Consider the following 131,156-nt stretch of genomic DNA (forward strand, 5'->3'; position numbering starts at 1 on the left):
AATTATTTACAAACCCCTGATTTCTGTTTGTATGCATTTAACTTACTGTCCCAACTTTCTTTAAATTGCGTTTGTATGATTTTAACTGCTAGCCTGTTTTCTTTTGTGCTCTTTTCTCTTCATGTGCCTCAGGCAACCTGTTTTCTGCTCTACTTACACATCGTGGCCTGGCTGGCTTTATTCTACCCAGCATTCCTGCACCATCTCCACCCGATTGCCACAAGCATACCATTACAAACACACACACAGAGCACAAACTGTCCCAGCAGAGGCTTAACGACAATGCTGGCAATCATTTACATTTTGTCACTCAAGCAGAACGATCTCCAAAAAGTCCAAAGGTTAAAGGTGCAACAATGCAAATTACTTGGAGAATCAGTAAAGGTTTATAACCTGAAAGCTTAGAACTTGAAGCTGGTGCAATCGGGTGCTAAAATGGTTTTCTTAGTTGCTAAAAATAGCTAAATATAAAATCTATGCATGTGCATAAATAAGAAATGCTAGTGCAGAGAAATATGTAACACAGTACTCTCTGAATACGTGTATTTATTTGACTTTTTACTTCTTTCTTTTATGTGCTTTTGATTTTTGTATTGTGCACATAAATCATGGCAAACTACCTAAGATGTAATTGTAGATTTCAAGAGCCAGTTCTGATTTCTTAAAAGCCAAATTGTGAGCTAAATAAACACATAAAAGACACCAGCACAGTTTAGTCATTTCATAATTCCAACAAAATTATCTATTCTTTGACAGATTCAAATGGCTTTTTAAATTCTAAACTAGAAAAAATATTAGTTTCTTAATTTTTACAGACTATTTCATCATAGCCTTGCAACTGGTGGTGTTAGAACTGTGTATGTCTGCATGGCTATTCAAATTCAGTCAGTGAATGATTCTTGTTCTGATGGTGCTTCTGAAAAGCAGTTTGAAACTTTGTTGTGAGTGTTATATTTAAGGACATTGCATTTTTACATGATACTTGCTTCAGCTTCAGCACTGTCCCATTTTTTTGAGCCTGTTTGACCTATTGCTGCAGGGCTGAGCAGTTTCCACTTTACAGTTACAGCACTTACTGTATAGTTAAATGGAGAAGCTCTAACAGAGTAGAAATTTGACAAACTGGTATGCTACAAACGGTGGCATCCTGTAACAGATGATTTTATAAATCATCACATTACCTAAAGAAGCAACCAAAAGCACATATCCTTATGAAAATTTAATCTTGGTCTTTGGAATTAAATTAAACTTGAACCCTGCCAATAAAATGAAACAGTCTACATGCAGGAGCTGTCTCTAAAAATGTAAGCCAGACCTAAATACCCAACAACAGCGGCTGAATGAAAGAATATACTCAACACCATGTTTCAAAAAACAGTGAAAAGTCTGCAGCCCTGTATTCCCGATGTTTTTGATGTGATGTTAAGGTGTCAAGTGTCCTCAAACCTGCTATAACTTACGAAGTTTTTGTCATTAGGTCTTTTACTGTTTGGACAAAGATCCTTGGAAGGTTAAGTCCTAATAATTACAATAGTGGCTGATATTGATGTCTAAGTTGGGGTATTCTTGATGAGGCCATGTCACACACAGAGGAATTAGGCCTGCACTTAACGAGGACAGTCTTATTTTGAGCCTGGCCAGGGAATTAATTGCTTTGTTTTAATTGGGGCCATAACTTAATGAAAAGCGGACAGCTGACTTCTTACTGGGACTTTCCACACTGGTTCACATGGAATTAATTTTTGATAGAGAATCATACCAGCTGGTAACAATCATGACCCAATGTCTTTAAATAAGTAAATGTGTAATTAAATCAGCTAAAAGCTACCTTTAATGTACTGCCTTTAATCTGAGCAGCAAATGAGTCAATCTGATTTATATATATTATAGGTGCTTATTCTTTAAATGATGATTGAGTTCATTATCTTACAGTAAAAAAACAAGTATTCAACCACTTTTGCTGTGTTACTTTATATACTACACTGAGTGCTCAGGTGGCGCATCAGTCTGATACCTCACTGCTGAGATTTGGGTTTGAACCTCAACAGTGCTAATGGCTGGTCGGTTGGCTATACAGACATTATTGGCTATGTCTATGAAACCTGATGCCTTGTGATGTTCAGGTGTTCCTGTGTATTCGCTTGTACCCAGTGTATTTTGGTGAAATTGCACCTGCCACAACCCAGACCAGGATAAAGAAGTTGATAAAAAAAAAAGAGAAAAAATATAAATACTGCATTAACACAGTCATCGCCTTAAAATAATTTAACTTCAGAACATGACTGTAACATAATTATATTATTGTTGTTATATATTTTTATTAAATTATTGTTATATTATTTTATAGTTTTATTAATAAGGGCTGTCCAAGTTTCTATGTTTAAGACCAACATCAAACAGTAATAATAATATTAATAATAATAATTAAACATCAAATAAACAAGCTAAATAACATCTACATTAAAAATGTGTATATTTCAAAGTACTAATTAATTTCCACAGACTGAATAAATGATGTGGGTGGTGCGTGTAGACACAGACAAAGGCAAAGTTCCCTGAATGATGATCACACAAACTTGTCCGCCCTTTACCTTTTACCCCGGGCTCGTCAACGATTTAAAAAATAATTGGCTAGTGTTAGGTGGCAATCATTTGTGCCACCAAAACAAGCTTCAAGTGGCGGGTGATAATTGGTCCGTACGATTTGTCTGACTGTCACTGGGTGAAACTGTGATACTTGGCTCGCCATTAAGGCTCAACCAACAAACCACCGAATTCATTAACTGTCAAAACATGCTAGAGCCGTAATGGCGTCAGTTTCGCACGCAACATTTTATTGTGCTATAACGCCCGTTTCTGTTTCTCTGGAAACAGATTGGATGGTGTACGCAAAACTCGGGTTGTGATTGGTCGAAAGGCTTTCAATCACGTGGCAGGATTCTAAAATGGTTTTCTGGCTAAGGTAAGTGCACTAGGTTGCTCCTGGACACCATTGTAACGTAGGGCACAGCGATAGGGAGCAACAATGCATTTGGGATTCAGTCCTGTTTTAAGCGTGTGTCTTTAGGTCCTGGCAGCACCATCCGGCTGGAGGGTGAGGAGGACACTGAGTGCTTGTTTTGTGACTGCACGCAACACTGGATGGTTTTAGATTTTGGATTTCTTGCGCTTTTAGAAGGATTTATGTTCTTGCGGTTGGCCGCGTTAACAAAGACGCGCCACCAGGACAAAAACATAAACAAGAATCGATGGAGAAAATAAGTTGACTGGTGCTGGGGGTGGAATTTGTGCTTTTCCTCGTTCTTGAGAGGGGATTGTACTCATTCTGATCACCATGGAGCTCTGGCAGTTTTGACATTTGGAGAAGACACCACAGCGAGCACCATCTATGCGCACAGACACCTGCGAAAACAAGCACACTCACCGGATCAGTCAGTGATTGCTGCGTAATTGCAATAATTTGGGATGTATGGAGTGTATTTGCAGGAAATAAGTGAGCCCGTTTGATGTAGAGATTAAGTTGTGCATGGTGCATGCATCTGCTGCTGGATCCTGCTGCATGCACTTCTGGATCACCAAAGATCGACATGGCAAAGAGATCTCAAAGATGAATGTGACATTTCCCAGGCGGGCACACAACCATCGGTTTCCCCCTTTCACAGTGCAGGAGAGGGAAACGAACCCGAGTGTGGAGCTGCCTGCCCAGGTGCTGCCCACCTCCACCATGCGGGAGATCTGAGGCCGGGGCACTTGCTCATTCACCCAGGGGGGAGCAGGAGTTTTCCATCACATAAAACCTTTTCATTTTTATTGGAGGTGAGGCATCTGTTAAGCAGGCAGAAGTTTCTCTACAAGGTGGCACCAGTGACACTGCATGTGCGTGTTGGCAGATGTGGATCACCCCATGGACCAGGTTTATAACCCACTTACTTACTCACATACTCGGGCACGATTAGTAAGTGGAAGTTTATTCACAAGGGAACCCATTTTTTGTGTGCACTTGGACCAGTCACGCTGGTGCTTTGCATCAATGACACAGTGGGTCCTTGTTTTATTTATTTCAGCCTTGTTTTTATTCTCCACCAAGAATATTATGTTATGTTCCAGATCTATCTTCTAGATTTGTTTACAGTGCCTGCGTCTAGAGAAGTGTAAAGTTGGCCAGCATGGGAGTTCGCCCACTCTTCCTACTATGATGTCTTGTCACACTTTCAGATTGGATTTACATCTCTTGCCTGGATCCATGACCATCAAATAATAGCTTGACACTGGCTGCCTCTCATCTTGGCCTGTGAAATCTCCCTGGAGGTTGGTTTTGCTTTCTCTTGCTTCTGTTCCTCCACTCTTCGGTGCATATGGCTCTTTGTGGAACCACGGCTGCCAACGCGGCCAAAATGATGGTGGCTTACAGTGGTGGAGCTTCAGCGGTGGCGTCAGCGACCCATCATCCGCACCACCATCACCAGTTGGCGCACCTGCCTCCTCCGCACCAACTCCACCACCAGCACCACCATCATGCAGGCCAGCACCATCTTCAGCAGCAGCAGCAGCATCCTGCTCCCGGCTCTGCTGCCGCCGTACATCCGGTCCAGCAGCAACACGCGTCTGCCGCCGTCATGCTCAACCCCAGTCAGCAGCAGCAGCAGCAACCTTACTTTCCTTCGCCTGCACCGGGACAGGCTCCTGGTCCAGCTGCAGCAGCAGCACCCGCTCAGGTGCAGGCTGCCGCCATCAAGGCGCACCATCACCACCACCAGCATCACCTACAGCAGCAGCTGGACATCGAGCCTGACAGGCCTATTGGATACGGCGCGTTCGGCGTGGTCTGGTAAGTGACACCTGTCGAATCAAAATGGAATTGATGCTTGGTTTGGTTGCTTTTTGATTCTAAGCTGATATGGACTTATGGAATTTGACGTGTCTAAGCAAGTAGTCCAGCTGAAGATTATGGACAAAATGTCCATCTATCACATTTTGTTAGAATAGTTAGTTGTGCCTTGGAGGTACATGTAAGAATTTAGACAGGAATTGTATTGGGGTGTCAGATTGTGAAGTTCAACACAGTTTTTTGGTCACACCAGTCACTAGCCCTACTTAATGCTTATTAGTTTAATTCTCACCTTTACGTTTTTGGCTTTTGTCCATTTAAATAGTTTAGAGGAGAATCCTTTGTACCCTTTGAACTGGGAATCTTAACAGTATATTTGGTGATGGGTTCCACTAATAAATGTATTGTTGGCATACAAGGACAAAAATCAAGAGGACATACTCGTCTGTCAAGGTTCTTTATGCCACATAAGAGCTATTGGAAGTAACTTGGCAGGTATTAGTCACCAAGGTACAGTATTTCAACCTGTGCCAGCGGGAACAAGAAGAACGATTTGGCACAGATCACCTCTCTAAAGTAACATTGCCGTATTTAGGAGATAAGCTGTCAGGATTCTGGCTCTGTCAGTTTTAGTTTCAGTCTCTGAAGCTGTCTCTCGGTTCTTAACCTGCGGATTTCCTGTCACTAGTTTATGCACAGCTTTAGGTGCAGACAGAAGGAAAAACATGATTAATCCATCTGAGGAGGTTTTTAATGCTCAGAGCTCAGGCGGCTGTAACATGTTATTTTTAGAAGCAAAGCTGCTAAAACAACATCCTTTAGAATCATTGTCTTCTCAATGGGGGGGGGGGCATTCTAGTGCAGGGGTGTGAATGTAAACACAATTTGGTGTGTGACTCTGCAAAAGCAGGTGATTAATTCATTTGTTTTATGAGGTGTCTTTGGTCCTTGATGGCTGAAGTCCAGCATATTTTGTTGATTTCCTGGCTCAGAATTTTGTACCCCATTCAAGTTCAGTTGAGGTGAATACAACCTGAAAGAGCCGTAGAACCAGCATGCACGTTTTACTTGTCGATGGGGGAAAAGTACAAGTAATTAAAATTTTCTTTTCCCCCCTTTCTATGCTTGCATGCTTTAGCTCATTAGTTAATTAGCAAGGTATTCAGGAGTAAGCTGAGGGAAAACAGTGCAGTGATGTGGCTCAAAACTTAAGTTTGAGTTCCAGAAAAGGCACCTGATTTTATTAAACTGACTCAGAACGAGACATATAAATGTATTTTTGGAGGACAGGCTTAGTGCCACTGCTCTGACTCAGCTCTTACTTAGCGTGACCCAATAAACCAGCAGCAGTACCCTGTGTCATCACAAATCCACAAATCCGTCAATCACGGAACTTCATGAGCAAAATAATGACAAACTTTTAAGGCACTGGCTGAATTCATCCAGAATGAAGTGAAATCAGGGTTTCTTTATCCGCGTTGTGTGTTCTTGTGCTCCCCAAAAGCAGCAGTAGCTCTGCCTGGATCTGCCAAAAAAATCTAAGCCTGACCTTTCCTCAGAATCGCTTCCTGGTGCTCATTGTCCTCTTGTAATCGCCCCCGTTCTCTGCTGGCGTATTTATAGCCATCCTCTAGAGACCTGGCTATAGAGCTTGACTCATCCAGGACTTCCTGTATAGGTTTGACGGGTGGAGACAAACATGATTGTCCTTTAAGCCTCCAGGTCCAACCTGCTAATGCGCTGCTGTTTAGAATATATATTTTTTGTAAAATACAGCCCACCAACTAAGTTTTATAATACTGGTATTATTATAGGATTATTATTATTATCATTAACCTCTTAAGCTCCAGAATTATTGTTCAGCATCTTTTCTTTAGATATATTATGGTAACTTGAGTACAACTAATTGAGAATAGAGATGCATGAGTACCGATACTGGTATCAGGTATTGGCCCGATACCGCGCTCATTAACTTGTACTCGTACTCGCAAACGAGGCTCCGATACTAAACATCCGATACCGTGTGCCTAGTGCACGTTGCTGCGTTATGCCTAGTTCACACTACACGATTTTTGCCCTGTATTTTCACTCGGCGACTGGTCGGCGCTAGATTTGCCGGCTCGGGAGCAACTCGGCGTTCGCTCGGCGATCAAAACTCGGCTCTCGATCGCTAAGTGTGAACTATCCAACAACTCGATCCGACCGGCTCGCGTTTTCTAGCATGTCAGATATCTGATCCAATAGGTATTGGTATCAGTATCGGTATCGGCAAGTACAAAAATACATGTACTTGTACTTGTACTCGGTTGGGAAAAAATGGTATTGATGCATCCCTAATTGAGAAAAAGAGTAGTTTTGTATTAGAAGAATACAGATTTTGGGGTATTAAGCTTTTAGTCTGATATAAAATTTATTAAAAGTGGTTTAATATTTGATATTACATTTTGACCAATTGTACAATTGTTTTCAATGTTCTATACTAACAGTTTGAGCAATTGAGGGTTAAGGGCCTGGCTCAGGGGCCCAACAGTGGCAACCTGGCAGTAGTAAGGCTTGAACCTATAACCTTCTGATTACTAGTCCAGTACATTAACCACTGAGCTACCACTGTCAAAACTGAATATGTTTAAATCACTGAATTCCAGGGACAACCATGCCAGTAAAACACACTGGTGTTGGCTTTGGATGTGGATGATGTGTTGAGTAAATCCAGTATACACTTTATCAGTCTGGTTTCATTTTCTGTCATATGGACTGTGTGTTGAATACAGCCAGTTGAACACTCATCCTTTCAACTGCTCCATTACACACACTATTCCACTTTACATACACTCAGAGGAACTGTGAAAAGGAAATTCAACAAGACTATTGATAGTTGACGGCACTTAATAATTATATTTAGATTTACATTTTTGGCATTTGGCAGATGCTGTTATCCAAAGCGACTTACGGTACTATGACAGTATGTTGTCCAAGCAATTGAGGGTTAAAGCCTTGCTCCAGAGCCCAGCAGTTTCAACCTGGCAGTGATGGAGCTTGAACCAGGGACCTTTTGATTACTAGTCCAGTGGTTTTATTGGTAGTCTACAACTGATAATATACAAAACACGACTGACTAATTATTTTTATTTCTACAACATTCACACACGACATTACGACTGTTGTTGATAAATGCTTTCTGATGACACACTGATGCATAAAAATAGATGAGTAATAGAAGTTTGCTTCCAACTTAGACTTAGATTTCCATGGTTTCCATGCAGAAGCTAGATGAAACCCTAGTTTGGTTGCATTTAAGCACATAAAATAAATTGTGTATAAATGTTAGTTTGCTTTACAATGGGTATTAATGCTGATGAAATACCAGACACTTCCTAGCAGTGACTGTTAAGTTTCCCTTCTTTTTAAAAATGCTGAAGCTAAATAAATGTGTTTTTTTTTTTTTTTTTGACCTCTTTAGAAAAGGATGTGTGGTTTCTAAAAAAAACTCTTCACCAGATTCTTGACTTGACCGAAACCTGCTTCTCAGTAACTTGTCTTACCATTTCTGAAGAACGGTAAGAAGAGGGAACTTCCATCTTTCGAGTACCACTTACTATCGGTCCTGCCTGTCCTCAGGTTCACCACGACTGCTTGAACAGGAGGAAATATTCCTGAGTGTTAATAGTAATGGAACAGGTTTGTCGAGGGAAAGTGAGTTGTAGTGAACAGGGATAATTAAAATGAGTTGGGATTTATTGTTACCTGCTGAGCGTGGGTTTTGGAGAGTGCACTAAAGTGTAGTGAGTGCTCTCTGATGCGTGCAGCTGTGAAAGGTCGAGTAAATTTGCTCCGGCCTGCCGCAGAGAGCCCCCATGTCATGTGTTTAGGTGTGTGTTTCGCCCTGATGGGACAGAGCTTTCCAAATTGTAATTTAATTCTTTGTCACGGTCTCCTGCAACTGAATGCTTATAGTTTCAATATAATTGTTTTGTAGCTGAAGATAAAGGTGTTCTTATGAGTATCGACTGTATATTAGGACTGGGTGGTACAGTGGTGCAGCAGATAGTGTTTTTGCTGCACAGTACCAGTTTACTCAAGTTCCTGTTTGTGTAAAGTTTAGGATGTTATTGCAAATTTTAAATATACTGTGTGGTATTTTTATACTTTTAATTGGCCTAAGTTAGAACATGATACCATGAGATGCACTGTGAATTTCTGTTCTGCCCCTAATGTTACTGGGATAGTCAAAAATGATTAACTGAAGGTGCTCAGGTGGCACAGCATTTAAACATGCTAGCGCACCAGAGCTGACATCGCAAACTCATCAGTTCGAATCTTAGCTCTGCCACCCGACGGGCTGGGTGCCTACAAGAACAATGATTGGCTGTTGTTCAAGGAGGGTGCCGGACGGGACCTCATAACTGATGCAGTTACGACCTCTGCTGGCTGATTGATTGCGCCTGCATAGGGATGAGGGATAATGAGGATCAGGGTGTGACTGTCCGTACACAAAGCTGATCCACATATGAACTCACCTCGTGCATGTGAAAAGATGCAGTCGGCTACTGTACACGTGTCGGGGACGTGTGTTAGTCACGACTCTCTTTAGTCATAGTGGTCAACATCAGTAGAGAGGAAGCGTAATGCAAACGGGTAATTGGATACAACTAGATTGGGAGGACAATTGGAGGAAAAATGCAAAGAAAATATTAAAAAGTATTAATGCATAAAGTTTTTCTGTTCACATTAGAACTGCAGCGCTCTCTCTCTGAATGAGTTTGTAAACAGGACTGGCGCATGCACACTGAGGGTGGGTGAGGGTGAGTTGCGAATCAGCCGTCTGAACTCTATCGCTTGTATAGCTCCGCTCTCAGTTTAAATCAACCATCAGCCGTTAGAAATGAATTTAAATGATAACGCTAGTTTTAAGATGTGTTTTATGGATGTGTATACGGATGTGCATCGTAATGCCTATTTTGTAACAGTGGTGCATGCCACTGTCATTGAGATATTAAATGTTGGGCTGATGGAAGTTACTCGTAGTGTACATGTTGAATGCAGCACATACAGGCGGCATGAAGACCTGAGCGACTTTGATAAGTCGACTTTGATAAGATTTATTGTTAACGCCAGATGACTTGGTTGAAGTATTCCAAAAATAGCAGGGGGTGCTTACAGGCAGCTGTGGTGAGTACCTACAGTCCATGGGCGGTCCATTAGCCACCAGCCCTCAGAAATGAATTAAAATGATAATGCTAGTTTTACGATTGTTAAGATTGTTTTACGGATGTGTAGAATTGGAAACCCAAACTTGAAGTATCCTTAAAGACTGGAAATTGACACCCAATTGCTGTGCCAAGGACTCAGTTGCTGTGCTTTTTTGTCTTGCAGTTGAACCCCAAATGCAATGCAGCTGGAAAAAATAGAAAATAATTAGAAATTATTCATGCAGGTTCATACAAAGGTATTACATTATTCCTGCAAGTGTTTACTGTAAAAGCAACATATTGAGAAAGTAATATTAGAACTGCTGTAGGAGCAGATTTATGTAGAAACACTAAGTGTTTCATTTTCAGTTTTTCTATAAATACTTGTTTTTCATAGAATTTGCTTAGTGAGGTGCTTACATGTATGATGGATTATGCAGAACTGTGTCTAAGATAAACATATTTCTTTATAGAGTTAGTCCTCTTTGTTGCTTTAACAGCCTTTATTTGTCTCAATACAATTTTTTTCTTCTCAAACTGATTTTTAGAAATGACTGTGGGTATTTGCATTCTTTGATCCCTGAGAGCGGTGAAGTTGGGCACAGATGCTAGACGATAAAGCCTGGTTGCAGTCAGGTTTATTTATTCTCAAAGGTGTTCAATAGAATTGGTCATTTATTTCATTATAGAGCTAGCTTTGTGCACAGGAGCATTTCCATGCTGACACTTTCCCCAAACTGTTGCTAAATTATTACAATATAGAATATATACAATATAGAAATAATAGCCCCATAGGATTTACACTCATTGGCCAAAAAAAAAAAAAAAAAAAAACATGTATGTAATGGTGCGTGCCACTGTCATGGGTATATTAAATGTTGGACTGATGGTAGTTACTCCTAGCGCACATGTTGAATGCAGCAGATGCGGGCAACATTAAGACCTGCACGATATCAAACATAAGGGTCTTATTGTTAAGGCCAGATGACTTGGTTGAGTATCCCAAAAATAGCAACGGGTGCTTACAGGCAGCTGTGGTGCTTACAGGCAGCTGTGGTGAGTACCTACCCAACAACTGACAGGATGCCTGATGACATGAAGACTGTGGCCTCTGGTACAAACCAAAACTATGGCTACTGTGTTTCAAAATGTAGCTAATTTTAATACTGGTGATGAGCAGTGAGACAGTCATTTTAATTCAGTTAGAGTCAGTAGGTGGTGTGCTTTACACCACATTGTGGTTCTTACTTTTTCTGCTGTTATTTTAAAAGGCAATTTAGAAATCAGCAATTAGTGCTGCACCAAATACATTATAAGTGCAATGTGGTAAAACATGTCAAGTGCCATTCTTTGTGCTTGTGTGACCCACTGCTTAAGGCTGAGCTGTTTTTACGCCTTGAGATTTCCTTTGCAACGATACTTGTGCCTGCAGTTGACCACGGCAGATCTAGCCGGGCAAAAATTTGCGGAGTGAACTTGTACCATATTAAAGGTACTAAGCTCTTTAGCATGAGCCATTCTAATGCAATTGTACAGGGCAGTTGTAGCCCAGCAGTTAAAGTACTGGACTAGTAATCAAAAGGTCACTGTTTCAAGCCAGGCTGTCACTGTTGGGTCCCTGAGCAAGGCCCTTAACCCTCAATTGCTTAGACAATATACTGTCACAGTACTGTAAGTTGCTTTGGATAACAGCGTCTGCTAAATGCCGAAAATGTAAATGTGATGTAACAGTTTTTAGGTAGTGTTAGCTCAGCGGTTAAGGTACAGGGCTAGTAATCAGAAGGTTGCTGGTTCAAGCCCCACAGCTGCCAGGTTGTCACCTGAGCAAGGCCCTTAACCCTCAATTCCTTGCAATGTATGTGGTCACAATTGAAAGTTGCTTTGGATAAAAGCCTCAGCTAATTGCCAAAAATGTAAATGTAATGCCAGTGTGGATCACTGGAATGCCTAAACCGTCAAGAAAAATGTCCAAATCTCCATGGCCACACGAACTGAATTATTTGGAATATATGGACGTTTAAAACACACAAGCTGTGCAGTCAAAATTGTGATATGGTAGTTCTGCTGCGTTACTTACTCCCACTTTAATACAACATGTTTCACTAAACAGTGCTGTGTATTCTGGGTACAGGTCATTACATCCAGTATGCACTACACCCCCCACAGAGCAGAGTACAATAACAGCAATCAGTTGAAATGATAATAGATGTCCTGCAGCTGTAGATTTAATTTGGGTGTAATATATGGCTTACATTAGCAGTTCTAGACCCTACAGTTAACAGCTAAATGAACATTAGCTTTGTGTGCTATACAAACACAGATTAGCTGTTCTCCTCCGCCATCTAGGAGGTCTCTTGCAGCCCAACAGCTGCTTCAAGAAGCCAATCAGATAAGAATATCTGTATGTCTGGATCTTTTAAATGCGGCCCTCATTACTCGTCCATGTTTACAGATGTTTGCAGGCTGGATGATTCAGTCATTAAAGAAGACTTTGATGAAAATGAAATCTTAGCTTTTTATTATTGTTTTCATGTGTCGTCGATTGCTTTTGCACCATACAGCATGCAGTGTGTACCATTCCACGCATGAAAAGGAATCATATTTACTTAATTTTCTGCTTACCTTAAACTGTAGCTGCATAATGCATTATTTTTATTCAATGTAGTGCTGTTGACCTTTTTGATGTAAGTATTACATGATGTAAAAATGAGAAGCCTGACAATTCAACCTGTTAAAGTGCTGTAAGAACACTGACACACCTTAGATCATTGGATGATTCATGTTATTAGATAAAGGCCAATTACTTTTCTAAACCATTTAAGTTTATTGTAGGGTTTTAATGTGTTGAAAGGCTTACACTACATGGCTAATACATGGCTTTAAATATTTATCCAAAGCAGATCTCACCTGAGCCAGAATGCAGTCCAGACAATTGAAGGTTAAGTTTCATATTTAAATTCCTTCACTGGTGGCTTAAAGGTTGGGACTTGAACCAATAAATAGTCTGTCACCCGAATTTGTTTGTTTATTAGTATTTTAAAGTCATGTTTTACACTTTTGGTTACATTCAGAACAGAAACGGTAGTTACTCATTAAACAAGATTCATCAGTTCACAAGTTCAATGTCAAACACAGTCATGGACAGTTTTGTATCTCCAATTCACCTCACTTGCACGTCTTTGGACTGTGGGAGGAAACTCACGCAGACACGGGGAGAACATGCAAACTCCACACAGAAAGGAGCTGGACAGCCCCACCTGGGGATTGAACCCAGGACCTTCTTGCTGTGAGGTGACAGTGCTACCCACTGAGCCAGCGTGCCCCTGTCACCCTAATTAATTCAAAAACAGGTTGTATTAAATGACAATGATTTTCCAAAACACTCTCAAGCCTATTTGACTACAAGTAGCATGACGGCTTCTCATGCAAAATCATCTGAGGGCTCAATAGACAAGCACATTTACCAGCACATTATGTAAACACTGACATGTAGTCTTTTAAAAGTTCTACAGGGATGTAAAACGTGCTTGGTTTTTAACCTGGAGAAGTGGTAAAAATTCTGTACTTCAGGCCTGTTATTGCTCTTGCATGACCACTGTATTTCTGTCCACTGTTGCAACAAAAAAGTTCATATCCACTGGTTTATAATACTTTAAGTTATTCCAGCGCTTTTTGTGGCATTACGGTGGCTCGGTGGGTAGCACTGTTGCCTCACAGCAAGAGGATCCTGGGTTCGATACCCAGGTTGGGCGGTCCGGGTCCTTTCTGTGTGGAGTTTGCATGAGCTCCTCTGAGAGCTCCAGTTTCCTCCCACAGTCCACAGACGTGCAAGTGAGATGAATTGGAGATACAAAATTGGCTGTGACTGTGTCTGACGTTAAACTTGTGAACTGATGAATCTTGTGTAACGAATAACTACTGTTTCTGTCAAAATCCTAACAAATAAATAAATAAATTACTATGGCTTTATGTGGCTTTATGTGGAGTTATAGTCTACTAAACAGAATGAAGAGTATCAGTGTTTCCTACAGCATAGCATGACTGTAGGAAAGGAACGTCAGGGAACATCGGTTTTATGTTAGACTACATCTAAAGACACAAAACCTGTCCTAATGTAACCAAAATGTGTAAAACATGACTATTAAATAAATAACTGAATAAAAGACACCAAAGATGCAGTCACAGACTTAAGGCTTAAAGGAAGGAAAACATTTAATTTGAGTTGGTTTGGTGAGTTTGCTGATGTGGGTTGCCAAGTCTCCTAACCTTACCAGTTCAACTCGATACAAATGAAACATTAGAAAATTGTTTCCTTTTTACTTTGGCATTAACTTGATATCCCTACCAATCACAGCACAACTGTTTGCCCATGTAGTGCAGCCCTACCTGATCACCAACTGATCACCAACATTGATGGCGTCTAACATTTGAAATGCACTTAAGTTCAGACAGATTTCTTTCTTGCTTGTTTGAATGTGTCTACATTTTTATGACATTAGTTTTAAAAGGTTAGGAGGTATGTTTTGGTTGAATGTTATCCTGGCATCAGAGTTGACACCATGGAGTCCACATTGTCCTGGTTTATGTTGGATATGCTTCCTAATAAATGATGTCTATATTCATTTTAATACTTACAGCAAACATTTTGTTTCTTGTAGGACTTTGGCAGTAGTCGCCTTTTTAATTGTATTTAGGAGAGTAGGAAAATTCATGACTTAGGCATGTTAATCATCTTGGCCTTACCAGCCTGACTGAAATCCCACTGCTTTTGTTCTTGTCCTTTTGTTCTTACATTCCAGGTGCTATTGTTCATAGCATCAATTATCACTTACTGATCTGTGTGTAATTACAGTACATTTTACCTCGATTCTCTTTCTGTAAAGATTCAGTACAGTAGGTCCTGTCAATCCTCTGCTCTCTGCTTCTCATTAACCTGCACTGCTGCCTCTCTCACATGATTATCTCTTTTGTTTTTTAAGCATCATTATTCCGACGTTGAAAGCCTGGAGCTTTTAGTACCTCCGGTTTGAAAGGTGTGCAAACAGGACGAGGGAGGTTTTTGTATTTTTTACAGCAACCACAGCAGTCAGACGCAGCTCTTAAGAGGCCCTGCATTTGGCTGATGTGCTGACCAACCAGAGAGAAAGCTTACCTTTGAAGTGCAGAGCGATAGACAGTGTGAGAGACATGAGAGAGAGAGAGAGAGAGAGAGAAGGCAGGGTGCAGGTTAACCCTTCAGTTCTATGCCTACATTGTACCATGCTTAAAAAATGCCTCACACAGCACAACAAGGCTCTCTTTTTTTTTCTTCTACACCTATTTTACAGCCACAGTGTTTCACAATTAATACACCAATCAACAATGACCATCCTTAAACAGAAGATGTCTAATACAGTAAAATAGAAAAGACAATATTTGCAGAAATATTTATAGCAAACCCTGGTTAACATGTAGAACCATTTTGGAGCGCTCTGATGGCGCAGTGGTAACACACGCTAGCCCACTACCACGGAGATCCATGGTTTGATTCTCAGCAGTGTTTTTGGCTAGACAGACATGATTGGCTATATCTGAGCTGGTGGATCACCGCATAGCCTAGCTATTGGGTGGTACACTTGTCAGTGCACTTTTAGTGCCGGTCCCAAGCCCGGATAAAAAAAAAAAAAGGAGGCTTGCTTAAAAAAGGGCATCCAGAGTAAAACCATGCCAAATCACATTGTGGACAAGAATGATCTGCTGTGGCAGCCCTTAAATACAGGAGCATCCCAAAGATTGCTCAACAGTTTCAAAGCAAGATGCCACGCCTACCTAGCAAAACACACTCATTCCATTACATGGCATTTTTAATGCCCTAGACTGATATTACCAGTTTTGTAATTAGTTCAGAATGAAGCCAAACTCGTCTTTTCAGGGCGTCTTTTTTCTGCTTGTGTCGGAAAAACAGGCTCCCACGTTTATTTCTGTGCTCCCTAACCTGTTATCTTACACCTGCCTAACAGGCGATGGGGTTAAAAACTTGTGCTATAGAGAAATGTAAAGTAATGAAAAATAAAGAGGTACTTGATCAGATTATGAGTTGAATTTGGAGTATTATCCATTTCCACTGCTGTTGGATGGAAAAGTTTCCTTGACCACACAGACAGAGCTGCACTCAGTCTAATCTTAACTGTAACAACACTGGAACTATTCCAGCATCTCAATTAGACTTCCGTTCTCTTGCTCGTTTTCTATTACTCTTTTGTTATCTTTTTCCTCATGTTTCTCTGTGTCTCTCATCGTTCTTTAGATTATATTATAGTATTATTTGTGTTCAGCTTCCCGAACTCATAAAGCATTGAGTGCTTTCAGCTCTGTCTCACTTTTCCTTCAGATTGAATCAGTATTTGTCTCCGATTGAAAAAGCTGTAAAAGTTAAAACCTTTTAGAAAGCACGGTGACAGTGTGTGGTGTGCAGTCAGGAGCGGAGGGCTCCCGGCTCTCGAGGTAACAGCACAAAGACTATTTAATCTAATAGTCTGAGGGCAGAGCCGTTAATTAAAAAGCCCTCTGAAAAGAAACCTTTCGATTCGGTGCCTTGACATTTCCACCATTATTCACTCTTATTTTAGCTGTCTCATTATACGCCAGTCCTAATTCAAAGACCAATTCATCTGTTTTTTAGTAATGCAGTGTGCAAATTTACAATCTAAAAATATTTACATCAAAGTCGTTCATTCTAAAAATAAATGACTGTAACTGGCATTTTTACCTCAAACAGCTCAATCGGCAAGCAGACAATTTATTTCTTTTATTGGTAGATAAAAGAAATAAATAACGAAAGAAAGAAATAAAAACCATCTAGATCAAGCTATTTATGACATACAAGCAGGAGCCAGTGTGTGTCATAAATAACTTGATCTAGCCGGTGGAAAGTTAGCTTGGACAAAGCATTTGTAGTATGTACAGTTTGTGAAGTAATGCTGGTTTGGACAGACACATAGAATGTTTTTACCGTGGAATTTAAAAAAACCTTGAATGTAATTTTGGGGTGGCACGATGGCTCAGTGGGTAGCACTGTTGCCTCACAGTAAGAAGGTCCTGGGTTCAATCCCCAGGTGGGGCGGTCTGGGTCCTTTCTGTGTGGAGTTGTGCATGTTCTCCCCATGGCTACGTGGGTTTCCTCCGGGAGCTCCAGTTTCCTCCCACAGTCCAAAGACGTGCAAGTGAGTTTAACTAGAGAAACAACATTGTCCATGACTGTGTTTGAAATTAAACTTAAACTGGTTCATCTTGTGTAACCTGTCCTGTCATGCATGTAACCAAAGTGTGTAAAACATGACGTTAAAATCCTAGTCAATAAATAAATGAATATAATTTTGTCCAGCTGTCCAAGCTGGTTGATAGCAAGCTAAGCTAACTCAGTGCCTGTAAATTATAAAACACTGACTTTTTTAATTTTGGGTTTAGTCATTATAGGATAAAATCTCAGCTGCTATAGTGAATGCTTCCACCATTATGTATCAACCATTAAGCAACATGAAGAACCAGCTCTGAGGTGAACCCAGCATAGCAGGGCTGATATTGAATGACATTTTGCCATTTACTGTATTTAAAGTCAAAGTAAACAAGAGCTTATATACTGCTTTGCAGCCACAGTAGTGCTTCATGAAAGTCAACTAACATGAACGTGATTAATCCAACTACTCGCAATCATACTTAAGTGTGGGGTGAGTGAAACCAGTTCCATCTCACTGTTTCAGACAAGTAGGTTGATTTGATTTATTTCTTTCTTTCATGAGCGCAGTGAAAGCCGTACTCATCAGTGTTGAAAAGAATGTGTAGTGTGATTAGTACTGAGTGCGTACTGTGAGCAATCAGCAGATCTTACAAGCTTTCTTTCATTACTGCAACCTGCTTTTATTCAGTATTGAACTGCAGTTTGGGTCCGTTGTTATATCTTTTCAGCTTTGGGAATATTATTCACCTTATTGATTTCTACATACTTTTATAGTGATGAGTTCTATGGTTATGATAGGTATATCGGTATGGTTATGATAACTTTGAGTTGAGAATTCCACAGGTTGTATACTGAGTAATGTCAGAACTACTTGAGCACTTTGCAGTGTAACGATCAGGCTCGCAACTGTCAGACAGATAATTGCAATATGTAATCGAATATTGTCCTTTCTGTTGATTTGATCACGTTTTATAAAACAACCATAACAGTAATAAATTAACTTACACACACTGAACATAATTAATCTAAATTTTGCTTGAAATACTTTTACTTAATTACAAAACAGATAGAAAATCCTTAACTAAAGTCTTTAAAAAATGTTATTATATTTCTTATATTTATTAAAAATGTTGTGGGGATTGTTACAAAAACAAACAATTATATATTTTTATACCGTATCTTTATGAACTGACACATTCATGCTAAGATAATTAATATAATTTATTTAATGTTGTTTTTATTCACCTGTTAGCAATGTGTGTGGCTGAAGCACCTGAACTCAATAATTAATACTGGTGTCCATATATTATTGGTGTGTAGCATTATTGCTGGTGCATAACAGCAATACGGTTATAACAAGTTTAATTGATAAATAACTTATAGTAAGTAATGTGTCAGATCAGTTAGGATGAATTAATTGCTCAGTGCTTCCCTAAACTCAACTAGTCAAATAAAAGCTCAGACTAACCAAAAACTAGTTACATTTGATAATATGCTCCTCTCTATTCCTTGTAGTTTATATTTGGAACGATTTATATTCTTTGTTTATTGTTGTGCCCTAGGTCGAGTTGTAGGAAAACAGACACAATTTAGACAGCAGTAAATATATCCACCAGTATGTTGCTTAATTTTAAAATGGAATTTGAATATGTCTGGCCCACAGTCTGGCCTGTTTACCGCTCATTTAAAACAGAATGAACAACATGTCTTGTGCCAAACCAAGCTCGTTTTTGTTTCTTGTAGAATACCAGCAGTGGCTGGTCCTTGTGCCAGGGTTCTGGACGATTAATGTCCCGCTGAGCTTTTAGAGCTAAAAGGACATTAGATTGCTCAATGTCTCATATAGCAGATCTGCAGTTTATCTGATAATACTAGATGTCCTATTTACAGATGACAAAGGGAAACCGTGAAAGGGCTTGTCTTACCAGCAGGTAAGATCTCACTGCATGATAGGAACCAACTCCGGACATGTGTGTAAGACATGGGGCAAGTTGGACTCAACTGCGTAAGTTTAGCTGTTTTTTTTGTATCCAGAGTTGTACAGTTTGACCAATCAGGTGTTCTCAAGTTGGCTAGTCAGGTGGACCAAGGGGTTAAGCTTGGCTAATTGAAAATTATTGGTCAGGTGTAAACAAGGAGTTTAAGTAAGTTTTTCAGGTTGTTTGTGTCCAAGGGGTAAAGCTTGGAAGGTCAGGTGTAGGGTTTTTCAGGTAAGGTGTATTTATAGGGGTTAGGTTCAGGTGGCCAGCTGTATGTATGAATGAAAATTTGGCTGGTCATGTATATCTAGATGGGCGAAGTTTAACTTCAGATGTATTTAAACAGGGTTTAGTTATCAGGTAGGGTGTATCCAAGGGGTGGATTATGGCTGTTTGATTGTACTCGAGTGTGGTCTTAGAAGGGTAAAGTTTGGCAGATCATGTGTAACTTTGTAAATTTGGCTGATTAGATGCACCCAGTTATCCCTTACAAGGTTTGAAATCCTCATAAAGATGTAGCAGTATGCAACTCCATTAAAATAAATAGGGGTAATGCTAACTACACTCTCTAGCTGCCATAAAATCAATAATAAGAGCTGAAAAAAACATTACTTATATGCATAGCACAGTTGTAACTTTTATTATTTTTGTACTTAACGAATCTTGAAATCATATGGTGTTTGCATGACATGGGTGTAGGTACAAGCTTGTGTTGTGTCATCACGAAGCTGTTTTCCACACAGCGGAAGTGTTACAAATGGCAGATAAAGCCGCTAGGTTGGGAAACTAAGGAAAGCAGAACCAGACGAAAGGCTGGGATAAACAAAAGCTGTTCTTGGCCATTATATGACATCCTCATGTCCCTCAGCACGATAAGTGATGATGGGTTAGCGGGGGTTTAGGTCCAGAGCCAGGGCTCGACTGTGGAGCTGTAGCTGTTGTCTCCACTGAGAGCGGAAGGAAGTGACTGTGGCTCCTATTACTGGAAGCATCTGAAGCCAAAATAGTCCCTTGATACTTGGGTCCATTTGTCTAGAGCAATGTCTGGTCTTCGTAAGTGGTTTACAGAAAAGAAAAAGTGCACAAAATTGCCTGGTTTCTGTCTTTTACTCACAAATATTTCTTCATTTACCCTTTTCACATACAGTATCACTGTCGTTCATATATTGGAAACTTCTCCAGTATTGATGCGTTAGATTTTTTTATAGTAGAAATTTGCATTGTGATGTTTGTTGCTTTTTTCCATAAATGCTGCACTTGGATTAAAGTATTTACCCACTTGCTGTGTTTATTTAAGCACTTGTGAATATAAAGCAGTCGAACTCAAAAAAGCTGTCAGGTTGATTCACACTCCTGGTGATGATATGGATAGTGTTTCTCTGGAACATTCTGTCTTCAGACTCTTTAACGGCTTGGTCATTGTTCCTCTAATTATATCCTATGGCCTTTTAGTTGGCCATCCTCTTCCTCTTTTACATTCAGCTTTTTTAAGCAGAATTGTCTTTTCCAATGAATTGGTTTCTCATTACTAAAAATAAATTCACCTCAAAAAGCTCTAACATAACAATGCTCTCCTGCACACATTCAGTGTATGTGACTATAAAAAATAAATGTATGTGTAAACTACTTAGCAATCATTGTATTTGTGAATTAAATGTTTTTACATAATAAGCTTTATGTAATATGTGATATGCTGATAAAGACAGGGTCACTGATTTGAGAGTTTAAAATTAATTTTAGACAAAAGCAGTGTGCAGAATTTACCATAATGTGGAAGTTAATTACAAAATATTTATACATAATTTGCGATTTTAGCTCATATATTTGTGTTACTTTTGATAGCTTCCAGTAATCTTGTAATCTTGTGTCTTTGTGCTTTTCGAATAAGTAGCTGTTCAGTCCAACTTTGACTGACACTAAGGGCTTTTAGCACTCTAGTCTTTAACTAATAGTCTGTAAAAGGTTCCTGTCTTTAATGCCACTGTAACCATTTATTTATTCTTTTATTTGCTTAAACTAGTCTACCCTGGTGACAGAATTTTTTTCCCAGTTCCACAACCAAATAATTATTTAAATTCTGTCTGGAATAACACTTTGTTTAAAAGGGAAAAACCCCTGCATGACTATTGCTTTTATTGGCTGAAGCTTGAGTATTTGTGCATATTACTAGTCTGTAGTAGAAACATGCATATAAATAGGTGGTTTATTAAAGTAAGTCTGGTTTTCGAGCAAAGGGTGGGGTTCAGTTCTAGCCTCATAACTGTTATCAGTGTCCAGCACCTTCTGTCCACTTTATTGCTGTGATACGTCGCTCAGTGGAGTCGCCTGAGACAAATGTCAGAGTCCTTTTAATCTTCATCAGACCACAAGCAAGTTCTTGGCAGTCCAACAAACAGTGGAGAGAGGGGGGTGGACTGCTTCGTATAATATTTTAATGCTTAAAGTAAAAAAAAAAATGATTGTGGGTTAAGTGTACCAAAATTGTGAGGTATACACAGCCTGCTGATTTTCTCTCAAACATTTTTGATTGTAACTGCTATAAAACTGTGCTGCTCTGGTATTCGAAGAATGAATTAAATACAGCATTAAAAGTTTAAAATGGTTCTGAATGAAAATTTTGTTCAATAATTATAATTTAATAGATTTAAATGATATATAATAAAAATTATGAATGACGAAACTATTACACACTTATTACATTTTTAAGTTCAGATTAGATCAGACTCTGTACAGACTGTAACTTTGCTTTCAACTGGAATCAAGCGTCAGCTGTTGTAAATTTAAACGCTTGACCAAGGAAAGCCGGATCATAACACACACCTTCAGACACGTGTCCAACCTGCACCTGCCAGCACTGGGTTTCCTCACAGAGCCGTTTCATGTATGGAGTGTCACGCTAAGCTTCATGTGACCCCCACTTGCCAGACATTTTTAGCTGACAGCATTAATCCAACAATGATGGTTATTGGTTAGCCGGTTTGTCATTAACGTCCCTAACATAATATTAATAATAATACGATAATTGTTTAATTGAAAAATTATATTACTTGACACATCACACATGCTTGAAAGCACTGAAGAAATTCTTACACGACAACACAAGAACAGTTTTAATCTACATTGCAGCCATAAAAATAAAATGAAAATATAAAATGAACCCAAAATATAAAGACCAGATACAATAAGCAGACTCGAACATAAAATCAATCCATAAAATGACACGAATATGTGTTAAACATGCTGTTAAAATCCAAACAAACTTGACACATCAGCTGTTTGGTCTCAGTGAACAGTGTTTACAGTTTGCTTGTGTTTATGATTAAAAATGAAAATGCATCTAATTACGTCTCTGTTAATTGTGAGGTATACACATAATAAGTAACATGGATATTAAAAGTATTTAAATATGTACAGCTGCTTTCAGATATACACTAATCAGCCATAACATTAAAACCACCTTCTTGTTTCTACACTCACTGTCCATCTTACCATATAGAAAAACTTTGTAGTTCTACAATTACTGACTGTAGTCCATATTTTTCTCTGCATAGTTTTTTAGCCTGCTTTCACCCTGTTTTCAATGGTCAGGACTCTCCCAGGACCACCACAGGACCACTACAGAGCAGGTATTATTTAGGTGGTGGATCATTCTCAGCACTGCAGTGACACTGACATGGTGGTGGTGTGTTAGTGTGTGTTGTGCTGGTATGAGTAAATCAGACACAGCAATGCTGCTGGAGTTTTTAAATACCGTGTCCACTCACTGTCCACTATATTAGACACTCCTACCTAGTTGGTCCACCATGTAGATGTAAAGTCAGAGACGATCGCTCATCTATTGCTGCTGTTTGAGTTGGTCATCTTCGAGACCTTCATCTGTGGTCACAGGACGCTGCCCACAGGGCGCTGTTGGCTGGATATTTTTGTTTGGTGGACTATTCTCAGTCCAGCAGTGATAGTGAGGTGTTTAAAAACTCCAGCAGCGCTGCTGTGCACACCACCACCATGTCAGTGTCACTGCAGTGCTGAGAATGATCCACCACCCAAATAATACCTGCTCTATAGTGGTCCTTGGAGAGTCCTGACCATTGAAGAACAGCATGAAAGGGGGCTAACAAAGCATGTAGAGAAACAGATGGACTACAGTCAGTAATAGTAGAACTACAAAGTGCTTCTATATGGTAAGTGGAGCTGATAAAATGAACAGTGAGTGTAGAAACAAGGAGGTTTTAATGTTATGGCTGATCAGTGTATGTTCTCTGGTATTGTGAGATTGGTCTCCTGAAAGACTCTTCTTTTCTTTAAAGTCCACACTAAACTACCTGCTCTGCCTTGCTTTTTTTATCACTTCTGTTATCGTTTAAAGTACACCGCCAGCTTATCTGACCTTGTGGAGGCATCGGACATCTTTAAAAACAGTAGCATAAAGCAGGCTTTACAGCCACTGCTATCCCAGTGTAATGCTCACACACACACTTGCATTAGACCTTATGCACTTGCTGGTGGTAACAGGATCCTACAGAGAGGTCAGGAAGTAAACCATGCCAGGTTTGTGCCAAGAATGCCAGAGTGAGCCTCTGACAGAGTCTTTTATCATTCTCTCTTTCACACTCTCACTTCCTCTTTCTTTCGTACTTGCTCTACATTTCCAGACACTCTAATATCATCGACTTCTTGTGCACTGCTGGGTTTGTTCATCCCAGGTGATTTCTCCTTGTGCACTGTTGTTGTCTGGGTAATTGTGCTGTGTGTCTTTACTAGTCATTGCACTCCCAGATAACCACCTTGCTGTGTCTCCTTCTTTATCTACGACCAAAGTCCTTCATCCTGAAAATCCCTCTTTCTAAATTGGCCATATGGCTGCTTCTCTGATCCTATTTGTGAGGCTTTACCTGAGGGTAGCACACATGCACTAACCGGTATCAGACCTCTGCTCTGCTGGCCAGGAGGGTGGAGGGATTGGAGTTGAAGGATGAAGAAAAGAGTATTAAGAATGTCCGGGGGAGTTAATCACCCACTGCCATGTGAATGAGACTCCATGACCCTGACATGCCGATCCCACTCCTCACTATGGCCATGAAAACCCGTGCTAAGCCCTGTCTTAAAAAGGCTCTTACATTGCAGTTCTGAATACACTCAGTGTATGTGTTTTGGACTGCATGATTAAAACAGACAATGAGAACTGTTAATTAATTTGCTCTGTATTGGAATGATTTTAATTTCCTTTTTGTTGGTAAAAACAACAAAAATTATATTCTCTATTCCTAAACCACAGGACCACAATATAATTGGAAAAAGGCTCTTAAAATGCATAACTACAGTTAACCGTTTTTCTACCCTCTTTTTTATTTTAGAAATACACCGATCAGCCATAACATCCTTGTTTCTAGACTCACAGTCCATGTTATCAGCTCCACTTACCATATAGAAGCACTTTGTAGTTTTACAATTACTGACTGTAGTCCATCTATTTCTCTACATCTTTTTAGCCCCCTTTCATGCTGTTCTTCAATGGTCAGGACCCCCACATGACCACTACAGAGCAGGCATTATTTGGGTGGTGGATCATTCTCAGCACTGCAGTGACAATAACATGGTGGTGGTGTGTTAGTGTGTGTTGTGCTAGTATGAGTGAATCAGACACAGTAGCGCTGCTGGAGTTTTTAAATACCGTGTCCACTCACTGTCCACTCTATTAGACACTCCTACCTAGTTGTTCCACCTTGTAGATGTAAAGTCAGAGATGATCGCTCATCTATTGTTGCTGTTTGAGTTGGTCATCTTTGAGACCTTCATCAGTGGTCATAGGGCACTGCCCACGGGGTGCTGTTGGCTGAATATTTTTGTTTGGTGGATTATTCTCAATCCAGCAGTGACAGTGAGGTGTTTAAAAACTCCAATAGCATTGCTGTGTCTGATCCACTCATACCAGCACAACACACACTAACACACCACCACCATGTCAGGGTCACTGTAGTGCTGAGAATGATCCACCACCCAAATAATACCTGCTCTGTAGTGGTCCTGTGGGGGTCCTGACCATTGAAGAACAGCATTAAAGGGGGCTAACAGAGCATGCAGAGAAACAGATGGACTACAGTCAGTAACTGTAAAATTACAAAGTGCTTCTGTATGGTAAGTGGAGCTGATAAAATGGACAGTGAGTGTAGAAACAGGAAGGTGGTTTTAATGTTATGGCTAATCAGTGTATGTAAAAAGTATAAATTACACCAGACCTTCATTTAAAATCTATGTGAATATTAATTGAAACAGACAGATTTACTGTTATTGATGGTCATTGCACACATCTGTAAGGAAGATGTATGCCATAGCAGTCTTGGGTTTCTTTTTCTGTGCCAGAATAATTAAAACACACAAATCATTTGCCAAAAATATTACAAATTCAATTGATTTCATATTTATGTTATTTATGTTTATTTCCTTAGTTTGCACTGGAACAACACAAAGTCTAGCATCTGTTTAAAAACAATAACTGAAATCAATATTTTACTAAAACCATGATTGAGTTTCTGACACTGCTGTACCTTGGGTCTGCAGGTCAGCTTGAATTCATTTGAACGTTGATTGATGTTTTTTAGCCACCATTCGTTAAATAATGATTGGTTTTAATTATCTGTCAATTTTTCTCCTCCATCCATGTCCAGCGAGGTCAGCTACAGTGCCATGGGCTGTAAAATTCTTAATTATGCTGCACACAGTGGACACAGAAACATTAAATTGACTTGTTGCCTTGAGATTGTCTGTTTCTGATCAATTTTGTTCTCACATCCTCTGATAATTATTTGCTCTTGTTTCTTTTTTTTGCTATGTTATTACATACAGGCACAAAGGTTGAGTCGCTTTTCATCTAACTGGACTAGCTGCAGGTGTGATTTCTATATTGGTAGCACATTTTACTTGCCTTAGGTGAGATTAAGTAGTACAAATTAAAAAAGCAATGCAGTTATTCTTTACAGTTTTGAAACGCTGTTGATAATCTTGTTCAGTCCATTTCTGGAGTTCCGTGTGTGTGGAATAATATCAGATTAGACTGTGACTGTACTTTTTGTCTAAATAACATTTAACTATAACTATAACAGATTAATATTTGGTGCTGTAAAAGGTTTCATAATGCTATTTAACTTCATGACATGGCCTTGTTATTCACTGGTAGGGAATTTTCTACGCCCATCTAACTGGAGGTCATTTGGCTGCACCCTGTAGATCCACAAGCAAAGTAGCAGCAGGTTAGATTTAGGTTCAGTTCAGATTTATAAGCACCATTAGATTCCGAGATCAATAATAATGAAAAAGTGAGGTTACCTCAAAATTATTGAACAGTGATGCAAAACACACATCTTAAGTGTTTTTAGAGTGGCTGAATTAGACTATACACTGACAATGCATAACATTATGACCACTGACAGGTGAAGTGAATAACACTGATTATCTCTTCATCATGGCACCTGTTAGTGGGGGGGATATATTAGGCAGCAAGTGAACATTTTATCCTTAAAGTCGATGTGTTAGAAGCAGGAAAAATGAGCATCTCCAAAACTGCAGCTCTTGTGGGGTGTTCCCGGTCTGCAGTGGTCAGTATCTATCAAAAGTGATCCAAGGAAGGAACAGTGGTAAACCGGCGACAGGGTCATGGGCGGCCAAGACTCATTGATGCACGTGGGGAGCGAAGGCTGGCCCGTGTGGTTGGATCCAAAAGGCGAGCTACTGTAGCTCAAATTGCTGAAGAAGTTAATGCTGGTTCTGATAGGAAGGTGTCAGAATACACAGTGCATCACAGTTGCAGGGCTGTTTTGGCAGCAAAAGGGGAACCAACACAATATTGGGAAGGTGGTCATAATGTTATGCCTCATCGTTGTATGTAGACTTTTGGAATGGCCTTAACTCTATCCTGAAAATGTAGACTGTTCTAAAAAGACTGTAACATGGTTGACCTCTACCACTCTTGTTTATGGCAAAATCATCTGATTGAGTTGACTAGAACTATGGAACATACCGCCAAATACTTGTTGTGCTGTATGTATATTTATGAACCACTGAATTTGGTCGTGCCTCGGTGGGTAGCACTGTCGCCTCACAGCAAGAAGGTCCTGGGTTTGATCCCGAGGCGGGGCGGTCCGGGTCCTTTCTGTGTGGAGTTCGTATGTTCTCCCCGTGTCTGTGTGGGTTTCCTCCAGTTTCCTCCCACAGTCCAAAAACGTGCAGTCAGGTTAATTGGAGACACTGAATTGCCCTATAGGTGAATGTGTGTGTGTGTGTGTGTACGTGTGTCTGCCCTGTGATGGACTGGCACCCCGTCCAGGGTGTTACTGTGTGCCTTGCGCCCATTGTAAGGCTGGGATAGGCTCCAGCAAGGAAGTCTGGGCTGCTCATATTATTGCTATGGTGACCAGGAATATGGATGAAGTTTTAGATGAGATCATTTTATCAGTTGAACGGGATCAGTTGAACGGTTGACTTAGTTTTTTTTAACTTGTTTTTTGAACAGTGGTGTCAGGTATCACAATATACTTTTTGATAGTAAATGGTAATCTGTAATTTCTAGCGTGCACTCGTTGACTAATGGTGGGAGTAGTGCAATAGTGCAATAACAGCTGTACCATAGAACAGAGAAGGAAGTAGCGATCACGCTAATGGGCTAAAATGTAGGTCTGCTATGAAATGGGAGTATAATGAGCACTGCTGTTCACCTTGTGCTTGTAAGGAAAAGTGAAGGTTACTTTCGTTTAAACGTCTTCATAGGCCTTGTCCTTAATACCCGGCCAGCGTGGTTGTGAAACAGGAAAACGAACTGTGCGTAGAGATACTGTTTCTTTAGCTGAGCGCTCAGACAGCAGGGTGTGTCTGGTGTGGATGTGCTATCAGATAATAATCTGATCATCTTCACACTGAGGTCTATTTTTAGAGAGTTGCAGGCGTGCACTATGATAATTATGATGCATTGTGCAATTCATGTTCTTTAATGTCCTACTTTTGTATGGGATGTGTTTCTGAAGTACCGGATAATGCAGGGAAGAGCGCAAGGGAATGATATACCATACCATCCGCTCAACGCTCCATACAGAAAGAGATGAATGTCTATATTGTAATAAAAGCATACACATGTGTAAAGTACAGTAAAATTATCTTAGCTTTTCCCAGCCTGTTTGAAAGCCGGGGTCAGAGCACAGGGTCAGGGTCTTGATCCAGCTCTACCTGGTAACCAGTTAGAAATACACCTTGGACAGGTACAAATTCATCATAGGGTTATTTCTAGAAGTGGAAGATAACACACACACACACACACACACACACACACACACACACACACACACACACACACACACACACACACACACACACACACACACACACAGACCAGTGGAAAACAAAAATATTTACAGGCAGGAGGCTGGGATAAAGCTCCAGACCTTAGCATCTATGTCACTGTGCTGCACCCACTCCACTCGCTGCATTGCTTTACCACCCTAGTAATGTCATAGCGGTATGTAAAAATAAATACCATTTCTAATGATGTTTGTTTTTGCTTGTTTAACAGAAAATGTGTATATATACACTGTATATATACCTGTGAGATGTGAGTAAATACTGAAAGAGTGGGTAGCTGTAGTAAAAACCAGGCAGGGCAGGTTTGGTCTGCTCATGTAGGAAGATATTTATGCCTCGCTGTATGGATTCCTGTAAACACCACAGGTCTTTTTAGTCCCAGTCAGTTAATGGATGTTTTGTTTCTTTAAATTGACTCAACAAGATCAAACAAGGGTTTGAGACCATCAACTGTACTTCATTCTTTGTTCAGCCTATTTACTCTTGAAAGGTTATTTGGCCACAGTTGGACAAAGTATGTTTGGAGAAGAAAAATGTAATAGCCTCTAACCCAACAGCACTGTACCTACTGTCAAGCATTGTGGTTTTGTTATACTTTAGGACCTTTAGCCACTGGTGCATTGCAGAAAGTGGATGTAGTAATGCTGAATGGCCTTCAGTCCATCATAGAATTTATTTTTATTTAATTAATTAGAATTTTGTCTAACTTTGATTATATTAATGACAGGAGAGGTAATTACTGGTTACACAAGATTCACCAGTTCAAGTCTTTTAATGTCAAACACGATCATAGACAATTTTGTATCTCCAATTCACCTCACTTGTATGTCTTTGGACTGTGGGAGGAAACAGGAGCCCCTGGAGGAAACCCACGCAAACTCAACGCATAAAAGAACATGCAAACTCCACACAGAAAGGACTCAAAAGGACTCAGAATTTCTATTATAGAAATGTGGACTGTTTTAACAAGCCAGTAAATGTTGTAAAGCTGATTGGTGCTAAATTGAGGTGATTAGAGCCAAACCAAATATGAGGTGTGCAGGTGAGGCCCTGCCTCAGAGTTTATCTGTACTGTATTATTGTTTAGCCTTCTTACTCATTATTCTACAAAAACGTATGCATTTTAACAGCTGATGGTATCTCTGGTTATTCTCTTTATCTTTATGTATGCCAGTATTTTTACACCATGACAGGATATGGCTTAAATAAGATATGTTGTGTTAGTAGAACTGAAACCAACACCACTGAGAATGGATTTCAGAATCACTTTCATGTCTCGTCTGCTGTTACCAGTTTCGCTCGCTGCTCTTTTTTTAAGTCGCAGTAAACCTCTGCCTTTGTCTACTTGTGTTTTTCAGTTCGTGGATCAATGGGGACACAAAGGAGTCGTCCCATGAACCATTATCTGTCCTCCTCCCTTTTGGCTTTCTGTCATGTTGCTCTGATCGATTCTGACAGCAGCGGTCACATGTGCGAATGCATATAAAAGTGTGCGAGTGTGAGAGCCTGACAGCAAATACTCTCAAGAGTTTGGTGTGAGGGGAGGACATATTTAAATTAAACTATTGTTTTACATATTATTAAACTGTAGTATTGTATTATTGAATTAAACTGTATTATTTGAACTACATTATGTTTATACTTGCATGACACCCTTGCTGAATGAAGCGGGCCCTAGGCTAGCACACACCTCCTTGACTCTGGCCAGTGAGGGATTCTAACAGAGAGATTTAACATGTAAGGTGGACCACACTGTGCTCCATGTGTTCCTCTGTCACTTGTGTCAGTGCCTCGACCACACAGTAGGAATCAGGAGCCTCAGTTGTGTCTGTTGAGCCCAACAAGACTGGTGGCACCACGGTGACCCCACGGTGCCTCGGTGGAAGTTTTTCATTAAAAGTGACACAGTTTTAGAAGTAAATATTTTTGGACAATGCTTCCTCATCGTGCCTCACACTTGCGTCACTGTGCTCGGCGGATTTGTACTAGTCATTAGTCCAGTATCCAGTATCAGACCAAAAAGCTGTCTGTAGGCAAAGCCAAATTAATCACCTATTCAGGGACTGATGGGTATTTGCAGATACTTTTGCATTTGAAGAGTAAATGCTTTGATGTTCGTAGTACTGGCACTGTGCTTTTATTTTTATTCTTTTATTCTCAGTTCGTGTGTAAAACCACAGGACGTTTGCTAATACAGGAACTGCGCTGAAATGTGTTTTTTTTTTATTAATATACTTGAATTTATCTACCGAAAAAATAATTATATTTGTGTCAGACAGCAAATCAGAAGTACAGTTGAAGGAATACGTAATTTACTGGTGTAAATCTGTTACCATGTCACTTGCTGCATTTGAATTATTTCTGCCACTGCTCTCTTTTATAAATAAGTTCTTTATTAGGTTATTTAATGTTTAGCAATTCTATACTGGGTCAGAATATGGCAACTCAGATTGAACGTTGTTGACCTTTGCGGCATGGCCTGCTAATTATTTGTATGTGTTTATGATTGACTATAGCTGGTGACTTCTCTGTGCCCATAAGGTCATAGAGCAGTGGACTCTTGTCAATGTCAGGAAAGAAAACTTAGAATTTGGAATATTAGGATGATCAGATATAATCCACAAGTCATTAAAACCATATAAATGATTTAAAAGCTGGTTGAAAACGGGTAACAGTGTTTACAGCATTGCTTTAGAGGCTGCTGTGCTAGAAACAACAACGGCCTTTAAGCCCAGGTTGATATGAAACCAGCTTGGCTATGGATATGTCACCCATGTTCCAGCAGTTTTTAATTCACGACCTTTTTTGACTTGTATTTGCCCCCCAACCAAAAAGAAAAGTATGTCCCAGGAAAAGAAAAGTTACAGAAGTTATTGAAATCCCAAGACTTCTATGAGATGTCCATTTTCACTTTATTGTGGAAACATGAGACGCTTTCTCATTTAAGTAATGCTTTAAAATGTTGTCTTAAAGTATAAGGGTCTACTGAAAAAAGTAGAATCACATTGTATTGCCAAATGTATGTAGATACAGCTTTTAATTATTGACTTCAGGTGTTTTAAACACACCTATTGCTAACTGGTGTATAAAATCAATTGGATGCTTTGTGGCAATTTAAAAAAATGCCCTATTCTGTTCCAGTATGTCCATGCCCCTGATCGTGCCATTGTTCTTGTATCTTGTTTACTATGCTGGTTAAACACCTTTGGAATGAATTGAAACGTTAGTTGCCAGCCAGTGTTCAGTGGCCAAAAAAATGACTTATGTCTTAATGGGAGCTGATTATCACAGACACAGTCCAAAAGCCTTTTCAGTAAAAGTGGGGACTGTTGTTGAGGGCAGCTCTACATTAATGCACATGATTTTGGAATATACTTTTGGCCATATAGTATACATGTTGTGTAGCCAATCATACATCTTCCTTATAGCCAGACAGCAAAGTATGGGGTGTGTGTGTGTTTGAGTGTGTAGTGTGAGAGAAGTATAAAGCAGATAATAACTGACGTTGAGCTAATGCACCATTACCTTGCTCTTACTCCCTGTATTTCTCTCTCCGCTCATGTGAACAAGCACCTCTTATTGTGCTAATATTTACAGCTTGCTGATGCACCTCAGTCTGTGCGGCTTTTCCTCTGTAATGAGACACATGATAAGTGAATTAAAGTGGATCATAGTGTGGGTGCCACCAGTTGCCCTGTAGCTTGCAGGCACACACACTTAACTTGCCAGCTCACACACTTTAACAGACACAGAATACCTGAGATGTACCGTTCATTTATTCATTGGGTACAATGAATGGGTATAATTCACTGGCAAATGGTAGGAAACACACATGCTCACATCTAGGGCAATTTTAGTGGCTCCAGTTAACCGGACTGCATGTCTTTGGACTGTCGGAGGAAACCGGAGCTCCTGAAGGAAACTCGCACTCCTCACAGAAAGGACCCCAGATTGCTCCCCCTGGGAATCAACCTTCTTGCTGTGAGGTGAAGGTTTGCCGTTTGCTGAACAGACATTAGAATGTGTTTACAAGGTTTTATAATCAATTAAATACATTTTCGACAGCTAGTGGTTGATATTTGTGGATGGTGGAGATCACGTACATTAGTGCAATGTAGATAAAGCTGGTGTTGTGCTCAGTTTATCCCCACAGCAGGCATGCACCACTTTAATGCAGCAATTTTTATCACAACACAGGTGTTATGCCAAACTCTACACCCCTTCTTAAATCTTAAATCAAACTGAAAAACTGAAATTCTTTTTTTGCATATTCAAGCTGGGGTCAGAGTGCAGGGTCAGCCTGGAGCTGTAAGGGTTAGGAACCTTGCTCAAGGGCCCAACAGTGGCTGCTTATATAGCAGAGCTGGGATTTAAACCAGCAACCTTTTGATTAATAGCCCAGAGCTCTACCCACTACATTTCCATTGTCACCCAAGTAACTAATTAGACATTTAACTAATAAAAACCAAATATTTAAACATATTTGTATTTGATATGATTGAAGGATGCGTGTTGTGCATGAAAATGTCTTAAGTTCCAAAGTATTTTCTCACGCCTAACCTAAATTTATTCTATTAATCTGGATAATATTTGAGAAATAGATTGAGTCAGAGCCAACATTTTTCACTGATATTTTTTCATTGTAAAAAGGGGATTCTCCTAAAATCTCTTCATGCTTCTCAGCGAGATTTTCCCCCTCATTTCAATGTACATTGCATAGAGCGTTTTTAAGTTGTTTTGAATCCTTAACACGTTAAATTTTTCACATAACTAGGTCACCGACCCAAATGTCCAGTCACCTTGCTAATGATTGGTGGAAATAGTAGGATCTGTTATAAAGTCTTTTTAAAGGGCTGGGAATTGTGGGACATATGCAGTGGCGTGTGCGTGCGTGCGTACGTGCGTGCGTGCGTGTGGTTTCCCTGCCTCTGCTAATCTCACATCAGTGCATACATTACCATTACTGACTTTACTTTATATATTGAAAAAATTCTATTTCTAGGAGTGTAAGGATTTCAGTACAGTATAGCATCTACTGACTCAGGTGTATTACATGTGTACAGAATAATACAGTATAGCATGGAAGTCATCGTTCAGTTTCAAATAATTGTGCTGTCAGTTTGAAATGTGGTCATTAAATTCATTCCAAACAGCCGACCCTTAATTTAAATTGAGAGCAGAGCGAGAGAGAACTGAGACAGATTTTTTTTCTCACTGAACTGAGTCTCAGGGTACAACCGTGAAGTTGCTACAGTCGTAACCCCAGTAGGAAAAATGTGAATGCTTGTGTTTTATTAAAATCATGCCCGCTGACACTATTACACATTAAAATTACTAACAGGGAAGCTGTTTTGCATCAGTATGGAGTCTGAGTGCATGTTAAACTCTGCACATTTGAGCCTACATGTATTTGAGCCTACATGAGCCTGCACATTTGAGCCTACATGTGAATACTTTCCACCATGTCCTGGTTAATAGGTAGAAATCGGCTTATCATTCTGTAATAACTACACTAATAATGTCAGGAAGAGCTTTAATATAAAGACAGCATCTCTATTTTGTTGGCTGTTGACTTTCTCAATGCTGAACTGTCTCTGCTCACAGTTTGTTTGTTTATTAGGATTTTAACATCATGTTTTACACTTTGGTTACATTCCTGACAGAAACGATAGTTACTCATTACACAAGATTCATCAGTTCAAAAGTTTAATGTCAAACACAGTCATGGACAATTTTGTATCTCCAATTCACTGCACTTGCATGTCTTTGGACTGTGGGAGGAAACGGGAGCACCTAGAGTAAACCCACGCAGACCTACACACACATTTCTTCTTTATTTCTTACTGTTTAGATGTTGAACGTAAGCACTATGAACCATTGTATAAGTAATGAATTTGTAGTTTAATTTAGACATGGTAATTTGTAAATGTATTACATATTGTTGATTTTAAAGCAATGATAATAATACAATGAACAATAATGCAGCAGAATTATTGATTGAAACTTGCTGTAGTGTCGTAGGTCCAGTTACTTGTATACGAGGGTTAGTTGAACCTTTGCTTACAGTATCAAGCTCCATAATTACAGGATCTGCTTCCACAAGTACAGGACAGTTACCTGCTCTTTCACAGTCATTCCAAACAGTCATATTAAAAGGTTTACGCTAAGTTAATCTGTATATATTTAAACTAGAGTATACAGGTAACATTGTGGAGAGAGTCACCTCGGAAGAGGACAGGAAACTGGCAGTATAGATATAGATTTGGAAAGTGCTTTGGAGGCAGTGGTATTCCGACATTGACTGCATTGTTTTTAAGAGTAATGGCTCACTCTAATAAAGCTGGTGTTGACAGTGGGACAATCTGTTAAAAGCTCTGTGTCATCTTTACTGGAGGAAATGTCAGGGGTGATTGCTGGATGAAACTGCTGTCACCTATGGCCACTTTGCAGTGTAAAGTAACTCATTAGGGGGATAAATTGCCAAACCTCTAGCTATGTGTGTGTAACACCACTGTAAATAAGGGTAATTCCACCCTCCTTCCCTCTGGTTTACATCTGGAACACCGACATCTCATGACCCCATCAGCAAAACTGCTCGACAGCAGATTAATTGATTGCAACATTGACAGTGTTTTTAATACATCTCACTGTAACAGGTTGTTGGTTAATCGTCCACTAATGAAGGTCATATATGGGCTGAAAATTGAATTTGCAACCCTAGTTTTACTGTCACTGTTCCACAGGTCTACAGTCAAACTCACAGAAGTTTAACTTTAATTTATGTACACTATATGGACAACAATGTTTGGAACACCCCCTTCTTATTCATTGTTTCAGCTACAATAATTGCTAACCGGTGTAATAACTCAATCAATCATTCACTGTCTGTTTTACCACTTTGGGGTCACAGTGGGTACAATTCACCAGTAAAAAGGTAGGAAACTCACACAGAAATGGGAAGAACATGCAAACTCCACACAGAAAGGACCCGGACCGCTTCATCTGGGAATCGAACCCAGGACCTTCTTGCGCATGTTTTCATGACAAAACGTAGTTTGAGAGACCAGACAGACCGACAGCTTTTGTGTGTGTGTTTTGGGTGGGTGTAGGGGGTAGGGTTAGGATATGGATTCAGTTTGAGGGCATGTCTTTAAATCACTTGCAAGCTACATTAACCTTGTTGCTCCAGTTGAAAATTAATAAAGCAAGAATCTGACACCTAGCCAAGCTGGTTATGGAAACACTCTTGCTGGTCATAAATGAGCACAGGCAGTTGCTCAGTGATACACAATAGCATTGTGCATGGGTTCCTCTTTAATTATCTGTATCGAGTGTTTAGTTTTCATTTAATCACGGGTACATGTTATACTTGTTGGAGTTAAGTTGTGTTGAGAAGGTGAGCTGTCTCACACTGGCTCCTTGTTAACAACCCTGAAAGTGTGTCACCCAAAACGTGAGGAGACTCCAGATCCTCCGACATGATAACCCTACTTTTTGATTCATTATGCAGGCATATGCTAATTCATGCCATGCTAATCCAAACCTACTTCTTGCCCTGGGCAGAACGGAGGATTTAAACACAATCTGTTTGCATAGCAAGACCAGCGCTAATAATGAGTGCTTTTGGGTCGTAACCAGAGATCAGGCATAGTTCACTAGCTGGTAAGACAGTTTGGGTGAAAACAGCGCTAATGTTGAAAACAGGGTTAAAGGAAAGGCCTGGCTTTCTGGTTTAATTAGAAGAATCAAAGTGAATGGAAAAGAGGAGCTAACACGCAGTGGCGGGAACAGTGCAGCCACTGTGTTCCCTCAAGCACCGTATCAAAGGGTCTCATTCTCTTTAATTCCGTTTATGTTTATCCTGCATGACAGCTGACAGATAACACACGAGCTTCATTAGATTTACTGCTTTAACCTCTGAGGGTATTGTTTTAAGTATTTATGAAAAAACTGGACCAGTTGCACCAGTATGTTTGCATTATGCAGGATGAGAATTCTGCTTTCAAGAACCAGTGAGGAATCATACTATTGGGATTCATGATTTATCCATAAACAGACTTCACATTCTCAGTCAGACCAAGGACCAATTTGGTGTAACCAGTCCAACTACATGAAGGGTCATGCCATGACGCCAGACCCCAGAACAGCTTCAATGCGCTATAGCATGTCTCTGGAATAGACTGAACTTATGGAACTTCATTATTTCTAAAGATATTATCTTAGTGCTTTCCACAAGCATCATTAAAACACTAACTAACACATTAATCTGAGCTCTTTCACAGGACTTCAGTTCATATTTAACCAGCAGTGCTGTTGTGATTGCCATGCAAAAGAAACTTTTGCCTACATCGTTCCTCTGGGGATCATTTGGGCACTGGTGCAGGAACAGTATCACTTTAGGTTTAGTCATCTGTAATAAGGAAGAGATTTAGCTTGCATTACCATATTGTACTTTTAAAGGAGTGTAACAACAATAATTTATACAGTCTTTCATATTTAGTTTAAACACAACAGTGCCCCAATATGTTTTGGAAGAAAAGGAAAAGTGTTTGTTTTAAGCATTAGCAAAAATTCAAGTTGCCCTTTATACATTACATCAGGTTTCAGATCAGCAATGTGAGCTCAGTAGTTAAGGTATGGGACAAGTAATCAAAAGGTCTCTGGTTCAAGCCTCACAGCTGCCACCGTTGGGCTCCTGAACAAACTTATAAGCCCCAGTTGCTGGGTTTGTATATGCTCACAATTTTAAGTCCCTTCGGATAAAGTGTCATGATGTAAATGTTTATGGTATTGGTCAAGTGGTTGACAGAATAACAGAAAATAAATTGCCCGGTAATATGCTAATTGGCCCAGCTTTGATCAATTTTAAACATATAACGATATGGCTATTAAGTCTTGCTATTAATATATAACACTGCCAAGCAAGTATGGATTGGTCGATTATTTGCAAGTACTCTTGTTACAGTGTGACAGTAACCTCAGTCAGAGTATATGATGTGACATTTACCTGACCATCAGCTTGTTCAAAATACAGAACAAAATGTATTTCAGTGAACTTATAAGTTAATACAGCGTAAAAGTATTGTGAAGCAATAGTAAAAGGAAAGCTAGGCTTGCTATCTACCATTTACCATTCTACAAAAATTATTATTGTTACACTGGTATTATTTTGTCTGGTCCTGTTCACCTTCGGCATGGTCAGCATGGTGCTGTTGCTTCAGTAATTGTATTGATGGCACCTGACAAAAGCTGGCCACTAATGAGCCTGTATACTTGTATACCCAAATCTAATCAGCTGACACTTACATTAAAATGATTAAGAAGTTGTCTTTAAAGGATTATCCAAAAATAATGCCAGCTTACTGTATAAAAATTAAACACATGTGTAAGTGATTTAGATTTATTTTCTCCACCTATGCTCATGTAATTCTATAAAGCAATACCTTAACACAGCTACTGACAAGTGTCACCAATGTTAATTAGTGAAAATGAATGCTTGAACATTTGGGGTTTGCAACTATATATACACTTTTCTTAATGGAGCTTTTATTTCTCTACTTTTTCACTAAGCTCATGCAATTATAACAATCAGATTATAAACTAATAAGCCAAAATATTAAGACTGCCCCCCAAAAACATGCATATTTTCTAACAACTGTGCATGGAAGAGTCAATAATATATAACATTTTGGGACCATTGTAGTTACGGAGTATGTGTTGAATGCAGCAGATACGATCAGGCATAAAGACCCGAGTGACTTGGATAAGGGCCAAACTGTTATGGACAAACGACTGAGTTCAAAATATCTCTAAAACAGCAAGGGGTGCTCACAGGCAGACTTGGTGAGTCCAATCTTATCAGGTCAGAGCTGTTGGCAAGTGGTCAAAAGTTTATAATTTATATTTATATATAAAAACTCTCAATATCCCATAATTAGCAACATTTCCACCCATACAGTCGAGTTCTGTTAGAGAGAAGTGTTGTGTGAGTAAATAACTCGGTAAAGTGACCGCTTTTTCACTTCCTTCCGCTCACTGACTCATAAGTGAGACTTATATACGTATATAATGTGGGATACCTCGTTTAAAGAAGCAGCCGCTGCAGTCTCTCAGTTCTATAAATAACAGCACTAAGCTTTCAACTCTGCCATTGTCTCTGTGTATCACTGCACCTCTGTGTGTATAATAGACGCTACAATATTAATGACGGGAGCAAAGTTGATAGGCTTACAAAATGCTACAGTTTTGAGAGCCGAACCCTAAAGCGAACCTCTTCATTGGGTTTAAATCATGTGACACAGATCAGCTGAAATGCTTAAAGCTGTTCGCTGAAGGTCCAGCTGTGCTGCAGCTCTCATCTGCCATATTCACATTCTATTCACCATATTGATTTTCACAAACATGTCTGGACTCTGATACAGGTTACAGATTTAGCCATGCTGAATCGATATCCTTTGAGGTACTGAAAGCTCAGAGGAGAAGCACCAGGATGCTCCACACTCTTGCTTTAGTATTTTTTCTTTACATGTTTGCTTGGGGATGATGATCTTTACCTTGGAGTACCTTGAGTTTTGGCTGAGCCCAGAAAAAGTTTTCTCCTTTTTCCCTCACAGCTAGGTGTGAGTCAGTGTGCAATGAGACAGTGGCATAAAAACCAGAGCCAAGACACCTCCAACACTCCTACCTTCTTTAACACAAGCAGCAGCTTTTTATGTCTCAGTGAATTGGCATCCTGTCCTGAACATACCTCTGCCATATGCTAGTGTTAATGGATGGCATTGGACCCATTACGACCCTGACCAAGCTTAAGCAGTTACTAAAAATCTGTAAATGTTTAAACAGTTATTTAATTTTATTTGGCCAATATATGATACTGATGATGTATAAATGTGCCATCTTAGAGTGTGGCCACACAAAAATGCACGCCAACAAGAAGCAAACAATCAAAGTTGTTTGAGCGTTGATGTGTAGTAGAAAATAAGCAAGTAGAAAAAATAAGTAAATCTGGCTGAAGGAGTGGGTTTGGCTATGTGGGATTGTCTGTTCTGTTCTGTAGAGAGAGTTAAAAGTCAAATAATTTTTTTTGCTATGCAACGTTGGTATTATGGTTTGGCGTGGACGATAAGTCACAAATACTGTAAAGCTTGTGTGTGTGCCAATGTATTCTGATAGAAACTATATTATGCCCTTGTTCCACATATTTACAACTCCTCCCCCGGGTTTCCCTTCTGTATCTTGCGTTCATAACAATTACAACCTGATCGCAACACCTTTCACACTACATGATTTTGAGTCACCGACAAGTCCAGATATTTAGCATGCTAGATATTTTTCTTGAGTCTGCAAGCAAAACGAGTCATTGAGCGGTTCACACATAGCGATTTTTGTGTAATGTGAACTAGGCATTATTTGCAAATTTTCCAGTCTGTAACTCTCTGTGAAATATGGCTATTTCTCGTAACCTATTATAATTACTAGGGCTGGCACCGATCCGATACTCTGTATCGGTATCGGTCCGATATTGGCACAAATCACTGGATCGGATATCGGAGGAAAATAAACGTGTAATCCGATCCGATACTGTTGCTTAATGTAAATAACACTTAGTTTAAATAAGGCCATTTTTTGTGTGTAAAGCAAATAACACACGAAGATACGTTTCAGCAGTGCTGTTTATTGCCAGCTTGCATCTTGATGACGACATTAACATGTGCCACTGATCTACAACTCATTCACAACAGCCATTTAGAAATTAAAACACACGGATCTACTTCAACTTTTAGCATTTTAAAAAATCGTCTACTACTGCCACATCTAAATACACTGTTTAAGCACAATAAAAATCACTTTATAAATGATAAATCTCTCACCTGAGATAAAGAAAAGCTATCTTGTCCCAGCTTGGAGATCTCTCACATCCTCAACGATTAATCCATTGGTGTTATGAAATAAAACAAACGACACCGTTTCCCGTTTAGCCACAGACGTTCTCTTCAAAATCCAGCAGGGTTTTTAATAAGTGCGCTTTGGTTTTTAATCATCTAAAAACATAACAGAACTTCAACGGAAAATCTCAAGCAAACACTGCGTCAATTTTAATTGGTCGATCGCGTTTGATTGCTCGAACATAAGTGAAACCAAAACTGCTGCTAAATGTTCTGTGTGTAAAAGTGAAAATAAAAACAGCAGTTTTGCATGTTTGTTTTACAGTCTGAGCATTGCTATTTAGATAGCTAGTTTAACCATGCTGCATTGAGACGTGTTATTACTGCTTAGTTGTTTGAGAGGAAAAATGATGGTACTGGATTGGTATCGGTATCAGCAGATACTCAATTTGCAGTATCGGTATCGGACATTAAAAAGTGGTATCGAGCCAGCCCTAATAATTACCATATTAAATTAGCGTACATGCAAATAATTCCAGCGAAAACCACTCAGTCTATATGCTTTAAACTTTCAACTCTGCCTTGCCCAAAGTATTCTGTCAGTGTATCCACGTCTTATTGTAATTCAGGTTTATAGGTTTATAAGTCATTCAATGTTGTGTCTTTAATTGGTGTCTTATAAAAAACCATGTATTGCTTGCTCTTGTGTGTGGTGGTTGAATGATTTTTCTTCATTCACAGTAAAAATAAAGCTTTTTATAGTATGATAGTGATTAACACACAAAGTGAATGCATGAGTAAGTCAGATGTTTCTGTTAGAAAGAGTTTGTCCTTTACTCTTAGCGTGTATGTGATCATGGTGCTGAGGGAGCGGGTGCAGGAATAGCAGGCCTCACGTGGCTGGTTACTGGTGACAAGGCTTTAATGAGTTCAGTTACAGGCCATTTACTTACTTCCCCAGGTATAGCGAAGTTCCTGCTCTGATCTGCTGCTCAGTTAGGCTGGCTGATATAACAACACAGTGGCTTCACACAGTGTTTAGTATCCCCAGGACTTTTTGCACACTTTATTGTGTTGTGGGTTTGAATTTGATTGGATATAACTAAGTGTAGACTGATGGATACAATCTGCAATCATCCGTAGTGATGAAGTGAAAACATAATGAACAAAAGCTCTGAATACTTTGGTGAATAATAGATTTCAGTTTTTGATTTGCTGCCTGTTAGTGGTGATTTTGCTGTTCTGTTTATACAGTTGTATTGATTATTAAAGCTGTAAAATAAGCTTTCACTAAACATTGCTGTTTATCTCAAACACCAGGCAAAAGTGTTGTCTACATTTTCAAAGCTAGAGGAATGAGGTCGCATAGCAGGGGCGATTTATTCAGAGAGCGGAATACAACTAACACAATTTGTGTTTTAAATTCAACCAGTACCAGATCTGCTGGGTAAATCGGATGTTTTTGCAGTTTATTCAAATACACCACTTGTAATAACCACATGTAGCATGTAAGCTTTTGTAGCTCATAGCTTGCACACTGGTAAACAAATATGTATTAAACAGTTTACCATTTAAATGGACATCTGGGCAGAAAAATTAAAAAAAGGAAAGATTTTATTAGTTGGAATATTTATAATTACACATATCGTGTTACCGGGTCCTGATTATATTCCCCTGTGTTTGGTTTTGCACTTATTTCACCAGTTACTGAGTCAATTTCTTCTTCACATCTCCAGATTGTCTAATCTAGCTCATCTTAAACCACTATGCTTTTTGTGTGTGTGGTTGTGTGTATCCTGGTGCAATCCTGTACGTCATTCTTTTCCAATTATTATTGAAGTCAAAGCGACTTACAGTACTGTGACAGTATATATTGTCTAAGCAATTGAGGGTTAAGGGCCTTGCTCAAGGGCTCAACAGTGACAACCTGGCAGTGGTGGGGCTTGAACCAGCGACCTTTTGATTACTAGCCCAGTACCCTATCCACCAGGCTACAACTGCCCTAAATAAACACTTAGCTAAATGGTTCTTAGCTGTTTTTAAAATATCCAGCAAACAATGAAGAACAATTGTTAATTATCCTCTGAAATTGTCTCTAAACTGGTCATTTTTCAACCAGTTCCAATACAGGCACTCAGGTGCAGTATGTGTGTTGGCAGAAGAGAGCACAGATATCATGATGTCATTAACAGTGTGCACACTTTTGTTTTTAACAGCCTCATACTAAACAGCTATATTTCACTGAGGAAGGAAACTTAATTCAGCAAAAGTTTCAAGCCACATTAAATAACCATCCAAAGATGCAGCAATCACAAGCAAACAAATTCAACACAGCTGAATTAATGTACTTTAAAGCCATAAACAATCTTAATCACTCTTGTGGGTTTAATGAGTTCAGGTTTAGTCTTTTAGTCTTGGTTGTACTGTGTTGGACATGAAAGTTGGCTAAACAACACAATTCTTATCAAAATCATATCACACCAAAAATGAGGGGTGTGACTGCTGCTTTAAGCCACAACTTTTGAAAACCTGATGTTGATACTCTTCACACCACACAGCTTGCTTCTGATTGTTATTTTGGGATAACAGGGCATCGCTTGCTGCTTTCACATACTACCAGTCATCAATAAAAAGAAGTGTACATTCAACTGCCAAAATAATGAAACAAAATAAGCAGTAGAACATGTATAAGTAGTGTACTAGAGATACTAGTGAGGTAGAAAATGCTGCTAATAATTATTACAGCCCTATAGTGATTGGTTAACAACTGGGTATTTCAGGTTTATCCTGTGATAACTGGAAAACTAGGTTAAAAGACATGCAGTGTGTGAAAGGTTATACTAATATTGTGTGTAATAAAGGTCTTCTGTGTTTTTAGAATAAACTACTTTGTTTGTTTCTTTGCTCTTAGTGGCTCCCAGCTGCTGTTTGAGATTAGAAGCAGGAAGGAACCTGAGTGTTGTTTGTAATTCATGATGTTCCATAACGCCTCTGATGAGGTTCACTGGGACGTAACATTATGTGCTCCAATTATCATCCCTGTGAGAATTTACGGCTGAGTGTTACAGCCTCTCGCTCTTCATTAAAGTGGTGTTAAATACCTTTTTTTGGAACTTGTTTTAAAGTCTGCACTGTATATAGTTACTGAGTTTATAGTCCGATTTAGATGGTACATTGTTTAATGTAATAATCTGTGATTTATAAGTGACAAATGTACAGAATTGTTGCTGGGATGCGTTAAACGTGGGATATAGTCATGTGGTTTTCTATTAGTGGTGTGGTTTGATTTGATACAAAAATTAACACAAAACATAGGTTAATGCTAAATTATGTTTTTCATTATTATTAAGCTTGCTTTTATTTCTGTTCACCTTTTGATAACTAAATAATAAAAATCTCAATTATTATCAGAGGTGTTCATTGTCAACAGTTTTGATGCTTTTTACCAACCAGATTTCTGGAAAAGTTGTGGTTGTGGAAAAGAATCTGTGGTTTGTTAATTCTCTTTTCCTTAATTTACCTGAAAAACAGGGGCTGCGTTCATGAAGAATCTTAGTCTAAAGAGTTTTTCCTAGTGATGAATTTCTAAGAAAATTCTTAGAATTGTTGGCATTTATTAAGAATTTTCCATTAAAGTTAAGAGTAGATCCTAGTGAAGATAAAGCACCTTAATCCTTAAAAGAGCTCCTGTTAGGAGTAAAAAGGAGGACTTTTAAGGGTCTTCTTAATCGTAAGATCTTTAAGGGTCTTTTTAATCTTAAGACGAGGAAAAATAATGGAAAGATGAAGAATTAGAAGGAATGTGATCTAAACACTGAATAACTGTGAGGTAATGAAACGCTACAAATTCGATTGTGCAGGAATAATGTTTGTGGTTAAAAGCTTATTAAAGATGTGCTCACATCTCATACCCAGCAAAATATGCCATATATAATGCCAGCAATGAAAGTCATTACAACTCTAAGATATTTGGCAAATGGGAAATGTAACAATGCAGCAGTGATGGCTGTCACAAGCTTCCATCATCAGAGTGATCACACAATCAGAAGCTCATATTGTGTCACAGTTTGTTTTATTTTCACTGGACGTTCACACCATGCAGCAATCACAGTAACTAAAAAAAGCTGAGCCATTTTCTCTGGTTAATATCAAATAGATTAAATAAAATAACCAGCATGGTAATTAAAATGTCAATAAAATAAAGCACACAAATATACACCGATTAGGCATAGCACCTTCCTAATATTGTGTTGGTTCCCCTTTTGCTGCCAAAACAGCCCTGCAACTGTGATGGACTGTGTATTCTGACACCTTTCTATCAGAACCAGCATTAACTTCTTCAGCAATTTAAGCTACAGTAGCTCGTATGTTGAATCGTACCACACGGACCAGCCTTCGGTCCCCACGTGCATCAGTGAGCCCATGACCCTGTCGCCGGTTTACCACTGTTCCTTCCTTGGACCACTTTTGATAGATACTGACCACTGCAGACCGGGAACACCCCACAAGAGCTGCAGTTTTGGAGATGCTCTGACCTAGTTGTCTAGCCATCACAATTTGGCCCTTGTCAAACTCGCTCAAATCCTTAGCTTGCCCATTTTTCCTGCTTCTAACATCAACTTTGAGGATGAAATGTTCACCTACTGCCTAATATATCCCCCCCACTAACAGGTGCCATGATGAAGAGATAATCAGTGTTATTCACTTCACCTGTCAGTGTTCATAATGTTATGACTAGTTGGTGTATGTGTGTGATTACGGTAAAATAGGCTTATAATATATCATAATAAAGAGCACTTTTGTTCACGTGTGTGTGTGGGGGGGGGGGGGGGGGGGTCTCACTTAGAAAATGAACAACAATAAAAAATAAAAATAATTAGGTCAGGTGTGTCCCCATTTGTGTTGAGTTGGTCAGCACATCATTAATGCAGTAATAAATAATAACTAAATGAATCAGTGACTCAGATCTAAATCCGATGATTTATATGGTTCATTAGTATCAGCTTCATTGTAAAAGTTTGTTTACTACATATTTTATTATTAAGCTTGTATTATACACTTTTACTGTAAAGGCAATGTACCATATTTTAATTTAAATCATTTAATGGAAAATCCACCCACCTACAGGGCCTTACTAGCAAAACCGAATTGCAGTAGATGTCTCTTTCATGCTGACCTTTTAGCTTTATAATAAAAACCTTAGCCTAGTCAGAGACGTGAGTAACTCAGAGGGAGGATGACTCTATTTTTTATGTTAAGCAGCAGTTTGAAAAGCTTTTAGTGTGCTCACTGAATGATGGAAATCCACATTAAAAAAAATCAGCTACAAATGACGTTAAAAGGCCGTACTCTCACTCGTCAGGAAAGTTTACTGCTTTTATTTTCAGTTGCTGACCAGCACGGTGGCTCGATGGGTAGCACCGTCACCTCACAGCAAGAAGGTCCTGGGTTCGATCCCCAGGTGAGGCGGTCCGGGTCCTTTCTGTGTGGAGTTTGCATGTTCTCCCCGTGCCTGCGTGGGTTTTTTCTGGTAGCTCCGGTTTCCTCCCACTGTCCAAAGACGTGCAAGTGAGGTGAATTGGAGATACAAAATTGTCCAGGACTGTGTTTAATATCACCTTGTGAACTGACGAACGTTGTGTAATGAGTAACTACCGTTTCTGTCATGAATGTAACCAAAGTGTAAAACATGACGTTAAAACAAACAAACAATTGCTCACACACTGCTCTTTTATTCTTCTATCTTAGGTCAGTGACTGATCCCAGGGACGGCAAGCGCGTGGCTCTTAAAAAGATGCCCAACGTCTTCCAGAACCTCGTCTCCTGTAAGAGAGTGTTCCGCGAGCTGAAGATGCTTTGCTTTTTCAAGCATGATAACGTGAGTTCCAATAGCTGTGATCTGAAAGTGCTTTTGTCTGGGCTGACATTAGCGAAGCATGGCTCAATATGGTGTGGGAGCTAGCCGGTACCCTGCTGAGGCCTCAGAGACTGATGTAATGTGAAGGCTGGTGTCAGTGCCTGTGCTCATTGCCATCACTTCTGACCCCTTTGGCTTGTTTTCTTTCTCTCGCTCTCTCTTGCTCTCTGTTTTTATTTCTCTATCCTTGCTTCACAGGTCCTGTCAGCTCTGGACATTCTGCAGCCCCCTCACATCGACTACTTTGAGGAAATGTATCCTAAACAATCTCGCCAGGCACAGTGAAAAGTTGTTTTCTTAAACATGTAGATATGGAAATAAAATCAAATATATGCAAGATGCAAAAATGAGGAGTGGAGAGAGACAAGCATTAGCAGCAATAGTTCATGTAAATTTTGTGTGTGTATGTGTTCCCTGCTCCCCACAGAAGTTGTTTTAGTTAGTAGGGATACATATATAGACAGATAGACATGCAGACAGACAGATAAATTGATTGATTAATTGGTACATGCATACCTGCATGCATACTATGGCTCTTCTCAGTCAGCTTGCGGGTGCAGATGAATTGTGTAATAACATAGTTGTGTACCAACTCTATCAACTAATATCATGTTTTAGCTCATGCTTGCAAATCATATATAACAAATGTAAAATTATGCAACCTATTAATGGATACATTTATGTGCTTAGCAAACAAAAATGCTTTGACACTTCAAAACTTGTTTATCAGATTAAAGCTCTGCCCTCTCTTACCATTTACTTTACTTAATTCATAGCTACTTGCACTAGCAAAACCTATTTTTCTCCAGAATTTTGTGACCCTGGCCAGGACAAAGCAGTTTGTAAAATGGATAAATAAATCAGTGTTAGCCAAAGTCTGTCATAAGCTCGATGAGGGTGTAGACGCAACTGTCTGTATTATTACTACGTATATTATTATTATGTTGTTGCAATATATGTGTTTATATAGAGAAAGAGAGGTTATTTTTGTTCTGTATCATAAGTTAAAATACACAAAAACACTTGGATAATATAAGGAAAGATTATCAAAAATTCTAAAATGACTTTGGTTTAAAAGGGAAATGCATAAAACAATCAGTACCTATAAAGTGAAAGTAGAAGAAATTCTGCCTGACAGCACTGTTCAGCTGGCTTAGCGAAACATCAGCTTGTAGCAGTGTTAACTTTAGCATTAGTGTACCTGCCAGCTAGCCTGCTGTGCATGTTTATAACTGACAACTTCCCCAGCGTTTGTGCTTACATGGTGTGACGTATTTATTTACAGCCTTTCATACAGAAAGGTTAAAACTTAGTTTGAGGATGAAATTGTGGCTTAAAGGAAATACTAATACAGTTTGAAGTGGCTAATAAAAATATCTCCTTTAAAAGGTGTTAACTAAACCAATTAATAATGAACCCTGACATATATTCATAAGCTTGTTATAAAGCATCCTGTTTCAAAAACAAGGGTATTATCACCCCCTCAGCCTTATCTGGAAAGTCTTGAATGAATGAAGCTTAAACTGATACATACAGCAGTGGCCAACAGTCTGAGACCTCTAATGAACACTAATGAAAATGCTTTTGTTTTGCATTCAATATAATATTTTTATTTACAAATCCATCCACATGTCTAAGACTTTAATTCAATTTCAGCTTTCAGTTTTTCAGTTCAGTGATCATGGAAACCTGAAGTTTGTTAATCTCTGCTTTTTATTTGTATGTTTCTAAGAAAATATATGTAGTTTTGCTAATTCAAAAAATAGTATTTTTATGTAAAAAGAGATTTTTATTTTAGCTTTAGTTATAGGCTGTTGTAAAGACACCATTTAATATGTAAACAAGGTGAATTGGAGTTAAGTTGCATTTTTGTCTCTACATTTTTATCTCAACATTTGGCAATTAAAAAATATATATTTCTTTGTGTATTTCTTTTTTTTCATAAAAGGGGTGTCTTCTATAGTTTTTGTGGTTTGCATTAAGTCTGTTGTTTTTTGTTTCCCTTCACCCTGAATGAATGTGTTTGTTGTGTGCTTTAGCATCAGTTCATTGCCTGTGTGAGATATTACAGTGCTTACATTCCCACTGCTGACAGCAATCCGGCTCAGCTGTCTTATCGATGTTTCCTGTGTGGTAAATATCGCAGGTAAACCTGCTCTATCAGTTTTATGTTGTTTTATTCGCTTGTCTGGGCGCAGCAGCAGATTGGAGTCGTAGATCTGTCCTGAGAATCACGGTGATCTACCGTGTGGAAGGAAAAGCACGATGGAACAATTGGCTGTAGATTGCTGTGCTGCACAAACCCTGTTGCATAGCTGATTTTAGACTGCAGCCACGGCTATTATGAAATGCTTTAAGTTTTCCCGGCTGTACTTAATGTTAGGTAAGGGTTTTACCTGTGGAATATAATTTTTGCCTTTAAGTTATGTCTTGTGCTTTGGGAGCCAAGCCCTGATTGGCTTACAGTTTAGCTGACTTATGAGGATCATTACAGCAGAACCTTGGGAATGAAAGGCTGCCATTAGGCTCTGTCCTTCAAGTGAAAACTAGTGCTGCTGATTCAGGGCTGATATGAACACAGAGATACGGTCTATAGCTTAAGATAGGCTGAAGATCTGTCTGCTCCATCTGTCTGCCCTCATGCTGGTGGTCTGTTATCGTTCTGTGACCAGTCCTTTATTCTGAAGTGCTAGAAAAAACTGGTCTGTCTGGCTCCCTTGTTCATGTTTATGTTTCTTGTTTATGCAAGTGTTATAACTGTGGATCAGTGTAAAAGGTACAGATAGGTTTGGCATTGCTTGGTATCAAATTACCTGCCAGCATATGACACAAGTCTTACTCGCTCATCACTGACGTAGATATAAGTGACCCATATGCATTATTAGTCTGAACAGATAGCAGCTATCAAATAAGCCACATACACATTTTTCAAGTCTATACTGTCATCATGAATGAGAGATGTTCTATCTGCCAAAAGATCCAGAAGCAAAATAAACAACCTAGCTGATAATATATATAAATAATGATGATTAATTTATGGTGGTCTGCTGACTGCTCATTAGCTGTTCATGATGTTCAGATGAGCAGCTTTTGCTATTTTTAAAGCAGTCACTGTCAGTTTTCCAATTTCAGAGTAGTCATTGCTTTAAGTGCTTGTATGCAGACAGTGAGGAGTTCATGCAGGGTAATTTGAGCTCTGAAAATCATTATGATTGCTTGTTTATGCTTGCTCGTTCATGTGTCTTGAGTATTGACATTGTTTACAGATACAGTTTTAATAATCCACATACGAGTGTAGGTGTTAATGCTTAAAGGCAGAAAAAAAAAGACTTAAATTCAGTAAATAAGCCACTTTAAATTGTAACCTAAGAAATGCAAGAGCATTTTCTTTAAAGCAAATCAACAAAAAAACTCAACTACATATTACATTGAAACTAGCTTGTTTCATAACTTCCAGTGTAGGGACAGTTTAGAAAAAATGCTTTTTAAAAACAAAATTTTATGTGGCACCCATCTTTCGAATGAAAATCTTAAAAATGAGAACCCACACAATACACAAAATTCACCCAAATTAAATGAAACGTTTTAACGTCAAATTTTTATAAATAAAAAAGTTTTTTCAGGAAAATCAGATCCCTCATTTTAAAAGAATGTTTGTATTGTAATTGTAACCAAACTGATCTAATTTTATGTTATTCAGCTACAGTTCCCTTATTTTTATAATTTCCCCATTGCATCCCAATTTTTGGATACATCCAATTTCCCAATGCATACTGGTGACTCTCGCCGTAACCTGCCAGCCAATACTTTGCCATTGCCCCAATCAGGCCTTAAGAGTTGTTTTACTGTTTTTACGACCAACTGCATCTTTTAAGCGCCCGACCCTGCCGGTGGCACCGCGGAGACCCAGGTTTGTGTCTAGCATATAAGACCACTATGCCAACTGAGCACCCCATCTGCCACATAATTTAATCAGGATATTACACAATACCCAGTTGGTCACCCAACACACACACAAACGCTCACACACACACACGTACAAACACTGTTTAAGCCTCTTAGCTGTTATTTATATATATTATGTTATTAATTATCTTTCAAATACCGAGTAGGCTTTCTTTGACTCTGAGCTTTAGGAATTAGGAGGAATTGTAGCTGTGTACATTGAGGAACAAAAGGTCCTGTGTTGATTAACCCTGAACAATTTTCTGTGCTGGGGAATTTTAACCTGATCCGTTACAGTGTGACCAAAATCTATGGACCAAATCAAGTTTATTTCCTCTACATTATTTCTGCAGTATGATTTAGTACTGATACCCCAGCCATGTTTAGATTTAGTGCAGTGTGGATGTGAGCTTTGTGCTTTTGAGAGTGTGTTCTTGATATTCAGCTTTCTGCTGAGCGCCTAATGCTGATGTGTTAAAAGGATTTCTTGATCTGCTATAAATCCTGACCTTCAGTAAGGCTGTGAACTTCCTCTCCTTTCCTTCAGTACTTACACATACAATTATTTAGGTAGAACCTACTGAAAGTCCTAATTTCAAAATACTTTTATTTAATAAATCTTTTATTTTACTTTTAGATGTATTTTACATTTAACTTAGATTAGATTTAGACTCACAATTGGTTCAATGCAGCTGACTTGCTTAAAGCAATATGAGGCTGCTTTCACAAATATTTAGACTAAGTTGAACCCCAGGCATTTAAGCACCCCAGTAAGAATTGTTTGAGCAGGTGGAAACTTAGTAATACAGCTCAAGTGTGGACCAAATCAAACTCAAAATGATCTGAGACCACTTCTGAGAGGTGGTCTCAGTGCTCTTCAAAGGAAATGAATTTGATGAAACAGATTTGTAGGAAAAATAAATGGTCTTTTTTGATAAAATTGCATCAAGTGGTTGCTTTATAGTTTTTAGTGGCACATTCGTGCGGCTTATCTCCTATTCCACATCCCACAATGCTCTATTAAATACAGATCTGCTAACCTTGGAGGCAAATGAACTGCAACAACCTTATTGTCATGTTGATGGAAAAGGATACTGAAAAATATTTTAATAGGCTGTAAGAAACCATGCTTGACTGGTATTATGACGCCAAATGTTTGCCAAGAAACCACACCATTACTCCACCAAAAACATTTTAATCTGTTGACACAGTGCAGGTTGGTCCATGGATCTATGCTGATCATGTCTATGCACTTCCATTTGCATGCTGTTCCAGAAACTGACATTTTCCAGACTGTTTGTTGTTTTTTCTACAGCTGTCCAGTTTCATTGTGTCTCTGCCCACTGTAGCTTTAGATTCCTGCTTTGGACAGGATTGAAACCTGATGCTTTTGCATTTTTAGCCTTTCTGTCTTGTTTGATGTGGTTGTGGTGGGTTGTAAACAGTGGTTATTTAAATTGTTGTAGTCTTCCTCACAGTTTGAACCACTCTGTTCAAACTCTACAGACTCAAAATCTTCACTCTACATGCTAACTCTAACTTACCTGGCACCAACCCTAAAGCCATGGTCAAAGTTATGCAGATTTTGATGTTTTTTGTGAAGATTAACTGAAGCTCATACTGACTGGCTAATTTTATAAGTACATAAAGGTTCAGGTTTAAAGGTGTTTCTCATAAACTGACTTATGTATAAAATAATAAGTTTTATTGCTCTAAAACATCTATTTCCTTATGAATTTTGAATTGAGCAGTACATTACACCGATCAGCCATAACATGAAAACCACCTTCTTGTTTCTACACTCACTGTCCATTTTATCAGCCCCATTTACCATATAGAAGCACTTCGTAGTTCTACAGTTACTGACTGTAGTCCATCTATTTCTCTACATACCTTTTTAGCCTGCTTTCACCCTGTTCTTTAATGGTCAGGACCACCACACAGCAGGTATTATTTAGGTGGTGGATCATTCTCAGCACTGCAGTGACACTGACATGGTGGTGGTGTGTTGTGCTGGTATGAGTGGATCAGACACAGCAGTGCTGCTGGGGTTTTTGGACAGTGAATGTAGAAACAAGGAGGTGGTCATAATGTTATGGCTGATCGGTGTATATGAACACTGCATAAAGAGAAGAAAACGAAATACATGTCCTGCTGTCAGTCAGGTGGAATTTGTTAATGATTCACCTCTGACTTATACTTAGGTTTATGTACCTTAATGTGAAGTTGATATTTTACAAAATGAAAATACAGTGATAGAAAACACACCACATACAGTGTTTGGTCCTCATTTACTTTCACTGTAAATCTTTATAGTGTGTACTATTACTTACGATCTATGTAACTAGCTACTGAGGCCTTAATTTTGTTTGAGATTAATAAACTGTCTGTCTGTCCGTCCATCCATCTATCTATCTATCTATTTATCTATCTATAAAACAGGGATAGGAAGAATGGTTTTCGGTGGTTCATTTGTCCTTGTTTTAGCTTAATTATGGCATGTTCTAAATGCTGCTTTATTTCGTGCTGTGTATTTGTAAGCTGTTTTTAAGCAAATAAAAAGCTTCTTTGTGTTTTTGTTGTAATGATGGCAGTTTCTTCTGCTGATTGCTCAGCTAGCCTCATACTGTTGCTGATTAAATCTGCTCTAGTGATGCCTGTGTTTCAATTTAATCTGCACCGTTTTTGGAATCTGGACTCCCTTTTTGTATGAGAACAGATTTATAGTGTGTGTTTTTACTGTAGTACATCGCTGTTTTATTTGTAGATGTAAATGTTTCTTTTCTGTTTCTGGGGCGCTGTACTTTTTCTGTTGCTGGATGTTTAAATAGTGTGGGCTATTTGTTTTAAATGATGAGAACATTCTGCTCTTTGTCCAGAAATCACTTTCACAAATTTAAATCATTGTGTTTTCTATGTTTATCAGAAATATGGAGATAGATAGAAACTTGATTAGAGTGATTATGATTGACTATAGCTGATGACTTCTCTGTACCCATATATACTGTAAAACTCATAGTCACAAAAAATATAGCTGCTCACATTATTACATTTCTAACATACAGTGTATCACAAAAGTGAGTACACCCCTCACATTTCTGCAGATATTTAAGTATATCTTTTCATGGGACAACACTGACAAAATGACACTTTGACACAATGAAAAGTAGTCTGTGTGCAGCTTATATAAAAGTGTAAATTTACTCTTCCCTCAAAATAACTCAATATACAGCCATTAATGTCTAAACCACCGGCAACAAAAGTGAGTACACCCCTAAGAGACTACACCCCTAAATGTCCAAATTGAGCACTGCTTGTCATTTTCCCTCCAAAATGTCATGTGATTTGTTAGTGTTACTAGGTCTCAGGTGTGCATAGGGAGCAGGTGTGTTCAATTTAGTAGTACAGCTCTCACACTCTCTCATACTGGTCACTGAAAGTTCCAACATGGCACCTCATGGCAAAGAACTCTCTGAGGATCTTAAAAGACGAATTGTTGCGCTACATGAAGATGGCCAAGGCTACAAGAAGATTGCCAACACCCTGAAACTGAGCTGCAGCACAGTGGCCAAGATCATCCAGCGTTTTAAAAGAGCAGGGTCCACTCAGAACAGACCTCGCGTTGGTCGTCCAAAGAAGCTGAGTGCACGTGCTCAGCGTCACATCCAACTGCTGTCTTTGAAAGATAGGCGCAGGAGTGCTGTCAGCATTGCTGCAGAGATTGAAAAGGTGGGGGGTCAGCCTGTCAGTGCTCAGACCATACGCCGCACACTACATCAAATTGGTCTGCATGGCTGTCACCCCAGAAGGAAGCCTCTTCTGAAGTCTCTACACAAGAAAGCCTGCAAACAGTTTGCTGAAGACATGTCAACAAAGGACATGGATTACTGGAACCATGTCCTATGGTCTGATGAGACCAAGATTAATTTGTTTGGTTCAGATGGTCTCAAGCATGTGTGGCGGCAATCAGGTGAGGAGTACAAAGATAAGTGCGTCATGCCTACAGTCAAGCATGGTGGTGGGAATGCCATGGTCTGGGGCTGCATGAGTGCAGCAGGTGTTGGGGAGTTACATTTCATTGAGGGACACATGAACTCCAATATGTACTGTGAAATACTGAAGCAGAGCATGATCCCCTCCCTCCGGAAACTGGGTCGCAGGGCAGTGTTCCAGCATGATAATGACCCCAAACACACCTCTAAGACGACCACTGCTTTACTGAAGAGGCTGAGGGTAAAGGTGATGGACTGGCCAAGCATGTCTCCAGACCTAAACCCAATAGAACATCTTTGGGGCATCCTCAAGCGGAAGGTGGAGGAGCGCAAAGTCTCGAATATCCGCCAGCTCCGTGATGTCGTCATGGAGGAGTGGAAAAGCATTCCAGTGGCAACCTGTGAAGCTCTGGTAAACTCCATGCCCAGGAGAGTTAAGGCAGTTCTGGGAAATAATGGTGGCCACACAAAATATTGACACTTCAGGAACTTTCACTAAGGGGTGTACTCACTTTTGTTGCCGGTGGTTTAGACATTAATGGCTGTATATTGAGTTATTTTGAGGGAAGAATAAATTTACACTGTTATATAAGCTGCACACAGACTACTTTTCATTGTGTCAAAGTGTCATTTTGTCAGTGTTGTCCCATGAAAAGATATACTTAAATATCTGCAGAAATGTGAGGGGTGTACTCACTTTTGTGATACACTGTAGCAATGACATACATGTCCCTTGACAAGTGTATGTAAACTGTTGATGCCACCTGTATGTTAGAATGTTTTCCCTGTGTGTAGAGAGGGTGTCTGTGGAGGTGTTTTAAGCCTTGTGTGTTTGTATTAGTGTCTGTAAAGATGAGATATTTCAGTTTTCTCCCGTTGGAGCTTGCACTTTGCTCTTCTTATAAAACAAAGATTGGTTAAATCAACACAGAGACAAACAGCTGTCCCCCGGATTTGTGGCCTTATTTACACTTAACCTCAAATTCACTGTTAGATCTGTTCCATCACTCAGCCTGTTACTCTGGGTCTTATCAGGAAAATAAACTGCTCTTTTTAGTCCAGTAACCCCACGCACAGAGGAAAAAAAATTCATGCATTTTGATGCTATTATTAGCTTGATAGTAGCATGGGGTTCAGTCTCTAACTGCCAAAGCTGAACCCTGCTTAAATTTGTGATTCTTGTGAGTTTCAGCTTGTTGAGCTCCTGAGCAAAGGTTTTTAACCCTCAATGGCTTGCATTATATTTACCTACAAATTGAATAAAACATAATGTAAATAATGTTGGACCGAATGCCCTGGCTTTCAATGTTCCGATTTATCCAAATGTATTGAGGTCAGGGCTTTGTGCAGACCATTTGAGTTCCTACGTACTAAACTCTTCAAACCGTGTCCTTATAGACCTTTCTTTATGCACAGGGACGGAGTTATGCTATACATAAAATGTACTTCTCTGCTTCAAGTAAAATCTGCCAAAAATAAATAGAGTTTGTGTGACAATGTCATAGCTGATGGTATGAATGTGTGACATGACCTGGGACTGATTGGTGCCATTTCTAGGGTGTGTTTCTGTCTTGTGCTCAGTGCATTTAGGTGACACTGAATCAACCCCAACAAGAGCACAGTTTTATTTAGATTATTTTTTTCTAGATCAAGTGGTGAGTACTTGGTGAAGGTGTCACTTTTTTGGCAACAAAAAGGACTCCCCTTTCTCTTTTATGTCGATGCATTCGCCAATCCCACCACTTTACCTAGCATAGTCTAAGGTGGGTTCCAGACCAAGACTCGGCATGAGACCCGGCACTTCTGCTGAGTACAGGATCTGGCAGTTCTGCCGGCATGCAAAGATTTGGCAGAATCATGTCATGGAACCTCTAAAGTGCTTTATAAACCTGATCTCATTCTATTTTTCACTAAGATTTGCCACACTAAAACTTGATGGACGCTGGCTGGGAAAAGTCATGTCCCTACTTCATCTGGGAAATCATAATCCTGGGAGAGGTTCAAATTACTCAAGACAACAGCTGATAAACGTGCTAGAAACACCAAACTAAAACTCGATACTGGCACCAGAAATAATAATAGATCATGAGCACCATTAAACTATAAATAATTCACTACATTGATTGTATAATGGATCCATAACAATAACACCTGAAGAGGATAACTAAAACCATCCATCATGTGCATCTACTTCACAGCAGCACGTACGTTGGGCTAAATAGTTTAAATTATAAAGTTAAAGCATTTTAGAATGTTTCATTGCTCAGACAACATTTAAGTTATATTAAAAAGATGTAAATTTTTTAAAGATTCAACTTTTGGCCTCTACTGTATATTCAGAAATCATTATGAGAACATAAATAACTACAGGACAGGATCATAAATATTAAGCAGTGCACAGAATGGACTTAGGTCAGGATTATAATGTCAGGATTATTATAGCTTCAATGCTGTGTAAAATAAAATAACACTTTAAACTGCTGGCAGAACGTCGTTAAAGAACAAATAAAATAAAAGAATAATAAAAAAACAACTAAAGGCGCCCAGGTGGCGCAGTGGGATATTCCGCTAGCACACCAGCGCAGAGATTCTAAACTCCTCAGTTCGAAACTCAGTGTTGCCACGGGTCGGCTGGGCGCCATCTATCGGGCATAATTGGCAGTGCCTGCATGGTGGGATGACCAGAATATGTTGTGTAAGGACCCTGATTGGCGGATAGAGGCGCCTGTGCAGAGTGCATGGGTGGAAAAGAGTTCCATTAAGGGCTGTGCATGGGTCGGAAGAGGCGTGAGCAGTAATATACCCACCTCAACTGCAAAAAAAACGGGGATCCCCAACAATTGACTACACTAAATTGGAAGAAAATGGGAGAAAAACGCATAATAATAAAAAATACAACTAAAAACTGATTAAGTGGTGTAAAATTTGAAGAGAAGTTACATAAAAAAAAGAAATAAAATCAGAAATTTAAAAAAATAAAGTTGAAACAGGGATATGTTGTAATTGGTCAAAATAAGATTGAATCTAGTGTTAGCTCTTAAATCATTATAGATATCATACATGTTTACTTAAATTTTAATTTAAAAAAAAAGGTAAAACAGTAAATTTACTCCCTGATTTTTTTGGTACTAACTATACAATGTATCTATTTTTGATTCATGTTCAGTTGTTTTAAGATTAAATTATAGCAGAATAATTTGTGAGATACAGCTTTTACCATGCCATCTTAAGCACAGTGAGCATTGTGTAATTATTTATTTCCTTTAATTTCTAACATCTGCTCATGTTTTTGGCCACTTCATTCTGTAATGGCATAAAGGTGTAATATATCAGGACACATACAGATGCACCTGAACATATGCTTTCTCCAAAACCTGCCTGTAGTGTAGGAGTGTAGAACCTTGGGATCTTGTTCACGAGTGATGAAAGAAGAGACTGGGAGATTGAAACACATTTGGTCAGTGGCAGCAGCTTTGCAGTCATTGTCTCGATCTGTGGTGGATCTGTAGTCTTCAAACAAAGCTCTCTGTTTACCGGTCAGTCTAGGTTCCTGTCTTCACCTGTGGTCATGAGCTTTGGGTCATGGCTGAAAGAGTAAAGTAGCAGGTACAAACAGCAGAATGTAAAGTTGATGGCCAATACTCTTCATGACAGGGTGAGCAGTTTAGCAATCTGGACAGGCCTCAAAGTAGAGCTGCTCCTTCGGATTGAGGGGAGTCAGTTGAGGTGGTTTGGGCATCTTACAAGAATGTTCCTTGTTTGGCTCCCATTAGAGCTGTTCCAGACACGTCCCTCTGGACAGAGACCTCAGGGCAGACCCAGGACCCGCTGGATGGATTATATCTCACTTTTGGCTTGTAAATATATGAAGATCCCACAGGAAGAGCTGAAATCTGGGGCTGGGGGTAGAGAAGACTGGACTGACCCTCTCAGCCTGTCTTCACCACGACTCTCATCAGGACAGGTGGATGAAAGCTGAACTGAATATTACGATTTGCAGTCAATTTTATGTCTTTTGTTTCTGTGAGATCACCACAAATCTATATTTAGATTTTTCTGATTTAACTTCACGATCCTTTAACACATTCAGAACAACAAAACAACTTTGAGACACACTGTTTTCATTCCTCTTTTTATGTGTAGGTTTTATTGTCTCCTTGGTGCCATTGTTTTTTTCACCTTCTGTTTATTTATTTTTTCTTGTTTTTCCCCCTCTTGAGAACGAGCATGCTATTGCATTGTTAACTCGATGCCAGTGCATATGACATCGTCGTTAAACATAAAACATCTCCCAGGATACAGGGGGTCAGAACATGGCACTTGTGAGAACTTGAACAGCACTTCAGTCCTTCTGTGGGTGTTTACTTGTGATGCGGAGGCACTGAAAGTCTCACTGGGAGGATGTAAGAGTGTGGACTTGGTCTCTTCTGCTATATGAGCTCCAGCTTGTGTTTACAGGGAGAGTATGCTAAAGGTGTTAGATTTCACACCTAGCATGCAGATTGCTATCTCGCTCAAACACAATGAGATGTGTCTAAGTTTTTTGGTGCAGACTTATTCGGCTGTGTTCATGAGCTTTGTTCTAAAGTGGCTTATTGAAATAGGTTGGCCAAAATTCTCTCAGCCAGCCACACTGTATTTAGTATTTAGATACACATAGTTGTTTTAATAAGTTTTTAATAATAAAAATTTGTGGGATTTAAGATCAGCTCCCCCATATGTTGACAAAAGATGGGTTGCATTTGCAAGTCTTCGGCTTGGGTGGAGTATGCCGGAAATAAGGCGGAAGTGATCAGTCGTCTACAAAATAATCAAAAATAAGGACTAAAAAAAGTCAAATTATTTTAACAGGTTAAATGTTATACTAATTCCCCAGTGAATGACCCCTGAAAGGCATTTTTAGACTAAATGCTAACATTTTAACTAAACTCTTAATACAAAACAAGGTCAAATATTTGGAGACCTGATCATTTTACATTTTCTGCATTTAGCAGGCACTTTTTATCCAAAGTGACTTACAGTTGTGACCGCATACAATCTAAGCAATTGAGGGTTAAGGGCCTTGATCGAGGGCCCAGCAGTGGCAACCTGACAGTGGTGGGGCTTGAAACGGCAACCTTCTAATTACTAATCCAGTATCTTAACCACTAGGCTACAGCTTCCCTATGATCATGAGCTGCATGGTTATCCCATTGCAAAACTGTGGGCACCCATGCACTGCACAAATACAGGTATTCCTAATTAAAAATCACTTTCAATGTCAGATCAGTCCAAATATTTTCAAAAGTCATTGTTTAGGGAATGAATAAGGGCTCAACGGTTAAGGTACTGGACTAAGAATGGGAAGGTTCCTGGTTTAAGCCCAACAACTGCCAGGTTGCCACTGTTGGGCCCCTAAACAAGGTCCTTAACCCTCAGTTGCTTGTTCTGTCATTTGTTACAATTGTAAGTTGCTTTGGATGCTGCGTCTGAGCATGCGTCTAAGCTTACAAGGACGCTGTGTCTAAGGTTTATTTTTATTGTTTATACTAGATTGGCTCTTTGAAGCAGCTTTTACGTAAAATCCACGCTTAAGTGTTACCCTTCCTAGATTGATATTTTTGATATTCCTTTGTGGCTTCAGTTGGTATCTGTTAAACAGGTGCTGTTGAAAAATATGCACAAACCTTTAATTTTCCACTCATCAGAATATCAAAATATATTTAGTTTTAGGCACAGTCATAAGGAACGAGGTGCAACAAGGCTGTATATAAATGTATTATTCTAGAGCAGTTGCACAGCTGGAGTACTAACGCAGCGAAGCTGTTGCTGGGGCACTATGTTAATGATGACGTGTATAAAGCTGGGACATTGATGCCCAGTGAGCTGAAGCAGCTATAGGTGTGCAGGGTTTAATTAATGAAAACACACTAGCAGCAGTTTTAGCCATTTCCTGCAGGTCTCAACACAGAGCAATTAACAGCCTATAAAGCTGCAGACTCTGCCGGTGCTTTACTGTGAGAACGGAGATAACTTGGTTCAGCCCAAAACCTCCTCACACCCCCCAGAAAGTGTGTGTCTGTGAGGGAGATTAAATGATGGAGTTAAAACTAGACTTCCCTCTTGTTAACCCTCTACTGTCAGTTAGTCATAGCTGTGAAGGGGAGGGAAATCTGGACCACAGGTGATGCTCTACCTCAGCCCACATTCAGCCTGTATTAGTTGGCATGGTGACTGGGATGATAGGGTGAAAGGGAGGGCTTGTGTGACTGTTTGGTGGAGTGTGTGGTTGGGGGGTTACACTAATTTAGGGTAGGCGTGCCAAAGCCTGTGAGCAACCGGCAGTGCTAAATGCATAACAGTGCCAGCCCCTGATCTGCTCCAGTGCCTCTATCCGTCACGTGTGTGTGCGTGTGCCTGTGCCTGTGCCTGACCATATTTGTGAGTTTAACTCCCCCGTTGGTGGACCAAGGCCTCAGAGGATGTGTAGTTTGCATTTCAGTAGGCACTCAAGCTTGGCTGTCATTTGCATGGAGTTAATTGTGGTGGATACATGACAAAAGCCCTCTCTGTTCTGCAGCCCTGTTGAGCGTTGCGTGCCTGTTGCAGCCATCGAGCAAAGCTCAAAAGCTAATCACACAAACACTGGCTGCACTCACATGAGAATTACATGAGCACATGTTTGACTTATGGAGAATTTGCCACATTTTATGAGCTTGATTTTTTTTATCCTGAATCATTGATAGTCATGAGAACTCATCAAAAAGTCTTATTTACATAAAATTATTTCCCCTAAAGTATGTGGACACCTAAACACCACATCCATGTGTGCTTGGTATAAACATCTTTTTTTTTTTTATTATGGCTATTGTTAGTATATATTGTTATTAATTATTAATATCTAATTAGTTTTCACTTTGCAGCAATATTATTTATTTTATTAGGATTTTAACGTCATGTTTTACACACTTTGGTTACAATCATGACAGAAACTGTAGTTATACAAGATTCATTAGTTCACAAGTTTAACGTCAAACACAGTCATGGACAATTTTGTATCTCCAATTTACCACACTTGCAGTCTTTGGAGTGTGGGTGGAAACCGGAGCTCCCGGGGGAAACCCATGCAGACACGGGAAGAACATGCAAACTTCACACAGAAAGATCCCGGACCGCCCCACCTTCTTGCTATGAGGCGACAGTGCTACCCACTGAGCCACCATGTCGCCCACTTTGCAGCAATAAAAGACTTCATTGTTTTGTAAAGGATTTTGTTAGCTAGTTTTGGAACATGACTGCAGTGATTTGCTGCATTCATGTTAGTGAGGTTGTGCAGGGACTGATAAGGCACATTTTTAATGTCTGATGTATGGCCAGTATGGCTAGAAGTAAATGTACCATGTATCGTGTTGTTGGAAATCCCATAATTATGAAGTTGACACACTTTACATGTGGTTTGTGGTCAGTGTTAGGATCACTATATGTCATGTTTTTTTTTATATTTATTAGGTTTTTTTTTATTTAAAGTAACATTTATTAGGGTAAAGTATTTACTGTTAATATTTACTTACATAGTTGGTGTCAAATTTTAACAGGTACCTAGGGAACTCTAACTAAAACATTTGGTACTGCACTATTAGCCACAGGCAGGGACAGTTCCAGTTATTGGTGCTAACAGGTCAAGTACTCTGGACTTAGTTGTGGTCTAGTTATGTTGTTATTTGCTTCTTTAACAGCTATATATTTTTTATAGCTTTTGGTCTCTGTTTTAAATTGATTTAAATAAAAATTCTGCTAAATAAATTTGTGTAAATGCCAACATACATACCTAGATTCCATACAGGCTGTGACATTAAGTGCTGTTCATGCTAGAATTGTATTCAGTAAAAATTTTAAGTCACTTTGGATAAAAATGTCTGCTAATTTCCACAAATGTGAATGTACTATTTAAACACGACCCGGATTTGTATGTTGAGCTAAACTAGAACAGTGGGTTGGGTGATCCCCAGCATGTTTTCTGTGTTTATAGCAGATTTATAATATCTGCAGTAGTAGCGTGTTAAACTCCTCTATGTCTTTTCTGTCTTTTTTTAATTTTACTTACGAGTGACTCGGTTCACCTAATAGGCTTTTATACTGTAGCTTTTATTATCTTTCTGCCCTGTTTTACCCCAAAGCCCCATTTTTGGTTTTTCAGCTGTTCTTCTTGCATTTTAGAAAGATAAGATAGGGACCGATACTGTCCATTAGCACAAAACGGCACAGGAAATTAGCCTCCATTCCATCTTTCCCCCTGTTGGCTTCCCCTAGGGCTCTGTGCAAACTACACAGCTTTTAGCTAATCTTTCAGCCACCCATGTGTGAGAGACTGCACATTTCCTGCTGTTATTTTCAGCACTGTGGGTTCCTTAATGAAGCTCTTAGTTACGTGGTGACAGAGCTGATGCAGAGCGACCTCCATAAGATCATCGTGTCTCCTCAGCCCCTCAGCTCCGACCATGTCAAAGTCTTTCTCTACCAGATCCTTCGAGGTAAGGGACACACCTACATGACTACATGTACTCTTGTGTTACTGTCCTTACAAACTGTTTCTGTTGACTTTTGTTATTACTGTACTCCAACAAATAAAAGGAGAAGCCAAATGTCCCAACTTGGCCAAATAAAGTAACATGATCATACGGACAAGCACTCTCTTACCCTCAGGTCCAAGCTTGTCTTTCTTCAACCTAATCCTGTGAAATCTCTTACCACACAGACATAAACAAAAACGTTTAAAAAAGTGTACATATCTTACTTTTAGGTCAACTTAAAAACACACTCTGGCAGATGTCAGGGTTTTTTTTTTATTATGAGTGTCACACTATGCACCATGTGTTTCTCCAATACTTGTGCCAGTGCCTCGATTAGTCAGTTGCCAATTAGAGTCGCTGTTGCAGTGGTAATGAGATAAATCCCTGTCCAACCCTCCCTCTTTCAGACTCTGAACGGGTGGGCTGGACACTTTTTGCAGGTTGTGTCTTCATTTGTCCGAAACTGCATTTTAAAAACTTAAGGCTTTCATTTAAATTTGTATGTGATTGGAAATTACTTGGGTTATATAACAATTACATTTTGGATTTTGTTGTTATTAGATATTTTCTTCCATGATTAAATCTGTTTTTAAAAAGTTACATTCGATATGGGGCTATTATTTCTTACACAAGATAAGTGTTTACTAAACAGAAGGTGAACGGTACAAGGACATTTTCAGCATTTGCTGGAAAACACTGATGTGTGTTGATATTTTGCAGGCATGTACAGTGTATCACAAAAGTGAGTACACCCCTCACATTTCTGCAGATATTTAAGTATATCTTTTCATGGGACAACACTGACAAAATGACACTTTGACACAATGAAAAGTAGTCTGTGTGCAGCTTATATAACAGTGTAAATTTATTCTTCCCTCAAAATAACTCAATATACAGCCATTAATGTCTAAACCACCGGCAACAAAAGTGAGTACACCCCTAAGAGACTACACCCCTAAATGTCCAAATTGAGCACTGCTTGTCATTTTCCCTCCAAAATGTCATGTGACTCATTAGTGTTACTAGGTCTCAGGTGTGCATAGGGAGCAGGTGTGTTCAATTTAGTAGTACAGCTCTCACACTCTCTCATACTGGTCACTGAAAGTTCCAACATGGCACCTCATGGCAAAGAACTCTCTGAGGATCTTAAAAGACGAATTGTTGCGCTACATGAAGATGGCCAAGGCTACAAGAAGATTGCCAACACCCTGAAACTGAGCTGCAGCACAGTGGCCAAGATCATCCAGCGTTTTAAAAGAGCAGGGTCCACTCAGAACAGACCTCGCGTTGGTCGTCCAAAGAAGCTAAGTGCACGTGCTCAGCGTCACATCCAACTGCTGTCTTTGAAAGATAGGCGCAGGAGTGCTGTCAGCATTGCTGCAGAGATTGAAAAGGTGGGGGGTCAGCCTGTCAGTGCTCAGACCATACGCCGCACACTACATCAAATTGGTCTGCATGGCTGTCACCCCAGAAGGAAGCCTCTTCTGAAGTCTCTACACAAGAAAGCCCGCAAACAGTTTGCTGAAGACATGTCAACAAAGGACATGGATTACTGGAACCATGTCCTATGGTCTGATGAGACCAAGATTAATTTGTTTGGTTCAGATGGTCTCAAGCATGTGTGGCGGCAATCAGGTGAGGAGTACAAAGATAAGTGTGTCATGCCTACAGTCAAGCATGGTGGTGGGAATGCCATGGTCTGGGGCTGCATGAGTGCAGCAGGTGTTGGGGAGTTACATTTCATTGAGGGACACATGAACTCCAATATGTACTGTGAAATACTGAAGCAGAGCATGATCCCCTCCCTCCGGAAACTGGGTCGCAGGGCAGTGTTCCAGCATGATAATGACCCCAAACACACCTCTAAGACGACCACTGCTTTATTGAAGAGGCTGAGGGTAAAGGTGATGGACTGGCCAAGCATGTCTCCAGACCTAAACCCAATAGAACATCTTTGGGGCATCCTCAAGCGGAAGGTGGAGGAGCGCAAAGTCTCGAATATCCGCCAGCTCCGTGATGTCGTCATGGAGGAGTGGAAAAGCATTCCAGTGGCAACCTGTGAAGCTCTGATAAACTCCATGCCCAGGAGAGTTAAGGCAGTTCTGGGAAATAATGGTGGCCACACAAAATATTGACACTTCAGGAACTTTCACTAAGGGGTGTACTCACTTTTGTTGCCGGTGGTTTAGACATTAATGGCTGTATATTGAGTTATTTTGAGGGAAGAATAAATGTACACTGTTATATAAGCTGCACACAGACTACTTTTCATTGTGTCAAAGTGTCATTTTGTCAGTGTTGTCACATGAAAAGATATACTTAAATATCTGCAGAAATGTGAGGGGTGTACTCACTTTTGTGATACACTGTATGTGATTTACTAGAAATGCTGTGTACACATACACACACTGGACATCAAAAGTGGTGAACCCACGTGTTCAGTATAACATCTGATGCTCAAGAGAACCTCTGATATCAGAGCTGAGTAAAATACGATTGTAAATTAATGTAAAAAAAAAAAGTATTAAATGTAACCACTTTGCTACAGTTGTCGTATTTATTTAGCATAGACAAGTGGGGAAAGTATTATATTAATATTAATCTTAAAAATGGAATGTCCCTTCTTACTGCTAGTTAGCATTAAGTCAAAAATCTGTGCTGTTATGTATTGAAAATTGTCTTTAAAATTGAATTGTATTACTTTCAACGTATCTATTAATTATTAATCTAATACAAACTACATGTGTAAGTTGGGTAAACAAATAGAACTCATTAATATTTTATCTGTACAGATATTAGTTTTGTGGCATAATTACCCTGTAGGTTTACTCTGAGTGTGTGTAGAAAACATCCTACTGTCACCATTACACTCTTATACAATAAAATGTACAATCATAAATCACTGGAGTACAACAGCAGCACCTCCGTCTCTCCCTCCTTACTGTGCTGATGCTTATTAAATATATCACACATCATTTACACAAAAACAATGATTGACGAGAAACACCGTTCATCACAGGATGCTTCAGGATGACGGATGTTTACAAGGATGAAGTGGTGATTGTATTTTGTTTGCTTGTCTCCTCAGGTTTGAAGTATCTGCACTCAGCTGGCATCCTGCATCGAGACATCAAGCCCGGCAACCTCCTCGTCAACAGCAACTGCGTGCTCAAGGTTAGTGTTTCTGCAATTGCAAAGTAATACTTTGTCACTTTCAACATAATCTCTATCCATAGTATCCATCAAAAATTGATGTATAAAAAAAAAGCACTTGTGGGTAGATGAAACAAATTTGGAAACTGTTACGTTCCAACACTAAAATGATCAGACAGAGAGAAAAAAACATTAAATCTGTTCTAATGTAACTAATCAAACTCCTCAGCACTGTGTATATTTAATTTCTCTCATGTTTTGTCATATATACACTCAGCCATAAGGTCTCAATCTTTGCTTTAAAAAGGACAAATTATACTGCTTTGTTGGTTAACCTTTTTTTTTTAGTCAAATAGTGAGTCTGTATTTCTGACTTGCTGACAAATCTTTTTTTTATTACACTTTTTCTGTTTGGCAAAACATAGATGGTGATTTTTTATGGCGGTGTCTACTAAAATCAATCTACATTATATTTTTAACATTACATATACAGTATTTTAAAACTAAATTTTTTTGAAAAGTTATTGTAAATTAAATAAACGTTTTTGCAAACTGTTTGTAATTGTTATTGTTGCCATGTGACTTTGCATATGTATGTGAATGCAGCATAGATGTAAACAGCACTCGCATGTGTACATTTTGTGTACAGGGAGTATCTACTGTCAGGCAAAAATCTTAATCTACTGGCAGGCTGCATTTTAATAGCATACATATTGTTATTATTAAAATTTTGACATCTAATTTAGTACATAGTGTATGGTTAGGAGTTTTTCTCTTGAAATATGACTGCTGGCTAGTGCAGTTTTCTTGACTATTCCAGACAATTTATGAGACCACCTAAAAGAGCCATTTGTTTACCACTTAGCTAAATGAATATAGAAAAACTTTTACTGTTCTTGATAAAGAATATTTATAGAGTTTTGAAAATGTTTATTAATTAGCCCAAACACCCGCCCCAAACTGCTATTCTAAAGCAAGTTATTGTGATTATTGTTTGTGATAATTACTTACACATAATACACCACACATACAGTGTATCACAAAAGTGAGTACACCCCTCACATTTCTGCAGATATTTAAGTATATCTTTTCATGGGACAACACTGACAAAATGACACTTTGACACAATGAAAAGTAGTCTGTGTGCAGCTTATATAACAGTGTACATTTATTCTTCCCTCAAAATAACTCAATATACAGCCATTAATGTCTAAACCACCGGCAACAAAAGTGAGTACACCCCTTAGTGAAAGTTCCTGAAGTGTCAATATTTTGTGTGGCCACCATTATTTCCCAGAACTGCCTTAACTCTCCTGGGCATGGAGTTTACCAGAGCTTCACAGGTTGCCACTGGAATGCTTTTCCACTCCTCCATGACGACATCACGGAGCTGGCGGATATTCGAGACTTTGCGCTCCTCCACCTTCCGCTTGAGGATGCCCCAAAGATGTTCTATTGGGTTTAGGTCTGGAGACATGCTTGGCCAGTCCATCACCTTTACCCTCAGCCTCTTCAATAAAGCAGTGGTCGTCTTAGAGGTGTGTTTGGGGTCATCATCATGCTGGAACACTGCCCTGCGACCCAGTTTCCGGAGGGAGGGGATCATGCTCTGCTTCAGTATTTCACAGTACATATTGGAGTTCATGTGTCCCTCAATGAAATGTAACTCCCCAACACCTGCTGCACTCATGCAGCCCCAGACCATGGCATTCCCACCACCATGCTTGACTGTAGGCATGACACACTTATCTTTGTACTCCTCACCTGATTGCCGCCACACATGCTTGAGACCATCTGAACCAAACAAATTAATCTTGGTCTCATCAGACCATAGGACATGGTTCCAGTAATCCATGTCCTTTGTTGACATGTCTTCAGCAAACTGTTTGCGGGCTTTCTTGTGTAGAGACTTCAGAAGAGGCTTCCTTCTGGGGTGACAGCCATGCAGACCAATTTGATGTAGTGTGCGGCGTATGGTCTGAGCACTGACAGGCTGACCCCCCACCTTTTCAATCTCTGCAGCAATGCTGACAGCACTCCTGCGCCTATCTTTCAAAGACAGCAGTTGGATGTGATGCTGAGCACGTGCACTCAGCTTCTTTGGACGACCAACGCGAGGTCTGTTCTGAGTGGACCCTGCTCTTTTAAAACGCTGGATGATCTTGGCCACTGTGCTGCAGCTCAGTTTCAGGGTGTTGGCAATCTTCTTGTAGCCTTGGCCATCTTCATGTAGCGCAACAATTCGTCTTTTAAGATCCTCAGAGAGTTCTTTGCCATGAGGTGCCATGTTGGAACTTTCAGTGACCAGTATGAGAGAGTGTGAGAGCTGTACTACTAAATTGAACACACCTGCTCCCTATGCACACCTGAGACCTAGTAACACTAACAAATCACATGACATTTTGGAGGGAAAATGACAAGCAGTGCTCAATTTGGACATTTAGGGGTGTAGTCTCTTAGGGGTGTACTCACTTTTGTTGCCGGTGGTTTAGACATTAATGGCTGTATATTGAGTTATTTTGAGGGAAGAATAAATTTACACTGTTAAATAAGCTGCACACAGACTACTTTTCATTGTGTCAAAGTGTCATTTTGTCAGTGTTGTCCCATGAAAAGATATACTTAAATATCTGCAGAAATGTGAGGGGTGTACTCACTTTTGTGATACACTGTAAGTGTTTCTTTGGGCAAAAGAGGAAATATTGTTCCTAAGTGCCATTCATTTACTGAAACTGTCTCCAAGGCAAATTGTTATGTCCCCCACCCAACTATTTGTCATTGGTTACCATTGCCCTTGGCCATCTGCTGGTGTTTGTTACCTTTTGCTTACAGAGTGTATGGCAAACTCTCACGAGTAAAAAGCATAATACTGGTCTGTGTTGATTTAATGTACTAGTACTAGTTATTCAGCTGTTACTGTGGGTGCCAAAACAGCACAAGTTGAATCACTGTACCTAGTAGGGGTGGGCGATATAATATCGTTCACAATAATACCGGTATAGTTGTAAACTCGATATGGTTTTTGCCATATCGCGATATTGTTAGCAAACGCGCGTCACTCACTCTCAAGCGCGTAACAGTTAAATAATGGACAGAGAGTCGTACCGGAGTTACAACACGTGGCAACACATCACATTTATTTCAGCACCTAAAGCAAAAGCACGAGGAGTGTCGGTCACTGCGTGAGTCCGAGAATGATGTGAGAACAAAAACTGTGTCAGTGAACGAACAGAATACACAGGTTACCACACAGGTTACCACACAGGTTACCTTCTGAGAACGTTTAAAACACAGAAGCGCTAAGCGGAACGCTTTCCTTAGCGTATGAGCATGGAAACTGAGTCAATGAGTCAGAAACGGTAAAGATTCATTCGTGTTGCTGACTCTGTGGGCAAAACGACTCCGGTTCAAGAGATTCAGATGTATGAACCAATCAGAGCTTCAAATTCAGATTCTGGGCGGAATTTCAAGCTCTCTCTTCATTGGTTGCTGTAAAATTGACATATCCATTATGCAATGATAGCATGATCGAATATTCATTGGGATTTTTTGATGCTCATTTATTTGAAGTAAAATGGACAGTATAAATGTGATTGTGAGATTCTGCTGGTTTGTTTAATATAAATGTTGTCAATATGAATACAAATACAGCCTGTAATAATACAAAAAACACTGTAATTAGCCAGAATTGATCAGAACTACAATGTTTTGTGTTTTTAAGAGCACATAAACAATATAAGGTAAAATACGAGCAGTGACCTGCCATTGTACTTTAAGTTTACATTATATCGTATCATATATAGCCACTTCTCAAAAGCATATGGAGATATTTTTTTTAGCCATATCGCCCAGCCCTACTGGAAGTGATGCTTAATTTACTGTACATTTAGTAACATTTGTACCTTAGATTTCCTGACTGTGTGCAAAACAAAAAGTGTTCTTTTATATCGTAAGTGAATATCTTTATCGCAAAAATATCCCAAAATATCGTGATATTATTTAAAGGCCATATCGCCCACCCCTAGTACCTAATACTACTTATTACAATATATCAAGCACGTAAAGGTTTAAAGGTAAAGTTTTAAATTAGAAAAAGCATGGCCCATATGCACAGACTGCATTTAACTGTTCAGTTATAGATTATGGATCTTTTATAACGGCTTTAAATTCTGATATGCTAAAATTTTTATTCATGTAAATGTGTGTGTGATATAAAAATCACCTAGTGAAGTGATCAAGGTGTGTTACCTCCATGACAAACTAAGGAGATTCCTCAAAAGTGTGTGTGTGTGTGTGTGTGTGTGTGTGTGTATGGGCAGCTAGAGAGATCTGCTGAAGGGGAATAGGGAATTGATGAAGCTCTTAGGCTGGAGATAGGGAATTCTTTACCATGCATTAGCTCATTTATCCTTTAGGCTCCATTTCCGGAAAGACAAAACACTTCTTCTACATTTAGCACTCACTTTCCAGTCCTCTGAGAAATGTTCTTTCCTGGCCTTTTTTGTTTCCCTGCGTCACAATGATCCCTTTCTTGCCCGTCTGTCTGCTTGTGGCCCCAGTCACTGCCATTTTTAGCTGTGTTTCTCCCAGGACAGGTTTTTTTTTTTACTTGGTTTAACACATCATTTTTCATCCTTTTAGACTAAGAAGTAATTAACAACTTCATCCTAAAATATCCCCTCTGTCTCTGTATATGGCTTCTGTTTCAAGTGCTGGGGTGGAGAGCTGCTTTTTTATTAATAATCGGAAACCTTATTTTGTTCTACATTCATTTTCCCAAGTTCAGCAAGTTTATATTTAGCCAATCAAGGTACAAGTAACTGCAAAATAAAGGATAATACTCATTTATGCAAACTATATTGGCTAGAATTTAATTTTTAACTGTGATTCACCATGATTTTCCTTTATTTAGGAAAAGTTCACATTCTTATTATAGCATTTTAATTCAAAGAAAGAAAAACTGGTCGTATCTTTTATTTCTTTAAGTGTATCCACCACTATGAAAAACTTATATACACTATACATGTTTAATATAAATGTTAAAAAATATTTGTCCTAGGGTTTGTCAGTTTTTTTAATTGCATTATATATATATTGCATTAAATATAGTAGTACTATTTGAATAAATAATAATATTTATGCTCATATTATGTAATTATGTAATTTTATATTATATTGATTTTATATTAATTTGAGGATTTTATCACAACATATGCAATAAATTTATGTTTTTTATTTGACTCTCCAAAGCAGTTTTTTATTTTAGTGGAAATCATGGTGGTATTATATGAGTTGATATTATAAGGTTGGTTCTGTGTTGCAGTGAAGTACCATGAGTATGGTTTACATTCTGGTTTTAGCAATGGTGCTGTTTATTGTGCTGTAAGAAACACCTAAACCTTTATAAATGTTCAGTCATTTTTAACATATTACAAAACTCACCTTGTGTTGGCTTTACTTACGTAAATGTAATGCATATTTTTGGTGCAGATCTGTGACTTTGGCCTTGCTCGGGTGGAGGAGCCTGACGAGTCACGTCACATGACCCAGGAGGTGGTGACACAATACTACCGTGCCCCCGAGATCCTTATGGGAAGCCGTCACTACGCCAATGCCATTGACATCTGGTCGGTAGGCTGCATCTTTGCTGAGCTGCTGGGTCGACGCATCCTCTTCCAGGCCCAAAGCCCCATTCAGCAGGTACTTACATACTGCTAATTCACATCTAATTGCTTAGTAATATCGTGTGTGGTTGTTGAAGATGTGGAGGTTTAAGTGCAACGAGCTAGGTTGGACTAGACAAAGTTTTGTCATTTTTAATACATTTATATCACGTTACAGCTCACAGCAGTAAATATACAGTTTTATTATTGCCGCATAAATGAAAAATACTGGCCAGTAACAGGTAATTGTATTTAGACAAATGTTAAACAGAACTGGCTAAAAAGTGAGAGAATCTCATTGAGATTTAAGTTTAGCAGGTCTCCAGGCTGTGTGTGTAGTGGCCATGAACCTTGATTTACTTTATGGAGGGACAGGATCACTGCTGAACAAGCACAAAAAGTCAGGCAGCAATACTTTGGAGTGCACATTTTACTTCCCTAATAAAGTATTCTAGATTAAATCAGTTTATACGATGCTGGAAGTTTTGGCTGTTCATTATCACAAATATATGGGCAGCGGTTCCCGTCGGTCACAGCGCCCCTGTAAATAAGTCCTTTGTTTACAGCACCCCAACAAATCTGTAACTATGTATAATAAAAATAATAGGAAGAATTATATTGTTGTTGGATTATTTATAAAATAATAGTAATTAATACTACTATTTTTAATATATTATTGTAGCAGCCACGTTCTGCTTCGTATTTTAAAAATGAAACATTGTTTATGGTATGATATATCAGTTCTTGAAAAGTGATTGGCATTCATAGTGGATTCTGTGATACCCCTGGATGAATGTCATGACATTCAGGTAGGATTTGTCTCTCCTCCAATACTAGCTACACTAGCTAATGCCAGGCATCTGTGGATAGCTTGATTAAAAGTAGACCCTTGTCTATAGACTCTGCTTTATTCAGTGATTGCTTTACATATAAAGAGTTAAAATAAAATAAATAAATAAACTCACCTCACAGTAAGAAGCTCCTGGGTTTGATTCCCAGTGCGGAGTTTGCATGTTCTCCCTGTGTCTGCATGGGTTTCTTCTAGGATCTCTGGTTTCCTGCAAGTGAGGTGAATTGGAGATACAATATTGTCCATGACTGTGTTTGTCATTAAACTTGAACTGATGAATCTTGTGTAACCACTAACTACCTGTCATGAATGTAACCAAAGTGTGTAAAACATGACATTAAAATCCTAATAAATAAAAATAAACAAGAATTAGTAGTATATTAGTAAAAATGCAGAAAATGTAAATGTTTTGTTAGGGCAAATCCAAAAATTATTGTCATAATTATTAGCATAAGTCAGGGTAGTTGTAGGCACTTTTGTATTTACGGCAAAAGAAAACAGGTAAAAGTGGAAAGCTAGGAGATTCACCAAATAATAAACAAAGAAAGAAAAAGGGCAAAAACAAGACACTAGTAACAAAACTCAAGAACTGCTTGGAAAGTCATTATAGACGTAATGAGATGTTATAATGCTTTTTAGTAAGACAGTAAGGGGTATAAAAACACTGACTAATCAAGGAAGAATATGAAGACAGGTGTGTTTAATGAAAAGGGGATTGATGTCAGACGAAGGGAGGGGTTACAGGAACACACAAGATGAAATCTGAAACTGAACTCACTATGCATGTGCAGCGTCGTCATGGTAATGAGGATGATGACCGAGAGGCCAGGGAGGACGTTACATAAGGCATATTAATGAAAGAAGCACCAATTATAAATTAATTAAACATCCATCAAAGTGACTGTAAATCAGGAATGGTGTATTTAGTGACGAGCACTATTAATAGGCCATGTTAAATAGCTTGTATACCTGCCGTATGAGCTGGGAAAAGTTATAAAATTTTTATTTTATTATTTTCCCCCTATTTTTTCCAATGTATTTATTTTCAATTCCCAGTCGTGGATCCACTGCTGCTTGCAATCTCCCAGTCTGATCAAGGAGAGCCAGATTATCACACGCTTCCTCCGACACGTGTCCAAACTGAGACTGCTTCTTATCACCTGCCTGCGCTGCGTATCATATACAGAGATCATTGCTAAGTTCCCCTACCCTCCCTCAAACACGGCCAATTGTGTTTGTGTGGGTGCTCGGCAGAACTGAGCAGACTCACAAACTCTTCCTTCCGCGTTACATTGTGCAACTCGAGCACCAGGTTTTTTTTTTTCATTTAATGTATATTTTTATGCTTTGTTTTTCACTCTGGTTATACAAATCTAGTCATTCTCAATTCCCCATTACAATTCCTTTGCTGGTTGCTACTCATCTGCGCTGACCAAGGAAGGCTGCAGATTAGAACCCTCAGACACTCATCCAGTGCCACCAGCCACTTCTCACTCACAGATAGTCATGCTGTGTCCCAGGGTGGAGCTCTCTGCAGTGGTGAGCTAGCTTATTAGCCCACTGCACCACCTGAGCACCCTGTTATTTTAGAATTTAATAGAATCATTGCTGTATTGAACCTGCCTGATGAGGATGGTGGGTATATGGTCATACATTTGTCTACAGGTAATGATGGAGAGTTGCAAAAGTGTATGGCATTCAGCAGCTCATGTCCAAGCGTAATCTGTGACCAAAAACAGTTGAAGCAATTGAGGGTTAAGCGCTTTGCTCAAGGGCCCAACAGTGGCAGTAGTGGGACTAAAACCAGACCCTTTTAATTACTATTAATTTATTATTAATTTAACTATTAATTTTAAGATAGATGCCGACAGATCATTTGGAGAGTGTGCCAAAAAGAAACCAATTTCTCTCATTTCCACAAATGTTAAGTCTCTAGAGTTCACTAAAGGACTGGTTTCTGTGGTCTGACAACAAACCGACCAACAACAAACCCATACTAAAGCATGAAATACATTTTCTCCTGCCTTTTTAATGACACATTTGCAAGCTGCAGAGTTGTTGCTTATTGCTTTCAATTTTCACAGCTATGACCTTTAGAATTTTATTTCCAGACAATATTATTTTATGTGGTCAAACCTGTATTAAGTCATCACCAGAGCTGTAGAGGTTTAAAGTCCCTGTAATTTCAGATACAGCTGTTCCTCTCTGCACGTTCATGTTTTAATAGGTGTATAGACTTACACAGCTGGGCATCCAACCAGACTGGAATGTGCACAGACCACAATTTAACACCCACTTCAAAGCTCATTAATTTATCTCCAGTTAATAATTTGATGTAGTTGTGAGTGATTCTGCTTCATCTGGTTTATAAGAAGTGCAGGCGTTTAGGTCATTATGAACAACATCTTTAATCTGTATATTTTTGTCACTTGCTCCAAATTCTCTCTTTCAGCTGGACCTGATCACAGATCTGTTGGGGACTCCGTCTCTAGAGGCCATGAGAACAGCATGTGAAGGAGCCAGAGCTCATATTCTCAGAGGACCACATAAACAGGTACGTCTAATACCAGCAACTTTACCATTAAAAGTGCATCGCAAACTGTTTACCAACTCTTGTAGAAATATTTGATTTTGCCCTCCGGACACTGAAATATCAGCAAGAGTTGTGATATTGATTTGTGCCTGTTTTGTGATTTATACTTATTAAGATCAGATATTTTATTACTCTATAAAATAACTCTAACCTATTACTACGCCATAGGTTATACTGTAATGGGTAGATCACGTCTCCACATAGCAATATACGCCGACGAGGCATAACATTATGACCACTGACAGGTGAAGTCAATAACACTGATTATCTCTTCATCACGGCACCTGTTAGTGGGTGGGATATTAGGCAAGTGAACATTTTATCCTTAAAGTTGGTGTGTTAGAAGCAGGAAAAATAGGCGAGCTAAAGGACTTGAGCGAGTTTGACAAGGGCCAAATTGTGATGGCTAGACGACTGGGTCAGAGCATCTCCAAAACTGCAGCTCTTGTGGTGTGTTCCCGGTCTGCAGTGGTCAGTATCTATCAAAAGTGGACCAAGGAAAGAACAGTGGAAAACCGGCGACAAGGCTCATTGATGCATGTGGGGAGCGAAGGCTGGTCCGTGTGGTCCGATCCAACAGACGAGCTACTGTAGCTCAAATTGCTGAAGAAGTTATTGCTGGTTCTGATAGAAAGGTGTCAGACTCCATACCTCGATGGGTCAGGGCAGTTTTGACAGCAAATGGGGGACCAACATGATATTAGGAAGGTGGTCATAATGTTATGCCTGATTGGTGTAAAAAAACAAACCATTTTTGTATAGAAATCTGCCCTTATTCGATAACACAGTTTTAAAGTCTGTGCTTTATTTTAGAATTGTGTAATAACTGTTTTGGTTTTGTAAATTATTATAAAGACCATTTTTCACTTGAGCTGCCTTCAAAAAAGATTCTCCATATTAAGTGACTGCAATTATTAACCAACCTTGTCGAGTCTTGTGCCTTTTTGCTTTCCTACAAAGAGTTTCAGTCGTCCTCTCAGTTGGGTTTACGGTAGCCAAGCCTTCTGCGGCCCCCGATCATGCTCTCTCCACTTCATTTCCTCTGGCATGCAGCTTATATTACTGGCCTTGGTCTTCTGATCTTGTTCCATAACTGACAGGCGTGGGTCGATTGCGGTGCCTGGATGCTTTCATCGTGTGTGTTCAGTTCTCTGTTATGTGAAGCTTTTGTCTGTTTTATTAGGTCTGACGCTCTTGTTGGTAGCGTTGGATGGGGTTTGCCATCAGCTTTGTGTTTGCCAATTGGTCTTGGCATTTGTCTTTTCTCGTTCTGGTGCATTACTACACCCAGCTTGGCGTTTTTGTAGTTGTCTTTAAGTATATATTTAAGATTAAAATAGCGTACATTTTAAATCAGTACATTTTGCACAAAGAAAACTTTGAGATCATATGGACTTCCACCAGCACCAAACACCACTAGTGGAATTTGGAGCACACTTATAGAAGTACTGCTCTATGCAATACTTTCAGTATCTCCAGTATGCGTGGCTGCTTTCTGTTAGCTTTTATGGTTTTAATGGTGCAGGATGCCTGGTCGAGTGTGTGTGTGTGTGTGTGTGAGTTTAGTGCTGGGTGTTTGCTCTGCGGTCCTGAGCAGCCCGTACTGAGAAAGCGATACGCGAGTGCAGTTACTGCAGAGCAAGCACTATGGCCCCCTATTTCCTGGCTCGCATCGACCCGCCTGGCCATTCGCCTAGCAGCGTGTCAACCTACCCAACACACACACAGAGACACACACACGCTGAAGCATTGTGTGCAAATCTTACTTAGCTTACTAGCTAAACTCGTGATTGCAGTCTGAGCAAAATTGGACCACAGAAGTCTTACACCTCATTTTTATTCACACACACACGTGACATTTGGCTGACCTTGCCAGTCAACGCTCTATTTCTTTGTTGTGAGACTGGAAGGCCAGGAACAGGATGTTTTAATCACATCTGTCGACTGCTGCTCCATTTACAGGACTGCTTAGGCAACAGAGTTGAAGGGAGAGGGTCAGGGTCTCTAAAAGATAAAAAGTGTATAACGGGATACTTGATCACTCACTTTGCGCAAGTCTACTGAATTTTGCATAAAACTTGGTTCTTTGTAGGTCTTTGTGTTCCACTTTTTTGCCCTATGTGCACACCAGCAGCAACTCCTTTTGCTCCACGTTGCTCAAATCAGTGGTCACTGGTGGCTGTCTGGTGTCTTCAAGTGTAGCTTAGCCTGGTTTCAGCGTTGTCACAACAGACATTACAAAAAGTGTCTTGGTTACGTAACACGTCTTATTTCAAACCCAGAGTTTTATATTTTTGTGATCTGGTATATTTCAAACAATAAAATCAGCAGTTCTCTGGAACTCATATGGAGGTCATCTAAGATGCAGATGGGGTTCAGGAGATTTAAGAAGTGATAATATTTGCTGCTTTCTTTTAGTTTGAATTAGTTTAGGCTATTTATTAATTTGTTTATTTATTATTAAAATGCAGTCTTTTTACTTTGTGTTTATTTATATTTTCTTTGCTTGCCACAGATGGTTTTGTTTCAGTTTGGTTATAATAAATAAAACGTTTTTCTTTAAAAAAAAATAAAAAAAATCTAATTGATATAATGAATAAGAGCAATTAATGTGGTTTTAGCTGCTTAATATCAAACCTACATAAGCACTATCTTCTGCAAAATCTTTTGATCTTTAACCAAAGTAAATCAAAGTCTGTGCCAGAAACCCAACACAACTGACTAAACTCAATAACCAATTGTTCAAAGAAGAGTGGTCAGATAGTCAACTAGATTGTCATCCGGCCATCTCGGAAGCTATAGATGGCTATCAAAAATCTATAGCGGTCTGTTAGGCTGTTATGCTATTGGCCAGCTGTGAATCTACACATACATGATTGGCTGTGTCTGAGGGGGAAAGGTTGAAGCCCTGAGATGGATTAATGCACTGTCTAGCAGATTCCTTCCATCTTCTACAAAGCACTGTGGCTTCTGTAGTTTTTTTCTGGAATAATATACACTGAGTACAGTTTTGCATTTTACTTTCTCTAAGAATTTCCTAAAATGTCTATAGATAAAAATCCTATTGAAACTGTGAGCCAATAAAATATTATGTTAGGAAGTTACCAAACAAGCAATACTTAAAATACCACAGTTAACTATGTTTACATCATTTAAGGGACAGGGGTAGCCTAGTGGGTAGAGCTTTTAATTAGGGCTATCAACTAAAAGGTTGAAAGTTTGAATCCCAGCTCTGCCATGCAGCCACTGTTGGGCCCTTGAGTGAGGTCCTTAATCCTCTCTGCTCCAGGGGCGCTGTACAATGGCTGACCCTGCACTCTGACCCCAGCTATCAAACAAGCTGGGATATGCAAAGAAAGCATTTCGTTGTACATGTGTAAATAACAAAGGCATTCTATTCTATAAATAAGCACAAAAAAAAAAGTCTTTATCAGTATTTAAATTTGATTAATTCAATTATTTCAGCATAAGTAAGATTTATCTAAAAAAATATTCTGGTCATTTTAACTAACAACACAAATGTAATTACCAGAAAAAACCAACAGCAGACGTTTATTCTCAGTTGTTCAATTAAAAGTAAAAATGCTGACAGGTTTTTGAGAGAGCAAAATTCTCTTTGTGTCGATCATTTGTGTTGGCAAGCTGGTAAGGTCAAAGTGTGAATCAACCAGATAAAATGAAGAGTCTCCAGTGATTCTAACATGGAGAATGCAGCAACCTTTTCTTCTCTCCTCCCGAGACTGAAACGAGTCCATCAGGTAGAATGTTCAGAGAAAATGGAGATGGAGCCACAGTGAGAGACGGGGGTATCAAAAGGAGCCAGAGATTTGGGCAGACGTTTCCCAATTCATTTAGGTTCCCAAAGCCACGCTGGTACAAAGCAAAATCACACAACGCTGGCGTCCACTGGAGGATGTATTAAGAGGAGCAGACGAGGGAATGAAGGAAGAAAAAGCAGTGGATCTAAAAGGGGCTCTGCTTTTAAAGATTGACTCAGCTTCTTCCACCAGGGACCTCGTTACAACCTATTAATTTTGCAAGGCTCTCAGCATCAGCTGAGGAGAAACAGGCTTTTAGACTCTCTCTCCTGTATCTATGCTTGTGAATTTCTGTCCCTGATCCACCTTATCTGCTGCACCACCTGGCTTTTGTGCAAGCAAAAGCTGGCATGCTCGTGGGAGACAGATGTATGCATGATGCCATGTTGTTTTTCTCTAAAAGGCATGCCTGAATAGATTAGGTTTCCAATACACACACGGCAGCATGATTATAGGATTTTATCGTGATTTGTTACTTTTGATTAGTTGGGTTTTGTAGACTAGAGTTGCTGGACAACTGAACATCACGTTCATAGGTACTTGTTGAACAATCTCGTTTATTTTACTCAGGCATCGAAAGCATTGGTTTAATTAGCCATGATTTGTGATGAAAAGTCCTGACTTACCGTATCATTTCCAATTCATCCCAAATGTTTTAGATGAGTTTTATCAACCCCACCAATTTTATGAACCTTGCTTTATGCATGGGGACTTTGCCATGATGTAACTAAAATGTATTTCCCCAAATTTTTGCCACAGATTCACCAATATATTTTTTTCTCTTTTTCTCCAATTTTTCCCCTAATTTTCTCCTCTAATCTAGTCGTATCCAATTACCCTGATTGCGTTACGCTTCACCTCTACCAATACAACCCTCCACTGCTGACTGAGGAGCTTCACAACTGACACACGCCCCTCCGACATGTGTGCAGTACCGACTGCATCTTTTTACCTGCACAAGGCAAGTTCATATGCGGATCAGCCTTGTGTACGGAGAGCCACACCCGGTCCGCATTATTTCCCAACTCTGTGCAGGTGCCATCAATCAGCCAGCAGAGGTCGGCTTTTCCCACCCCATGAACACAGTCGCTCGTTGTTCAAGTAGGCGCCCAGCCCAGCCGAATGGCAGAGCTGAGACTCAATACAATGTATTCGAAAGCCCAGCTCTGGTGTGGTAGCGTATTTTACCGCTGCACCACCTGAGTGCCTACCAATATTGCATTCTTTTGTCTGGACATTTAGATTTTTTTTTTTTTACTAAAAGTGATTATTCCTTCTCTACTGAACTGTACAGTGGGCACTGTGCGTTTGTATCTTGTGTCCATCAAACCAAGTGTCCAAGGGCTACGTAAGTTATACCACATTTAACCCTAAGCGTTGTTCATTGTGATCTCTGAAGCTTCTGACGAAGAGTTTTTGTGCTAATGGTGCATCTAGATGCAGTTTGGAACGAACTAGTGGGTGCTACAAATAAGATCAAGTAACAATCATTTGCTTTAGTGCTTTCTGATACGTTTTTCAAGCTTGGATATTTCCACACTTAATAATTGAGCACTTGCATGTTGGTGTAGTGCTTTTTAATTCAGTAGTTTACAGTTTAGTGGTTTCAGGTTTTAAAGACTCGTAACCCTCACACACACACAAACACACACACACAACTCCCTGGCAGGTGGTGTTCTGATGGTCGCAGTGGAACATAAAATAAGAAGATTTAAGTAGGTGATGTTTGGATGTGGAAAGTTGGAGTGTGTTTGCATATCAGATCTAGGACAGATGTGGCCTCCCAGGTGGACGATGCATGTGTGGCCTGGTACTTTTTTGTTTCCCACCACTATTACATGCAGATGGCTGGCTGACCCTTTCTTAACCCACAGCAGTACATCAGCAAAACCAATAGTATCGGCTCTGAACAACATGGCCAACTAGTGAGAGGTTTTTCTCTGTTCTGGAAATTATACAGTCAGTGCAAAACAAACAGTACAGATTAATCCTGTCTCCATTATTCACGGTCTTGTTCTAAAAACACATTAGATAAAGATAAAAGGGGAGGCTTCATTCCAAATAAACTTCCAAACCCTCAGAAGACACTTCAGGGAAGACGGATTAAGAACGTCGTTACATTACTGGAAATATTGTCCAGTCTAGCCACTGAAGTGCTTGGTCATTAGTGAAATATAAAATGTCCTAATAACCTGGATATTTGGTCTTGTCCTGGTGAATGGGCATATTGATCATTATTGGTTTTAAACCCAGCTTCTATTTATTTTGAGCCTCTCGCTGATAAATTCACAAATAAAATTGTATACCAAACTGTGCTTATGATAGAAAAAAGCATTTTAATTGCAAATGTATTGCTTTAAAGTTTTTTTATTATAATATTAGGATTAGCAGATTGTTATATTGATCATGAATGTAGCTCCATTATTAGTAACCTACTTTTCCTGTGTAGCTTGTGGTGTTACAGCTACATTTCTCGGAAAAAAACAGTTTTGACGTTTCTAAATTGCTCCTTTCATGTATTACCACTTCCTGCTTACTACTCCCTGCTATTCTCTGATAGAAAGTAAGTCAGTTTAGTTTCTCAGCAGCCCTTTTGATGACAAAAATCAAGACCACATCACTGCTGTAATGGCAGTTTTTCTTTTCCATACTTTGCTTTGAGGACGGGCTCATGCTTCTTTGGAAGTCATCCGAAATGGAAAGTATAAGTTGGACTTAAAGCCTACTGCTTTTTTTGGTTTTCCATTAAACAAGGGGCAGGTACTAAACAGACAAAAGTAAACATGTAAAAGCACAAGTTCTGGTTTTATTCAAACGAATCTTTGGTGCACTTAAATTGTAGAATTGCACCATCTTAGAGGTATGTAGCTGTATCTAGCCCATCCCAGCTTTTCAATGGGCGCAGGGCACACAGTAACACCCTGGACGGGGCGGCGTTCTATTGCAGGGCACACATACGCACACCCATTTTTTTTAAGACCCCTTTTTATCTACATGCTGTTTGTTTAATCTCAGATGACACTTTTTTGTGTTCTTATAATACTCAAGGATGAGCTGGGGACTTGGCTATGACTTACTTCTATGCAGACTCATTCTCATTTTCTCTGAAAGCAGAGGTAACTAACAGTCCAGGTCTGTCTTCCACTTGTATGCCCCACCTGCAGAATTTGCAGGATTCTCCCGCACCCTTAGTCTCCCTGTGCTAAGAGATTTGGGTTGGATTATCAATGGTTCATTTGTGCATGGGTAAGGATGGGGGGGTAACCGGGAGGGTTTATGACTGCAGCTGCTTCTGTTGCAGAAGCGTGCTGGGGTTAGGCAGGCCAGACAGACTCTAATGACTCTGATTAACCACATATAATATTCAGCTCTTCTAGGAAAAGTTTCTAGACATTTATTTAGTTGAATCTTACGGCAAAAGCCGCAGGCAGCAAAGACTTTACAAGCAGGATAGGGGTACAGAATATTTCAATGCGTTTTAAGACAATCAAGTCATCAACAAGTGGATAATGATTTCCAAGTCAAAATGTGCCTTGCTAATAGACTCCTACCCAAAAAGACTGAATGCTGTCATAAAATCAAAAGATGCTTCAACAAAGTATTAATTTAAGATTGTGCATATTTATGTACCCACACATTATTGTTAGTTATTTCTTTCTTTTCCCCTGAAAAGATTTCAGTTGTTTTTCTTTTTGTTTTGTTTTTTATATAGAGGCATTACAAGCAAAACACATAAGCTTTTTCAACACAGTGCCTTTAACCTTTTTCTTTCTCTTAAGAACATTAAACTGTGTACATTTAGGGAATACATTGCACTCTAGACCATAACACAACATAAATAAATGAATAATTAAATACAGTTTTAACAAAAACAGTCATACATTTGAATTCCATCGTGATCAAAATAATAAACCCCTCAGTCGTTACCTTCTACACATGTTATCACATCTGGTCTCATTACTCCTAGATACTTTATCCATTTACTCCAATGCTTTTTGAATACATCCATTCTAACATTTACCAAGAAAGTTATCCTCTCCATGAAATAAATTTCTTTAGTTAGTTCTGTCCAGTCGTCTATAGTTGGTCCTTCTGATTGTAACCATTTCCTGGTCAGTACTTTTGTACTAGCTGCTAAAGAACAGCCAATAAATATTCATCTATTTGTCCCATATCAGGGTTCAGTTGTTTTTTATTGAAGTTTATAGATTATAGGTCACATCACGGGTGCAAAAAGTTCTGAAATGATTCATCTTGGTCTCCTTTTTTACATCACAAAAAATGGGCATTGTAACAGGGGTGTGCTGTTTATATCCGCTGTATCTCTAAAAGAAGTAATTACAGCAATAGTTTTAAATGTGGTAGAGTATTTAAATAGGTAAAACATTTGTGTGTGAGTATTCTCCAAAGATCTGCAAATCTATCGGCCCAATAATGACTCCTAGACTTTCATTACAAGTAAGTTTTCCATGAACAGTTTTTCTTGCCTTAGGACCTCCCACAAGACGATGGAGCTGAGGTATTTATTGACTCACACTTTGATTTACACTTCTGGTTAAAAATGTTTTCATTTGCAGGGTAACTAACAGTGAGTAATGCTCTTGTACCATTTTCATCCACCACCACTGTAGTAGTCACAGTGTGTGCATGGAAGGGTCAGTCTGTTCGGCTGCGATGACTCCCTGAGTTAGAAATGTGAGGGTGGAATGTGTCAGAGTTGCCAGCATGCCAAGCGTAACTGAAGACCAGTGTTGATGATGGCATGTGCCAGTCCTCCTGACTCAACATTAGTTTAATTGAGCTTGTGGATCACGGGGTAAGGAGAGCCCCTCTTCATCTGTCAAAAAATGCGTCTCCCTTTAATCCTGAGCTAATACCACCCAATGCGTCACACCATCATACGGCTTTCATAAAAATGACTCAGATGAAAAACGTCCATGATAAAAACATATTAATGTGAAATATTCAGAATACCACTAAATTAATAAAGCTTTGATCCTAGCATCTGTGAGAAGTGAAAAACCTTCCAAAACATGCAATAGGTTACTCTGAGATTCCCCTAGCTCTCTCTCTGGGTGTGTGTGTGTGTGTGTGTGTGTGTGTGTGTGTGTGTGTGTGTGTGTGTGTGTGTGTGTGTGTGTGTGTGTGTGTGTGTGTGTGTGTGTGTGTGTGTGTGTGTGTGTGTGTGTGTGTGTGTGTGTGTGTGTGTGTGTGTGTGTGTGTGTGTGTGTGTGTGTGTGTGTGTGTGTGTGTGTGTGTGTGTGTGTGTGTGTGTGTGAGTGTGTGAGTGTGTGTGTGTGAGAGAGAGAGAGAGAGAGAGAGAGACTGAGTGATGCCACCTCCCTGTAATGAACTGATGCCCTGTCCATTTTTTGTTTTCTCGAGTCTTGCTCTGGACCAACTGTGACCCGGCCTGGGTTACTGCGGTTACTAAAAAAGAATGATTAATTACAATTTTCAAAAACTGTGACGGGCGCACAGGTGGCACAGCGGAATATTCCGCTAGCACACCAGCACCGAGTTTCTGAACTCCTTGGTTTGAAACTCATTGTTGCCATCTGGCGGGCATAATTGCCAGTGCCTGCAGCAGATACTAATAGGCCACCGTATCTGCAGGGTGGGGGACTGTGGGTGGGTGGGTGGGTCTTCATACGCTGTGCAAGAACCCTGATTGGCGGAAGAGACGCCTGTGCAGAGTGCAGGGGCGAGAAGAGGAGGGCTGTACACGTGTCGGAAGAGGCGTGTACAGCGACGTGCTCTCCTCTGATGCAATCGGGTATCTCTCAGCAGCGGAAGACAAGAAATTGAGTGCGCTAAAATCGGGAGGAAAATAGGAAGAAAATGCATTAAAAAAAATAAATAAAAAAACCTTTGACCACACACACACAGAAATATTAAGCAGCATGGTCTGTTGGCTTGTGCTTACAGATAAATGGCACATTTGCTATTTTAATACATTTATTAGAACGTACGCTCTAGTGCACTCAGAGGTGATTCATATTACACTTTTTCACCTCCTTTTTCCTCTCATCTCATTTCGTCTCTCCACTTTTCTCTCAGAGGCCCTCCACCTCTCCTGATGAGCATGAATCACCAGCCAGTGCTTGCATCCGTTTAAAAATAAAAAACGTACTCAGGGAAAACAAGCGATTACTACTGGGCTTTTTCAATCAACGTGCTGGTGAGCAGGCGGTGGGGTGGATGAAGTATGGGGGGGGGGATAATTAGACAAGGTTAAAAATAACCTCTCATTGTTTTTGCTGTCCTATATCCTTCACTGCTGTGCACCCAGCTATCGACACACATCTCCAGCTAATAGGAGAGGCTCAGCCGCAGAAAGTCAGGCACACGAGAACCTTTTAAAATCTGCTGGCTGGAAATTCTCCCTTTAACACAGTTGTTGTGTGTTTTGTTGTTTTTCTTGTAGGAAATGCTAAAGAGCTTCTTAATTAGTGATCATTAATGGGGACGTGTAATTTGTGGCAATTGTAATGCCCTAATCTGAAAGCAGAGAGCAGCAAAGCATAATTATTTTGGTCTTCTGTGTTTATGGGCATATTAAGATCCCAGAAAAAATGGTTTACTCACTCTGTGTTAAAGGGTTATGGTCTCATATCACTAGTTAATAACCCTGTATTTAGGGCTGCATTATAATAACTACAGCCACAATTATTTACCCTAATTACAGATGCATTTTTAATTTACATAATCATTTATTTTAATCTTTTTAATGGTACTTTCTTGTTCTTTTCTCCTGTGGTTCTCTTTTTACACATATAGCTTTCAATACGTTTCTGGAACTTTTTATGACTTGTTTGCCTATTTTTATCCACTGAATGATGCTTTGTGGTCATTATGTGATACTGTTAAGGCAGTTTTTAATGTGTGACTTTTGTCTGGGCCTTTTTGGTCTTATTTGTACTTTCCAGAAAAGTTGGGACATTGTGTAAAATGCAGTTAAACAAGAATCTGTGATTTGTTCATTCACTTGAACCTTATTTAACTTACAATGTTCCAAAAACATTTGGTTTTTACTGACCATCTTGATTATATTTTGTAATTTGATGCCTCAAAAGTTGGGACAGGCATGTTAACCACTGTTACACTTTTTAATAGTTTGGGAGTTCTTGCTTGATACAAGACCTAACACAGGCTGAACAAGCTCAACAGTCTGTGGTCCTCTGTGTCTGATTCTCCTTATGATGCACCATACATGTTCAGACTGCAGGCAGGCCAGTTAAACACACGCACTCTGTGTCTTATAAAGCCACACTGTTGTAGTTCATACACAATAATGCCTGGCATTTTCTTGCTGAAATAGCTATGAACTTTTCAGGAAAATATGTCATCCGGATGGCAGTATAAGTCTCTCTAAAAGCTTAATATACACCACCACACATGTACAAGTCACCCATGTGGGCACTGATGCACCCCCATACCATGACTGAGTAAGACTGAGCCACTGGTGGATCCTCCTTTTGTTGCCAATTATGATCCTCTCACTTCTTACAAATTCCTGCTTATTGTGGAATGTTTCACAACACTGTGAAGAGTGTCTGTTCAATGGTGCCCTTAAACTGTGTGCCAGGATTTTGTTTCATTGAATAGAATTTTCTTTGCTCCTGGTGGTTTACTGTATTATTGTTTGTTTTTGCAGCCCTCACTTCCTGTCCTGTACACCTTATCCAGTCAGGCGACCCACGAGGCAGTTCATCTGCTCTGCAGGATGTTGGTGTTTGACCCGGTTAGTACTCCGATCACCTTTGCTTATCAGCTCAGTGACTTAATGCACCATTTAGCTCACTTCATTTGTAAATCAAATGTACCATTTCTGATGTAACATTTAAACTTGTATTTGATTAGTCAAATACTCATGACCACTCAATGAATTTGTAAAATATCACTTGAAATGTGTATATTTTTAGGCATTGCACACATAAAGGTCTGTTTGTAATATCTCTAACATTCAGAATCCAGTGCATTGCTCCAAATACATGGCTCTGTTATTTCTTAACCTTCTTATTAAAAATGTACCATAGATGTTTTAAAGACCCTCACACACTCTAAAGATCATATAGCTGTCGGGGTGAGAGACACAGCCATAATTGGCTAATATGAACTAGTTTATTCACATGACAGATCAAGTTTATTTGCAGTCCTGTTTGAATAAAAGTTCTTTGCTCTCTTCACTAAGATTAGCAGAAATTTTTTTTTGTTATAAATAAATTAATATCAAATTAGCACTCAACACCATGTGTTAGGAGCATACATAACGACTGTGTTGTCACAGATGTGTATTGCACACCACTTACATTTTAATTTCTATCTCCAGTCGAAGAGAATCTCCGCGAAAGATGCCCTTACTCACCCGTACCTGGACGAGGGGCGTCTGCGCTACCACACATGCATGTGTAAATGCTGCTACACCATGTCGTCAGGCCGAGTCTACACCAGCGACTTTGAACCTGTCACCAACCCCAAATTTGATGATGGCTTTGAGAAGAATCTAACATCAGTGCGACAGGTCAAAGGTGCACAAGCGTTATTATTATTAACTTTTTTTACTTTTTGGACAGTTTTTGTTAATTTACCTTTTTACATGTTTTTTTTTTTTTTTACATGTTTTTTTCCTTTTTTTTCTTTCACTTTTTGTTGCATATGGTTATTTGAGCAAGATAATACCACACTCACTTCTGCAGACACAGCTTTGTAGACACAGAATATATGCGTTTGACTTGCCTGCCTGCAGTCCATATCTATTTTCTGTTGAAAATGTATGATGCCTCGTAAAGAGGTTAATCAGACACCGGCAACTACAAACTGTTGCGCAGCTAAAGTCTTGTATCAAACAAGAATGGATAAAAATTCCACCTGTAAAACTGCAACAGATTGTAGTTCTGAATTATTATTGCAATGATTATTGCAATTATTTGGAAAGGTATACACACCTCGGTCCCAACTTTTTTGAGTGTGCTGCAGGCTCAGGTTTCAAAATGTAATGTACTGAAAAAAATGAATAATCAATTATTAAATCACAAAAATTTACCAATCCATTTTTTCTGGAAAAGAAGTTTGTATTGAGATCATTGTTTTGAGTTACAATTCTGTGTGTTTATCTCACAGAGATCATTCATCAGTTCATCCTGGAGCAGCAGAAAGGGAATCGGGTTCCTCTCTGTATAAATCCCCAATCTGCTGCTTTCAAAAGCTTTATTAGGTAAGAGCACTAGCTTTTTCTGTCCAGAGGAGGGCGACATTGTCACTCAGTTCAGCTTGTGGCAAATTATCTGTATAAAGAAATGACACAGACTATATATACGGAAAAAAAATTACAAACAATCGAGGTTAACATTTAAAAACACAAGAACTTGCTGGGGGTGTGGTTCAAATGTGCGTGGGAATAAACTCTTACTAGGAATCAAAATCATAATCATTTTATTTCACCAAGAAAATACAATACAAAACAATTTACATTTTCAGCATTTAGCAGACGCTTTTATCCAAAGCGACTTACAGCACTGTGACAGTATACTGTCTAAGCAATTGAGGGCCTTGCTCAAGGGCCCAACAGTGGAAACCTGGCAGTGGTGGGGCTTGAACCGGCAACCTTCTGGTTACTGGACCAGTACCTTAACCACTAGGCTACAACTGCCCTGACAAAACAAAACAATTAGCAGAATAAGAATATAGAATAAAGAATAACAAAGATAAAATGTGGGTGAAACCAGACTCACAACAGTGACTAAAATGGGCTGGGTTCTGACCTGCACCCTACCACACTAGAGCACCCCCACTGGTATAGGTAGGTGTACACTGTGTAAACCTTGGTGATTTGTTATGCAAATGCACATCTATCATAACCATTGATGTATGAGATCTCTGTACAGTAGGAAGACAATAGCAGAGCTGTGTGCTGATCACTGATGATAATAAAAACACTGTGAATAACACAGCGGAGAGTAAATGTGGTGCTAAAGTCACTGACGTCTGTTTTTAACATAGCAAAGCCAAAACCAACACACAGTCAGCATTTGGAGTACATCTAGTGGTTTTTAAGTTATTAGTTTTTTTATTTGTTTATTTTTACTAAATGCATCCAGAGTTAAAGTCTGTTGACTCACTCATACCTAGGGGCAGGTGACAGCAGCTATTCCACCACCTGCATGTTTTTAAAATGTGGGTGGAAACCAAAGTACACTAGCTTATGAAACTCCTGACAGACAGTGACCAAAGGCGAAAATTAGACCCAGGTCTTCAGAATACCAAATATTAGTTGGGCTGTATGTGTATTATTAACCTAGCAGATACCATATTAAAGATAAAAGTTACAAGTCATGTCATTCATTTATTTACAGTAAAAAAAAGAACACTGTCACTGTAACTTAACTGTCACCATACAAACACATTTTTATTAGGGAATTTCAGCAACTGCCCTTATACTTTCATTATAACTGAGTTTTGAGAAAACTGGTTTTACATTTTCTCAGTAAATGGTTATAAATGTTAGGATACATATGTCCCTATTATTTTTTTCCATATCTACAACCCCAAATCAGAAAAAGTTGGGACAGTATGAAAAATGTAAATAAAATAAAAACACAGTGTTCCTTACATTTACTTTGCTGCTTTTGTACCAAACCATGATAACAATCACCTCTTGACATCACCTGTTTGGAGTCACATCATTATTTTGTTTTTAAGACGTACCTTTTAAAACTAAGTTATGCAGAATGATGGTGGGGCTTTTAAGACTATTTGTTTTTATTAGTGCTGATAACAAAACACAAAAATGATTAAAAAGAAAACCCTGGTTAAAGCATGTTTCAAACACTAGATGGAGACATGGATAGTATAAATCATGCCATAGTTCTCATCTCTTAAATTTCTGTTTCCTTTTTTAGCTCAACAGTAGCTCAGCCCTCCGAGATGCCTCCGTCTCCTCTGGTGTGGGAGTAGCTGATCAAAGGCGCTGATGTCAATGACAAAGACATGAAGGCTGTGGCGGTTACCCTTTCCGTGGTCCCCTCACACACGATCCTGGACTACTGAAACCCCTCTTTGAAAAACCTGCGTAGCATTTCACTGGATTCTAGCACTAGCCAAGTTGCTGATGTGTGTACTGTAATACTAACTCAATCTAAATGAAGTTGCAGAAAACCAACCACTGCTGATGGAAGTTTGTGAATAAAGAGAGGGAGAAGGGGGTGGTCACGGGGCGTACGTATGGTATTTCCACTGCTGTGTAGTTGTACAGAGGCATGTGTGTGAGTGTTAGAGAGAGAAAAGTGTAGATACGTACACAAACACACAGCCGGTACATGAAGACTGGACAGAGTGTGTGGTATAGGGGATCTGCTTATCCACTCATTATTTATTCACTGAAAGAGGGAACGAGTGCATTCACTCCACAAAGCCGACGGCAAAAAAGCACTCTTTACCCCCTCTCTCTCTCTCACACACACACACACACACACACACACACACACACCTCTACCACATTTATCAGGTAATTTATTTAATGCTTCACTGTAGTGTCAAAGGAGTAGTTCATAGTTTATTCTTTATTTTATATTCTATTATACTTTATTTTGTTGTATTGTCTGTCTTGACATCCTTTTTGTCAACTGCTTTTGTTCCCTTTTGTCTTTGATCTCGACATCATAAGTCAGTATTTCCACAGTTAGGTGACAGTGCAGAGATACTGATAGCGAGGCAGCTTGTGCTAAAAGACTGCTGAATGTAGCCGTCATACTGAAACATGACAGGATGGCCGGATTAAACAGTCAAGGCCAAAAAAATGGGGTGCAATGCCAGCCTGCTGCTCCCAGTTTAGGTTCAAGGGGAAAGTGAATTGTTTCTAAACTAGCAGGCTACAGTACAGAAGGTTAACTCTGCTTTCACATCAGTAGTCAACAGTGCTTAAAAGTGTGAATTCCAGTAACAGGAGGTGAAGTGACCACTGGCAAAACTTAGAAAACGTTGTTTTGCAGATATAGCAACTACCAGTGAGGAATAAGCCCAGGGGGACTTGCTTTTTACCACTGCAAAACATTGTCTATTTTTGTTTTTATTGCACTCGAAATGAAGGTTACGCTTCAAATATTTCAGAACATACAATAGAAAAGATGGATGAAGAAACTTGGAAATCCTGAGTGTGTAAAAATAGCCAGTAATTAGCTGCATTGCTGAGCAAACTAGCTTTTTAATGTCCTCTGAATTTCCTACTTTTAGAGCCGGATTTTTGGACAAGAATTAACCTCTTTTTGGACTAAATAAATAGATCAGTGATATATTACTGAAAGTCTGAATTAAGAATAATCTTGACCTGAATAACCAGCTTTAAGAGTTTAAAGTTGTAACTACAACGTGGTACGTGTTTAAGTGTTTCCTCTATACAGAGTGGCTCGACACAGTTCTGACCAGTATAAAGCAGTCATCTGGAGCAAATGAATAAATAGTATGTAATATGATAGTATGCGATTTGAAACACAGCCTGTGTGAATATCTGCAGGTTATGGTTATGTTGAGAGTTCTCGCTGGTTTATTGAAGACTGAACATTCTAACCTCTATGGTACTCATAAAGCCTTGTAACCATAGTTAGGAATGGTCACTAGCGATCATAGCTATTTGGATGGACTTGTGAGGCAAGAAAAATTGCAGCCGCTGTGAGTGTAGGGTCAGATCCGAGATCGATCAGGTTCCAAGTAGCCTGTATTCTTATAGAAGAAAAATGTAAGAGATGTGCACTTCTCATAAAAGTGTGCTTAAATGTAAATAAGCGTGAGTAGAAGTCCCTTGTACATTCTGCCATCATAATATAGGACTGATTACTGGAATGCCAGTCTGTGGTTACATTATAACCAGCTACTACAGAAGGAATATAAACGTCTAAGTAATTATAGAGCTTTAACTGAGCACTGTAAAAGAAGATGCAGCCATTCCATAGTAAAGATGATCTTTTCCCAAAATGTGTTCCTTATAACGAGTACACAACTGTGATTGAATGTGCATGTCTGATGTTCGAATCCGAAGCATGTGCTCCAGCTGGCCAAAGCATCGCTTTATCAATGAGGGTCAGTTCTAGATTTTATTTTCCTGATGATTATAGGATGAGAAACAGAACAGACATAGCTTCATAGCTCCTCTATCATATATTACACTATCCTTAACACGACCTCTCAGAAAAAAAGTGTTTCTCAAATCAGAATATTTAAGACTTTTTTCTCGCTCAATGTGCTCTGGCATGCTTTCATGATCCACTGAGTATGGTGTGTAAATAAGTGAGTTATTAGAATAGGTCTCAAAAATGTGTTGTACAAAAGGGGGAAAAACAAACACAAACCAGTACTGCTGTATTGACGTCAGACTAGCCTGCACATTTTAGGACTGTGAAGTTTGTTTTTATTTTTGAGGATTATATAATTGTACATATTTTATTTTTCCTTTTTCCAGTTTTCTTTTCTCCCTTGCACTCAAAAGTGTAGTTAAAGGTAATCCAAAACCAGTATGATTATGGAAACAAACGACACATAACCAATTATGTTAATTGTCTGTGTGTACTGCAAAGCTGTGGATATGAGTAGTCTAATGAAGTAGAACCCATTATTATTATTATTATTATTAATAATAACATTTTCAAGGAAACACTGAACTGTTTGTGTATATGTATATAATGAATCACATTGTTGGTCTCTACCTCTGGAGCTCAGTGACTTGGTCGTTTACCTCCACACCTTTTTAGTTTAATGTGGAGATTTAAAACTTGAATGTCCCTTCCAACTTTTATATTCCTAGAAAACCCTGTGCAAAAAAATATACAAAAAAAATCATTAATTGGTTGGACGTGGGCCCATCATATCTGTGTACAAAATTCCACAGTTCCACATACTCCTAACTCAGTGTTTCTCAGACTGTTAGATCACACCAATCATTTCCATCATGCGATAAAATACACAATAATCGTGGTGATGGGTATTCCTAGGAATTTGAAGTATAAAATCATGGCAATGCTAAAATATCAGAGCGAGTACAGCCTGTGAAAGCCTACCATCCAGAACTAAGCAAGTGTGTGCAAGATGAGACTAACGCTTAACTGTTGTCGGGCCAACTTGAAATGGTACTACTCATGCTGTCAAAAACGTTTTTATAAGACATTTAAAGTTTCTACTCAGAGGTAAAATGGTATTTGCGTACACTTTACAAAATATATGAATCAGTTAAGGAGATAGCTTTGGGTGGCAGATATTCAAAGGGACCGGAGGGACTCCAGATGTATTATGTGTTTGAAAAATGTAGCCGGTCTCTTTTCAAAGTGTAGATTTGAAGTACAGTTGTGAAGCTCATTAAATGTCAACATTTATGAAAATGAAACAACTTTGTGTCTTTTTTACTTGATTTTCATGTGTTGAGTAGCATCCAATTTACAACTATAAATAAGTTATAGTTATAACTACTGTATGTGTGTGTGGAATTTTAGTTGGGTGTTTCCTACTTTACGATTTATGTTCATAAGGTATGTGGATTCAGCTCCTATTTATTGTGTTCAGGTGTTTCAGCCACACCAACTGCTAACAGGTATAAAAAAATAACTTATTTAAAATGCTTTTAACTTTGTGGCAACAGTTCTGTCCTGTTTTATTATAACTGCCCCTGTGCCTTAAAGTACAAATTTCCAACCTCAAATTTAGTACATTTATTGGACAGTAAATAAGATCACCTGTGAGCCAGTGCTTTCTTGACCAACATTAATGCTGGGTCTCGTGATCGTGCGATATGCCTTTCCAGAACAGTGATCAACTCCATAATTAATGCCCATGTCTTTAGAATAAAATGTCATGATCATGATCAGGTGTCCACAATATTATAGTATACCTCGACATGACCGCTTTATCCTGGTCAGGGTTGCAAGGCATGAATACCCTGGACAGGGCACCAATCCATCACAGAGCTAGTCATATCTCTATAGATGCCTGGGTGACTAACAATACTGCTAATATTTCAACTCAGATCATGCACTAGACGACTGCACCACTCAAGCGCCCATCCAAGATATTCAATTAATTAGAAACAATCCGTTTTGATGATGGTCATGATGTTCTGTCTAACACATCAGTCCAAAATGTCCCGTAAAAGTTTACATGGGTCAAGATCTGGTGACTATTTTATCGGCATTTAGCAGACGCTTTTATCCAAAGCAACTTGCAGTACTGTGATAATATATTGTCTAAGCAATTGAGGGTAAAGGGCCTTGCTTAAGGGCCCAACAGTGGCAACCTGGCAGTGGTGGGGCTTTAACCAGCGACCTTTTGGTTACTAGTTCAGCACCTACGCTAAAATTTGCATAGTAATGTGTGACTCTACATCTCAGTCTTACTCAGAGCTTGCACATTAAAAATTTGAGATCTATTCAACAATCTGCTTTAGGAAGTATCTTTGCAATTTAAGTTGAGCTTGTTCATCACTTTGTGCAAAGAATGCAGCTGGTTTGGTTTCAGTGATATTTTATGGTTCTTACTGTTACAAATGAGGAAGTGGTTGGAAATCACGATGGAAAAAAACAGATGAATCACTGTAATTAGAACAATGTAATTAGATCAAGTGTATTAAGTCAGATAGAATCAGCCTGATCATTTTTTGTACTACACTTTACAATTTACTTATTACTTATTTTAATCACAATAAAACCAAGGCAGACTCTCTTGTTAAATGGCTAACCTCTTAAGATACCCTTTTGTGACAGTGTATTAACACAAACATTTTTTTTTATATACAGCAAACAGTTTAACACTGAAAACTTGGAGGTAGTGGGGCTTGAACCAACGACCATCTGATCACTAGTCCAGCAACCCGCTACGCTGCAACTGCCCCTCAACTCCTATAAAACAAATCCATGAAATACCAAGACCGCTTAATAACTACAGCCCTAACAGTCAGCATGAAATGTGTTGGATATTATACTTAGTGAGAAATGTGGTACATTATTAATTCAAGGACAGTTCCATTAATTAAGAAATAAGGGTTTAACTCTTCTGGCACAGAACAGGTGTCCTTCTGTATTTTTAATCACACAGTTGTGGGTCTGTGTATTCTGGTTTTTATTTAGTATGTGCTGCTGGTAAGAGCTTCACTAAATCAGTTGCTAATTAGAAATCATCCTCTTCTTGTTCAATTTGATCTGTTTGAGAAGGAAGCCAGAGTCGTATATCTCGTTTTAGTCAGAACCTGTTTTCAGGTCGTTTGTCTTTCTCATTAAATAAAGAAGGAAAAGATTTTAGCAGTGAGTCACCCATTTCAATTTCTACCAGACACAGCACATAATCACCCTCTTTAATTAATCGGCTTCTTTTAAATACATTCTACCTTAACTACCTTAACGTAATTCATGCACCAGCAGGTGATACTTGGGCAAAAAATACAAGTAATCCTCAAAAGGTTTCCACTCCTTCTTAAACTATATTTATTAAGATTTTAAAAAACATATTACACTTTTATACATCGTCACCTTCCTAAAAATTTTTCCCAGCATTGTACCAACTTTTTAATACCATCAGCAAAAAATGCACCGCTGCTTACACATCATCACATGAAAATCTTCTTCCCCTTTAAGCTTCTCTGATCGTCCAAAAAGGTGGAAATCAGATGACACTAAATCTGGACTATAAGCGTCTCTCAGTCTCTTAGACACGACCAATTACTACTCCACCCACCCTCACCGTTTATACCAAAATATAAAAGTGCGGAAACTTTTTTGAAGATCTCTTGTATAAAATTGTAGGGTTCTGGTTTCAATACTCACCTCTGGGTACTGTCTGTATAAAACATGCTAGTAAATAAATGTTGTATTAAAAGTTGCTCCTAGTTGTGGGTGATGCATTACATTAACATAAAATATGCATTACAATCATGGGCAAAGTGTACAAACACTTCCTACATCAATCTGCAGCTGTACAGCCCCAACTAGAGATTTTATTGCCCTCTGTTAAATTAATTAAAGTCCAGGTGCAATAATTATTAACATTCTAAAAAAATGTATTTAAACAAACTATTGATGTGAATTTGTCAAAGCAATCTTCAGTGTTTAAAGATTTTTAGTGTTATGATCAGTAATGTCAAATCAGCGTCACAAGTGTACACACACTTGTGAGGGGTGTGTAGAATTTGGTAGTTCCATCACTGTTCACTGTATTTGTCTGTGACTGAATGATAACAATAATTTTGTTTACAAATAATAATTTATAGCTTTATTGTGAAATTCTGAAATTATGTAAGGTTAAAACTATTCCTACATTTCATAACAGCAATTGCATAATCTTGTTAGTCACATGGCTGATACTGTTCACACATAATAAAGCTTTACATTGTTATGGGCACAGAGGCTACACGCCCTGAGACGGAAATCAGCACCTTAACACTCAACTGATAACAGACAAAGCAAATGAAGACATAGGGGCTTCTTTTTTGCACAGCAGCCTCTAAACCATGTCAATGGAAATTCATTGACATGAGCCCTGGCCTCAGTACAATTCAGCGCTGTTGGGGTGAATTGAAGCTAATACTGAGTCAGGTCTTCTCCTCCAACAACAGTGCCTGACTTCACAAATTTTCTTTTGACTAAATGAAGACAAAATTTCCAAGAAACACATGCCAAAATCTTACTGAACCTTTTCCTAAAGAGGAAGAGGCTGTTATTTCCAGAGGGATGGGGGCGTCAGTATAAACACAAAGGGTTTTGTCAATTAGATCTTAATGCTTCTGGAAAAAAAGGAAACAGAAATGAAATCTTTTATTAAAAACAAATCTATGAAACTAGATAAGCCCTATCATGTGCATGTCTCATGTGCAGCTTGTGTAAGTTGTTTTCAAGAAACTAGCCATAATTTTCTTTATTTTTAAATCTGTCAACAATTAATCACATACCATTTTAACAAGTAGCCACAAAACAAAAACAAATATCTTTCAATGCACGGTTTATTTTCTTCATCTTTTATTTGCTTAGGTGGGTGCGGACCAAATTATATAACATGTTTTGTGAAAGAGAAACAAAAGTTTTCCAGTCACCATGTATAGACAATTTTACTAATTGTTACTAAGGACAAAAACATAGAAACTGTTATATCCAGAGGGAGTTACTATTCATAGTTTTCATTCATAGTTACACATAGTTATTTTATAAAAAACTATTTTACTTTTGCTTCCTCTACAAAACTACAAAACAAGTTTTTCCTCTACTTTTGTTCCTCTTACTGTAAATCAGCCATTTTCATAACCAGAAAAATTACATACAGATGGAAGTCTACTAATAAAACGTTTAGTCCTTATTTCTGAAGATACATTTTTAACTCATTTGTAAAAACATTTTTGAAGACATTAAATTAGATTTTAATATAATTACACACAAGCCATGTACCTGGTGGTGCTTTTAATTTGCATACATAGTAATTTTATGAATAAGGACATTTTTCCAACATTTATATACCAATCAGCCATAACATTAAAACCACCTCCTTTCTACACTCACTGTCCAATTTATCAGCTCCACTTTCCATATAGAAGCACATTGTAGTTTTACAATTACTGACTGTAGTCCATCTGTTTCTCTGCATGCTTTGTTAGCCCCCTTTCATGCTGTTCTTCAATAGTCAGGACTCTCCCAGGACCACTACAGAGCAGGTATTATTTAGGTGGTGGATCATTCTCAGCACTGCAGTAACACTGACATGGTGGTGGTGTGTTAGTGTGTTAGTGTGTGTTGTGCTGGTATGAGTGGATAAGACAGCAACACAGATGGAGTTTTTAAACACCTCACTGTCACTGCTGGACTGAGAATAGTCCACCAACCAAAAATATATCCAGCCAACAGCGCCCTGTGGCCAGCGTCCTGTGACAACTGATGAAGGTCTAGAAGATGTCCAACTTAAACAGCAGCAATAGATGAGCGATCTTCTCTGACTTTACATCTACAAGGTGGACCAACAAGGTAGGAGTGTCTAATAGAGTGGACAGTGAGTGGACACAGTATTTAAAAACTCCAGCAGCGCTGCTGTGTCTGATCCACTCATACCAGCACAACACACACTAACACACCACCACCATGTCAGTGTCACTGCAGTGCTGAGAATGATCCACCACCTAAATTATACCTACTCTGTGACCATTGAAGAACAGGGTGAACGCAGGTTAAAAAAGTATGTAGAGAAACAGATGGACTACAGTCAGTAATTGTAGAACTACAAAGTGCTTCTATATGTTAAGTGAAGCTGATAAAATGGACAGTGAGTGTAGAAACAAGGAGGTGGTTTTAATGTTAAGGCTGATCAGTATACTGAACAATATGAACAATATTTTACAAATTATTTTGCACAAAAACCATCATGGTCTTACAACTGCACATTAGCATAAATTAAATTCTTAAGGGTGGGTTAGTTTCAGTTGTATGAAATTAAATCAAATCCAGTCATCCTAGTTCTTTCATTTCTAGATGAAACAAGGCACACAAAAGTAGTTAAACGCTCTTAATAAGAACCATCTAAAGTAGAGGCCTCTAATCTGATTAGAAAGCACGACAAGTATAATCAATATCGACATTCCCAACAAAGCAAACAGAGACAGATTTTGTTCCCTATACAGAAAATACACAGAGCAATCCTACTGAAAATGTAAACAAAATATTTGTAACTTGGTAATTTGTATAACCTTAAGGATATAAACTTTTTATGCCAACATTGACTTACAACCTGATAGGATGTTCAATAATTGTCAATAAAAAATTTTTAGCTGATAACAATTTCATTCTCTAACTCTTGAAATCTTAATGGTGTCGCGTGCAAAAAGTAAATGATGGAGGATCTAAAGCAAACTGCTATTACACAATTGGTAGATCTTGGAAAGGAAAAACAAAACCCCCATATGACAGCAAAGTGTCTGCAGGAAGTTTAGCTATCTGAATATATAATTGCGTCAAGACTTTTAGCAGGCAATGGCACAGGAACATTGCAAGGCAGCACTGAATAAATTTCACTTAATATTTGTTAGCTTTGGAAGCAAATGCAACACAGCCAAGATACTAAAACTAAAAGGGGTTGCTCCTAAAACAGAACAATAATTCAAAGCAGACCTCAAAACCCATTAACTACTTCAAGAAATGCAAAGTTAAGCTTTAAAAGTGGCACTTAGAGTTCCTTGACTTTAAGTCTTAAACATGCCCAGAAATATGTTAGTGTTCTTTAAAGAGTGTGTGAAAATCCCTAAAACAAAAGAACAAGACTTCTAACTGACTACAAAAATGTTTCAAGAATTTTAAAGACAAATCAACAAAAGCACTGTACACAGTCACTGATCCCCTCAAGATCTATATTTAGTTTTCAGGAGTTAGTCTCCAAATATGTCTTCATGGTATCTCTTCTCAGCCTAAAAACAAAAATATTACATATGTTAAATCAGAAGCACTAAACTCATTCCATCAATCAAATCACACACAATATAAAATACAAAAGATTTTTTATCTTTTCATTATTAGAAACTATATTATGTAATTATAATTATGTAAACAGTTTCTATGTTTTTTTTGTCCTTAGTAACCTTTAGTAAAATAGTCTATACATGGTTATTTAATACATTTGTTTTTCTTTCATAAAACATGTTATATAATTTGGTCCGCACCCACCTAAGCAAAGAAAAGAAACTGTGCATTAAAAGATGTTTGTTTATGTTTTGTGGCTCCTTATTAACATGGTATGTGATTAATTGTAGCCTAGTTGACAGATTTAAAAATAAAGAAAATTATGGCTAGTTTCTTGAAAACAACTTACACAAGCTGCACATGAGACATGCACATGATAGGGCTTATCTAGTTTCATAGATTGTTTTCAGATGCATTAAGATGTAATTGACAAAACCTTGTGTGTTTATATTAACACCTCATATATGGATATTGGACTGATAACATTTATGCAAAGAAAAATTCATTTTTATTGGTTTTATTTAACCCTCTTTTTTAGATGTGTTTTGATAATGTTAAAATAACTGATTTCATTTCTAATAAAAACAACAGCAAGTTTATAATCATTATAAAGAAACAAATACATTTAAAATATAAGATTACTCAGTGTCACAAAAAAGCAATTCTTTTAAAGGAACTGTAAAAAAGGAACTGAAAAAAATCTGCTGTCACACCATTATGCATAGTGACATAAATAATTCTTTTAATTCAGCTAAAATTCTAGATATTTCTTCATGGTTGCCATTTCCCTGAAGTCCTAATAAAGATCTGCACTTTGGTTTTATATCTGTTTTTCTCCTCTTTTATTGGAATACACTTTCAAGACTGTTGGTTAAAGGAAGCAAATCAATACATCGGGGTCTTATAATTAGACATGAGTATTTATTTACCTTTAGTTGCTCCAGATATTCTTCAGCCTGTGTGAGTGTTATGCCCAAATGCTTAACCAGGATCTCCTGTATTGTCTGTGCCACATCTCGGGCCATGTTCACACCACCGCATACATATAACTGCCCAGTGCTCTGGTACAGAACCTTCCAAACCTCCTCACTTAGCTGTCTCTTCAGAACATCCTGAACGTACACCTGGGTTAGAAGAACAATGGAAAAGTAATGCTTAAGAACACTTTACAATCACAGCAAAGAAGATATATGACAATATGTACCATTAAAGATAACTGTTCGTACAGCACAGTTTGTTGTATGTATGTGTCTTATGCAGTGTCGTCTGAGGGTTTGTAGAGCTCACACATTCAACAGTGATTTCAGGACTTGCCTTACATGGACTGAGATTTCTTTGGATTCCCTGAATCTTTTCACAATGTTGTGTATGGTAGATGGTGAAAGATCTAAATTATTTGCAACCTTGAATGAGGAAATGTTCTTTTTGAATTAATTGACAATTATCTCCAGGAGTTTGGCACAAAGTAGTGAGCCATGTCCAATTTTCACTCACATTTTGCTGCTGTCCTAACTTTGAGTTTGTTGCATGCATCAAATTTAAAATATGTTTGTTTACAGAATACAATCAGACTGGCCTGTCAAAACATTAGAAGTCATTCTTGTGTAATTATTTCTGTATTAAATAATTCACTTTACAAAACATTGATAAATAGGGATTGTATATTATAATTTTAAGTATTTCATTTTGTAGGGAACGTGAGATTAGTGAGAGCCTTGGGGGTGTACCTTGGGGTGACCAGCCTGGTGAGAGTACGCTGGAGTAATACTCTTTAGAGTGCCATTTTCTTTCATTTCAAAAGTCTCATCTTTATACAAATGATCTGTATCTGCACTATGACATCCGAACACCAGCATCATTTGGCTCTTTTTCAGACCTTTAAAAGCAAATTGACATAACCTTAAATAGCCAGTACAGTGTAACCAATGAACAGCATTTGTTGTAATTGTTTTTTTATTATTGTCTAATGTGAGTAGTTTTTAGTACCTGTCTTTTTCATATCATGAAAGCGCTGTTGCCAGAAGCTACGAAAGGGGGCGATGCCACTTCCTGCTCCGATAAGGATTGTGGGAGAACTGGGATCTGATGTTAAGTGAAACCCATTGGATCTGACATCACCAAAAGAAAACCAGTCAATGAAAATGTTCTCTCAAAATGTTAAATATCATTTTAAAAAGACTAGGAAAAATCTGCTCTAAAATAAATACCCTTGAATGAAGCAGGGCATTGTTTGTCCCTCTTTAAGGGTGTTAAGCCATGTGCTGCAGACACCATGATGCAGAGGACCTTTTCCATCTAGTGCATTAAACAAAAGCAATCTGTTATTACTGTTAAAGCTTGACAGTTATACTGGTTTTTCAGTGTGGTTATTTACAGCCTATTTTCAGAATTAAATACCAGTGATTGTGTATAGGTTAATTGTTGAATAAGGTGTGGTAACTGCATGTGGATTTTTTACCCTGGGTGTGATAGCTGACAACAGACACAGTGAGGTGAATCTCATCAGGGTGCAGATCTAGAGACGAGCTGACCGAATAAAGACGAGGCTTCAACAAGGGTAACTGACTGAGAAGGAAGGAGGAAGAAAGTTCTAGAGAAGGGAACTCCCTGAAAACCTCCAGGAAATTGGGCCTGTGAAATGCTTTCCATTCTGAGTAACACGTCAAGTCCTGCAGTAATATGATTTATTAAACATGTAATTATAAAAAGAAAGCATTGATTACTGTAAGTACTGTAAATATGTAACTAAAACCACTGCAACCTACACTATCCTAAACTACCCTCCTAATTACTGGGGTTACGTGTTTCAGCCATATACAGTGGATATAGAAAGTACTGACAGACTCCTTGATTTTAGTTTTGGAGTTTTTATTTATTTTTGAAAAAAAATAAGACGTTTTCATATCATTTTAAATCTGCAACAAAAAAAAGTAAGCAAGAGTCAAGCGGTCTGAATACTTTGTGAATCCACTGTATATTGCTAACATTTGGAACAAAACGACCAGTATTTATCCAAAACTTATAACAATGCACACATAACAACACTTATATATATATATATAACAATTATACATCACTTATGCAGTTATTATATAAATTCATTTTTAATTAGTTCACCTCGTCACAAAAAAACAAATCACTCTATGTAATTATATTGCGACATATAGGATTATTATACCATTATTAATCTGAAAGACTTACACTTGCAAGTGTTAGCAGGCGTCGTCTGTCATTTTTGTCCTTAGTTATTTGTGAGAGTTTATGCAGAAAGCTTTGAGAAGGTGGAGTGGTTATATCCAGCAGGTATGTGAGAGCCTTGGCCAGAGGGCACGGTGGAATACGAAAATCTGTCTGCCATCCTTCACCTCCTGCTATGTATGGTAACAGATATTAAAGATCCATCCACAGACACCATTTAAGTTCCTGAAAAATGTTAACATTATAGATGAATGAGTTATTACCAGACTCAGAGTCAGGAAGATACTCAAGTCGGACACTTTGATTGGTGGCCGGGGCATTAGGAAGATGCTTCAGAATACCAGTGACTAGTTCAGGGGAATTCCCTGGGAAAACACCCACATGGTCCCCTGGTTCATAACTTAAGAGATCTTTTCCACCATCCAACTCTAGTTCTACCAGTATAGTGCTGTGTCTGAAAACAAGGCAGCAATGGCAAAGCAAACAGGAAATTATCTATATAAAATATATTTATTATACACACTGGGCAAAAATAAAATGGACCAAACCCAAAATTGCACTTATCTTAAAACATTAAAGGGTGACACTGGTCACAGAAGTGCATTTTCTTAGTTTTTGTTTATTTTTGACCAACAATTTGTTGTTAAAAGTATTAAAATTTTTAATAAAACATTTTTTGCTCAGGAGTGTATATATAATTTTTTTTTCCCAAATGTACAGAATGTAAGTGAAATCGTGTTTCAGGTTTGAAAACCTTGATCCTGATCTTTGTAGATGTTTTCTTCTTTTCAGCTTCATTGGGATCACAGTTTTGGAGTGGAGTGCTGAAAGAGCTGAAAGGACAGGCAAGATATCTGTATGTTGTAGGACAGACTGGAGGCCTCTTTAGTAAAGAATTGTAGAGTATTCCTAAAAATGTATTTTAAAGTATTTTGAAATTATTTAAAAAGGAAATCATTAAATTATTAGATCAAAATAATGCATATATTTGGCCAATTTGTTTTTAATTAGAAGTAATGTTTTGAATGAGCCCAAAAGAGATACTTGATTTGAGCAGTGTGAGCAGTGTGAGTACATACACCAAAGTTTGGAATGAGATTCCACATAATATAAGAATGAGTACAAATTTTCCTGTATAAATAAATGAAGAAAGAAATAAAGAAAGAAAGTACCTAGCAGTATGTCCTAATTTTTTCTCACAACTATATTGCATTTTATATCCCTAAAGTTAGAAACACACCCGACTTAAGGCATGCAGGATGTGGCCACTAGGTTCATGTAAAATTCTTAAAGAACAAAGACAGTACGCATCAGCCTCACCAATTACTGACTATTCCATTGTCTAAAACAAATGCTTCCTCCTCCTCTGAGATACTTTTTGACCTGTACGTTACCTGTGATGCGGTCTAGAGTACCACCGTCAGGCTTCACTCGGTGTCTCAGAGAGTCCCAGCTGTCTGATCGACTCTCACCTCCTAAAACCTGGTCCTTAATACAAAACTCCTTACATGCAGCCTAAATGAGGAAACAAAGTGTACTTTTAATAAAAGCCAAATTTAGGTGCTACTAAAATATGATCCTGCCTTATTTTTACCAACTTTAAATGAAGTGCGAGCCCAAGCCGAAAAAGCGTCGTCTTGACCGTTCAGCTCGTCTCCTTCTCCTATGGCGGTCAGACATTTGGCTCCCAGCTCCGCAAACTTATTATCCACAGCATGAGCAAATGCACAAAACTGAGGGTACACACGAGAGCCAAGGCCAAATACACTGTATCTGTATAATAAAAAACTGATGTTATTTAAAAACAACTTTCCTCACATACTGTATGTATTTTAGTGTACTAACCTGACTTTGTTTCTGAGGGTTGCCGTCCTAAAAAGGAGATCCTTAAATGTCTTAAAAAGAGGGAAAATCTTTATTAAAACAATGTTTTCCAGTCACAATATGATATATACTGTATATATATATATATATATAGTATATATATATACAATATAGTCCACCTCTTATTAATAATACCATGATAATATGATAACCAAGTGAATTACTGTGTGAGGCAGTGTTCCTACATTATAGAGCATATACCTGTCCATTTGTAGGAGGGTCTCCATTGCCAAATGTACTTGTAACCAGCATTAGGAGGCACTCTCTCTCAAGCTCATGGAAGTTGTAGTCCTCCATGCAAAGTAGCTATAAAATAAATATACAGAAAAAGCAAAGCTTAGTCAGTATATGCCACAGTTTGATTTAAAGTTAAATTTCAGATTCAAAACGTGTCTTTACCCTGGGGTTGAAAGCAGAACTGAATATTGACTTCAGCTTCTTGGCAAAAGTTTGTGATTTTCCTGTTTCAGTAGCATACAGAATGGTACAAGGCACTCTTTTTCCCGAGGTGAATTGTGTAAGGGTTTGAGAGAAGATCACTGCCCTGTATTTAAAACATTAACCATTTATAATACAAGTATATATAGCTTAGATAGAATAGATAGACACTCAAACCTTTTCCTAGAAATAACTCACTTACCATATCAAACCTTTAAAACTGATGAGTCTTCGCTTCTTCAGGCCTCTGTTCTCATCTTTCCACACATGTGATAACCAGGGATCAGGCTTTAAACAAAATAACAAAATAATGCAAGTTAAACATTTATTTACACATATCATTTTTTGCTTAAATTATACTAATACTGATGGTTACGCTATTTCACAATAAAGCTCATGAAATGGAAGCATTTAAACAACCGCACAAATGAAGCCATATGTTTGTTAACAAATCCACTGCAGATTTACTTGAACATGTCTTCAGAATTTCAACCAGTATATAACTACTGCTTCTGTAGCTTGTGTACAAATACTACAAGCAAAAAAAAATATTTACTTGAAATGCACTTGTAATGAAAGTCTATGGGAAGATATTTGGTCAATCAGTAACATTTCAGGCAAACATATTTTTGTATAACATGTCTATAAATTCCTAACTTAAAGTTTATTTTAATTTAGCCATTATTGTTTACAAATAAGCCAGGTTTATGGTTTAATTCGTGGTTATGTGATATTAAGCTAGTCATGTGGTTCTAATGCTGCATTGCAATTGCAAAACCTAAGGCAACTTGCAAATAAATATTTATTAGTAAACTATCTTTTACTGTATTGCTGATAAGCTAGCATACCAGACCGCAGCAGCACCCAAGCACCCCATCTAGTTATAATAATAATAGTAACTGTTAATAATAATAATAATAGTAATGCAAATAGGTATAACCTGGTAGTAGTAAAAGGGTGAGAGAATGTAGCTGATCATCTCCTGGTGAAACACAGGGGTCAGAGAGCCAGACATGGGTGGCACTAACCAAACCCAGTCAGCAGGGCAGCCACCACGTAGATGTAGTTCAGTCTCCATGTGCTTCATAAAGGACTCTGTAGCAGAGTGGTGGTCTGTGATCGTCACATTGTTTTTCTGCAGTGAAAAGAACAAAACAAACAAAACACAGACAAAACACATTTCTTTTTTTGTTTTGGATAATATACCTACAATATGTTCTTAGAATGCCAGGATCTTTTATCATTAAACACACAAGAAATAATCAGCCAAATATAAAAAACCACATCCAATCAGCCATGCACAAACATGAATGTTGTACCTGGAAACTGTAAATCACAGCCACATTGATGACAACCAGAGCCTCATCCTTCCACAGTGATGACAACCTGTGTGTCTCCAGCCCCATACAACGACCAACATCCTGTTTAACAAATTACATAAACAAATTATAACACTTCAAATAACAATGCAAATTCAAATGCTTGTACAATCCCACACTACTAGAACAGAAGTACCTCCAGAATGTTGTAGCGCTGAGAATCACACAAGTTTCTCACACCAATCTCAGTGCCCATATACCAGCCGTTAAAAGGGCAAGCTGTAAACTCCAGACCACCAATCTCAAGCAACATGTTGGATACTGCAGGCACAGCATACCATTTCAGATTCAGATCTTTGAACCACTTATACCTGATAAACAAAAGAATACATTAGCATTCAATCAAAAACTAGAATACAGAAGTAAATATGTTATCACCTGATGTTTAATTTACACCAGCACACTTTGTATACATGTTATTATTATTGCAAATAATTTTTGCTTTATTAGTATGAACAGATATGACTGCTTAACATCAGTTATAAAGGTGGGGTCCTCTTTGTAAATTACAACACCGCAGGATGTGTTCTGTTATACACACCATATGGCTTAAAGTATTGGCCAATTCATGAAATTAGATGTTTTGGCCACTTTTTTTGCTAACATGTATAAAACCAATTGTGTTAAACAAACACTTCCGACTTTGTGTTTGAAATAGGCTCTTTAAGCTCTTTAATTAAGGTCCCTAAAGAATTAGTTAGAGTTAAGAACTTTAGTGGTCTGCACAGACCCCTGACCCTAACCCTAATAAACACCAAAAGGCCAAATGTAAGCAAAGACTTCTACTCTTAGACGTACAAATTACCCATGTTACTGTCACTAACACTCCTCATACCATGACAGGTCATCTGTGTTCAGTATTGGTTTTTAGCTTTGCCTTTTATTAAATACTTAAAAATATTTTATTGCTGTTATAGACTTCTTTGCAGTCCTGTGGAATGAAACACTCTCAAACTATTAGATTATTCGCTCAAACAGTTTTTCACAGTGTAAAAAACCCACCCATGCTAATAAATGAGTAAGTCATTCATTTACACACAGCAGATGGGTGTTTTGGAGTTTTTCCACTATCACTAGCACAGAATCCAGGAGGTTTCACTCAGTTAATGCATTTATTAAATCAAAGCCTAATGCCCTTCTATTAGATTAAATCTGAAGCCAAATCTAGTGCTTAATAAAGCAATGTCTTGCACATATTAAAACAAGCCTCACTGGTAAATCTGTCCTGAAGAAAAGATTGTGACTAAGTGACTGGTTTGAATAAAGGACTGAAGGCTTTGCTACTTAACTCTATTCTTTATGTATGAAGTGTTTGTTCATTTAAAGGATTTTTTGTTTGTTTTTAGAGGCAGGAGACTTACTGGGACTTCACTACAACTTTAAGTAGCAATGTAAGCTACATGAGAGCGCTTATGCACTTCAATGAATTTTAGGTCTATGTAGACAAAACAGACCAAACAGAAGCGGTTCTCAGTCTTACAGATTTGTCACATTTTTGGTGGGTTTTTGCATGTTAAGTTTATGTCAGATTTTTCACATGTGCATTTTAGTGGTTATGTGTACTATGTTGAAAGGCCTTGACATTTCACCTGGTCTGGTTAAAAGTAAGTAATTATAAATGAAGCCACAGTAAAAAGTAATTATTACCTAACTATACTAAAATTTTACCAAAATCTGGAAATAAAACCAGAACCACTTACTGAGGATGTTCTAGTTTAACCTCTAACACCAACTCTGCTGGAATTTCAAACAGATCAGGATCTTCCCCATTAGCTTGCAGGACTAGTGGCAGCACATCAAAAAGGCCGTACTTTGGTGTCCATCCAAGCCGGATACAAATCTGACAGGAACGTACAGAAGATGAAATTAACATAGGTGACAAAAACCCAAAAACATTAGTTCAACTGTGACTTGTGGGTACCTGTGTAAATTCCACATTAGCAGGGTCTCCTACTACACTGCCATCTTTCATCTGATAGCCAGCATATCTTATGAGCTGACTGTTCCAAATACGGAAATCATGCTTGCCATCAGTTCGTTGAGGAAAAATCGTAATGGCTGCCCTGTAAAGCAAAAATCTGAATCATCATGACCAACAATTATAACAACAAAGTATCACTACAATGAGCAGGAATGTCAAGAGGAATTTTGAGAACCCTGGCAAGTCAACCTAAGTACCTCACGTTGCCCCCATTTGATGCAAACTTAAAATGAGCACACAAAAACTGGAACATGTCTTCTGCTGTCAGGCATTTGCGTGCATCAAACACCTGCATAGAAGAAAAAAAATCTTATGATTGCACAGGATTTAAATCATGGTCAAATCTTAATATGAGTCTGCAAAACCTGTAAATTTGACCACTGGATCCTGCCAATGCATCTGGGTGCATTCCTCCATGCCTGTCTGGTTCCGAATGCCAGTTCCTCTGAGGTGAGCTGATAAGTTCCTGTAGTATCAATCTCTCGAGCCACCTCATTAATCCGGGCTAAATGCTCCTCAGTGTTGGAGCTGTGTTAAATAATGAATACAAATGAGTTACATCCATTGCAATTGAGCTGATTAAATAGGCTGTGTTTCAATTATAATCCCTTTTAAAAGCCAAGTGGAAATGAGTGTAGTGAGTAAATGATAAAATAAAAACACACTATATGGCACAAAGTATGAGGACACCTGACCTTAAGCTTTGAACGCCATGGAAATGAATATATGATTGCTCCTCTATACCCCCTACCTCACACCTCTGTGTGCAGCAGTAACAGCCTCCATGTTTCTGGAAAGGCTTTTCAGATTATTTTAGCAGGTGCATGTGCACTGAAGAGCATTTGTGAGGTCAGGCCTTGATGGTGAATAGGTCTGGCCTGCAGTCATTGCACCAGTTTAACCCAAAAGTGTTCAATGGGTTCAAAGGCTCTGTGCATGCTTCTGGAGTTCCACAACACTAAACTCATCAAGCTATGTATTTGTGGACCTTGCTTTCAGCACAGGGACAGAGCCACGCTGAAACAGGAACGATCTCTCAAGCGACCTCATTAATCAGGGCTAAATGCTCTTCAGTTTCAGAGCTGTGTTAAATAATGAATACAAATGAGTTCATCTGTGATTTGTGTTGATTAAATGGGTTCAGTGTTTCAAGCAGGAAAAGGTCTAGCCCAATCTGTACATCAAAGGTGGATATATGTATTTTAAATCATTTTAAACACTTTATGGCAATGTGTGTGGCAATAACATCTAAACTCTAAACTAAATTAAAAGAAGAGTCTATTCCCAAGAGTTTCTCAGTTAGAAAGGTTTAAAAATAAGCAGGTGGACCACAAATACCTAAGATTAATTGTTGTCATTTTGCAATTGCAAATAAATTCCATTCTACCATTACTTTTGCCCACTAACAATGATTTCAATGTTAAAATGTTGTTTTTCTCCATTCCTATAGGTAACACTGACAGCAGACTAACAAAAAGTACATTTGCACCTTTTTAGATGATACTTACATTTTGAAGGATTTGTAGTACTGGTTGATAAAGTCAATGGCCTGTGTTAGTAGTTCATTGGAGGAACTAGGAGGTGCACACCATAGACACTTCTGGTTCACTGTGGAGCCCTGACAAACTTTGGGTCTGCAGCACTGACTCTACAACAGTAAAAAAGGAAAATAATACTACTAATAAAACATTTCATTAACTGACCTACTCTTCCATTCCATTATTATTCCATTCCGATTATTCCATTTATTGTGTCAACATTATGTGATTCCATTTCTTCTTCTACTTGGTTTGGACAAACAGATATGCAATTAAATAAACTATTTGTGTATCATTTGTTTGAGGTATGTGTCACAAAGCTAGAATGTTTTGTGTCATATCTCAGATATGTTGATTTGCTTTGAAGCTAAAAAAGTTGGGTAAATATCGCCAAGTGTAGTGATTCCATATATTCCAGGTGTTGTAGTAATAAAACTCACCCTCACAGCTTGGTGATGAAGTGTATCCTTGTATTTCAGTCCGTTCTGCAAATTGTGCACATGAAGCTCTACAGGACACTGACTACCCCTGTTCACTGAGATCTAATCACCACCAAACACATTGACAGTCACTTGACTTTATTTTGTTTTACATTTAGGTTATTTGAATTATTAAATTATTTTAGCAGATACTTCATGATACCTTATTTATCTTAGTCTCCCGAAGTTCCTTTTTAGTTTGACAAAGTTTTTTCCCCATGTCTGTAGAAAACTTTCAAACTTAAAGAAAAAACTTCATTATAAATATAACAGTGGCAGCAGAAATAACATACAATAACAATAAATAAATCATTTTAATTCAAATAAATACTAATACTACTAGTACTAATATACAGTATATTAATAATAATATGTATTGCTATATTGTTATTATTAATATTATTATTTATTTATTTATTCACTCATTCATTTATAGCAGCCAGTCCACATTTTGCATGTTTCTGTAAGGTGAAACATAATGACTATAAAAGACCATAAAACCTATAAGGACACAGGGAGAACATGCAAAACTCTTTACAGCCAGTGACTGGAGGTGAGAAATAAATCCAAGTGCCAATGACACTGGTGCTCTGCAACCCACCCTACCTGCTGTGCCACCTGATTTAACCCATGACATTAAACAACAACATAATAATAATAATGATAATAATAATTTAACAGCAATACAATTAAAAAATCACTAATTGACATACAATAAATATTACCTAAACTATATCAAAAATACACAAGGATAAGACAAGAATATTCTAATACCAATAACATAAACAATAACACTAGTAATTTGTGGTAATTCAACAGTTTTTTTACCTTCTGTTCTCTCTGTGATGCAGTATAAGCATTAAATTGTTGTTGGTTTTTACAGGTTCCCAGAACAGAAGATGCTAAACTCAAGGCTTAAACTCTTGAGATGCTAAACACAAGGCTTAAATTTGGGGTGAGGAGGGACCAAGTGGTCAAGAGCACTCAGAATGTTAGACCAATAAGCTTACAGACATTCCAAAATAGACAACTTCAAAAAATTCTAAAATTAAAGTTTAACATTTTAACTGTGACATTAAGATCATAATCCATTTTGTCAGATTGCAGATGCAACCTTTCTATAACAGGGACAAAATTGTAATGTGCATCCTGTTTTAAAAAACTAGAAATTAAATAATCTGTAATTGAAAACAATTTTATATATCAGATAAAAATAATATTGCCTTTAGAAAGCTGGCCGTAATTTACTTACTGTGGTCAGATTACAATGAATCAGGCACCACCCAGAATCACTGGACTTAATCACTGGATCCAGTTTAATATTGGTATATTGGTAAATGCTATAATAACAAGCTTTTGTTCGAATAAGTAAGTAAAAATTGTCACACAGTACTTTCTTAGCTTTGTTAAACGTAAATATAAAAAACACATCAAACTAAAATTTAATATCTCAGTTTATTTGGTACAAAGATGACAAGGCTTGAATGTAAGCAAGTTTCATAAGCATTTAGTCAGAAGTCATCATGTCATGCACATGTTTCAAAAGAACTACATACCTTACATCACACATAACTTCTGGGTTTCTTTCAGTCACACACATACACATATCAAATTAAAGGAAACTAAATAGTGTAGAAACCTAACGTGTAGATGCTTCTGATTCATAGTCATTCTGACTGATAATTAATATGATGAAAAATTTTTCTGATGGGAGTGGTATCATTGAGGATGACAATGTCCCCTATCCACAGGGCATGATGTCACATTGAATGGTTTGAAGTCTATAAAAATAACGTAAATCATATGAAATCACCAGACCTCAAACCCAAATACACACCATCATTAAATATATGTTAGATATTACAGTATAGTTTGCAAATATGTCTTTCCTAACATACAGTGTATCACAAAAGTGAGTACACCCCTCACATTTCTGCAAATATTTCATTATATCTTTTCATGGGACAACACTATAGAAATAAAACTTGGATATAACTTAGAGTAGTCAGTGTACAGCCTGTATAGCAGTGTAGATTTACTGTCTTCTGAAAATAACTCAACACACAGCCATTAATGTCTAAATGGCTGGCAACATAAGTGAGTACACCCCACAGTGAACATGTCCAAATTGTGCCCAAAGTGTCAATCTTTTGTGTGACCACCATTACTATCCGTCACTGCCTTAACCCTCCTGGGCATGGAATTCACCAGAGCTGCACAGGTTGCTACTGGAATCCTCTTCCACTCCTCCATGATGACATCACGGAGCTGGTGGATGTTAGACACCTTGAACTCCTCCACCTTCCACTTGAGGATGCGCCACAAGTGCTCAATTGGGTTTAGTCCATCACCTTTACCTTCAGCTTCCTCAGCAAGGCAGTTGTCATCTTGGAGGTTGTGTTTGGGGTCGTTTTCCTGTTGGAAAACTGCCATGAGGCCCAGTTTTCGAAGGGAGGGGATCATGCTCTGTTTCAGAATGTCACAGTACATGTTGGAATTCATGTTTCCCTCAATGAACTGCAGCTCCCCAGTGCCAGCAACACTCATGCAGCCCAAGACCATGATGCTACCACCACCATGCTTGACTGTAGGCAAGATACAGTTGTCTTGGTACTTCTCACCAGGGCGCCGCCACACATGCTGGACACCGTCTGAGCCAAACAAGTTTATCTTGGTCTCGTCAGACCACAGGGCATTCCAGTAATCCATGTTCTTGGACTGCTTGTCTTCAGCGAACTGTTTGCGGGCTTTCTTGTGCGTCAGCTTCCTTCTGGGATGACGACCATGCAGACCGAGTTGATGCAGTGTGCGGCGTATGGTCTGAGCACTGACAGGCTGACCTCCCACGTCTTCAACCTCTGCAGCAATGCTGGCAGCACTCATGTGTCTATTTTTTAAAGCCAACCTCTGGATATGACGCCGAACACGTGGACTCAACTTCTTTGGTCGACCCTGGCGAAGCCTGTTCCGAGTGGAACCTGTCCTGGAAAACCGCTGTATGACCTTGGCCACCATGCTGTAGTTCAGTTTCAGGGTGTTAGCAATCTTCTTATAGCCCAGGCCATCTTTGTGGAGAGCAACAATTCTATTTCTCACATCCTCAGAGAGTTCTTTGCCATGAGGTGCCATGTTGAATATCCAGTGGCCAGTATGAGAGAATTGTACCCAAAACACCAAATTTAACAGCCCTGCTCCCCATTTACACCTGGGACCTTGACACATGACACCAGGGAGGGACAACAACACATTTGGGCACAATTTGGACATGTTCACTGTGGGGTGTACTCACTTATGTTGCCAGCCATTTAGACATTAATGGCTGTGTGTTGAGTTATTTTCAGAAGACAGTAAATCTACACTGCTATACAAGCTGTACACTGACTACTCTAAGTTATATCCAAGTTTCATGTCTATAGTGTTGTCCCATGAAAAGATATAATGAAATATTTGCAGAAATGTGAGGGGTGTACTCACTTTTGTGATACACTGTACATATACAGTGTATCACAAAAGTGAGTACACCCCTCACATTTCTGCAGATTTTTAAGTATATCTTTTCATGGGACAACACTGACAAAATGACACTTTGACACAATGAAAAGTAGTCTGTGTGCAGCTTATATAACAGTGTAAATTTATTCTTCCCTCAAAATAACTCAATATACAGCCATTAATGTCTAAACCACCGGCAACAAAAGTGAGTACACCCCTTAGTGAAAGTTCCTGAAGTGTCAATATTTTGTGTGGCCACCATTATTTCCCAGAACTGCCTTAACTCTCCTGGGCATGGAGTTTACCAGAGCTTCACAGGTTGCCACTGGAATGCTTTTCCACTCCTCCATGACGACATCACGGAGCTGGCGGATATTCAAGACTTTGCGCTCCTCCACCTTCCACTTGAGGATGCCCCAAAGATGTTCTATTGGGTTTAGGTCTGGAGACATGCTTGGCCAGTCCATCACCTTTACCCTCAGCCTCTTCAATAAAGCAGTGGTCGTCTTAGAGGTGTGTTTGGGGTCATTATCATGCTGGAACACTGCCCTGCGACCCAGTTTCCGGAGGGAGGGGATCATGCTCTGCTTCAGTATTTCACAGTACATATTGGAGTTCATGTGTCCCTCAATGAAATGTAACTTCCCAACACCTGCTGCACTCATGCAGCCCCAGACCATGGCATTCCCACCACCATGCTTGACTGTAGGCATGACACACTTATCTTTGTACTCCTCACCTGATTGCCGCCACACATGCTTGAGACCATCTGAACCAAACAAATTAATCTTGGTCTCATCAGACCATAGGACATGGTTCCAGTAATACATGTCCTTTGTTGACATGTCTTCAGCAAACTGTTTGCGGGCTTTCTTGTGTAGAGACTTCAGAAGAGGCTTCCTTCTGGGGTGACAGCCATGCAGACCAATTTGATGTAGTGTGCGGCGTATGGTCCGAGCACTGACAGGCTGACCCCCCACCTTTTCAAACTCTGCAGCAATGCTGACAGCACTCCTGCGCCTATCTTTCAAAGACAGCAGTTGGATGTGACGCTGAGCACGTGCACTCAGCTTCTTTGGACGACCAACGCGAGGTCTGTTCTGAGTGGACCCTGCTCTTTTAAAACGCTGGATGATCTTGGCCACTGTGCTGCAGCTCAGTTTCAGGGTGTTGGCAATCTTCTTGTAGCCTTGGCCATCTTCATGTAGCGCAACAATTCGTCTTTTAAGATCCTCAGAGAGTTCTTTGCCATGAGGTGCCATGTTGGAACTTTCAGTGACCAGTATGAGAGAGTGTGAGAGCTGTATTACTAAATTGAACACACCTGCTCCCTATGCACACCTGAGACCTAGTAACACTAACAAATCACATGACATTTTGGAGGGAAAATGACAAGCAGTGCTCAATTTGGACATTTAGGGGTGTAGTCTCTTAGGGGTGTACTCACTTTTGTTGCCGGTGGTTTAGACATTAATGGCTGTATATTGAGTTATTTTGAGGGAAGAATAAATTTACACTGTTATATAAGCTGCACACAGACTACTTTTCATTGTGTCAAAGTGTCATTTTGTCAGTGTTGTCCCATGAAAAGATATACTTAAATATCTGCAGAAATGTGAGGGGTGTACTCACTTTTGTGATACACTGTATATATATTTCCTAATATATGTTATCAAGGTGATACAGTTAGCTCTTTTACACTTTTTACGTTACTGTTTATAAAGTAAAGCTCATGACACAACCAGACAAATGAATCATTACAGGAAGGTTTAATAAAACGCTTGAAAAAAAAAACTTTGATAAAACCCCATGAAATTATGGACAAATGTATAGATGCACAGTAAGTAGTATGTCTAATAAACACCAAGTTAACATTATTACCTTGGAGAACAAGCCTATAATCAATATAATAAATAGCACAGAATCTTCTACCAGGGGAATCAAAGCCATCTAGTATCCAATTTGGCATCACTGTTTATCAGAGCTGTTCTTTCCTTTTTCATCTTGACTGGAAACACCCTTTTTGGTATACTGCAAAATAGGACAAAAACTCATTAGTTAGTCCAAGACTAACTTACCACCTGTAGATGTATTGTATGTGACCAACTGAATACTTAAATCATGCCACAATGTCATTTTAATTTACAACTGGCACAAAGTGAAAGTAAAAGCATAATTGTGAGGCCCCACAATAGATTGGCACCTTGTCTAAAGTGTACTCCTGCCTTGAGGCAAGTGTATCTGGGTAGTACTTGACCCACTTTAACCTTGAACAAGATGAAGCAGTAAGTAAAATTAAAAGAATTACTGATAAAATGTTCTATGCTTCCAAAACTATGCCAAAATGTATCGGACATTTATAATGCTGTATATGTTATTTAAAGCCACTGAGATTAACTGTTGTTGCTGATGTTTGTTTAACAGCTGATGTAATTATGATGCAAATTAATGAATAAATGACAATCGTCCACTATGCAGGTTTATTTCTTTCTACAGAAAGAAATCGGAAATATTCAAAACCCCACACATTAAGAGGTATTAATACAGTAAGAAGAAGAAGCCTTAGTAAACAGAAACTGAATAATTTTTTGATAGATACAAGCAATTTTTATCATGAATCTAAAGACTGAATTTGCGGATTGTCCTGGCAGGTCCAGTTTTGTGTACCTTATCTAAGATCCAGTCAGCATCAGAAATAGCCCGCTGGATGATCATATGAATTCTTTCTGGGTCATCCTCATCGGTGTGGCTGTTGAAACTCTGTAGAGGAACAGAGAGATTTTACATGTCACATACATGTTTTATATGACAACAAAAACCATATAATTGGAGCATGACATACATGTCGAAAAACCATGTCTAAATGTGTTGAATAATGTCTGTCTTCCCTTGTGTAAAGTACTGTGACACTGCAATTTCCTTCGGGATCAATAAAGTGTTATCTTATATATAAAAAGGCTTTGGCTCTTTTATCACATTAACACAGTACTGACACTGACATGGTATTTCGTGTGGTGCTGTCATGACTTGCTGGCCAATTTATTACACATCTGGTACGGCTTATTGACCTACTGGTGCTGAATACTTTTGGTAGAACGTCAGAAAAGTTTCATAAGCATTTAGTCAGAAGTCACCATGTCATGCACATGTTTTAAAAGAACTACATATCTTACATGACACAACTTCTGGGTCTCTTTCAGTCTCACGTTAAAGTACAGCAGACAAAAATTGTGTACAGGTATTTGGCACATAAAGACAGTTATTATCAAATTAAAGGAAAAAAATTGTGGAGAAAGTTAACAAGTGTAGATGCTTCCAATGTAGTAAGAAAAAAGACTCTGATGATGACAATGTCCCCTATCCACAGGGCATGATGTCACATTGAATGGTTTGATGTCTAAAATGTTAATTATATAAAATCACCAGACCTCAAACCCAAAAACACACCATCATTAATATACATGTTAGATATTACTTTTGGTAGGTGGAGTATCCAACAGTAAGACGAGGGTGTTTAAAATCCCAGCAATGCAGCTAAGAGGCATAATAACGCAACCAGTGGCGCCCTGAACAGCTTCAGAGACCCAAATTCTATCCTCACCTCTGGTTACTACTGTCTGTAAAGTTTGGTACATTTTATTTAAGTTCACTAGGGCTCCAAAGCCCCTTCCCCCTGCCAAACATGCCACCAGTGTATATGTATACATATTAGTAATTGTATAAGTATGAACTAGCAAGTGGATGTGTATATGGTGTTGTTTGAACTCTAAACCTAATATTTTGTGACTCTACCTGTCGCACAGTGTGTCTGTAGTGGTTCTGCATGGCCGGGGTGGGCAGCACTTGACAGCAACGCAGCAGATAGCGGTACAGCTGCACCGGTGTCCTAACAAATTCTGCACCCGGAAGTGGTGGCATCCTTATTCTCTCACTAACTAAACTAATCAGGACACTACTGACCTTAACTACAAACCTGCACTTTCGATTTCAAAACAGAGCAGCGCTGAATTAAGCTAAAATAACGTGCAAACTGCTTGTATCAGTAGTGATCACAGAATAAATAACTAAATCGCAGATTTGTTTTCGATTTGTTTAAAACACAAGATACATAAAATGACGTTCTGCTCCTGATTGCATCATTTTGAAGTGTCGTTGGGATTTAACGTATTTTGAAATCTTAGAAAACCGCGACCACGTCTGACAACAGGAGTGTGGTTTTCAAACTAAAAGTCATTTATAACGCTTACTTTTAGACAGAAAAAATAATACATGTATAAATAAATCTCAAGTATGTAAACTTATGTGTTTACCAGGTTGACCAATTTTTATGGGCTACTGGAAAATAATACTTTAAGCTAGCTTTAAATTGCCATAAGCTGCCCACTACCTGTGCTTTTTTCTAATTCATAGTAACAAACTTTCTTATTCAGCAACAACTTCAGTCAAGTTTAAGCTGCAGGGACTTATTTCCTACACAGCAGGCTGTAAGCTCATTTCAATGTGAAGATTGCTTGACTGTAAACACCCTGTTCCAGCACATTTTACTCATAGAAAAATTTAGTTTTTGTTTGTTTGTTTGTTTGTTTGTTTTTGTATTCATCTGACCATCTAGAAAATTTACTCCCAGCATAAGATGATAGTTTCTTCCTGATTTGTGAAGGGACCACTGTTCCATGTACATTTTGTTGGGTGCAGTCAAAATAGAACAAAGCACAATATGAGCACAAAGAAGTCACCAGCTTATTGCATCAATAAAAAAAAACATTTTCACACTGTTCTATACATGGTTGCTTATAAACCAATTCTTTAACATGTTTGCTGGTTGTCCAAACTGCAAAACTTTCACGTCACTGTGTCAGAATAGGGGTCCATTTGAAATCCAGCCATGCGTATAACACAGGCATGCTTTCGATGTAGTCTACGTTTAACATTAGCAGTGGAATAGGTCACTGATCATTCCCAGGATGCCAATGCCAAGTGTTGAACTGGATGAGTGGTTCATACGCATCCAGGTGGCAGAGTGCAGAGGGCAGACTTAATGTCATTTGTGAATGCTCGTATTGTTTAGTGGGAGGAAAATGCCCTCAAAGCCATTAGTGAACCTCGTGATGACAGGCTATCAAGGGGGGTTTACATTGCAGAAGGGTGAACACAACTTTCTGTTCTTTTATGAAATATTACATCAGACAAACAGCCACAGTCATTACATTATAAAATGTTATTAACAGTAGACAAAATCTTACCTTAGCAGATCTTCATCTAAAAATGCAATAACATACAAACCTTCCATTCAGTACAGACATTGCAAAGTTTTTACTGCTACAAACAGAAAAATAAGTGGAATATGATTCCATTTAAATATGTAACTATTTTTTTTATATTTACAAAGAGTTTAAACTACATAGACCCAGTGCTATATTCAACAAAAAAGAACATTCAGAACTAAACTAAATTTAATACTAAAATGTTGTTTTCATCCAGATACCAAACAAACCAAGTCATGTAAATGGGTGCAATAAATGTTTAGTTTGGTATCGTCCAGTCATGGTACAGCATTTAACGGATGTTTTTTTATAACTGTACCATTGAACTACAGTGCCTTGCAAAAGTATTCAGCCCCCTTGAACTTTTCAACCTTTTGCCACATTTCAGGCTTCAAACATAACGATATGAAATTGTAATTTTTTGTGAAGAATCAACAACAAGTGGGACACAATCGTGAAGTGGAACGAAATTTATTGGATATTTTAAACTTTTTTTAGAAATAAAAAACTAAAAAGTGGGGCGTGCAATATTATTCAGCCCCTTTACTTTCAGTGCAGCAAACTCACTCCAGAAGTTCAGTGAGGATCTCTGAATGATCCAATGTTGACCTAAATGACTGATGGTGATAAATAGAATCCACCTGTGTGTAATCAAGTCTCCGTATAAATGCACCTGCTCTGTGACAGTCTCAGAGTTCTGTTTAAAGCGCAGAGAGCATCATGAAGACCAAGGAACACACCAGGCAGGTCCGAGATACTGTTGTGGAGAAGTTTAAAGCCGGATTTGGATACAAAAAGATTTCCCAAGCTTTAAACATCTCAAGGAGCACTGTGCAAGCGATCATATTGAAATGGAAGGAGTATCAGACCACTGCAAATCTACCAAGACCCGGCCGTCCCTCTAAACTTTCAGCTCAAACAAGGAGAAGACTGATCAGGGATGCAGCCAAGAGGCCCATGATCACTCTGAATGAACTGCAGAGATCTACAGCTGAGGTGGGAGACTCTGTCCATAGGACACAATCAGTCGTACACTGCACAAATCTGGCCTTTATGGAAGAGTGGCAAGAAGAAAGCCATTTCTCAAAGATATCTATAAAAAGTCACCTGGGAGACACACCAAACATGTGGAAGAAGGTGCTCTGGTCAGATGAAACCAAAATCGAACTTTTTGGCCACAATGCAAAACGTTATGTTTGGCGTAAAAGCAACACAGCTCATCACCCTGAACACACCATCCCCACTGTCAAACATGGTGGTGGCAGCATCATGGTTTGGGCCTGCTTTTCTTCAGCAGGGACAGGGAAGATGGTTAAAATTGATGGGAAGATGGATGGAGCCAAATACAGGACCATTCTGGAAGAAAACCTGTTGCAGTCTGCAAAAGACCTGAGACTGGGACGGAGATTTATCTTCCAACAAGACAATGATCCAAAACATAAAGCAAAATCTACAATGGAATGGTTCACAAATAAACTTATCCAGGTGTTAGAATGGCCAAGTCAAAGTCCAGACCTGAATCCCATCGAGAATCTGTGGAAAGAGCTGAAAACTGCTGTTCACAAACGCTCTCCATCCAACCTCACTGAGCTCGAGCTGTTTTGCAAGGAAGAATGGGCAAAAATTTCTGTCTCTCGATGTGCAAAACTGATAGAGACATACCCCAAGCGACTTGCAGCTGTAATCGCAGCAAAAGGTGGCGCTACAAAGTATTAACGCAAGGGGGCTGAATAATATTGCACGCCCCACTTTTCAGTTTTTTATTTCTAAAAAAAGTTTAAAATATCCAATAAATTTCGTTCCACTTCACGATTGTGTCCCACTTGTTGTTGATTCTTCACAAAAAATTAAAATTTCATATCGTTATGTTTGAAGCCTGAAATGTGGCAAAAGGTTGAAAAGTTCAAGGGGGCTGAATACTTTTGCAAGGCACTGTATATTAAGGAAACCAGTCAATGATTTAAGAAGTGTCTCTGTAAGAAAATACAATCACATGAGTCAGTGTTTGATTTTCCATTATGAGGAAAGAGATGTTCTATTTTGATGTAACCAATAACCAAGTCTATTTTGCTTCTCATAGTTTCACAGTGTCACAGTATTTTCCATTACGTACTAGATGGACAAAAGTATTGGGACACCCCTTGTAATTTGTGAATTGATATGTTCTAGCCCCAACAATTGCTAACAGGTGTACAAAAAATCAACTATACAGTATAAAGGAAATGTAATATATTGTAATTTATAATATTATAATTAGAGTATTTTTTTGTGGGAGCCCTTTACTTCACTCCCCTTTGCGTCACAGACAGACACTCAGATGAAGGGCTTGTGGCTGTTTTGTCACAGTAGGTTAAGGGGAAGGACCGATTTGTGCTGTGTATTTCTGCTTATAGTTAGTGTTTCATGGTAGCATCAAACTTATTGTAATTGGTGAAATACTGTAGAATGAACAAATAAAAAAATGGATTTTTTTCTATTTCAGCTTTGACACAATATCTTATAGTGTTCAAAGTCTTTTTATTCAAATACCTTAAAGGACTCTGCCAGTAGTGGTACCCCAAACAATTTTACTGAGGAAAATGGAGTTCCCAGAGAAAAGCAGCATGGGAAGAACATACCAAACTGTTCACAGACAGTAAACTGGATTGAGTTTGTATCCATCCCTGTATTTTTTAAAGCAGTGTAAATTGTGGCCCCTTATAAACCCAGGTGTGTCCGATCAATTTAAATTCTGAAGTGCCCCAACAAGAGGACTGAATATTTTGGAAAGATAGTAAAAGTTTTTTTATTTATGTATTAATTTATAAAAAAAAAACATGTCTTGTTTTGCCATTATAGTTGCAGTTATATTATATATGTGGCAATTATATCCATTTAAAATCACATCAACAACACAATAAAATGTGCACTAAGTCAAGGGGTCTGAATACTTTCTGAATCCACTTTATTCTTAGTTTATTTTCAACTTATGTTCTCAGGTTTTATGTTTATTTTCAACTTATGTTCTCAGGTTTTATGTTAGTCTTGTTACAATGATTAAAGACTTAAAGACTAAAGACCATGCTTTCTAAACCAGAACAGTTAAATAACAACAAGAAAGGTGAATGCATCACAGAAGAAGGAAAGTGAAAGATTACCTAAGGGTCTGACCTGCCAAAAAAAGCAACCCACACAGAGCCATTAGTTTTAGGAGTTGCTGACAAACCATGTATGGAGATTTTCTGCTACAGCACTACTGTTGGTTTTATATGTTTTGAAGCTGCATTTAGCTACAGCGCCATAAAAGCTGTTTCCCTCTTTCTATATTTGTTTATTTGTTACATATTATATTTTCAAACAAAATATGATGTAAGACTAAGCTAGGTTAAACACAGTAAATAAATGTTTATTTAACAATAAATTGAAAAAAACATTTGAAACAATATTGAATTCTTCAAGTGGCCACGCTACCATAGTAAGAGTGCATTGGCAAGAGACCTTGATTACCACCAAGCATTTTGGGATGTTATGCAAACTAATGAGTCAGAAACAACCTTTTTTGGTCATAAGAAAACTGTCATTAAAGGTTCATTCAATAGTGAATGGTGACCAGGCGTCATTCCTGTAATAGGTTGCACAACCAGTTCTAAAGATGTTAAGCAAGTACTTTTTATGGTGCTGTAATTATGTTAAATTAACAAAGCCACGGTAGTGCTAACACTGATGTAATAACAGTGTTATCTGCTTTGCCCTGTGTAACCTCCAGCCATGTCTCTACTACTTTATACCACTTAAATGTCCTGAGACAGACAAACTGATTATTAAAATTTCACTAAAGACTTGAGGTTCATTGCTTCATTTACATTTTCTTTAGTGAGGCTTAATGCCCTTGTACCATTTGCAAAGAAACACCTCAAAAAGTTTCCGCACTTTTATATGTTGGTTGGAAACGGTGAGGGTGGGAGGAGAAGTAATCGGTTGTGTCTGAGAGACTGAGAGACACTTACAGTGGGGCCAAAAAGTATTTAGTCAGCCACTGATTGTGCAAGTTCTCCTACTTAGAAAGATGAGAGAGTTCTGTAATTTTCAACATAGGCACACTTCAACTATGAGAGACAAAATGAGAAAAAAAAAATCCAGGAAATCACATTGTAGGATTTTTAAAGAATTTATTTGTAAATTATGGTGGAAAATAAGTATTTGGTCAATAACAAAAGTTCAACTCAATACTTTGTAACATAACCTTTGTTGGCAATGACAGGTCAAACGTTTCCTGTAAGTCTTCACCAGGTTTGCACACACTGTAGCTGGTATTTTGGCCCATTCCTCCATGCAGATCTCCTCTAGAGCAGTGATGTTTTGGGGCTGTCGCTGGGCAACACGGACTTTCAACTCCCTCCACAAATTTTCTATGGGGTTGAGGTCTGGAGACTGGCTAGGCCACTCCAGGACCTTGAAATGCTTTTTACGGAGCCACTCCTTCGTTGCCCGAGCGGTGTGTTTGGGATCATGGTCATGCTGGAAGACCCAGCCACGTTCCATCTTCAATGCTCTCACTGATGGAAGGATTTGGCTTAAAATCTCACGATACATGGCCCCGTTCATTCTTCCCTTAACACGGATCAGTCGTCCTGTCCCCTTTGCAGAAAAACAGCCCCAAAGCATGATGTTTCCACCCCCATGCTTCACAGTAGGTATGGTGTTCTTGGGATGCAACTCAGCATTCTTCTTCCTCCAAACACGACGAGTTGAGTTTTTACCAAAAAGTTCCATTTTGGTTTCATCTGAACACATGATATTCTCCCAATCCTCTTCTGGATCATCCATATGCTGTCTGGCAAACTTCAGACGGGCCTGGACATGTACTGGCTTAAGCAGGGGGACACGCCTGGCACTGCAGGATTTGAGTCCCTCTCGGCATAGTGTGTTACTGATAGTAGCCTTTGTTACTTTGGTCCCAGCTCTCTGCAGGTCATTCATCAGGTCCCTCCGTGTAGTTCTGGGATTTTTGCTCACCGTTCTCATGATCATTTTGACCCGACAGGATGAGATCTTGAACCCAAGGGAGATTATCAATGGTCTTGTATGTCTTCCATTTTCTTACAATTGCTCCCACAGTTGATTTATTCACACCAACCTGCTTGCCTATTGTAGATTTACTCTTCCCAGCCTGGTGCAGGTCTACAATTTTCTTCCTGGTGTCCTTCGACAGCTCTTTGTTCTTGGCCATGGTTGAGTTTGGAGTCTGACTGTTTGAGGCTGTGGACAGGTGTCTTTTATACAGATAAAGAGGTCAAACAGGTGCCATTAATACAGGTAACGAGTGGAGGACAGAAGAGCTTCTTAAAGAAGAAGTTGCAGGTCTGTGAGAGCCAGAAATCTTGCTTGTTTGTTATTGACCAAATACTTATTTTCCACCATAATTTACAAATAAATTCTTTAAAAATCCTAGTGTGATTTCCTGGATCTTTTTTTCCTCATTTTGTCTCTCATAGTTGAAGTGTACCTATGATGAAAATTACAGACCTCTCTCATCTTTCTAAGTAGAAGAACTTGCACAATCAGTGGCTGACTAAATACTTTTTGGCCCCACTGTATGGTCTGGATTTAGCGCCATCTGATTTCCACCTTTTAGACCGCTCAAAGAAGCTTTAAGGGGAAGAAGATTTTCATGTGATGATGTAAAAGCAGCGGTGCATCAGTGGCTACGAGCATAACCAAAAACATTTTTTGCTAATGGCATTAAAAAGTTGGTACGACGCTGAGAAAAATGCTTTAAAAAGTGACTGTAGAAAAGTGATGTCATTTGTTTTTAAAATTCTTAATAAATAGAGTTTAAACAGTGCAGGAACATTTTAAAGAAACCTCATACTTTGTTATGGTGTTTTATCATGAGAAGCTGAATTATTACCAAAGCATTGTATTTTTGTTTTGTTTTAAGCATGTTTTGGCAGAAATCTTTTGTATGAGATGGATGAAAAGAAATACTCACTTATTTACTGTTGTTTCCTTTTACTGTAAATTTGATCAAATAAAAGACTGAGGAAATGCAATGAATTTTTACACACCTTTTAAGCTGTCATCAGTTATGCTACCAAAAATGCGTAACTGTTTGTTGTTTAACAAGTTTTTGTTGTTTATCTTAAGTGAAAAATAGTTCCTGACTTCCTGATTACTGAAACTTCCTAGAAAGCATCTATGTATGTCTGAGTAATATTACATAATCAAGTTAACGTGATACGATATAATATAAATACGTTTGTAATATACTTACATAACCTGTATAAATATTATATAAATATTGTAATATTTTGCAAAGCTTTTAAATTTAAAAGACAAATGTTTGCAACAGGGCAGCACAGTGACATGATACATTCTGTCATATCCTTTATTCTTAAACACAAAAAGGGCTGCTTTTGACAATGTGCAAATTACCAAAAAAAAAGGGGGGCGGGACTACAAGCCCTTTAAAAAAGTCCCTTTTTAAATCAGGGCATTATTTGTGTACCTCTTCTGGTAATCTTCTATCTTTGCATTAGACTCACATTCAGGATTCAAATGTAAATTCACTAGCAGGTTTTACCTGTACACACGTTTGCCATGAAAGTCCCATTACGTATGATTTGATGGAAAACATTTCCAACATACAAGAGTTTTTGTACAATTTATTTACTACCATGTCTGTATTTTATCTAAACATAATTACACATGCTCTAAATGATTAGCTCATTAATGTGCATAATATTGGATTGCGCCCTCTATTTAATTAACAAAATGCCCTTCACCAATTTTTAACACTTCGTTTTTAAAAAATCGAAATCACTGCCGGTTTTTAATCTCAGAAAGACCTAACGACAGTAAAAACAGATGTGTCCATGTTTAAGCTTGAATTCAGGAAAAATTTACATTAAATTCTTTGTGCAAATGACAAAAGGTCCATGCATACTGATATCAGTGAAAGGTGCAGAAGCCAACATTTGTCATGGTACGAGGGTGCATTAGTGCCCATGGTGTATATTGGGGTTTTAGACAGACATATGCTGTCATTAAGACATATCATTCCCCACATTTAAAGACAATGTCGTCATTCTGCATGCAGTAAAACAGCATGGCTACATAGACACAAAGTGTGTGTGCTTGACTTGCCTGCCTGCAGTCCAGATCTGTGTCCTGTTGAAAATGCAAATAATATCCTGAAAAGGATAAGAACAACAGCAACCACAGAGTGTCGAGCAGCTAAAATCATGTATCAAGCAAGAATGGCCAAAAACATTCACTAAAATGGGATTGAGAATTTTTTGCACTTTAACATTTAGTGTCATCATGCAAAGAGAATGAATAGGTAAGGTGATGTAACTGAGAGGTAAACATGTCTCTGTCCCAACTTTTTTAGTGTGTCACAGAAATCAAATTCTAAATTTACTTTTATTTACCAAATACAAGTTGGTGAAAATATAAAAAAACGTATTTCTGTCAGTTTTATAACAGATGGCAGATTCATGATTTTATTGCATTCTAAAATGCATTAACATTTCAGGAAATTGGTTTGTAAAATAATTATCTACTGTTAGTCATTAATGGCAACAGTCCACATTTAACTTTCTCTTTAGACAATCACTAAAATGCATCTGTGGATGGGGAATTTTACACTGTATGCTTTTTATACTGTATGCTTCCCTTTTCTGATCAATGACACCATTCATCAGAAACATCTGTTCATGCCAGCTCCTGCCCTGTAATACATCATTTAGGATTTCACAAAAATGAAGTGAAATGTGAGCTGTTTAATGGCCCAAAAATTAAGTCACTTTCAGTAAAAGGTTTTTCTTAAAATTAAAATGTACTGTAACCAGGTCAGAGTGGTGCAAGACTACATTTAGAAGGAGCCATAAATATAAAGCTAACTCCAGTTTGTATCAAAGCCTGGGGAAAATATATGGGGAAGTTGTCCTGACTTAAACTGTATTTGCAGCCGATACAGCTATGTCAACAATAATCACACATTGCACAGTAAACTGTTGCAATCATGCTAAATGTCTGTTGTTAATGTTAACTATTACCTTTAGTAACAGATTAGCGAACAAAGTAATAAAGAAAGCTAACCTCACCTCTTAAGGTAGAGGAAACAAAATGCTAATTAAATTAAAAGGAAATAGGTCGAGATTTTCACCTACATCACTCCCTGAATGCTTTGGTAAGTATTGGGTAGACTGGATTAAGTATATTTCTGTCCAACTGTTGGCAATTTTGGCATGTAGAAGTCAAATAAATTAAAAAAAAAATATATATATATATATATTCTTTTTTGTTTATTACACTCATTTAAATTGTTGTACATGTTTTTTCTTTACAATTTCCCTTTTGTGTTAATACAGCTTGAAGGAGGAAAAAAAGCTTAATCAGTCAATAAATGCACAAATGCGATTTGTCCAAAAATATAGGACAGTGGTACAAATTTAAATATAACAGACCACACTTATTAGCAAATATTTTGGATATGTATTTAACTGAAAACTGTCAGGCCAGTCTAGCGCCTGTACTAAATAATAGTACCTGTAATAGCACCTGTAATAAATAGTACCACATTGTCTATAGCAACATAAGTTGCTCCAAAATGCAAATGTTCTCCTCAGCATTTAAAGTGACTTTAAAGATGTACAGGCTATTCATGCCACTGAATCCATGCCACTGGATGACTTTTGTTTGTAACAATCATGGTCTTTTTTCTCTTTGGCCAAAAAACATGATGTCCACTATTTTCAAAAACAATTTTGAAGGCTTGTCAGACCACAGCCCATGTTTACACTCCACAGCAGTCAATTTTAGATAAGCTTCAGTCATAAAAAGTCAGCAGCATTTCTGGTTGTTGATGTTGTTTATATATGGTTTCTGCTTTAAATAATAAAGTCCTAATCTGCATTTGATGCAGCAAAGAATTGTGTTTACTCACAAGGGGTATTCTGAGCCCATGTGATATTCATTACAGAAGCATTGCGGTTATTTATGCAGGGCCATCTGAGGTATCAAAGGTCACAGGTATTCAATTTTTGTTTTTGGCCCTGCCCTGGCTGTATGCACAGATTATCTGAAATTTTTAATAATGTTATGGACTGGAGATTATAAAATTCACAAATTCCTTGAAACTGTGTGATAAGAAATGTTTATCAAAGTAGCATGATGGTTTCTCATGCAATACCATCTCAAAGAGGGCTCTAAGGTCATGCACATTCAACAAGGGGCCAACAAAGGATTGAGATTTCTTTGAATTTTCTTAATGAAATATTACTTTTGTTAGTTTGTGAAAGACCTAAATTAAGAAATGTTTTTTAAAACTAACTGAGAATTCTCTAATGAAGACATGATGGTGGATCCTCCTTTTATAACTAATCATGATTGTTACCATTTCACTTTCTTATTATTATGGTGAAACTTGAATATTCTGCAAAATGCATTCTACAAAATGTCCCAACTTTTCCAAAAATGAGGTTTGTATTAAGAATTATACGGACATTTGCAGGCACGTGCACAGATAGACCCCTAGTGGTGCTCAAGCACCTGCCCTTTTGCCCAGGATGAGAAAGTGCCCTTTCTGCTGGAGCCCAATTTTTTTCTACATTCATCAATATTTAAAAATAAAAATTACCCTCTCTGTCATCAATTACCCCCAAAAGTGTTTTTATATCTGACGGGCATTTATTTGAGTTCTTGATAGAATTCTGCCCCGATCTGACAAGCTCCCGCCTTGCTCCTCTCTCCTCCTCCTCCGGTTAGCACTCATGCAGTGCTGAGCGCCAGGCCAAACCACTGCTACACACTTCTCCTCTGACCCGCAGCATCAGACAGACAGGTAATGACAGTGTTTCATACAAAGAGCATCTATGCATAATGCATAGCCTACACGTTTTGTACTCATGAGTCATGAAATACGTGATTTCAAAGCCTTGTCCAGCTGTTTACTGACGTTTGTCATGTTTAATGAAGGGGGAGGGGGACAAACTGCAGCAGACAGACAGACAGAGAATTTAAAGACAGTTTTACTGTTTTACAAATTAGACAAGTTCACTAGTTTTGTTTCATTTCAAATCTTACTTATTTTTATCCCATATGGCCTTGTTTTTGTCTGTTTTTCATTTATTTATGCAATTTGATAATTTGAGTTATTTGATTAGATGTGTATTGATTGTGTTAACAAAAATAAATATATAATTTAAATATTCTACTGTTTTTTTTTTTTTTTTTTTTTTTTTTTTTTTTTTTTTATTAATAATTTTGGCAATAAGTGCCTTTTTTTTTGCTTGAGCACCTGCCCTGTCTGTGCACGTGCCTGGACATTTGTTTCCTGCATGAAAAAGTTGTAAACATATCAACACCGGAAACAGGAATAGTGGATTAATTTTTATAGTGGTGCTTTATAAATTTTTTTATTATGGTGTTTTACTGTATTATTACCTTGTGACTCAAGTCCAGCTTGTTTATTTAACAATGTTTGACCAGACCAGGTGATAAAACATAGTTTCACTTTAGACAGGACCTACACAAAACAAAACCACACATTTAGATTTAAAGTGAGTTTATTAAATCTGACATATTCATAATTTTTGCCATTAAATATCCATTTATGATTTGTAGTCATACTTTTTGTGTGAAGCATCGTATTGAAACATAATTACAACATTTGGAAAAGTGTAGACATTTTGTAAAATGCTTAAAAGCACGTATCAGTGTTAATCATGGGTCAAAGATGATCATATCTGTTCACCTGGTCTCTTTATCACTGTACATTTGACAGTAAAGAATGCTTTACAAGAAAAACACAATAGCAAGTAAATCCATCTATGGTTGTCAAGACATGTCAGTCAACATTACAACGTGTCTGTCTGCCTCTCTGTCTGCCTCTCTCTCTCTCTCTCTCTCACAATCTTGCTCTCGGTCTTTAATTATTGGTTTAAATTGTAAATGTTATGTTACTTTTTATGTATTCTTTATAAAATCTTTTATAAAGTATTTTTTTAATGCATTCTGATTAAAAAAAAAAAAAAAGTTTGGACACCCTGGTGAAAATGATTTGTTAATTTGCTAGATTTCTTTACAGGAAATACTACACGTTGTAATGTTCAGTTTCTGTTTATTTGATAAATTAACATATAATTTTGCGCTAAAATCTCAGTTTAGGTTTGTTACCTGTAAAATCTATGTTAAGTTGTTTTTTTCTTATAAAATGAATGATGGGGTGGTCAGGTACTCCAATACACTAGCCCACCAGGTGGTGCCACCGGCCTGGTCTGGAGGTCTTCAGGAGCTCTGGAGGTAAAGAAGACCAGATCGTGAGTTAGCTTATGTGGTCTGGCTGGGGGGCTGGTAATAGTAGAAGTTAGATACAGAGAGCTCAGCGTGATCCTCTTTTTGCGTTAAAGCTCTGTGAAAGATTCCAGCAGGTGTATTGACGCTCTTTTACACTTTTCGGAGAATGAATCAAATGTTCTGGTGAAGGAAGAGAAGTGAGTGGTAGAACACACAGATCTTAGTCATTCATTTCATATCGATCCAACAGCAGCAGTTTCGATTAAATAACTTTAAGTAAACTCTATTCCATCCTCTCACTAGTTATGGAATGTATGAGAACTACTTCAGATATGTGTCTTAACAAGACCTTAAATAATCACACATCTCATTACTTAAATGAATTCACTAATGCTCTTTTACCAATTTTATGATATAACAATATCAAAGGGTTTTTTGTAGCAGCTGATACCTAATATGAATGTGATACTGACACATTGACAAGATTCTGTGTGTAATTTGAATTGAAATGTGTTATATCTAATCTAATACTGCTTCAGGGTTTCAGGTTTCAGTCATTTTCAATTCTTGTAAAAATAATGCATCCTTTTCCTTGTATGCCGCTACACAACTGTTGTATTATTAGAATATGATAAGAGAAAAGGAAGAAAATAAAGCTAATATTTATTCATGTACAGTATTTCCTGGAGAACAAAAATGAAACTAATTTAGTGGTTAAAAAAAATTCCACTATTTGAAATGAATGAGGAATTAAAGGTCACACCCATTACTTCAGACAGAATGTGACCTGCCCCAAAATCTGAAGGTGGTGTAGCCTATAAAAGGATGCTCACCTTGTGTGA

At 38.5% G+C, this 131,156-nt stretch overlaps 3 protein-coding genes across 3 annotated transcripts; 1 reads left to right on the forward strand and 2 right to left on the reverse strand.

Moving 5' to 3' along the window:
• Positions 1 to 4,098: 4,098 nt before the first annotated feature.
• nlk2 (nemo-like kinase, type 2) lies at positions 4,099 to 91,167 on the forward strand. The gene is made up of 11 exons (XM_063016694.1): positions 4,099 to 4,828; positions 46,191 to 46,320; positions 46,558 to 46,613; positions 62,700 to 62,806; positions 65,934 to 66,019; positions 71,489 to 71,698; positions 74,964 to 75,065; positions 86,580 to 86,666; positions 87,255 to 87,453; positions 88,046 to 88,139; positions 89,824 to 91,167. Exons 1-11 carry the CDS (start codon positions 4,356 to 4,358, stop codon positions 89,876 to 89,878), a joined length of 1,599 nt encoding a protein of 532 aa, XP_062872764.1. The 5' UTR covers positions 4,099 to 4,355; the 3' UTR covers positions 89,879 to 91,167.
• An 8,091-nt stretch (positions 91,168 to 99,258) lies between these two features.
• Positions 99,259 to 110,498, reverse strand: LOC134334796 (nitric oxide synthase, inducible-like). The gene is made up of 25 exons (XM_063017256.1): positions 110,442 to 110,498; positions 110,240 to 110,341; positions 109,770 to 109,909; positions 108,627 to 108,789; positions 108,459 to 108,550; positions 108,202 to 108,343; positions 107,981 to 108,120; positions 106,417 to 106,591; positions 106,221 to 106,322; positions 105,842 to 106,036; positions 105,104 to 105,189; positions 104,863 to 105,007; positions 104,665 to 104,769; positions 104,425 to 104,474; positions 104,178 to 104,352; positions 103,974 to 104,094; positions 103,334 to 103,412; positions 102,843 to 103,033; positions 102,583 to 102,746; positions 101,840 to 102,050; positions 101,589 to 101,676; positions 101,368 to 101,489; positions 101,109 to 101,257; positions 100,311 to 100,505; positions 99,259 to 99,329 (listed from the first exon to the last, which is right to left on the reverse strand). The coding sequence occupies exons 1-25, from the start codon at positions 110,496 to 110,498 to the stop codon at positions 99,291 to 99,293; spliced, it is 3,228 nt and encodes a 1,075-aa protein (XP_062873326.1). The 3' UTR covers positions 99,259 to 99,290.
• A 5,055-nt stretch (positions 110,499 to 115,553) lies between these two features.
• Positions 115,554 to 117,897, reverse strand: lyrm9 (LYR motif containing 9). The gene is made up of 3 exons (XM_063017094.1): positions 117,563 to 117,897; positions 116,438 to 116,530; positions 115,554 to 115,801 (listed from the first exon to the last, which is right to left on the reverse strand). The coding sequence occupies exons 1-3, from the start codon at positions 117,686 to 117,688 to the stop codon at positions 115,739 to 115,741; spliced, it is 282 nt and encodes a 93-aa protein (XP_062873164.1). The 5' UTR covers positions 117,689 to 117,897; the 3' UTR covers positions 115,554 to 115,738.
• Between the last annotated feature and the right edge of the window lie 13,259 nt (positions 117,898 to 131,156).

This window comes from Trichomycterus rosablanca, chromosome 20 (genome assembly GCF_030014385.1).
Source record: "Trichomycterus rosablanca isolate fTriRos1 chromosome 20, fTriRos1.hap1, whole genome shotgun sequence".
Taxonomy (NCBI): Eukaryota; Metazoa; Chordata; class Actinopteri; order Siluriformes; family Trichomycteridae; genus Trichomycterus; species Trichomycterus rosablanca.

Coding starts and splice junctions, on each gene's coding strand:
- nlk2 (XM_063016694.1), top strand. CDS start 4,356: ATGGCTCTTTGTGGAACCACGGCTGCCAACGCGGCCAAAATGATGGTG. Junction 46,614..62,699: donor ATCGACTACTTTGAGGAAAT/GTATCCTAAACA, acceptor TGAAGCTCTTAG/TTACGTGGTGACAGAGCTGA. Junction 62,807..65,933: donor TCTCTACCAGATCCTTCGAG/GTAAGGGACACA, acceptor TTGTCTCCTCAG/GTTTGAAGTATCTGCACTCA.
- LOC134334796 (XM_063017256.1), bottom strand. CDS start 110,498: ATGGGGAAAAAACTTTGTCAAACTAAAAAGGAACTTCGGGAGACTAAG. Junction 108,790..109,769: donor TACTACAAATCCTTCAAAAT/GTAAGTATCATC, acceptor TATTTAACACAG/CTCCAACACTGAGGAGCATT. Junction 106,037..106,220: donor CTGTGATTTACAGTTTCCAG/GTACAACATTCA, acceptor TTTTCACTGCAG/AAAAACAATGTGACGATCAC.
- lyrm9 (XM_063017094.1), bottom strand. CDS start 117,688: ATGCCACCACTTCCGGGTGCAGAATTTGTTAGGACACCGGTGCAGCTG. Junction 116,531..117,562: donor ACAGACACACTGTGCGACAG/GTAGAGTCACAA, acceptor GTTCCTCTACAG/AGTTTCAACAGCCACACCGA. Junction 115,802..116,437: donor CTGACTGGATCTTAGATAAG/GTACACAAAACT, acceptor CCTATTTTGCAG/TATACCAAAAAGGGTGTTTC.